Below are 137,930 nucleotides of genomic sequence, written 5' to 3' on the forward strand. Positions count from 1 at the left end.
ATCCTCGATGTTCATCAAGCAAGCTACAAGTGGTAAGTGCCGTAATTTAAATGTAGTTCAACGTAAACATATCTCAAAAATGAAATCATTTTATTCATAAAAAATTATTTTAAATGTTTTTATTAATATGTTAATTTTATTATTTCATAAAAGCAATGTTTAATTTATCCATTTTTTGTCTCTTAACTAACAATGAATAATACTAGTATGAAATATGAATCAGCATTATTTTTATATTGTTGTAAACTTAATGACGTCAAAACAATTTTTCAAAGAAATTAATCAAAATTGGTCATTCAATGATATGGAAGACATGATGAATCAAAATAAACCAGCATTAACGTTATAAATCTACAAAATTAAAAAAAAAACGGTAACGCGTCGTTTAATGTACCAGAATTTAGAGTGGACAAAAAATCCTCCTATATATATACCACACAAATATTTCAGAACAGTTAGAGAAAGGGAAACATATACAACCTCTTTTTTTTTAAATAATTACAACAGAAAAAAAGGAAATCCATTGATTGATTCATCATTTCCTTGACATAATACAATCAATGGCGGCGGCGGCTGCGTATCGCGTGGAGGAGGAGCAGGTCTGGAAATGCCCCAAGCACCCCACGAAGCGGCGGCGCCACGGCGTCTGCCCCACCTGCCTCCGCGACCGCCTCATCACCCTCTGCCCCAATTGCGGCAACGTCCGCCCCTGCCCCTGCTCCTCCGCCTCCTTCTCCTCCTCCTCCTCCGCCTCCTCATCCTCCTACGCCGCCGAGCCCTCCTTCACCCGCTCCCGCTCCCTCGCCATCCCCTTCTTCCTCCGCTCCAACCCCAGCCGCCTCCACTCCGCCTCCTTTCTCTCCGTTTTTAAGCGCAAGGGGAAGAAGGGCGCCGACGCCGACGGCAGCGGCGGCGGAGGAGGAGACGCCAATTCCGAGAGCCACGATAAAATTGAGGATTTCGCGAGGATGATAACGCGGTCGAGGTCGGTCGGGGTGGGGTCGTCGTCGGCGGCGAGCGGCGACGGCAGCCCTTCGTCGGGAAAGGGGAAATTCTGGAATATGAAGGCGTTTCGAAGCTCTTCGAAGAATCACAAGGCCGCTGATATTTCCGCCTTAAACAAAGGGTGATTATTATCTTTTTTATTTTTATTTTTTGCTAATTATTTTTAAAAAAAAAATTTGTGGCATACGAATTTACTATGCTTAATTTTTCGAAATTTTGGTTTGTTTTTGTTTTAATGTTATGTTTTATGTGAATGTAAGTAATTTTAATAAAGGCTGTGAATGGTCTTAAATGTAAATATGTTCGGAAATTAGAAATATTGTCCAATATAGTGTACTATGTTAATGAGTCGATGTTAATTTGTTTGCTGGCACTATTTAATTAATTGAGGCTATTAAAACTGATTTTTTTCATGTAACATTAGATTATGTCACCTGTAAATTAAAATGGACATATAATAAAATATACAGATAATGTATAATGAGGGAAGAGCGTAAGGCCATCCGCAACGCTGTCACTTATCCGTCCCTTAACTGTCCCTTAAATTACTATTCATGGGTCACACTATACTTTTTTACCCAATCTCTTAATTAAGGGACGGAACCTGCAACCCTCCGTCCTTTAAATTACTATTAATTCAATTTCATTTTTTATTTTTATTTCCAACCAAATTCAATTAAAAAAAACACACTTCATTAAAAATAAAATAAAATTACAACATAAAATAAAAATACAACTTAAAATTCAAAAAAATAAAAAAAACACATAATTAAAATCCTAAAAAAATAAAAATGACATAATTTAAAATACAATTTTATAGAAAATAAAAAAAAACTACTCCGCCGGCGAATCATCCCCCGAAGGCGGTGGAGGTGCACTGAAGCCGTGAGGAGGCGGAATGTCAAGTTGTGCTGCCATAAACGCAATTTCGTTAAGATAGGCTTGGTATTGGGGAGGCGTCATGCGGGAAGTGTCTGCCATTGTGGCGGTCATGTACATGGACATAAGGGAGTTCGAGGGTCCCCCCGAGCCCGAGCCCGCCTGGCTTGATTCGGCTCGGCCCCTCCTCCCTCTAGCCGCCTTCGCCGCATTTCTCCCTTGCGGCCGACGGCGCCCACTGGAGGACCCCCGGCATCGTCTGCGTGCCCTCAACCTCCTGCGAGGCAAACTCGCCTGCGGCACTGCCCGAACCACCCTCACTAGACGAGTATTGGCCACCCGCCGTGTGCTTCGTGCGCTTCGAGGTCGAGCCCGAGCTGGACCTCACACCGTCGGGCCACCTTTCCTCGTCTTTGACGACCTCCCAAACATCGACATATTTAAATTGTTTGCCGGTGTAGTCGAAGTAGACTCGCAAAGCCGACCTCAGAATATCGGCTCTCGTGGCTCCGCTTTGGTAATGAGCCGCTTCATTCTTGTAGATGGCGCAAAATTTTTTGACCTCTCTGTCGACTCGGTCAAAGTGAGCGCGGAGCATCTTATATGTGCGGCGGCGGGAGCCCTTCGGCTTAATCTCGTGGTAGGCCTCGGTGACCTTTTCCCAGAAGCATCTTATATGGGATTGTACGAGACGCTGATCCAGACGTTGTACACCGCAAGCGTTTCTTTGGGGCCGTACGGATGCCGGCCTAGATCCTCCTCCTCCTCCTCCTCCTCCTCCTCCTCCTCCTCCTCCTCCTCGTCCGCCTCCGCCTCCGCCCTGGAGCTTCCACCTCCTCGGCCTCCTCCCCCGCCTCGGCCTTCTTCCGGAGTGGGTTCAACGTAATAATCCTCCTGAATCTGGGATAATCCCTGCGAATACCTCGGGGCGGAGGGACAGGCGTATGCATCCACATCAAAATAGGGTGGTTGGTACCCCCGACGTCGACGAACCCTGGGTGCCCGGCGTCGACGAACCGGAACCACCACCGAGGACATTGTGCATGCCCCCCAGTCGCCGAACGCGTTTATGTCGAACCCGCCGGAGCCGCCACAGCCAGAGTTCTCGTCGCCGGATATTTTGTGATGAGAGGTTAGATGAAAATTGGAGAGGAAATGGAGATGATTTGGGAAGAATAGATGTGTAGTTGTGTGTGATATGATGATGAATTAGGAGTATTTATAGAGAAAAAAAAAGATAAAATGGTAATATAACAGTAATATTACCATTTTTCATTTTTACTTTTTTTTATTTAATTCGATTTTTTTTAACAAAATGATTTATTGCGTTAGCGTGACGATGCCCACTCGCGGGCCGGCGAGTGGGCGTCACACATGGCGCCGGAGCGCGCCACGTCTCCTCGGCGCGTGGCGAGACGTCTCGCCATTCGTCACGGCGGGACATAACGCGAAACGAGCTGGGGATGAGACGGGGCGCTGCAACGCGTCACGCCGCCGTCCCGTCCTTTAGTGACGGAATACGGGCCACCCACATGACACGTTGCGGGTGGCCTAATTTGTCTATTTAAGCATTTATAGCGAAGAATCGAGATATATAGTGTATGTACCACTAGAATTTGTGTTCTTGATTAGATTAGGTCACCTATAATGGACATCTAATAAAATATACAGATAATATATAATCGGAGGGGGACAAAGTAATTTGTCGACTATGATACGAGCATATTTCATACTAGTATTTTGTTTAGGTATGGTAGGGATTCGCGTATCTTTTCCATATCTCAGTTTTCTTGTGTTAATTATTAGCATTATAAATAGGAGTCATTGTAATCATTGAAGAAAATCAAGAATATCAATATTATTTTATCGTTCATTCTATTCTCCAAAGCACTCGCCCGTGACACACGTATTTCGATCGCCGATCCACGGACGCCGATCAGCCCGATAGAAGGTTTATCTTATCAGAGTACTACTGCTACTTATCACCAAGAATCAAGATATAGTCTATATACAATCAAAATTTAAAATCCCTCTAAATTTATTGTCTAGATTCTGTGCAATTGTTTAGTTTATTTTATGTATACAACAATGTCTTTTCGAAATTCAAAAAATATTATTTGATCATTCTCCTCTATATTTGCATCAGTGCCTATATAACTATGTATGCGGGCATGATTTGTGAATTTATGAAGCAATAATTTGATTGGGCCTATGTTACTATTTGTCGTGCATAATATTTGGACATCAAGATGGATCAAGTAAATCAAAATCAATTTTCTTTGAGCTACACCAAATATTACTGGGCTTTATAAATGAAATATATGGGAATGAATTAGGAAGGCCCAAGTATGATGATATGATCAACAACCTAATAAGTTAATGGTAGGCTTTATATTAACTACTTTTGCAACTGTGTTATGATACTGATAATAATTTGATTAAATAAATAATAATATGAAGATGTTCCTTTTTTTAAAGTTCAGCAACTTAAAATGATAGTTTGACAAAGTTCATGGACTATAAAAAATGTTCCCTCTTTTAATTATTAACTATCTAAGCAATGATAGTTTGACAAAGTTCATGGACTATAAAAAATGGTGCCTCTTTTAATTATTAACTATCTAAGCACTTTAAGTTCTACCATTTCCTTTTTTGATAAATACAATTCTAAAATATTACGGATCAAGTTTTGTATTTAGATATCTATTTATATTACCTCGCGATAAATATGTCTCTCAATTCATAATATATTCTTGAAATTAAATTTTCAAGTACTTCTATAATTCAACTATATATATTTTATTTAACATCATATTACGATGACAAAATCACTATCAATACATGGAAATTATGACATCACCGAAAATATTTAATGCATTGCACTCTTTAAAAGGAAGGAAATTTCCCTCTTAGTAATACATTGGCGGACCTGCGGCTGCGGGCGCGACTTGCGGTTTTCTTTGATTCAAGTTATATGGAAAAGATAACTGAACCGGAGGGATCAGTTAGCAAATGTCGTTGCCACTTGATCAAGTTGATCTCGCTCTCGCACGCCACCAATGTAAATTATAAACTCCCAATTTTACACTACTTTAACATTAAAGCGGCAAGTTCGGGGTCGATCCCACAGATAAACTAGTGCATCGAGTGTGTGCGTAGTGAATAGGGGTTTGACTGCTGCCACGCTTTAACTTTGAGAGTTTTTAACTACTGATTTTACTTTAGACAGAAAAGTAATTAACTACTTGTTCAAGGGAATTTTAACTACTGGGTCAAGTGAAATTCAAACTGGAATGAAAATTAACTACTTAGAACAGTAAACACGATGACGAAAACATAACTTTGATTTTATACTCAGAATCCAAACGAGTACAGTGGACATTCGAAGTACAGAAAGATCGAAATTTTAACTACAAAGCAACTTGAAATTAAACTAAGCTAACACTTCGGAAAATACGAAAGCAAGTAAACCGAGAAGATCCTCGGCAGGAAACTTGAGACAACGCTGACAGATATAGAGTATTTTGTAGCGCTCCCTTCGGTCGCCCTTTTCTCTAACTAAGCATTATTTTATCCAAACTATCTAGAGGACTGGACTAAACTAGAGAACTAACTAAACTAAAGATGGAAAGTAAAAGATCGGACTCTTCTCTTTTTTTTGTGTGGTGGCACATCCTCTATTTATAAGCTCGGCAACGACCTCCAGCTGGATAACGATCTTGGCAGGGAATATTCGCTCATGCTGAGAGTGAGCGACTCATCGATTGCTACGTGCTTTCCTTTTAGAATGACGACGCTTTTCAGTAACAGATTCATGACTCAGCTCCGTCCTTGCGTCTCATATCAGCACGTGTCCCCTTCTAGAACGTTGTCCTTGCTAACAGAATGATGCGCACCATCCAGCTCATTGCCTCACAGGTCCTTCTTCTGGAAGCCAGTGGTCCCCTCCTTGACTGCTTAATTACCCCCTTGATCAAATCCCCCGCTTTCTGGCCTTTTTCGCCTATTGTACTTGCTTGATCAGTTTGGCATTGTTGCCTTGGTCAAGCGGCATTTCTGCACATTTAACACTTGCTTTCGCGATAAAACCGATCAAGTAGCGTATATTTTACCACTAAATCGATGCATGAAATAGGTCTTATCATACATACAATTAAATATTATTGATTCAAAATAAAAATCAGATTGCCTTTTATGGCTTTTGACGTTCAACTGTTTCTTTTGAATATATGGAGTTTCATCCATTTTCATTTTATTTTTTAGAAAAAATATTTTCTCTAGACTTATACATAACATTTCAAATTAATTTTTCAATTATATTTTTGGAGTTCATCACTCAATATATATGTAAAGTCATCCACAACGTTGTCACTATACCGTCCCTTAAAACACTATTTGCGGGCCTCACTGTACTTTTTTACTCCATTCCTTAACTAAGGGACGGAACCTGTAACCCTCCGTCCCTTAAATTACTATTCATTGAATTTCATTTTTTTTCCACCAAATTCAATTAATAAAAAACACACTTCATTAAAAATAAAATAACATTACAATATAAAATAAAAATACAACTTAAAATTCAAAAAAATAAAAAAAGACATAACTAAAATCCTAAAAAAATAAAAATGACATAATTTAAAATACAATTTTATAGAAAATAAAAAAAAACTACTACGCCGGTGAATCATCCCCCGAAGGCGGTGGAGGTGCCCTGAGGCCACTTGGAGGCGGGATACCAAGTTGTGCCGCCATAAACAGGACTCCGTTAAGCCAGGCTTCGTATTGGCTGGGCGTAAATCGGGAAGTGTCCGCCATAGTGGCGGTCATGTACATGGACATAAGGGAGTTCGAGGGTCTCCCCGAGCCCAAGCCCGCCTGGTTTGATTCGGCTCGGCCCCTCCTCCCTCTAGCCGCCTTCGCCGCATTTCTCCCTTGCGGCCGACGGCCCCCACGGGAGGACCCCCGGCATTGTCTGTCGGGGTCTCCTCCTCCTGCGAGGCAAACTCTTGTGGCCCGATGCCCGAACCGCCCTCACCAGACGAGTATTAGCCACTCGCCGTGTGCTTCATGCGCTTCGAGGTCGAGCCCGAGCTGGACCGCACACCACCGACCCACCTTTCCTCGTCCCTGACGACCCTCCCAAACATCGGCATATTTGAATTGTTTGTCGGTGTCTTCGTAGTAGACCCGCAAAGCCGACCTCAGAATGTCGGCTCTCGTGGCTCCACTTTGGTACTGAGCCGCTTCATTCTTGTAGATGCCGCAGAATCGTTTGACCTCTCTGTCGACTCGGTCAAAGTGAGCACGGAGCATCTTATATGTGCGGCGGCGGGTCTTTTTCGGCTTAATCTCGTGGTAGGCCTCAGTGACCTTTTCCCATAAGCACTTCTGGGGTTGTTGATTCCCGACGATGGGATCGTACGAGACGCTGATCCAGGCGTTGTACACCGCCAGCGTTTCTTTGGGGCCGTACGGATGCCGGCCTAGATCCTCCTCCTCCGTCCTGGAGCTTCCCCCGCCTCGGCCTTCTTCCGGAGTGGGTTTAACCGGATAATCCTCCCGAATCTGGGATAATCCCTGCGAATACCGCGGGGCGGAGGGACGGGCGTATGCATCAACATCAAAATTGGGTGGTTGGTACCCCCCCGGCGTGCCCGAACCCTGGGTGCCCGGCGTCGAGCCCGGCGTCGACGAACCGGAACCACCCAATGTGTTGTACATGCTCCCCCAGTCGCCGAACGCGTAGAGATCCCATGCGCCGGAGCCGCCACAGTCGGAGTTTCCGTCGCCTGTGATTAGATGTTAGATGAAAATTGGAGAGGAAATTAAGATGAATTTGGAAGAATAGTTTTGTAGTTGTGTGTGAAATGAGGATTAATTAGGAGTATTTATAGAGTAAAAAAATAAAAAAAAATGAAAACGGCTCTTTTAATTGGTAACATTACCGTTTCACTTTTTTAATTTTTTTATTTAATTCAATTTTTTTTAAAAAATAATTATTGCGTCAACGTGACAACGCCCACTCGCGGGCCGGCGACTGGGCGCCACATCGCAGCGGCGCGGGGCGAGCTGTCCCGCGTTACGTCCCGGCGGAACGGGTTTCGTGACGAGATGGTGACGGGTTTGAGAAGAGACGGGGGCGTCGCAACGCGTCGCGCTGCCGTCTCGTCCTTGCGTGACGCGTTGCGGGTGGCCTAATACTCCCCGTCCCGTCCCTGCGTGACGCGTTACGGGTGGCCTAATACTCCATATGCCAGCGGAGCTAAATCATCTTCATTTTCCAATTATAAATTATGTCAGGACTCATGGTCAGACAAATAGCCCCGAATTAATTGACGAACTCAAATAAGTCATGAACCAAAGTGAACATGAATTTTTTATAAATGATTAATTTTTTTTATCATGTAATTTTAAAGTATTTAGTTGTTGAAGTGATTTACAATTAAATTGCCAATTCATCACACAATAATCTGCACCCCTTCCGATTTACTTATAAAGCATGTAATTTTTGAAATGGTTTAGTCATTTAGTTAACATGTTTGTAAAACTAATGTATCCATATAAATTATGTATGTGTGATTGTGTAGAATAGCTAGTAAAAATTGTAATTTAGAAGATGGAAGATTGCATCTCATAGTCAAAAGTCACTTTATAAGAACTCACAAGTTACAGATATTGTGATGAACATAAGTTAGTAGGGGAAAGATTGCACCTTTTTAATAGATCCGACGTCGTTTAATATGACAATTGTCAAAAGTAGTTCTCCAAATTTACCCATTATGTAACTTGTGTGGAACAACATAAATCTAAACAAAAAAATGCCATACTCCCTCCGTCCACGAAAAAAAGGACACTTTCATTTTCTGCACTCATTTTGAAAAAAAGATAATAAATAGTTAAAGTGGAAAGAAAGTAAAGTACGAGATAGAATAATGTAGAGAAGTCTTTTGTCTATATTATTCTCTGTATTTATTATCATTTTTTCAAAACGAGTGCAGAAAATGAAAGTGTCATATTTTTCTTGGATCGGAGGTTGTATTTCACAACATTTGTTTCTTATATGCATTTTTTTTGGTTTCAAAAAGAAGTAAATCCCTAAGAAATTCGATACAAATTCATCGACATTATTTGTAGATATCGGTTGACTTCAACCTTTTTTCCCTACCATAGTCTTCTTCCCCTATCTTCAGACACACTTTCCAGTTTCCACCATTGACCCAACACCCCAATACACACGGACTGACAATAAAATAATTTAAAAGATGAAAAGAATAAAAGAAAATTAAAGTACAATAAAATGGATGGACATTGTTCTTTGCTATAACTAAGAAACATAAAAAACTTAGGCACTACCAATAATGCATGGAATCGGAACAATGTACCAACTCAATTATCTTTTTCCTCAATTAACAAATTCCCATTTAAGTTAAGGAAATAAAATGAAATAAAATAAAACGTAACAAATTTCCTCATAGATCTTTTAAATTTTGCTACTACATTAGTAAAACGAAATTTAATTTTTTTTTTCACATATAAATTTCCTCATATGGCACAAAATCCCTCGGCCGCCGATGGCGAATCCCCATTAATTAATCATTGCCAAGTTCAAATTTATATCCAAATTCATCTACCCATAAAATAAAGACAAAACGAAAGATGCATTAGTTTGATTAAAAATAATAATTGTGCGATAAGACCGAAGCAAGAATGTGTAGCACATGATAATGAAAGGCAATAAAGAAAGTATTATTAGGAAAGTAATTATAATTAAGATGATAAAGAAAAATGAAAGAAGGAGGTCGGTTCCTTGCAGCCAACGTATCTCCAGGGTCAGCCTCGGAGCTAGGTTCGGACTTTGTTTATGTAAGAAGATAATCACGAGCCTCACCATTACAATTTACAAACGAGTGTCTCTCTCACCGCCTCCACTCGCATAAAGCTTTCTCTCACAGCCACCTTTCTTGTTTTCCCACACACACACATTCTCTCTGTCTGATTAATGGCGATCGATAATCAAGAAGCCGCTGCTCGTGAAATCAAGCCGAAGAAGATGGTACTAAAGCTGAATGTTTGTATCGACTTTTTGCCTTTCTATTGATTCCACATTTTGTTTGTGAAAAAGTGTGGCTTTTTAACGATTCTTTTTGTTTTTAGGGGCCAAATGAGGAGAAAAATGTGTGGCCGCCATGGCTGAAGTCGCTGCTGAAAGAGAATTTCTTCGTCCAATGCCAATTCCACGTGGATTCTCACAAGAGCGAATGCAATATGTATTGCTTGGATTGTATGAATGGCCCTCTCTGTTCCCTCTGTTTGCCTTCTCACAAGGATCATCGCGTTATTCAGGTTTCGCATCTCTCTGTTTCTTTTTGTTTCCTAATTGGTTTTTCATTTCAATGGCGGAATTGGATTTGCAGATTAGGAGATCATCGTATCATGATGTGATCAGAGTGTCGGAGATACAAATGTATTTGGACATCAGCTCGGTTCAGACATACGTGATCAACAGCGCCAAGGTTGTTTTCTTGAACGAGAGGCCACAGCCGCGGCCGGGGAAAGGCGTCACCAACACCTGCCACGTCTGCCACCGCAGCCTCCTCGACTCCTTCAAATTCTGCTCTCTTGGTTGCAAGGTATAGTACTACTACTTACTAAATTATTGAATTTGAATTGAATTGGGTTTAATTTGAATTTGATGTGTGATTACTGAATTTGGATTTTAAACTTTATGTAGATTGCTGGGACGTCGTTGAGGAAGAACAAGCAGTGGCCTGGGAAGAGGATTAGCGCCGCCGCGGTGTCGGAATCTGATGAGTCGAGCAGCAGCCACGGCCAGAGCTTTACGCCGTCAACGCCGCCGCCATCCGCCGCCAATTACCGGAATGCGAAGCGGAGGAAGGGAATTCCCCATAGAGCCCCTATGGGTGGACTCACTATAGAGATATAGTGGAATATAATAATGCTCTTTTACTATGTGAATGGTTAAAGTTAAAACCCTCAAAAAATAAATAAGGTACAAAAACAGAGGGGTTATGGTTATCTAATCAATCATGATCTAAATGCAATTACTCAAATAGTCTTTTGCCTGCATTGTAATTTGTTCATAGAAGCAGGTTGCATATAGGGGGAAATGGAAAATAATTAGAAGGGTAGAATTGGAAGAGATGCATATTTTGTAACACTAGTTTTGTTTTGGTTTGGTTTTATGATGTGGTTTTGAAGTTTCCTATGTTTTCTACTCCCCTCTTTGTGTTTCTTGGAAGTGATGTGCAAAATTGTACATATGCATATATTGAGTTAAACAAATGTAATTTTGGGTACTTATGTTACATTTTCCCTACTCTTTTTTAGTACTACTAATTCACATTCACACCATTTATTTGAAGTGGCAAAATGTGAAAGGGCATGCATTGTCATTCTCAATGTATAAGCAACTTCATAATTTCAAAGAGTCAAAGTCGCAATTGAAAACAAGAAAGTAACAATTCAAGAATGAATAAATTAAAAATATCAATTGAGCAACCACATTTGATCTTTGCAATGGTGGTTATCTAGGAATGAATGTTTTGACTAAAATTCAAAGGGTGTGGGGCTATGGCCGGCCGAGTTTGAACAGGTCAGCCAATGGAGTTTCCACGGTGGGTCTGGTCTGGTGTCGTTTTGGAATCAGTATCTTGGTGGGCTACTTGTGGGGCATTTCTGGGCCGTTTGATTGATTTCAACGGTGGAGATGGAATTCGTAGGTGGCTTCCTATCCTTCCCTACTTTTCTCTATGTTTCGTGTTTCTCTCTCTCATATTTAATTCATTGTCTAACACATTGACAATGCGTTAAACGAATTGTTTCAATTTCGTCTCGAATAAATTTTGGTTTGATCTTTTTCGAGAGCACCGTCACATTTTCCATTCAGCTTTTATTCTTTCATCGATGCATATTTGTATGTAGTTTTTATATTGTAATTTGCATATTTCAGATTCTTAGTATTTTACACTTTGTCATTTTAAAGTATTTTGACCTTTCCAGCACTATTTTTGGACAAAAATATAAGGGACAATTTTTGTATACATTTTCTTCTCCAATTACAGCCATTTTATGGATGATTTTGATTCTTTTTCTACCCTTTTGCGTTTGAAATTTTCTGGGATTTCAAATTTTATTATTTTGATTTAGCTTTTTTTATCCATTCAGAAAGAAGTAATTTCGGATAACTGTAATTTGGTAGTGCTCATCTACTCATTGATTCCCACTTTAAGAAGTTACCGGTATTGTTTCATATTATGTGAATAAAAATAAAATATATAACTCCAGTCTTTTTCTTTTTTTTTATGACGAAATAGATATGAAACACAATCTGCAGCACATGAATTTGATGATGAACTTTTTTCATTGAGCAATATAATGATCGGAGAAAAATAGGAAAAATAACCGAAAGATGAGGAGATATTTATAGATATGGGGTATTATAATTTTGGAGTATCAATGAAGAAACATTCCACTTAATTTTGGAGTATTAAATCCTTTGATTTGTGGCTCTATTTTTTACAAAAATGCACTAACTTCAAATTTTAAAAATTAATAACTAGTATATTGATATAAAAAAAAGCCTTACTGATAATAAAGAATATATGTACTCACAAAAATGTCAACTCTTAAAGGAAAAAAAATGTTTGTAAATAATTGATTTGGCGATAACATCATTTTAAATGTGGGAAATTAAATGTATGAAAAGGGAGGTTGTAATTGGAGAGGAAATGTGCAAAAATGTTCCATATAGATTTGGGGGCATTTTTATAAAAAAATAGTACTCCTTCTGTCCATCCCTACTTGAGTCGTATTCTTTTTTTTTGGGACATCCTAAGAAAGTTAAGTCATTTCCCTTTTTTGATAAAAAAACAAAACATCCAATTACTCTTACTTTATTTCATCATCTATTTTACTCTCTCTTCATCTCTCCTACTTTTTTCTCTTTCCTATTTTATTTTACTTTCATTTTATTTATTCAACACAATTTCTTAATATCTGTGCTCAAAAAATTTGTCCCAATTTAGTTGGGTCAGGGGGAATATTCAAAAAGTACAAAAAAGCCTTAAGCGAGCAAAAGTTTAAAATATAAAGACTGCAAATGTGAATCACTAAAAGTATATGGCCTTAAATGTACACTCTTATATTAAGGCTCAATTTGATACCACATTTAACATGAAAAAGGCTGCAATATTAAACTGAAGATAAGAAACATGGATCCAAAAAAGACAACGATTTTTAGTTCAAAGTGGATTAATTAAAGTTCCACATCCACCCCCATAATAATTACAACCTTTGTCCTGGTGGTTGAGGGGAAACTCGAACCTTCAACCTATTGGTTACAAAAGAAGCATCTTACTAACCGAGTTGCACTTCCGACCCAGTTACTTGATGCACTTCTTTTCAATATAAAGTTTAAGAAAATGCATAAAATAAAGTAGGAGAGAAAAGGTAGAATAAAGTAGAAAAAAAATAAAATAAGTGAGATTTGATATTTTATATTTTGCCATAAAGAAAAATGATTAAAATAACTTATAGTTGTCAAAAATAAAATGCGACTCAAATAACTTGGGACAAAGTGAGTACGATGTTTGAGTATATCAGAATAAGTTGATTATATTGCTTGAATTCAATTTGAATTTGTGCGTTTTTCCCTTATGAATTTTGAAACGTATTCTTTCTTAGTAGTACTACTTATGGCTTACTATAGTGAATAGTATCAGTATATCCCTACTAATTATGGCTTAATTTAGTGGTTGTGTTGTGGTACAATCGAGCATAAATCAAATTTGCACTTGTGCAAGAACAGTGGGAAATCGAGGGAGTGAGAAATTAAAATTGAGCCCGATAAAGGAAATCAGAATTAAAACCAGGACTCGTGCAATAACGAGAAACCAAAACTGAGCCCACAAAAATCAGTCAGTCAAAATTTGGTTCAGACGAAGAAACCCAAATCAAACAAAGAGAACGATTATCAAAATGGAACACAAATAATTATTCAAGGTTGTGAAACCCAAAATAATCAAGGGAAAAAAAATTAATTCGACCAAGTGCAGACAGCAGAAATAAAATTTCTAGCAAAGTGATACTCCTATTATTATACTAGTAGTACAATTTTTTTTATTGAATTTGGGTCAATTAAACAAGCATCATCAAACTAAACCGAAATTATGTTTTGATGTTATCGCAATGCATATTTCTATCCGACCAATTTGGTCACAAAAAAAATAAGGAATTATAGTGATTTAAATTACAAGAGCCAAATTCTAATTAGTGTAGTACTGTAGTAATTATACGAGACAATAATGTCATATCTTTCATATCTTTTCTCCTTCTTGTATATTCATTACCCATTTTTTCTTCATTGAGCTCGGGATAGCAACTTGTGGAGGCAGATTAGACACCGCAAATGGTGCTGTCACGGCCAGTGAGTGCAAGGGCAAAGGTCTCGGAGCAGCGCAAGGTAGCAGCTCCAAAGGCGGTGAAGGACTCGACCGCTGCGGCAGGCGATCTGATTGGGGCAGCGGCGGCGGGGTTGGTAATTTTGGTCGGGCTGCTTTGCGGCAATGGTTTCTGTTAGAGGTGATTCCAAACATGAAGGTTGGTGAGTTGTAGGTTGATCCGATTGCTGAAATACGAGCGGTCGTCGCTAGATCCATGGGTTTCCCTGCGGTGGTTGGAAATCCGGCCTAAGATTTGTAGACTCGGTGGTGCTGTGTCGCGGTGGAGCCAATGAGACATTGGGGTATAAACCCGACTACCCACGAGAAGCCATAGTATTTCTCGATGGAGGGTATTCTAGCGTCCGGCGCGACGAAGAAACATCTGGCTGATCGGGCTGCGATAATGATCGGAATTTGCTCACCCGGAGATCTGTGGCATCGACATGAGTCGCCTTCCTGTCCCATACCTCCAACAAGTGATATAACTCTGCATTAATCGGGTCCTCTGCTATGATTGCTGAACGAGGCCGCTGAGACGCGGGCCCTCTAACGGAATACCTTCTGGGAAAGGTGTGCAGTGGCGCCGCTGTGTCACGCGCCGTGTAAGGTTGATTCCGACGTGAGTTAGGGACAGGGGCCAACGGCTGATCATACACCGAGACCTCGTTGAAGGGGCGTTGCCTTGGTGTCTCTCGATAGACAGGTGGGTCCCAACAGGTAGGTCGGCGCTTGGGCGGTGATGGCGAGTACATATCTAGCTCGTAGGATGAAGAATGCTGATATGCAGTGGTCCGACGGGTCCATGGTGGGTCCCAGCAAGTGGGCTGTCGGGTGTGGCAGGGGTGAAACGACTGCACGGGTTGAGGGAAATTGTATTTACGATGGTGGTATCCGGCGTAGTCGTAGGACATGTTGGCGACAAAGGCGTGGTTGTGGTTCAAGGCTGCTACAAATTTGCTTGCAAGGGCACCGGCGAAAATTGTTGGTTATACTGAAATCAAGAGTCGATGACTTCTCACTTCGATAGAAAGCTATGTTCCGCAGGCAAGAGGGGTCAGATTCTTAAACGGAGCTGTGTGCGGAATGATTCCGGCAGGCAGCGGTGTGGCTAGTTGTTGTGCGCGGGTGGATTCCCGTCGGGCAACGACGTAGCTGTGGCTTGATCGATGTGGCTAGTTGCTGTGGGCGATGGATTCCCGTCGGGCAGTGACGTAGCTGTGGTTCGATCGATGTTGTGGAGGATGAGCTCACGATGAAAGCACCAGTTGTTAAGGATCTAATTCCTCAACGTCGAATTCCGGTTACAATCAAGAAACGAGTGCCGTAGGTATCGAACGCCCAACGCGTTGGGTCGGCGATTGCTCCGGCGGAGGGCGGTTGAGCGCGAGAACAGTCTCGTCGGCAGCCTTATGAGAGGTTTCTTAAAGCACAATTAATTGAGCCAACATCGATAATTTCATGTATTCATTGACTGAATAAAATGATAACAACCTATCCCTATTTATAATACTAGAATACTAGTTTAGAGAACAAGAAAACAATATATAAAAGATACTATTAATCAAAAGATAACTAAATAAAAGATATGGAAGATATGACATTATTGTCTCGTATCAAGTAACTAGTAAGACCATCCACAACGGGTCTCGTCGGCGTCTCGCGTCTCGTCCCGGCGAGACGAGACCCCGGCGAGACGCGTTGCAGCCTCCGTCTCGTCCCGCGTCTCGTCCCGCGTCTCGTCTCGGCGAGCCACGAGACGAGCTGTCTCGCCACGCGCCTAGGCGACGTGGCGCAGCCCGACGTCGTGCGTGACGCCCACTCGCCGGCCCGCGAGTGGGTGTCGTCACGTGCTGACGCAATAAATATATTTTTTTAAAAAAAAATCGAATTTAAATTAAAAAAAAAAATTGTAACGGTATTATTACCGTTTTTTTGTTTTTTTTTTATAATTTTTTTGTTTTTTATTAAATTTTTTACTCTATAAATACTCCTAAACTCATCCTCATTTACAGACAACTACACATCTATTCTTCCTATCATCTAAATTTTCTCTCAAATTTTCACTGAAATTTTCATAACCCAACTCAAGATGTTCGGCGACGGCGAGGGCAACTATGGCGGCTCCGGCTCCGGCGGGTGGGATCTCAACTCGTTCGGCGATTGGGAGAACATGATCAACACATTGGGCGGTGGAGGTTCGTCAACGCCGGGGACGCAGGGTTCGGCGACGCCGGGGGGTACCAACCACCCAATTTTGACCTTGATGCATATGTTCGTCCCAACGTCCCGCGGTTTTCACAGGGATTATCCCAGATCCGGGAGGATTTTCCAGTTGATCCCACGCCGGCGGTGTACAACGCCTGGATCACGGTCTCGTACGATCCCATCGTCGGGAATCAACAAACCCGGAAGTGTGTCTGGGAAAAGGTTGTCGAGGTCTACCACCAAATAAAGCCGAACCGCTCCCGCAAGCGCACACTTAAAATGATCCGCTGTCACTTTGACCGAGTCGACCGACAGGTCAAAAAATTCTGCGGCATCTACTCGACTGAAGAGGCGCGCTACCAAAGCGGCACCACGGCCACCGACATTTTGACGTCCGCTTTGCGCGCCTACTACCAGGACGAGGGACATCAATTCAGATTTGTTGATGTTTGGCAGGCCGTCAAGGACGAGGAACGATGGGCCGGCGGTTTCCGCTCCAGCTCGGGCTCAAACTCGAAGTGCACGAAGCATACGGCGAGTGGTCAATACTCGTCTAGTGCTGGTGCGTCTGGTGGTGACACTGCTGAAGGCATCAGCCAACATGATGCTGAATCCCAGGAGTTTGCGGGTACGGTCGGCGATGCAGGAGGATCCGCGAGTAGGCGCCGTCGGCCGCAAGGGACGAAGGCGGCGAAAACGGCTAGAGCAAGGAAGGGCCGAGGCGAATCAAGCCAGCCGGCCTCAGGATCGGGCTCGCGAGGAGGCTCGGACACACTTATGGTGGCGTACATGACCGCCACAATGGCGGACACTTCCCGCTTCTCGCACTCCCAATACGCGGCCTGGTGGAACGGAATTGTGCATATGGCAGCACAACTTGGCCTTCCGACTCCCCCTCAACCTCGACCGCCTCCGGAGGATGATTAGCCCTTCCGATTAGTTTTTTTTTTATTTTGTGTGTTTTTTTATTTTGTGTGTTTTTTTTGTGTGTTTTTTTATTTTGTGTGTTTTTTTATTTTGTTTTAATTTTAATAAAGTGTGTTTGTTTAAATTGAATTGGGTTTTAAAAAAATTTATAAATTAAATTGAATGAATAGTAATTAAGAGACGGTATAGAGACGGTTAAGAGACGGAGCGTTGCAGGTTCCGTCTCTTAGTTAAGAGATGGAGGCAAAAAGGACAGTGGGGCCCTCAAATAGTGCTCAAATAGTAGTTAAGAGACGGTATAGAGACAGCGTTGTGGATAGCCTAAGGTTCGAAATGAATATCAGAATATCAAATCACAAATTTTTAAAATTTTAGAATTATATCGTTCAGATACAAAAGGATTTCTTTTTTGGGCTAAAATGACCAATGTTTCTTTAGAATGACTTTTTTTTCATTCTTTTTTTTATTATTAAAATGAAGCAATGAATATTATCAAAAGCGATCAATTATATAAGGGGGTGTTATAATTGAAAAAAAAATTAAAACTTTCCGTATTTGTGTTAAAATTAAATTAAAATAATAGTAATGCACCAGAATTTGCAAAATTAGTAATTTAAATTAATATTATCCAAAATAGAAATAAACCCTTAAAATATGAGGATTGAATCCATCCGAGTAAGCTTCGAGTCCATGGCTCTGGGTGCAAAGGAGGCGGCAATGGCATCTTCCATCTTCTCATCTTTCCCTCCAACTTCACTCCATCTCCATTCATCCAACAAATCTTTATCTTCAATCAAATTTGCCGTCGCCAATTCTCCGCCCTCGCTCAAATTCAATTATCGCCACACATCGAAAAGGTCTTCCTTTCAGCTGCAATCAGCTCCAGAAAGCCTTACAACTGTAGCAGATGAAACAACTGTAGAAGAAGAAGGAGAAAAAATTGAAAATTCCGGAAATGCCAACATCAGAAGAAAGCTGTTTGTGCTGAACCTGCCGTGGTCCTTCTCCGTCGCTGATATAAAGACACTGTTTAGTGAATGTGGCGATGTTTCGGACGTTGAGGTTAGAACACCTTTTAAAAAAATTGGTTTAAGTGTGTGTGATGCTAATGTTTTTTTAATACTTTTATGGTTGTGGCTCTTACGGTGTGGTATAATTTTGAAGATTATAAAGCAGAAAGATGGGAAGAACAGAGGGTTTGCGTTTGTTACGATGGCTTCTGGCGACGGTGCTCAGGCTGCTATCGAAAAGTTTGACTCTTATGTAAGTTTGAGCTCTTCAAGCTAGTTTTTGAATTCTACAGTTGAGTATATTTGCTTTAGTTTCTTGTTTACGCTTGTGCATTTGATTTGTTCGACCTGATAGAATGCTATTGAGGCTTGAGCCAAGCTTGATGCTCTTTAATATTTGTTGCTTTGTTTGAATTGACTTGTAATTTGGTTTTGTGATCTAACAGGTCCATTAGTTCAATGTTGTGTTTCTAGTTAAGCAGGATGATTGATATTTTGTGAAGCGATGATGTAATTTCTTGTTGAAACAGAGTAAACTAAAACTGCTGCATTATGAAGATTCATGGAAAGTTGGACCTTAGAAGATGATAGTTTAACAAATCATGTTGCATAGGTAATTTGATTCAAGAAAGAGTGTTAAGAGTTTGGATCCATGTGATCAGGCACTAAGCTTTAGATCAAAGTGTTATGCATGGATACAGTTCGACACACTGCTTTAAGTTCTTGATTTCACGACCAGCATCAGTTATGTTAGATTGGTGGTACAAAGGTGTGGTGTCTTCACTGTCCTGCAACTTTGCAATAATGCTTAGAGGAACTTGTAGAGTTCATTTTAACTTGAAGTATCTTTTTAATACTCCTGAAAAGACTTAACTGTATGTATTTCTCGAAACTCTATCTTCCTACAGAATTATGGGGTGAAAGATACTGGTCACCTGTTCACTGTAGTCTGTAGTCATCTGAGTTTCAAGGGGTTTACAACTTCTCAGTCTAAAGAACAGAATTCTGGTTATGCTTTTTATTGTTGATCTCCATGATTATTATTTATGCAGGAAGTGGTTGGCCGAATTATCAGAGTACAATTTGCTAAGAGATTCAAGAAACCTGTTCGTCCTGCTCCTGTAATAGTCCCTCCGCCTGGAGAGACCCGCCACAGGCTTTATGTATCCAATCTTGCGTGGAAAGCGAGATCAAATAATCTCCGAGAGCTATTCTCATCCAACTTCAATCCTGTTTCAGCAAGGGTCATATTTGGTAATCCTTCAGGAAGATCAGCTGGATATGGATTTGTATCTTTTGCCACCAAAGAGGAAGCAGAATCTGCAATTAATGAATTAGATGGGAAGGTAATCAACCACTGTTATCTTAAAGCTCATTTGAATTTTACTTTTCTTAAATGCTTGTATTTAATTTCTCAGATAATATCAACGTATCAACTACTTTAATGGCTCTTAAAGATATCAAACTAGTTGTATCTACTTATGTCACAGAGTTAAATGAGGTTTTATAGAACTCAGTCATAGGATTTTGCTCTGAGACTGCTAGGAGGAAAATGTGCATGAATTTGTAATCTTTGCAATTCTTGTCCCTATTGTATCCAACAGTCAGCACATTGCTGTTTGCTCCTCCCACACAGTCAGCACACAGAAATAGTTTGATTCTTATTAAGGCCATCCACAATGCCATTCGTCTCTTAGCTGGGCCTCACACCACTTTTTATCCCATCCATTACTTAAGAAACACCCACAACCCACCATCCCTTTCCTTACACTATTCATACGTCCCACCCTTTAATTTTTATTTATGTCTTATTTCTTTTATTTATTATATATTATAGGTGTAACTAAATTAAATCCGCAATTTAATTAAAATATGAAATTTATTAAATTTTAAAATTATGTAATTGAAATCCTAAAAAAATGAAAATTACATAATTAAAAATCCAAATCTTTCTGCAATTGTTCTGAGCGCATAGTACCCATGTATGTGTACAAGACTTTCAGCAACACAGTATACAAGATTCCTTTATTTGCTTCTTGAATTTCCAAAAGATAGATGTTTTGGTGTCCCCCCCCCCAATGCGTCCTGTCTCCTTGGGGACGTGGGCCGTGATGGTGTGGGTGCTCTAATTGTTGTTTAGGAATGAAGTTCCATTTGGAGGACTTGATGAAATGCCATTTGAAAAATGCCACTGAAAAGATACATAAATGTGAACCTATACACAATAAGAAACATTAGTATGGTTAGGCTAAACTGACAAAACTGGTAAATTTCCATTTATCTCATGGTAGGCCAAACTGACAAAACTGGTAAATTTCCATTTATCTCATGGTAGGCCAAACTGACAAAACTGGTAAATTTCCATTATCTCATGGTTTATTGTTGTTATTGTATTATTTTCAGGAGTTTGAATTGCTATTTAGTAAAGTAGCTGAAATCTGTAGTGACCCTTTTTAGAAAGATTTGAATTATAATAAATTGAGAATATCTTTTTCTTTATCAATAGTAAACACATGCATTTATACAATATCCTAGTAGATAGATGTAACTTGCCTCTGGATGATATCTGTGTCCATCTTTATCATAATTATGGTAAGATTTAAAGCTGGCCAAAAGGTGGTGCAGTTCCTCTTGTTTATGCCTTTATGGTTATGCTGCTTTTATAGTCATACGAATGAAAATTGAAGAATTATCATTATTACTAATATTATTGCTTGAAGGAAGAAACCATACTTTCCAAATTTACCAAATTACTTGATATAGCATTGATTCCTTTCCTTTGATACTGTGATGACATAATGCTATGCATGCTCTTTGCATAGGAATTATTGGGGAGACCGATTCGTTTAAAATTTAGTGAAAGAGGCTCTACTGCTTCTGAAAGTAACGTAGAATCAAACTCCAATGCTGCTGAGAGTGAGGCGGAATCAAGCCCAGAACAGCCCGAAGAGTCTTGAGATAGGTTTAGCTCGTCCTGCTTCTTGAAACACTGCTCATTTTCAGCCCTGCACATGTACTCTTGATGATAATGAGTAATGTTGGAAATTTATTTATCTTACTCCATTTTTTGGTCATGAGTAGTTAATTGAGTAATATATTGATTGAATCCTCAGTGTTGCAGCTCAACAGGGATTGAGATAGAAGAGTCATCTGCAGAAAGAGCAAAGAGATGTGTTACAGATTCATTCTGATATTGCTGATTAATTAATTAACATGACATATCATCATAATTATATAATCGATTCTTATATAGTACTAGCATGTTTTAGAAGTTCACCACTTATATAGACTTCGACAATACAGTGTATTGGCCAAAGGCTCAAAGCTATAGGATTGGTATACATTTAGTTAAAGTTATAGGATTGGCTTGTTAATTATCTTATCCTGGTAGTATATTATTAATGCATTTGTTGAACAAAACTGAATAATTCTTTAACTGCCTTTACGGCGAATTAATGTTAGGGATGATTTATTATTTCTTAATTTTTGCTGATAGTAATATTTTGCGTCATATCATACACGTAATTATAAGTTTGTGATGATTTATTATTTCTTAATTTATATAATAATAAGTATATGCAAAATTAAGGTGGGGTGTGATCTGTTGCTAACTTTTCTTAAGTTGCTAAGTTGCTAAGTCATCAACGTAGTGTATTAAAAATGTCAACACGATGATAATGAAATGTCTAACATACTTAAGTTGCTATTTTAATATATTGTGTTGACATTAATTTTAATTATCAACACAATTTATTAAAATGTCAACACAAATATGTGTTGATATTTTAATGTGATCGTGTTGATATTTTGAATACATTACGTTGATCAGTTAGCAACTTAAGAAAAGTTAATGGATCACCCTCTCAATTAAAGTAATGTAGCCTGTTAGTCTCTTTTTTTTATAATTAATTTCTAAAAATTAGGGATTAGTTTATTTTAAGTAAAACTAACATTTTTTCAATAAATCTAATTATGTAAAAGATCGAATCCAATTTCAAAAAGAAAACACAATCTTTCCTTAATAATAGTAATAAATAATTCACTATTAGTTACTTATACGTAATCATAGTATTTTTTAAAAAAATTGATAAATGATATAGAAACAAACAAAAGAAAAATAACAAAGCATAAAATACAAAAAAAAAAATTCAAAATCAAAATTCCATACGTCCATAAAAAATAGACAAAGTTGTAAACGACACAAGTTTTAATGCGAAATTGGTAAAGCAAGAGAGAAGGGGGAAATGGTGGAAATAATGTTAATGGATTGTGGAGTCTACATTTAGAATAACGTATAGACCTATTTATCAATATTTAATAACACTATCCATTTGCCGACTGTAGTATTATTTTTAATGTTAATAAAACGTGCATGACTGATACACCAGTTTGACGTGACAAAAGTCTTTCTGCATGAATAATTGATATAACAAATTATACTGAGGCATCTCCAGGATTCAACAACGAATATAAGGACGAAGAAGTACGTATGTTGAAGAGAATTCACTACAAACTTAAACACTTCCCTAGAGTGTGGTTCGATAGGTTTTCAAACCCCGCCACCCGCTGGGAGACTTTCGATCTTAATCCGCAAACCCGAACGAACAGGATTAGTCGAATTCCGCCAAAGGCGAATTCGGTACACCTGTAATCAACCCCCCCCAAAAAAAGATAACAAGATTACATGTTTAATTGATGACGTGATTATTACAAATGACGGTGAAGAAGTAGTCAAACATATTCTGAAAATAGAGTGCAATATGACCGAACTAAATATTGAAGTCAACAAACATTTCATAAAGATAAAAATTGAGACAATAATTGTGATATATATTATGACCAAGATTGTAAACTCAAGAAAGATTATCAAAGTGCTATTAATTACATTAAGTATCAGAATTTTGGGACGTGATCCGTTGCTAATTTTTCTTAAGTTGCTAATTTGCTAACTCATAAACGTAGTGTATTAAAAATGTCAATACGATGATAATGAAATGTCTACATAAATTTAAGTTGATATTTTAATACATAATGTTGACATTAATATTTAAATGTCAACACATATTTGTGTTGACATTTTAATGTGATCGTATTGACATTTTTAATACACTACTTTGATGAGTTAGCAAGTTAGGAATTTAAGAAAAGTTAGCATTATAACGCACATCCAGATCGAGAACCCTGTTATTTAACTCTTGAGGGAAACGTTTAGAAAGTTTGACGAAAGTTAAATAGGAAGCAAAAATTAAGGAGTGAATCAAATTAATAAGAAATTTGCCAAAGTTAACTGATATTTTGTTGTTACTAAATTCGTTTTACGTTGTAAATTAGTGTGTTAAATAGGTATGTAAATTTTGCCAAATACAGTAAAATTTGGTTCAAATGTCACGTTTAATTTACTATTTCGAAGGCTGGACAATTTTGTAAACTCACACACTAAAGGATAGAGCCATGAATTATATTTAATTCATTACTTAATAATAGACTTTTACACATATATAGGTACTAAGTAATTCAATAAAAGCGTGCAATTATACATCAATTAATAGACACCACAGCGTTTCTAAATATGCTTAAATGCCAAATTTGAAAAGTAGCTGCCCCTTTTTAATGTTAGCAACATTACTTCAAATTTGAAGTACACATATTTTCTTGCATTTGTAAATATCATTGGACTCATTTAATAATTATTCTTTAGTTGGTTGTATGCAATGTTAAATCTGTGAAAGTCAAGACGACTTTTGACGATAATGGTTGGAGGAAGTAGTTGTATCATAAATTCTACAACTTCAACTTTTCTGCCCAAAGCAAAGCTGTTAAAATTAAGAGCACACACTAACACTATTGACATATCACATATGTGTGTGTTTCATAAATATCCTTAAATAGTCACCGCTAAATTACACCATTTCATATATCTAACTCCCACCCCATATGTTGGCATTTTTAGCGTTACACAACATCAGCCAAAGTTAGTTAAGTTGGTTGAAGTGAAGGTGCATGAAATTGCATATGGACGTGAGCACATAGGAATGCATCTATGTGAAGTTAGTTGCACTGGATTCTATAAAAGGGATCATGCACACTTCATGATAACAATCAATAAAGTGATTACACATTTTACAAAGAGGGAGATCGAGAAAAGCAGAGCATTCTGATATTCATTGCTCAAGAAAGAGGCAAGAAAGTGTCAACCGGGAAGTGTTGCAGCTGGAGTGTTCATTCTCAGATCTCAGCTTCGGTTAGTTCGATTGCTATTGAGTTTAGCGGATAGATCGATCATATGAAGTGTTGTATAGATTGTGTAGCTCTTGGTGATTGATTGTGTTGTATCCTCTCATAAACTTCATCAATAAGAATCTCTAGAATCCTCCCGTGGATGTAGATCTTTTATGGATCGAACCACGTAAACCGATTGTGTCGTTGCTTGTTTTCTTTTCTTGGCGTTTTTCTGTCGCGTGTGATTGAAGAACTTGGATACATTGTTACAAATTGGCGCCGTCTGTGGGAACTAGTGAACAGCAATGGCCGCTACACGATTTGATTTCGAGAAGTTTAATGGTAAAAATGACTTTGGGCTATGGAAAGTCAAGATGAAGGCCATGCTTATTCAGCAAGGCCTTTGGGAGGCGATGAAGTACCAGAAATCAGAGAAGGATACGGATACTGAAGACAAAGATGAAATCAAGAAACAAGATCTGATGGAGAGAGCTCATAGTGCGATCATGCTGAGCCTTGGAGATCGTGTGCTCAGAGAAGTGTGCAAGGAGAAAACCCCATCTGATGTATGGAGCAAGCTGGAGTCGATTTATATGACTAAATCCCTTGCAAACAGATTGTTCTTGAAACAAAGACTCTACTCTATCAAGTTTCTTGAAGGAAAAGGCATCATGGATCAGCTAGATGAATTTATGAAAGCTGTGGATGACCTCGAATCTGTGGATGGAGATTTGAAGGATGAGGATAAGGCCATCATGTTATTAAACGCTCTGCCTAAAAGTTTTGATCAACTTAAGGATGCAATATTATATGGAAGGGACTCTTCACTGACATATGAAGAGGTCCTTACTGCGTTGAAGGCAAAAGAATTCCAGAAAACTTCCAATCCTAGGCCAACAGATCAAGCAGGTGAAGCCATGATAGTCAAACCCTCTGATAAAAGGGCTGCCAAGAAGAAATGGAACAAGAAAGCAAACTTTGGGAAGAAAGAAGAGAAAGAGACTAGATCTTGTTTCTATTGTAAGAAGCCTGGACATCTGAAGATAAACTGCCATTCTTGGAAGAAGAAGAAAGCAGAAGAAATGGAAAGAGTCAACACGGCTGATGTTGCTCAGGAGATGGAGATGGCTCATGCTCTCAACATTGCAGATGAAGACATAAATGAGAAGTGGATTTTGGATAGTGCTTGCAGTTTTCATATGTGCCCGAAGTATGAATGGTTTCACAATTTAAAGAGATCTGATGGATCAGTGTTGCTTGGTAATAACCAAGTCTGCAAGGTGAGAGGAATGGGGGACATCAAGATCAGATTAGAGGATGGTTCTCTCAGAATTCTGACAGAGGTTAGGTTCATTCCTGATATTAAGAGAAATCTAATTTCGCTGGGAGCACTTGAAGCAAAAGGATGCTCCTTCTCTTCATCTGATGGAGAGCTGAAGGTGAAAAAGGGATCTCAAATAATGCTTCTTGCCAAGAGAGTGAACAGCCTATACTATTTGCAGGCAGAAGTGATAATCAATCAAGCTAATGCAGTTCAGATGCAAGATGCAAATATATGGCATCTCAGATTGGGGCATGTTTCAATTGATGGTGTAAATCAATTGATAAAGGATGGGGTGATAAAGGCAAACAGAAAACTCAACTCAAGGGAATGTGAGATATGTGTGCTAGCCAAAAGCAAGAAGTTAGCATACTCATCTGGTAAACACACTTCAAAGTCAGTGTTGGACTATGCACACTGTGATATATGGGGGCCTGCTCAGACTCCTTCAATAGGTGGAGGTAGATATTTCCTATCTATAGTGGATGACTACTCCAGAAAACTATGGCTATATATCATGAAAGAAAAATCAGAAGCATTCATCAGGTTTACAGAATGGTGCAGAGAGGTTGAGGTGGAAAAAGGTTCTACACTGAAATGTTTGAGAACGGATAACGGATTGGAGTTTCTTTCTCACCAATTTGAAGATTTTTGCAAGATGAAGGGAATTAAAAGGCATAGAACTGTTCCAAACAATCCTCAACAAAATGGTGTAGCTGAAAGAGTGAATAGAACCATCCTTGAGAGAGTGAGATGCATGCTAATATCATCGGGGTTGTCACATAGGTTCTGGGGTGAGGCTGCTTCAACTGCTGTCACACTAATAAACAAATGCCCCACATCAGCAATCAACCTTGAAACTCCAGACTACAGGTGGTATGGACATCATGGAGATTATAACATCTTGAAGCCTTTTGGATGCAGGGCCTACTCACATATAAGGCAAGGGAAGCTGCAACCAAGAGCAATAAAATGTGTGATGCTTGGCTACCAGAAAGGAGTGAAAGGATATAGATTGTGGTCTCAAGAGGATGGAAATCAGAAGATAGTTATTAGTAGAGATGTGATATTCAGAGAGTTAGAGATGCCTTACAAAGAACAAAAGGAATCTACAAGATCGATTGGCTCTGATGATCAAATTGAGGTGGAGTTTCTGAGCACAGATCAGAATCTTGTGCAAGGTGAGGAGTCAGAATCTCCTGATACAGAACAACACGATCAGGGCCCAGATGAAGATGAGGAACAGAACATGGATGAAGGTGGAGCATCTTCAGAAAATCTCCATGATTACATGCTTGCAAGGGATAGGCAGAGAAGATCAAATATCAGAAAACCAGCAAGGTACAGCAATGCTAGCCTTGTCTACTATGCATTTTGTGCAGCTGAAGATATTGAGTCCAGTGAACCAAGCACCTATAAAGAGGCTATCAAATCCAGAGAAAAAGACAAGTGGATCAAGGCAATGCAAGAGGAAATAGATTCACTACTTAAGAATAAGACATGGATACTAGTTACCAGAAAGAGATTGCAGAAACTTATTGGGTGTAAGTGGATCTTTAAGAAGAAGATAGAGGCTTCAGAGGGAGATAGAATAAGATATAAGGCTAGGCTAGTAGCTAAAGGTTATAATCAGAGAGAGGGCATCGATTATAATGAAATATTCTCTCCGGTGGTGAAGCATAGCTCAATAAGAATGCTTATGGCATTGGTTGCAAAGAATGACTGGGAGCTACATCAGTTGGATGTTAAAACAGCTTTCCTACATGGAGAGCTTGAGGAAAGTATATTCATGGAGCAGCCTGAGGGATTTGTGAAGGCTGGAGATGAAGATAAGGTATGCCTACTCAAAAGAAGTATCTATGGTCTCAAACAGTCCAGCCGGCAATGGAACTTGCAGTTTGACCAGCATATGAGGATGATTGGTTTTGAAAGCTCAAGTTATGATAGCTGTGTATACATTAAGAAGAAGGATGGCAGATTAGTAGCATTCTTGCTCTTATATGTCGATGATATGCTTGTCACAGGATCAGACATTAATGAGATTGAAAGAGTGAAACATGATCTGAAGTGCAGATTTGAAATGAAGGATTTGGGGGAGGCTAAAAGGATTCTAGGAATTGATATCATTAGAGATAGAAGAAGAAGGCTGCTGTGGTTGAGTCAGCAGAGCTATATTGATAAGCTGATTCAGAAATATCAGATGAATGAATCCAGGATTGTGTCAACTCCATTGGGACAACAATTTCAACTCAGTGCTGATCAGGGGCCCAAAACTGCTGAGGAGCTGAAAGAGATGAAAAGCATACCATACGCAAGCATAATTGGGAGTGTGATGTATGTGATGATCTGCACCAGACCAGATCTTGCTCATGCTGTGAGTGTCACAAGTAGATATATGAGTAACCCGGGAAAGATTCACTGGCAGGCACTGAAATGGTTGCTAAGATATCTGAGGGGGAGCTCTGGATATGGGATTTTGTACAGAGGTTTTGGAGATCAGACTAAGGAGGTTGTGGAGGGATTCTGTGATTCAGATTATGCTTCCAACAAAGACAATAGGAAGTCTCAAACCGGGTACATATTTACAATGTTTGGTTCTGCAATATCTTGGAAATCAAACTTGCAATCTGTGGTGGCATTATCCACCACCGAGGCTGAGTATATAGCACTCACAGATGCGGTGAAAGAAAGCTTTTGGATCAGAGGTATGATGGAGGATCTCGGTGAAAAGCAAACAAAGATGGCTGTGAATTGTGATAGCAGCAGCGCGATATGCTTGTCCAAGCATCAAACATTCCATGAACGAAGTAAGCACATTGACGTGCGTTTACATTTCATTAGAGATGAGATCAAGAAGGGAATGATTGAAGTAAGGAAGATAGCCACGGAACACAATCCAGCGGATGCCTTAACAAAGATAATACCAGCTTCCAAGTTCGCTTATTGTTTGGAGTTGGTGAATGTAATGAAGAGGTGAAGAAAGCGGGGTTTGGAGGATTATGACAGAGAGCATTGATGTTGGAAACGAGGTGGAGATTTGTTGGCATTTTTAGCGTTACACAACATCAGCCAAAGTTAGTTAAGTTGGTTGAAGTGAAGGTGCATGAAATTGCATATGGACGTGAGCACATAGGAATGCATCTATGTGAAGTTAGTTGCACTGGATTCTATAAAAGGGATCATGCACACTTCATGATAACAATCAATAAAGTGATTACACATTTTACAAAGAGGGAGATCGAGAAAAGCAGAGCATTCTGATATTCATTGCTCAAGAAAGAGGCAAGAAAGTGTCAACCGGGAAGTGTTGCAGCTGGAGTGTTCATTCTCAGATCTCAGCTTCGGTTAGTTCGATTGCTATTGAGTTTAGCGGATAGATCGATCATATGAAGTGTTGTATAGATTGTGTAGCTCTTGGTGATTGATTGTGTTGTATCCTCTCATAAACTTCATCAATAAGAATCTCTAGAATCCTCCCGTGGATGTAGATCTTTTATGGATCGAACCACGTAAACCGATTGTGTCGTTGCTTGTTTTCTTTTCTTGGCGTTTTTCTGTCGCGTGTGATTGAAGAACTTGGATACATTGTTACACCATACATATACTTAATACTACTACTACTATCTTCCTTTGTTCATAGAAATAACACTATATCTCAAATAAATCCTCTTGTTTAGTGAAGAAATGAGCCATCAGTCTGCCACAGGAGCGGCTTCTAATTTCTCGGTGGGTGGCGAGGATGAAGACGACGAGAAGAAGAAGAAGAAGAAGAAGAAGAAATCGGGGAGTAAGAAAACTGTTGGCATCGCGCAAATGTTTTCGTTTGCGGATAGCTATGATTATTTATTGATGTTCGTTGGATCGATCGGCGCGTGTGTGCATGGTGCTTCCGTCCCAGTTTTCTTCATTTACTTTGGGAAAATGATTAATATAATTGGCTTAGCATATTTTTTCCCTAAAGAAGCCTCTCACAAAGTTGCTATGGTACGTACTATCCTCTATTTCTCACACTAATTAGGGTTTTTGTTTTTGATATATTTTTTAATGTGTTGTGTTTTGCAGTATTCATTGGACTTTCTGTATCTCAGCATTGCCATTCTGTTTTCTTCATGGACAGGTAAAATTAATTACAGAGATACTAATAGGAATACTCCACTTGTTTGTTAGTGTGTGTGTGTGTGTGAGAGAGGTGAAATATAATTATATATGTGTGTGTGTGTGTGTGTGTGTGTGTGTGTGTATTAGAGGTGGCGTGTTGGATGCATTCTGGGGAGAGGCAAGCGGCGAAGATGAGAATGGCTTATCTCCGATCAATGCTAAATCAAGATATTAGCATTTTCGACACTGAAGCCTCCACCGGTGAAGTGATTTCTGCTATTACTTCCGATATTCTCCTGGTTCAGGATGCCATTTCCGAAAAGGTTCGTTTTCGAATAAAGATAAATTTACATAAATTGTATAGTTGAACCAAGTTAATGTTTTCTAAATTGATTTATTATTTATCATAGTAATATTTACCTACTACTAAATTGTCCCTACCCTATTAAAAAAATAATTCAGCAAGCATATATCAGTATGATAATAATTGAGTACTAATTATGTGAAGGGTAATTGTGTTAATCACTTAAATTTTGGGAGCTATAAAATTACCAAATTCCAATCATGTAATTTACTAAATTTATCGCTGCCCTTCATTTTTATTACTCTAACTAATTCATTCATTATTATTTGAGTCAATTAGTCACCTAATAATAATCCTCATAATTATTTTTGTGAGCTACATTAGGAATTACAGCTGTGTTTCCTAAACTACTCCAAAGTACCACCTAAATTTAATCACGAAAAATGCACATGTGACTTTGCTACATTTAATGTGTTTATAATAGGCATCTATTTCTAGTTTGAATTTGAACACCTCTACTGTAAAAAAAATTACTACCACTAATTTCTCATTAGGGATTTTCTTATTTATAATTCAATTGGGTGGGGAGGTACATGCAATATTGATGTTATGTTTCATTAATAGTACATGCTTCCAATTTCCATCAGGCCCACAAATTTTATTTGTAATTTAAATAATAGTACTATTTTCCAATAATACGGTATTTACCTATGAAAGGTAAAGCGCAAAATTTGATGAGTTGGTCGACCGTCAATGCGGTGTTCTCATTTATCTATTATTCATAGCTTATTTTATTTTTTAGAATATTAGTGTTTTTGCGTCTTTGACGAAGTACTAGTATTTTATTTTATTTTTTAAATAAACAAAAAAAAATCTTAGATATTTAGGTTTTATTGATAGTGAATAGACTGCCCTTCGTTCATTGGGGTGGCTTTAATTTCTCTGAAACTGACTTTTGTGGTGTATTTAATGCATATATGTTCATCTGCATTTATTTCATTTAGTTAGATGGTTGGGAGGGAAGGGTTTCAAATTCTAGTCTCCCTTATTTGAATAGATCAACACACCCATAAATATTTGGGGGTGCAGTTGGATAGTAGAGAAATAAACGTGACTATAATTTATTATTTCCATGTGGGTCGCCTTTCTTGATATACCTTAATACCTGTCAGATCGGATATTCAAATATACTTTTAATATTTTATTATTTTATTTTATCTTATAATTCTTGTTGTATTCAGAAGGCGGTATAGGAATAACATAAGTTTATTACAATTAATTGTAATGAAAATAAAATTCAATTCATGTTAGTAAGAAATAGTTTGGTAGGATAGATAATTCATTATACGACAAAAAATGACCTATACTTGGGAGGTAAGAAATAGTTTGGTAGGATAGATAATTCATTATACGACAAAAAATGACCTATACTTGGGAGGAGAATGATAGAGTTTAAACCCAATTCGATTGTAAATCCGTCGTGCTAAAACCCTATTTCGAGCTCGAATCGACTATATTATGCTCGATTCGAGCCCTAGCTAGGAACATGCACGGTCAAGGTCAGTTACATATAGTATAACACTAAATAAAAACAAAGTCCACAAATCCTTTATCTTTACATATAACTTTATGAGTTAATTAAAAAAGTGTAGTTTAATTTGTGTTCATGTACATATAATATATGCAGGTGGGGAAGTTTTTGCACTACGTGAGTCGTTTCATAGTAGGGTTCGCCGTTGGTTTCATGAGAGTTTGGCAGATCAGTTTGGTGACACTTTCCATAGTGCCATTAATCGCAATCGCCGGTGGGATTTACGCGTACGTGGCGACCGGCCTCATTGCCAGTGTTCGGAAATCTTACATCGAAGCTGGAGAAATCGCGGAAGAGGTGATAGGCAACGTGAGGACGGTGCAAGCATTTGTGGGAGAAGAGAAGGCAGTGAAGTCATACACGGAGTCCCTTTTGGGGACATACAAGTATGGGAGGAAAGCCGGGCTTGCCAAGGGCCTCGGCCTTGGGACGCTCCACTGCGTCCTCTTCCTCTCGTGGGCGTTGCTCGTCTGGTACACCAGCATCGTCGTTCATAAGAACATCGCCAACGGTGGAGAGTCCTTCACCACCATGCTCAATGTTGTCATCTCTGGCTTGTAAGTCCATACAAAAATTTATTTGTTGGCTCTTTTTCAATAAATCAAATTTAAATCCAGATATATTATTTTCTGATAATTGACCAACCCCTTTTTGAACTGACTCAATTTAAAATCTAAAAACTTGGATCAACTCTTTTGAATTAGTCCAAATTAAAGTCCATACTATTTTCTAATTGGTTTGGTCCCTCTTTCAAATTAGACCAGATTTAAATTCTAGACATATTGTTTTCTGATTGATTGGGACCAGTCCTATTTTGAATTAGGCAAATTTAAAGTCCAATTATTTTGATTGGTTTGGACTACCCTCCAATTAGATTAGATCAAATATAAAGCCTAGCTAGATATACTCCAATTTAATTGGTTTGGCCCTCTTTTAAATTAGACAATATTTAAAGTCTAGATACACTTATGAATTAAAGTTTTATACAAATTTATATAAGAGAATTAGACATAGAAATTTATATAGTGATTTTTGTTCTCTCTTTACACTAACCCGGAAATATTTGTTAGTATATTTATTTGTTTCATTAGCCAACACCCGAACTAATATGATCATGTGGTCATTGCAGGTCGCTCGGACAGGCAGCGCCGGACATCACGGCCTTCATACGGGCCAAGGCAGCCGCGTACCCCATCTTCGAGATGATCGAGCGGAACAAGACGAGCAAGAGCAACGCCACAAGACACGGGAAGAAACCAAACAAAGTGGAAGGCCACATTAAGTTCAAGAACGTGATGTTCAGCTACCCTTCCCGCCCCGACGTCGTCATCTTCAACAAGCTCTCCCTCGACATCCCTCCCGGGAAAATCGTGGCCCTCGTCGGCGGCAGCGGCTCCGGGAAGAGCACCGTCATATCCTTGATAGAGCGCTTCTACGACCCGTTGTCCGGACACGTCATGCTCGATGGGAACGATGTAAGAGAGCTTGACCTCAAATGGCTCAGACAGCAGATTGGTTTGGTGAACCAAGAGCCTGCCCTGTTTGCCACCACCATAAGAGACAACATTCTCTATGGGAAAAATGATGCAACCAATGAGGAGATCACACGTGCTGCGAAGCTCTCTGAGGCTATCAACTTCATAAGCAACCTTCCTGATAGATTTGAGACTCAGGTGGGGGAGAGAGGTGTGCAGCTGTCTGGTGGCCAGAAGCAGAGGATTGCCATATCTCGTGCGATTGTGAAGAACCCTTCGATCTTGCTGCTGGATGAGGCTACGAGCGCCCTGGATGCTGAGTCGGAGAAGAGTGTGCAGGAGGCTCTCGACCGTGTGATGGTCGGACGAACGACTGTGATCGTTGCGCATAGGCTTTCTACTATTAGGAACGCGGATGTGATTGCTGTTGTGCAGAATGGGGCCATTGTGGAGACTGGGAGCCATGAGGATCTTATGTCGAGGCCGAATAGCGCTTATGCTTCGCTTGTGCAGCTGCAGGAGGCCGCCTCGTCCACCTTGGCTCGCTTGCCCTCTCACAGCAGCCGCCCTCTCAGGTAATGAAGACCGAATCATCTTTATTTGACTGTAAAAAGAATAGGTTCAAAAGCCCCTACTAACATATTTTTTCTGTGTCCGTCACTGCTTGCAGCATTAGGTATTCGCGGGAAGGGAGCATAAGGTTTTCGAGGGAGCTATCGCGTACAACAAGAAGCCTGGGAGCAAGTTTTCGATCTGAGAAGTCTCTAAGCAGATTTGGCGGTGATGGAGGTGACAATGTTGTGAAGCTGGCCAAGGTGTCTTCGAAGAGGCTGTACGCCATGGTGCGGCCAGACTGGTTTTATGGCATTTCCGGCACCATCTGCGCATTCATTGCTGGGGCGCAGTTTCCTCTTTTCGCGCTTGGTGTCACTCAAGCTCTTGTGTCTTACTACACGGATTGGGACACGACGCGTCGGGAGGTCAAGAAGATCGCCTTCCTCTTTACTGGAGGTGCTGTCGTGACTGTGATCGTCCACGCCATCACGCATCTCAGCTTCGGGATCATGGGAGAACGCCTCACACTTCGTGTTCGAGAGAAGATGTTCACTGGTAGTACATTGCCACAATCTTGCTGTTTGTCATGAAAAAAATGGTTTCCTTACACTTTTTTTTGTCAATTGCAGCTATGTTGAGGAACGAGATCGGATGGTTTGATGATGTGAACAACACGAGCGCCATGCTAGCATCGAGGCTGGAGAGTGAAGCGACGCTGTTGAAGACAGTGGTCGTTGATCACTCGACTATTCTGTTGCAGAATGTAGGCCTTGTTGTGACTTCATTTGTCATCTCCTTCATGTTGAACTGGAGGCTTACTCTTATTGTCATTGCAACATATCCTTTGATAATCAGTGGCCATATTAGTGAGGTGCCTCTCAAACTCAATCAATGCCGCCTACTTAATGTATGTGTATATGTGTACTGATTGCTGTTTTCAACTTCAGAAACTGTTCATGAAAGGCTATGGTGTGGACTTGAACAAAGCGTATCTCAAAGCGAACATGCTTGCTGGAGAGGCTGTGAGCAACATCCGTACAGTCGCAGCATTCTGCTCGGAGGAGAAAGTTGTTAGTCTCTATGCACGCGAGCTAGTTGAGCCATCAAGGAGCTCATTCAGGCGTGGCCAAGCTGCCGGGATCTTCTATGGAGTCTCACAGTTTTTCATCTTCTCATCCTACGGTCTTGCTTTATGGTAAGTAGTATGTGTGTTTTGTACATAACATATGTTGCTAGGAAGAATGAAAACTAACTTGTTGGAATTAGGTATGGTTCTACTCTCATGGAGAAGGGGCTTTCCGGGTTTAAGTCAGTGATGAAGACATTCATGGTGCTGATTGTGACGGCCTTAGCTATGGGAGAGACGCTAGCCATGGCACCGGACCTTCTCAAGGGAAACAGAATGGTGGCGTCCGTGTTTGAAGTGCTGGACCGGAGGACTGAGATTGTGAACGACGTTGGAGAAGAGGTTGCGCGGGTAGAAGGCTCAATAGAGCTCAAGGACGTCGAGTTTAGCTACCCATCAAGGCCAAACGTGATGATTTTCAAGGACTTCAGCTTGAGAGTTCACTCTGGAAGAAGTATGGCACTAGTTGGCCAGAGTGGATCAGGCAAAAGCTCTGTAATTGCACTAATCCTCAGATTCTATGATCCCACTTCTGGGAAAGTGTTGGTGGATGGTATGTTCCTTCTTATTTCAAGATTTGATATGATTTTCCCAGTCAAAATATGTATGATACTATTCATATACAGGTAAGGACATAAAGAGGCTTAAGCTCAAGTCACTAAGGAAACACATAGGGTTGGTGCAGCAAGAACCAGCTCTGTTTGCCACATCCATCTATGAGAACATCCTATATGGCAAAGAGGGAGCCACAGAGGGTGAAATAATGGAAGCCGCGAAGCTTGCAAACGCACATAGCTTCATCAGCGGGCTCCCAGAAGGGTACTCAACCCGGGTGGGGGAACGAGGAGTTCAGCTCTCCGGAGGGCAGAAGCAAAGAGTGGCAATAGCGAGGGCAATTCTAAAGAACCCTTCGATCCTGCTCTTGGATGAAGCGACTAGCGCTTTGGATGTGGAGTCAGAGCGCATTGTGCAGCAAGCACTCGACAGGCTTATGAAGAACCGGACAACAGTGGTGGTGGCGCACAGGCTGTCGACCATCAAGAATGCAGATCAAATATCAGTGTTGCAAGATGGCAAGATTATAGAGCAAGGGACTCATTCAGGTCTCGTAGAGAACAAAGATGGTGCCTATTACAAGTTGATAAACCTACAGAGGCAACAGCAACACTAAATGCTTAAGCTATACACAATTTTTTTCAACAAATGTAAGTGCTTGTTTTTGTTGGAAAGTGTTCGACGTGGTGTTTATTATAATTAATGACATGTTTGCTATATGTTGAAATGGGAAAATCAATAAAAATCTTTCCATACGTGTTTTATACACATCCATTTTCTTTTAAAGAAGGCTTTTACTTCATCATCTAAGCAATAAATCCCCAGAGAGCTATCATCTCCTAATCATCATCTGCATTACTTTCTTCAACCTCTGGCTTTACAAAGAACTCAATATAGGCAATGCGGCTGGGCTGCTGATAGCCAGCCGAGTCAATGTGGGGATGGGGAACGGAGGGCTTCGCCACTGAAACAAGGTGCTGAATTTTGAGCATGCCACCTCTGCCAATTGTGGCCTTGCTCCCTCGATTGTCTTTCAGGACACTAGCCGGTATGTTTGAAGTTGTTGCTCGCAGGAACTTGTATTTGTACCTGACCAAGCCACGACGAAGCACTTCAGTAAGAGTCATGAAGCTGCACATTATAGGCTAACAGGAAAGAAACCTGTGTGAAACTTGTCGATCACAGCTGAATGCAATCAGAAGGTCTGTATTGACATAGTAATTGAAATCTATCTGCAAGCAAACAGATTATGGTAATCCTTGGACAAAGAATGGGCTCTTTGAACTAATTTTGGAAAAATTATTTAAGGTGTACCTGCAAGTCCCCATGGCCTTCACCCCTGAAGATGACAGATGGGGGTGATGGCTGTAACGATATCTGAATGCTAGAGCCAGGCCATTCAAGATCATCAATAGCTTCCTTTAGAGCTGCAGACTAATAGATTGAGAATCACTTTGCTGATAGAATAACAGTTCAACTTTTTCTTAATTAACAAATAAAAGCCAAGTGTATCAACTAAAGATCATAAGCATGAAACATCACTATGTGGATAGTAAATAGTAGAAAACCAGTTTGGTCGGTACGAGTCTTATGACTATTTATCTCCATGATATAAGAAAATTAAAAGAAAAAAAAACTAATGTGGATATATGTTAGCATTTTCGAGTAGACATCTGAGCAGTAACTAATAATCAGTATATTTCTCCCGACTTATCCAGTATTATGAGACTGTTCAACGGCTTCATGATAAGTCCTGGAAAAGGCAGGGATGCGGGATGCCTAATACTTGCCAGGTTGCAGAGCATGGTTGAAGATAAAGATGATTTGTCTGTTCATCTCCGAGATTATCATGTGTTTTTATAATTTACGCCTTGGGTTTACGTCTAACACTGCCTTGAGGCTTATGGCTCACGGCTTAGAGCGCATTTTTAAACCTAGGGACTACTACTGAAATATGATTCTGTGATGCAAAATACACAAGGTTCTCAACCTTGGTATACCTAAACAAGACCCTACAGCTTTTAAGGGAGCTTGCATCCTATAGGACTCGAACCTGCAGGACCCAACAGCTTTTGTAAAATTTTCAAGGACCATTCTGGGTATATCACTATATCTATTCTTCAAGTCACATGAAACTCTTTAGAGATAAGGGAGGTAGCAAGAGTACAAGGGAAGTGGTATCTTTGGGGAACATTGGAGGCTGCAGAGTCCTTGGAGATATAATATTGCAAAAAGGTCACTCAATTGCAATTGTGCCATGTTATTGGTGCATAAGTTACTGCTATGGGTTCTTTATAGAATGTGAAATATTCTATTATGCATTTCACATGTACTTCTGAAAACAAGGTTATTGGTTGAGTGCCTAATGTGTCCTTTGATTCCATATATGTGTAACTCATTCTTCCAAGAATTTAAACCAAAAAATCCAAAAAAGATGCTTGACATATCAAACTTTCATACAAGTGTCAATAATAGGTTATATGAATGTCTCTTTTGATCATTGGTTGTATACATAGTCATCGTAGCTATGGCAAGTGAAGTTATATGTTGAATTGAACTCAACTTTATGTGCAAGTAGATACAAGTTCTGATAAAAGATCTTGGTGACAATGACATTACTTTTTGCACAAGTGCTGAAGTAATTTACAGCATATTAGGCTGGAGACTGGGCTCAGTGAATATAGGGCCACATACAAGATTTAGCACATGGACATTGTTGGTAGATTGTGATGGCTCAAGCACCAAGTTCGGCAAGCTCGCCAAGCTCGGCAAGTTCGGCAAGCTCGCCAAGCTCGGCAAGTTCGGCAAGCTCGCCAAGCTCGGCAAGTTCGGCAAGCTCGTCAAGCTCGGCAAGTTCGGCAAGCTCGTCAAGATCGGCAAGCTCGTCAAGCTCGTCAAGCTCGGCAGCTCGGCAGCTCGGCTGTTATGACAACTCGTTTCCGGCAGCCGTTAGATCTGTTTGTTAGTCAAGTTTTAATCCTAGCCGTAGGATTGAAACTAGCCGTTAGTTTTAGTTTCTGTTAAATAGCTTTTTTCAGTAGTTAGTTTTACATACTGTAGCTCATTCTCTCGCTTTCGTTTTTCTCATTCCAGTGAATAAAATTTCCTTTACAATTTCATTCCAATCTTCAACCGATTGTTCTTGCTACTCAAATCGTTCCTCAATTGTTTACAAATTGGCGCCGTCTGTGGGAATCGGGAGGCGCGATTGATTTCTGATTTGTTCTTTCGGTGGTGAGATTGGAGGGTGTTATGGCTTCTAGGTTTGAGGCCGAGAAATTCACGGGTAGGAATGATTTCGGCTTATGGCGGATGAAAATGCGGGCTATGCTGATTCATCAAGGCCTTGCTTCGGCGTTGGAGGCGGGCGGAAAGGAGGACAAGTCGGAGAAAGGGGAGAAGATGGATCTTGACGAAAAGGAGATCCTTAAACGAGCTGAGATCGAGGCGAAAGCTCATAGTGCAATTGTGCTATGCCTCGGGGATAAAGTTCTTCGAGAGGTTGCAAAAGAAAAGACTGCAGCCGGAATAATCGCGAAGCTCGAAGACTTGTACATGGCTAAGTCCTTGGCCAATAGGCTGCTCATGAAGCAGCGGTTATACTCCTATCGATTCTTGGATGATAAAGGGATATTGGAGCAACTTGAAGACTTCAATAAGGCGGTCGATGATCTTGAAAATATCGACACCTCGATAGGGGATGAAGATAAGGCAATATTACTTTTGAATGCTCTGCCGAAGTCATTTGATCAGCTACGAGATGCCATATTGTATGGCCGAGAGGGTACTATCACCCTTGTTGAAGTTCAGTCGGCCATAAGAGCAAAAGAAATTCAGAAGTCAGGCTCTAAGAATCCAGAGGCTATGGCTGAGAGCCTAAATGTCAAGAAGTTCAAGGGAGTCAAGAGGTTTCAGAAGCCGAGCCAAGAAAATCAGAAAACTCCATCAAATAATCAAAAGGAAACCCGCTCATGTCATTGGTGCAAGAAGCCGGGTCACCTCAAAAAGGATTGCTTCGCATGGAAAAGAAGGCAAGCAAATGGTGGTGGAAACCGTGTTCCATCCACTGACTGTGTTGAGGAAACTAATGTGCCAGAAATTCTGAATGTGATGGAGGGTGGTCTGGGAGGATCTTGGATCATGGACTCGGGGTGTAGTCTGCATATGAGTCCGAATCTTGGCTGGTTTGAGGAGATCCAAGAGATGACTGGATCGGTTATATTGGGCAACAACCAGGTTTGTACCATCCAAGGTATAGGCAAGATCAGGCTGAGAATGCAAGATGGATCTGTGAAGATTATAAGTGAAGTGAGATATATACCTGATATCAAGAGGAATCTCATTTCACTTGGGCTTCTTGAACGCAAGGGATATACATTCTGCTCTACTGGGGGAAAAATGACAGTTTCCAAGGATCAAAGAGTGGTGATGGAAGCTGAAAGGAGGGGAAGCTTGTACTATCTACTGGCTAGTGTTGAGATCCCTACTGCACAGGCAAATATTGTGAAGGCTGATGACTTCAAAATCTGGCATATGCGGCTTGCTCATGCAGCTGAGGGAAGCATTAAGGAGCTGGCCAAGAAGGGGATTATACAAAGTTCTGGGCAGATGGACACTACTCCATGTGAGGAATGCATTTTGGGTAAGTCCAAGAAACAGCCCTATCCCAAAGGCAAGCACACTTCCACATCCACTCTTGATTATGCCCATAGTGACTTGTGGGGTCCTGCATCTGTGGTGTCAGTAGGTGGAGGGAAGTATTATATGAGTATCATAGATGACTACTCTAGAAAAATGTGGATATACATTTTGAGAGAGAAATCAGAGGCTTTTAGTAAGTTCAAGCAATGGTGCCTGGAAGTGGAGAAGGAGAAGTCAGTGGTTCTTAAATGTTTGAGGACTGATAACGGCTTGGAGTATCTCTCCAAAGAGTTTGATAACTTTTGTAAGGAGAGGGGAATTAAAAGGCACCGGACTGTACCTCTGAATCCTCAGCAGAATGGCATAGCAGAAAGGGCAAATAGAACCATATTAGAGAGGGTGAGGTGTATGCTCCTCTCATCTGGACTTGAGAAGAAGTTTTGGGCTGAGGCTGCATCCACGGCTGTGAAACTTATCAACAAATGTCCCTCATCAAGTATAGAGGGAGACACACCTGATTTTAGATGGTATGGCAGCCATGGAGATTACACCACATTGAGAGTGTTTGGCTGCAAGGCATATGCTCATCTCAAACAAGGGAAGTTGGATGCTCGGGCTATTAGGTGTGTGATGTTGGGATATCAACCTGGGGTGAAGGGATATCGTTTGTGGTGTGTAGAGCCAGGGAATCACAAGATTGTGATTAGTAGAGATGTTGTATTCTCTGAAACTGAAATGCCTTTTCTGGATAAGAACAAAGTGATAGTTGAGAAGCCTGATTCTGTGACTGATTCTGTTGATAAAGCTGACTTTGAGGTGGAGCATGGGAGGCATGAGAAACATGGGGAGAGTGAAGAAGTCACTGAGCCTCAGAGTGCTCAGAATGAGACACAAACACAGCCTCAAGATAATCTGGAAAACTACCAGCTGGCTAGGGATCGAGTCAGAAGAAAGATCAAGCTGCCATCAAGATTTGATGATTCTGAGATGCTATTTTATGCACTATGTGTGGCTGAAGATGTTGAGTATATAGAGCCATCCTCATATAAGGAAGCAATGGAGAGCAAAGAATGGGAAAAGTGGATGAAAGCAATGGTGGATGAAATTGATTCTCTACTGAAAAATGGCACTTGGATATTGGTTGAGAAACCTGATGGAAGGAAGGTTATCAGCTGTAAATGGATATTCAAAAAGAAGCTGGAAGGTGCTGAGGGTGATCAGATCAGATTTAAAGCCCGGTTAGTGGCTAGAGGATTCACTCAAGAGCATGGAGTTGATTTCAATGAGGTCTTCTCACCGGTTGTAAAGCATTCTTCCATTCGAATGTTGCTGGCTTTGGTTGCTAAGTTGGATCTGGAATTGGAGCAGCTTGATGTGAAAACGGCCTTCTTACATGGAGGACTAGAGGAAACAATCTACATGGCCCAGCCTGAGGGCTTCATCAAACCAGGGAATGAAAATAAAGTATGCTTGCTGAAAAGAAGTATATATGGTTTGAAGCAGGCTAGTAGACAGTGGAATAAGACTTTTGATGATTATATGATCAAGATTGGTTTTCAGAGATCAAGTTATGACTCCTGTGTATATGTCAGAAAAAGGGGCATACATCCTACATATCTTCTACTTTATGTAGATGACATGCTTGTTGCTGGAGCTAGCAGGAAGGCAGTGCAAGAAGTGAAGGATGAACTCAATGCTGCGTTTGAAATGAAAGACCTCGGGCCAGCAAGGAGAATCTTAGGCATGAACATTATCAGAGATAGAGCTAAAAGGCAATTATGGCTCACACAATCTGATTATATATCAAAGTTGCTGAGAAGGTTCAAGGTGGAGAATATGAAGGCAGTGGCTACTCCACTAGCAATGCACTTCAAGCTCAAGGCTGATCAGAGGCCCAACAGTGAGGCTGAGTCCAGAGAAATGATGAAGATACCCTATGCTAATATAGTAGGGAGCATTATGTATGCTATGATCAGCACCAGAGCAGATATAGCACAAGCCACAAGTGTTGTCAGCCGGTTTATGGCAAATCATGGAAGAGAACATTGGATTGCTCTCAAATGGTTGATGAGGTATCTAAGGGGTGCTGGGGATGTAGGCATTCTATATGGAGTGAATGATGGAGGTGGAGCTGATGCTATTGTGGGATATTGTGACTCGGACTTTGCTGGTAACTTAGACAACAGAAAGTCTCAGTCGGCATACATATTCACAATGTTTGGGTCTGCTATTAGCTGGAAATCAAGTCTCCAAAGTGTGGTGGCACTTTCCACAACGGAAGCAGAATTTATCTCACTTGCTGCTGCAATCAAAGAGAGTTTCTGGTTGAAAGGAATGTTGTCTGATCTTGGGATTGAGCAAGGGGCGATAGCAGTTGGCTGTGACAATAATAGTGCCCTATTTCTGGCCAAGCATCAAGCTTATCACGAGAGATCAAAGCACATTGACGTGCGGTATCACTTCATCAGGGAGGAGATTGAAAGAGGCAATGTGAAAGTCTTCAAAGTTCATACTTCAGAGAACCCGGCAGACATGTTAACTAAACCATTGCCTAAAGAAAAGTTTCTGCTATGTTTGAAACTAGTGGGACTGGAAAGGAATAGTTTGGTTGGTGATTGAGCAATCAAGGTGGAGTTTGTTGGTAGATTGTGATGGCTCAAGCACCAAGTTCGGCAAGCTCGCCAAGCTCGGCAAGTTCGGCAAGCTCGCCAAGCTCGGCAAGTTCGGCAAGCTCGTCAAGCTCGGCAAGTTCGGCAAGCTCGTCAAGATCGGCAAGCTCGTCAAGCTCGTCAAGCTCGGCAGCTCGGCTGTTATGACAACTCGTTTCCGGCAGCCGTTAGATCTGTTTGTTAGTCAAGTTTTAATCCTAGCCGTAGGATTGAAACTAGCCGTTAGTTTTAGTTTCTGTTAAATAGCTTTTTTCAGTAGTTAGTTTTACATACTGTAGCTCATTCTCTCGCTTTCGTTTTTCTCATTCCAGTGAATAAAATTTCCTTTACAATTTCATTCCAATCTTCAACCGATTGTTCTTGCTACTCAAATCGTTCCTCAATTGTTTACAGACATCACAAGAGTACTTATCTTCCAGAGGAGAACCTAATTTTACATTTCTTATTCCTTATGTTCAATATGTTGTAAGTATATGTTAGGACATATCAGATCTGCTTACGTACAATTAACTTATTTTGATCATTATGCTAAAAGAAATTGAAAATATTGGATAGGGAACGAGAAATACTTTAACCGTGAAACTAAGAGGAGTGCTTCCTGCAGGTTCAAAGTTGTAGTCCCATGAGATTGTCTCTGGAATAATTGTCCTTATCTCTGCATAAATGCAGGCATCTGGAGAATCAACAGATCTGTAACAGCCAAAATAAGTAAGCGGATCAGATTATAATTAAAATAAATGTTTTAATAAACAAAAGACCTCAGAACAACAAAAGTATTATGTTGAGCAGACTTTTTGCATATATATGTAGTTTCCCCTCATATATAATCACTGCCACATATTGAACTTTTGACATCTTCCAGATGCCTTCAACAATCAACACTGAATACAGTAGATTGCATATAGTTAAAAGACCTTATAACATCAAAGGTTGCTGTCATCTCACTCACATATTTTACTTTAAAATCACTTCACCTTATAACAGTCCATTGTAGGTTAGGTCCTCGTTTTCCTATTGTCTTAAGTCTTGAATGTTACAAATTAGTAATATAAAACATTCCTTTGCCTAGGAGTTTTACATTTGCAAAACAAAAAAATGACAGGATTAAGTCCATTAAAACTCAACCATATAAAATTCAAAATCAGGGAGTTTAATAACATCAAAGATGTTATCAATTTCTCCCTCCATCTTCCACTTATCTGCAAACTCGCCCCCAATCAGCATTTTAGCAATAGCAACATTTCAAATTATTCAAAAACTAATCTACACAACAAAATCCTCTCCTTAGAGTAAGGACAGAAACCAAATCCTTGATGACAAATGCACAATAAGAAAACAAGTTCATTAGTTCCTAGCAATTACAGCATAAGGAAGACAAACAACATGAATGCATTTAGCTTCACAGTCAAAGTTGGAAAATTCCAAAATCAAACACAACAGAGTGGACGACGATATACAACACAAAAACAAAGCATTGGAGATGTTATAATCCAAACCGGAGCATGAGTTGCATATCGGGGCCTGGATAGCGTAGCTCGAGAACGTTGGACCGGCCCAGGACTGAAAATGTATTGAGGCAGTCAATAAAGAGCCCCAAGCTCACTCCAAATCGTGGCCGGCCGGTCGCCGCATAATCATATTTGATAAATAACTACCAAATGAAGAAACAAAGCCTAAGATTGTATGAAACATATGTACAGAAGAATAAATAAGAGCTACAAAAAAAAAAGAATGGACAATACCTCGCGTTGTAAGTAAACCTTGGCTTGAAGACAACCGGTTTCCTCGACGATTATCACTATACCGTGTTGGGATAATTCTAGGAGAGCATCCTGATTGATTGTAGGGCGATTAAGATGAGGTATTGTTAGAAATGAGAGAAAGAGAGAGAAGCGGAATAGAAACCTGAAAGCGCTTCCACCGAACGGAGCAGAGGGCATCTACAATGCCTCGTACACTGTCCAGTTCGCAGACCAAGTCAGCCTCAGTATCTACCGCCGCCGCTGAGCTCATTTTGTAGCCGACGACGACGACCGCCTCCTTTTTCCCGCCAAAAATGAGGGAGGAGATTGCCTATTTGGGGATTTTCGAAGTACGGCTTCTCCCCATTACACCTTTTTTGGTCAGTGTATTAAAAATGATACTCGCCTCGCATTGTATGATGCAGGTTACAAAATCTAACTTAACATTTCGATAGATTATAAAATGTGTTTTAGAAATCAAAACATCTCCTATTATTAATTTGTTCGTTTTAGACTTTTAGTGTAGTTATTCATTTCTATTAAAATCACCATTATTATGTCGAATATATTATTAAATACTACAAAGTGAAATGTAATATTTACGAAATAGCAAAATGTAATTTTTTTTTATTGCAGGAGAGTTACAAAAATAGATGATAGTTTCATCAAAGACCAATTTATCAGATTCCAAATAATAGAATTGGAGATTTTTCTGAGCTAGTACTCCTACAATTTACTACTCTGACTATACATGTCAGCCCCTCAGGCATTATTTCACTTCCATTTATTATTTATATTTATATTTATATTTATATTTATATTTATATTTAGAGCATCAGCAGTGGCGGACGTCACTGCGAAATTCCCACCGGCGTACGGGAATTCCGTGGCGGACGTCCGCCATTGTGCGTATCATGCACGGATACGGAATTCCCGCGAGGAATTCGTAGTTCTGCGGCTTTCCGCGGAATTCCGCGAGGAATTCCGTGCGGACGTCCGCCATTGCGTTGACTCCCACGGACGTCCGCGCGGAATTCCCGTTTATTGCATTAAATGTTTTTTTTTCGGTTCCTATAAATACATCCCGTTGAACTTCACTTCATTCGCACCACTTGTATTAACAAGTTTTTCTCTCTCTAAATTTCTTTTATATATACGTATTGGTCGGTAGTGGTAGTGGTGGTGATGGGCATTATGAACACATGATGTGGCTGATTCACGCACGTGTGCGGGATGCCGCAGAGAGGGAGGAACAAGCGGCCTCGGCGCCGGCGGTGCCTTGACCCATCTACCGTCGCACTATAGTACCCCAAGACCACCTCGCTGCCTACAGTAGGTTGTACGTGGATTACTTTGCGCCGGAGCCACGGTTTGGGGAGAACCTATTCCGACGACGATTTAGGATGCATCGTCTGCTCTTTCTGCGTATCGTGGGCGCTTTGGAGCGTCGATACGGGTATTTCAGGGTGCGGGAGGATGCGGCGGGTAAACCCGGCCACACGCCGATTCAGAAGTGCACTGGCGCAATCAGACAGCTGGCATACGGAGGCGCGACCGACATGTTCGACGAGTACCTCCACATCGGCGAGACGACTGCCCGAGAGTGCCTGAAGTATTTTTGTCAGGGCGTTAGGGAGATATTCGGGGATAGGTATCTTCGAAAGCCTACCCCCGAAGATTGTCAGGCTCTGTTGGATATGCACGGGAATCAGCACGGGTTCCAGGGGATGTTAGGCAGCATAGATTGTATGCATTGGGAGTGGAAGAACTGCCCCGCTGCCTGGAAAGGGATGTACACTACTGGTTTCAAGGCCAAGAATCTCACAATGATCCTTGAGGCGGTAGTTGACTACCGTTTGTGGATTTGGCATGCCTATTTTGGAATAGTCGGGTCGAACAACGACATCAACGTCATCCAGTCGTCGTCCCTTTTCAACGACCAGTGCATGGGCGTTGGTTCGGCCGTCAACTTCGTCGCCAACGGCAACATGAGCTATTATTTGGCGGATGAGATATACCCGATGTGGCCCGTCTTTGTGAAGACGATTAGGTGCCCAGCAGATGAACAGAAGATATACTTTGCGCAATGTCAGGAGGCAGCGCGCAAGAATGTGGAGCGGGCATTTGGTGTGCTCCAGACTTGATGGGCGGCAGTGAAGGGTACAACACGGGTGTGGTACGTTGACAGCATCGCCGACATCATGTACGCATGTATTATCATGCACAACGTGATTATCGAAGATGAAGGTCCAGCACTGTCTGATTGGGCCAATGATGATGCTGATGCTGCGGGTCCAAGCCACGACGTGGGCACCAGCAATGTAAGCATGGGGATACCCCATGACGAAGTCGATCGAGTCTGTGCATTTGCCGACATGTGCCAAAAACAAGCTCATGTTCGACTCCAGAACGATATTATTGAAGAAGTATGGCAGCGGAGGGGTCGTCGTTGAAATATATATTTTTTTATTTGGTGAAATGCACTTTTCTTTTTTTAATGGAATTTTTTCCCTATTTGTGTCGAAATTTTATTTTCGGAAATTGTTTAATTTGTGAATTTGTGAATTTTTTTAATGTGAGAATTCCGCAGGGGAATTCCGCTACTGTGCAGTGGGAAGTCCGTATGACGTGGTAGTGCAATGAGAAGTCCGTATGACTCGGCAGAAGGTATTTTTGAGAATTTTGCAGGGAATTCCGCGCTACTGCTGATGCTCTTATATTTATATTTTGTTGAAAATGTAGTGGTGTCTCCTTGACTCCCAATCCAAACTCTTGAGAGATCAGAAATCAACAACAACAATGTCTGTCCACCTAGCCCTCCACCCTCCTTCCTCTCTCCTCAATCCATCTCACAAATACCGCTGCCTCTCTCCAAAATCCCTCTCACTCTCCTTCTCTTCAAGCCCCAGGCGCCCTGCCTTCTCCATTCGCTCCTCCACCGACCCGCCTCCAAAGCCCGACGCCTCATCCGATAATCCCGCCTACGTGGACGAATGGGGAGACAAATCGGACCCCGAGCCCGAACCCGTCTCCAGATTCTCGGCCTCCGACCCGCCCAAGGACGATGACGAGTGGGGAGGAGCTGAATTGGGGAACGGAACCCCCGTTGCTGCCGACGGTGACGGCAAGCTCTCGGAGCTTAAACGGGCTCTGGTGGATACTGTTTACGGCTCGGATTCTGGCTTCCGGGCTGAGGCGGAAGTTCGGGCCGAGGCGCTTGAGCTTGTTACTCAGTTAGAGGCTGCTAATCCCACTCCCGCCCCTACTGAAACCCCTGATTTGCTCGATGGGGATTGGATATTAGTGTGAGTTCGTCGTTTTATTCTTACTTTTGCTACTATGTACATTTTCTGTGGTTAATTGATTTCATTTTCGAATTGAAAAAGTTGTTAGAGAAGAAGGGCGTTTATGTTTCATGAGAATCGAGTCATATTAGGTAGAAATCACTCTTGGATTTAATGTACTATACTTTTATTTCATATATTTAGGCTAATCGTAAAGAGTAAATGATCACCGAATGAATTTGTACTTGTATAGCTTTGTGCCAATTTGAACATGTGGTGTGGGGGTCCAACAATCAATAAGACTACTTGCTTTTTACTGAAAATTTTGGAATTGGTGATTCCCTAAAGAGTTAAGCTTCCTTTTTCTCCCACAACTAATTATGTTGGTGCTTATCACAAATTATCTAATTGTTTCTCCTTGAAACTGATCTTATTTGTAAAAGTGAGTTTTCATCTTGGAATGCATCTTAGATAACTTTATTATGCTAAAAAAGCGTTTACTTTTGAGGATAAGCATAGATACATAAAATGTGGAGTAGTGTATTAATGCCTTCATTAGTTAGATGAATTGAAACTTGGGGGTATGTTGAGATCCTTGATTACTCTTACCATTTGAGCTAATTTTGTTTGATTCATATCTCATTGAAAGGGTGAGATTGGAAAAATCTTGGTAATGCGGATAAAATACTCAACAAATTACTGAAGCCTGCCTTTAGGTCGTCGTGCCTGGCTGAGGCTCAGGTCAAGGCTCACTCTTTTTAGACTTTTGGCTGTTTAAATGATGAGAGTTGATCTGTCATACTAGCATAGTTTATGGGGCTCATAAAACCATAAAGAAAACTTTTAAATCAGTGCAAATGGTATTTGCAATAACTGGGGCTAGCAAGATTGTTGGTAGGATCTTATTTGCCAGATTTTTCCGGTATTTGGTGATGATGTGATGTTGAAAATATGCTGGTAGAAGGCGACAAACTTTTATCGCTGACTGAAAATATTGTTAAAATAAGTCTGAAAACATGTAAAACGAGTGGAGTATGTAAATTTTGAATACCTCCATATACTAGTCTGAGATTATCGAAGACAGAAATTAAATATACCATTAGAAAGTATGGTCTGAAATTATGAGAAATGGATGGATTTGGCTCTTTTTTCTGGGATCATTATAGCCAGAAATTAAATAGGTGAGATATGAAGCTCTGTATATATGCTGCAATTCCTCAGATTTTCATTTATCATGCCTCAGGTACACAGCCTATTCTGAATTATTGCCTCTGCTGGCAGCAGGCAGTATTCCACTTTTGAAAGTTGAAGAGATTAGCCAATCTATTGACTCGAGCAGCCTTACCATTGAAAATTCAACCACATTATCGAGTCCTGTTTCCACCATATCTTTTAGTGCTATAGCATCCTTTGAAGTTCGGAGCCAATCAAGAATACAAGTAATTTTCTTACACCACCCGTATATAGATGAAGTGAGCTCCATGGTTGGAGATACGTGTCATCTAACTACTCATCGTTGACAACTTATGCAGGTTGAATTTAAAGAAGGGAAATTCAAGCCTCCAGAGATCAAGTCAAGTATAGATCTTCCCGAAAGTGTCAATATTTTTGGGCAGAACATAAATTTATCGCCAGTACAGCAGTCTCTGAACCCACTTCAAAATGCCATCGAGGGAATTGCACGCTCCATCTCTGGCCAGCCTCCCCTTAACATACGCATTCCCGGTGAACGGACAAAATCATGGCTTATGATTACATACCTTGACAAAGATTTCCGTATATCAAGAGGAGATGGCGGCCTTTTTGTGCTTGTGAAGAAAGGAAGCTCACTCTTGGATTAGCACCTAGCGTATGGGAGGCAGATTTGTTGTGTGTAGATATCTTTATACATAAATCAACATTTCCGTTGCTAATGATGATGTGATTTTTTGCAAATACACATTGCATTACGATCTTTGCAGCTACCTTTAGACTTGAGGCATATTTAGATTCAACTAAAAAATTGTCTGCTGCCCGAAACTGGGCACATTGAAAACCTAGTACCATTATTATCATACTTATGTCTATTCTGTGTTTTTGTAGTTAAATATTTATTCCTGTTCGTTTCTGTTTTGCTTACCTCAATCCATAAGAGTCAAAGTCCGCGCAAATAAGAAGTGTTTGACAAGAACCATAAAGACAGTAAAGGAGTGGCAATGCAATATAAATGGCACATCAAAAGAGGTTAATTTTTATTCATGTGGTTGTCTTAAGATGGCCAGTGTACAAAAAAAGAATGGGGCGACAGTGAATTCAGTGATCAACCCTTTCCATCAACGAGAAGAAGCAGACTTAGATTAGGCATTAGTGAGTCCATTGGCAGGAACTTTACCCGTTGCAACGTCCTCACAAAAATCAATCAACTGTTAAATGCCAATTACAAGGGATCTAATCTAATATCTACTCACCGTGTGTGCTATTCTCCAGCCAAAGACTGGAAAAAACACTCCGGCTTGAGAACCCCCCATGAATTGTTTACACTGCAAATCACCCCAATTTGAGGCCTGCACAAAAAATTTGATGATGCATTTACTCTAAACTTGGTTAAGTTTGGTCGCTGCTCCCCAACATGGAAACTTGTAAATGCTACCAATCGAGGCAAATGTCGTTAGCAAAGTCAGCTTGGTGAAGATGATCAGAGTGGCAGATCAGAAGCACTCTAATAAATAATTTAGTCCAGCCGCTCCTTGTGCCCTAACACTGATGGTCCTCTGATTTTAAGGCGCTTGGGCCCTATCTCAGTTTGCCGAGGTTCCCTCATGGTTTTCCCTAGTTCATTCACATGTATTCGATCTCTGTCAATTTCTCCATGGTTACTCACAACTATGCTTTCTTTTCTCTTAAACTTGATTGAGATTGGAATTCTTCTTGCTGTCGGTGGTTTGTCACCACCAACCGAGGCTTCTTTTGAATCTACTGAATTAGAATTGCCATGACGGATTGGATCATGGTCAGCAGTAGGACACCACTCATATGATGTTAATTGCTTGCAATGTACTTCGGGTTGGAGCTTCTTGAGACGCTTGAATCCCTGAATAGAGAAGTCGTTACATTACCAAATCAAATACAATAAGACATGCAACGGGGATGCTCCCACTAAATCGCAACCGTTATAGTTAGTGTGAGGTGGAGCATGGTTTGCATTTAAGCACATTTTCTGGACAAAATTTGATCAGTTAGGACAACAGGTTGACTACCATTCTAGTTTCGTGATGTCACTACATTTTACTAATTACTATGAAACAACACCATTTTTATTTTGCAGACAGTTTTACACCAAAACAGTAACATTCTCAAGGAGCAACAGATACATAATAATCAGCAACAATTTAAATCAAGAAAAACAGAGCCATTAGTAAATATTTTTATATAAATTGTTGCAGCTGAAAGCCGGATTGCACTTCTTTAGTTCTTTTTATTTCTCTTTTTTTAGCTGATCGTTTCTCCAAATTTCATTCATGCCGTCCCTTTGCTTTCATAAACTTACAAGCAAATTTAGAGATATTATAACAAACAAGAAATTTATTTTTATTTCCGGATTCAAGTCACAGTGCAGGATTGTAAATGCTCCAAAATAACAAAAACGACTGAATTCTCTACCTGTTGTTCAGTATTAGCAGACTGAGAGCCACATTCAATCTTCAGGTCCACTTTAGAAGACCTCCGTTTGACACGGAAAATTTCAGAATCGGAATCATCACTTTCTTCAATGACGGTATCTCTGGTAGCCAGATAGTGACCAATTTTGCTTTGGGAACTAACATATTCGCTGCATGAGGATTGTGAGACTTCAGAGCTATTTCCAACAATATGTCTGGACAACAGCTGAGACATTTGATTCTTCAAGTTGGGGACCGCGTGTTCCTATTGTGGCAACAAAAATTCACAGCCATGTAAGTTTGACTACTTCAAGACAGTTATCAAAGTCTATATTTGGATGTATGTGTGTGTGGGAATAAACAACTCAAACGAGAATGAATCTTACATTAGTGTTATAGTGAGGATTTTCAGTTGACATTAGTGAAGATGAACCAAAACCAGAATCGTGGTAACAATACGAAGTTTGAGTCCCAGCAGATCCATTGCCATCATAAAAGGGATGATTTGGAACATGGGAAGTTTCACGAGAAATTTCACAGTAAGGAACATAACTATCACTTTCAACTCCCGAGTATATGCTAGATAGCAAAAGAAAGTCCTCACTTGTTCTACAACATTTTTCAACCTTTTGTGACATACTCTCCTCCTGTTCAAACTGCCTTGCTGCAGCTTCCATTTCCAAGATATCTTCCCTTACAGACACTGCAAGAATGCCTCCACAATCCAAATGAAGTGATTTTATATCTGATTTAAACCAAAGAACTATCATCATTAAAATTTATTGCATAACAATCTTGATGATGAAAGTTGACATTAATATGAAATTTGTTATACCATGGCGAAGGCATAGAGGATGCGAGTAGCACCGGCAATTGAGATATGCTACATAACAATCACGTTTGCATAGACTGCAAAGAATTGTTCCATGGGAAAAAGAAGAAATAGCGATCCACTCCTTCAACTGCATCACACACCAGCGAGCACGATGCTGAAATCGGATCAAATTCACAAAAGAAACCTTAATGCTTTCATGACATATCAAGTCTTGATATGAATAGTCTCGGTCTTCAAGTTCTGCACTAGCATAAAGCAGCATTGCTTCTTTGCATAGGAGCTCCTCTTGAGGAAGAAGAGGTGTCCTGTTAAGTAAAGCATAGCGGCGGCTAGCTATTGACCCCAAAGGAAACCAATCACCAACAGCAAAGTTGACAGCTTCACCACAATTGAAACCTGAAAGTCCCAAGATCAAACGTATTTTACTGATTAGACAGATCAGGAGACATCATTATTAAAGGTGTACCAAGTTCCAGAGAAAAAGTGCAAACCAGATATCTTAGAAGAAACAAAACATACCATGGCTGAATCCAGCATGATAGGCCCTGGGAAAAGTTATTACATATTCACCAGGCTTCTGCACAGCTTTATAAACAGGAATATCATGTTCCAGCAAAACTTTGGGTGGAAACAACGTCGTCTTGCCTAAAAGGACATCAAAAGCTCCATCCTCACCCTCAGCTGACAAAATTTCTTGAGTATAAACATGCTCCCTGACAACCTTTTCAAAATCATGAGCTGCGGGACCAGGAATGCCATACCAAGTTTTTGCTGCCCCACAATGATGATAATTGATGCTGCATATGCAAAAAATCTATCAGCTTAGAACTAAAAGAACCAAAATGGTAGAATTTCAAGTAGGAGAGCGCCTACCTGTACAAATAATGATCTTCCACATGCCATGCAAACATGCTAAAAAGCATTCCAATGTAAAGCATTGGTTCAGTGACTCCCTGGAATAGACCAAATATATTAAGTTAGAACATTCTTAAACTCAGACTGCATAAAGTTCTCACAAAAGGATTCCATTTACCGGAATTGATGTTTCTAGAAGACGCAGTATGGATTTTGGCAGCCGTGAGAGTTTCTGAAATCAAATTATACAAGAATTACTTAAATATCCGTATAAATGTCCCGAAGAAACTTCAGAAAAGCAAACTATAATAGGAGGAAGTGGTTAGTAGAGTAAAGTTATGAAGTTGAGAAGTTCTGTAAGCAAATGAAGAATGGTAATTGATGGAGAAATTTGTCGAAACTAGAAAGAGCTTTGAAGGGAATGATTGTGGAAGGCACTCAAGCTCTCTAATATTATGATCTATACAAGGGTAACTAGTAGTAAAAAAAGTAGGCATACAACTGTCTTAAATATGAAGAGCTTTCAATAAGGAAAAGAGGCAAGGTATTAGAACAAATTCATAAAGTTTGTAAATATGGGTTTCATAGAATACAAATTTATGCGACCCACGATATGTAACCTCGGAAGTACTTATATCTTGTCCTATTTTCTTAGTAGAACTGGGATTTCAAGATCAAGGGTAATAAGAGTATGACATGATAAATAAATAAGTGAATTTTTTTGGTAAAGTCAAGACCTTCAAGTTCCATCTGCTTTTTCCAAGCGGGTCACTGGGAGAAGATGAAAATGCACTACCATCAACATCACATGCATATTCAACACTTTCGGTCTTTCCACAGGCTATTTCATGCCAAAATTCTTTTTCCATGAATGAGGGAGGAAGGCATCCAGCACTATAATATCTACGAGTGAAAATCTTGTTCGCCATTTTCTCGAAATCACGAAATGTATAGTTTCTGAAAAAGCACACTCGTGTTGAAAGCCTTAAAATAACTAAATAAGATTATCATATTTTAAAAAAAACAAGTATTCACCTTCCACTCATGAAAAAGGTGACCTTGTCAACACTGTCCCATTCAGCCAAACGAAGAGGCTGCACACTAGTTGTAAATTTGAAACCAGCTTTCTCTTTCATAAGAACTACACCAGCAGGCACAGAAGCACTCACAGGAGATACAATCTTGCAGATACCTGAAGATGAAGCAAAGTTTCAGCAGTAGGTTTTCGATCCAAGGGCCTATAACACCAAATTATCAAATTATGATGAAGTACAATGTGAATGAAGGAAGAACTGGACCGCTGAAACACTAGAGCAGGACAAAACATATTAAGTATCATTTAACAGGCCAAACAATATAAACCTCCACTCGGTTATGTAATAAAAAACCTAGGAAACTTGAGTGGAACTTGAGCAGTGTGAAAAGATATATAGATTTTTTACTTATCAAAGAGAATAGGTATAGTAATTGAAAGAGAAAACATTTGCATGAACCAAGAACCTAAAATTAGCCCTACCATATTTTGAGGCTTCTGGAGCTATCTTTTGCAAATAAACTAAAGGATCCTGGAATTCCTCCATACTTGGAGCGTACAACGGACATTCCGGAATTTTCTCAGTCCAATCAAAGTCAGGTGTATCAAACTTTTCAACTTTGCGCTTAGATATTTCAGCTCTTTCATTTAAATTGCTGCCAATATTTGAGGACATAAAGGAGTTTCTGTGCATTCTCACACCACATGATGCAGGTCTTAAAGCTTCCCCACCACTCCTATGCATTATGTTAGTCAAACAGGGGGAATCATCTTCCCTTTCTATTTTCATCTGATCAAGCCTTTTATGCTTCAAAAATTCCAGTTTAGATTCTCTTGGCATACATGCCCTTCCTTCCACCTGCCAAGTAAAGCAATAAAAATAAGATATATGCATGTGTATACCTTAGAGTAGATTGAGACAAAACCATCTTTTCAAGTAGTACAATGTAACAGGCAGAAACAATATCGAAAAACCCATTTCCATGAATTTGGTAAGCAAAGCCATGAGAGGATAACCTATTTTCATCATTCACTTTCTTTTTTTTCCTTGGTTGGCAAAACTCAAATACAATTTTCGGCCATCATATCACGGGTCTATCCTTCTAACAATCAGCATAACTCAAGTAGTATATGAGTGTGTTAATCGTTTAGTAGAATTCACTGAAAAACAGCAAGTCTTCTCAAGCTATCTCATCAAGCGAAGCTATATAGTACTTCGCTACCTTATGAAACACATTATTAGCAGAGAGAGATATGATAAAACAACTTCAAAAAAAAAACACAAACTATGAAATCGGTCAAACAATGATCACAAAACTTGAGCGATACAGTCTCACCTAATTTTTTAGAAAAAACACATGCATGAACACATCCCTAAAGATCTGTTCATCAACAAAAACTAAATTTGCAAGATCTGAAGTTTCATGGAAAAAGCAAGATACGTTACAAAGTGTGGCACTTTGCCGCTCAATATACGTAGAAAAAAGAATTTGGATGGAGTATGACTACCAATTTAGTTATCCAGTTATCAATCAGGGGACGAAGTTAACACTTGAACAAAAAAATCATAACAAAAATTTTTTTTAAATGAAGCAGAATAATCATTGAAAGCCAAAATATAAAAAATCACAAAGTTTTAGTACTAATTGAAAACAGAATGCAAAAACACTACATTGTATACACACATATAAATAGAGAGAGGGAGAGGGAGAGGGAGAGGGAGAGGAAGAGAGAGAGCTGCGCGAAGAGAACAACAAATATTACTAAAAAACTTATTAAATAGAAAAACTGGATGACAGTTGTGAATATAATAGGAATGCTTAAGATCCAAACGATCAAAAAGTCAGCCATATGAGCTACCAGAACCTACATTGAGCACAGAAACTGAAAATGAAAAACAAGAGAAAATATAACAGAAGAGGCACGATTACTACACATACTAACAAACTATTACTCACACTTACCATCTCATTCCGGAAAACTTCACTATCAAACTCCGTCTTGTCCAACTTTTCGCCGGAAGCAGAAGAGACACTTGAAAAGCCGACTAAAACCGCCCTATACGACAATCCAGGGCAAACCGAACCATGAAAAATCGATTACGCATCCCACATTCTCCCTCAACCTCCCTGCACCGAGTCAAACTCAGATCCGAACGATTCCACCCACCTGGTCACCTAGCCAGCGAAACAGACGTCGGCGTCTTACGAAACGGAGTCCGAGTCAAATCATTCGGCGGCACTGTTTCGCCGGCGAAAGAGTAATTTTCCGGCGGGTGTAGAGACAACACAGAAGCGCGTTTTGTAAGTATAGAGAGAGAAAGAGAGAGGAACAGTAGATGGAATCTTTCCAAAAAGTGGGGTTTGGAAACCGTAAAAGAGAACTGGAAATGATAATTTTATTATTTTCAATATATAATTTCTGTAATTAGTCTTAAATTAATCACAGCGGATAACATTAATTAGATAATTAATTCTGTAAACAAAAGAGCTATATAAATTAGTGGTGGTTGTTAAGTTGGTTCAACCAAATGCCTGCAGATCGAAACGACGACGTGGGCTTCATATTCTGCATCACGATTTTGCCCCTCAAGGGGATCAATATTTACGGGGAGTGACGGAGGTGGTTTGGGGAAAGTAGAGCTTTCTCTCAGGGGCTGAAATGGAATGACGGCATTACCGAAGAGTTGGTCAGAAGGTAGTAGTCACGTGAGGTGAGGAGCAGGTAATGAGTATAGGGATGCGGTTTTGTTAGCCGTTGGATGTCAATCTGTTATTCCGTATTAACGGCGCAGAAACGGAAATGTGAACAAAAGTTTACGCATTTGCCACGTATAGCTTCTTTTTCGACATGACTTTACGTTGGTTTCAGCATCCACTAATTACGTTTTAAAAGCTGTTGATAATAAATTAACAATAATGTTACAATGGTAGAGCTCTATCCTCCTTTTCTATGGGACCCAATATTTAAATAACTATAACATGTAGTAAAATTAATTGCTAAAATATGTAATAGTAAAATTTAAACTACGAAGAGCATCTCCAAAGTTTAATTTATTTTTAGATTCATACAAATCTTTAGTTTTGAAAGTAATGGCATGGCATGCATGCTCCTCATTTACCGTTTAAACTCCAAAATAGTTTTTTGTAAAAGCTTTCTTATTTTGGTTCAATTTTAAGCATGGAATTTCTAATTTGCTGTATTTTTGCTCGTCCAAGTGTTGAGATAATTTAATACTATTCCATTATACCTTGTAGTGATTTTTTTTTTTTTTTACAACGTTCCAAGATAAGTGGATTGTTTTTTCAAAAATTGATACTACTATTTTTCATTTTTTTAATTTTATTCACTACAATTTTATACTACCATTTTCGATTTAATTCTTTCTTTTACTTTATAATTAATGAGTATTTTTTTCCTCTCTAATATATAGAAATAAAACATAGTAGTACTACGTTTATGAGAGTATCTTACTGTAATATGATTATCACGCTTTGCTTATTCATAGTACAAATAATAAACATTAAATATCATGCTAAATTTGAATATTTTCGTTATTATAGTTGAATACTCCACATTTGAATAAACCAAATCAAGATCACTCCTGAAATTTATAAAATCAATAATTAGTCAGCTTAAGCTATATTATCAGGATTGAATTTCCGGTGAAACATTACAATAAAAACTAATCTATAGATATTAAAGAATACTATAATTACTAAAAAGTGTACTACAAAATAAAACATGTAGAAACTTATGAAAATAATAATAACAGAAATATTATTATTGTCGTAGTTGTTATTAGTGTTCATTGTATTTGCTGAAATGTAAGTACAGTAAGAAGCTTTATAAGATGAATAATACAGAGAATCTCATGACAGTGAAGCACACCATAAAACCATCAAAATCAGAAGATGGAAGCTAGTAATTAAATGTGAAGCTCACATCCTTCCTCACTTTATGTTGAAAACGGAGTAATTTTTATTGCAAGAAGCAATTTAACAAACTTTCAAAGCTGTAATTTATGTGAATTGAATTGAAATGACAATTAAATGAAAATAATACTTCTATATTCTCGTACCATGCTTTCTGGTCTTTCAGCTTCTGATCAGACAGCAAGTACTATAATTACTATGAGAAGCACGATTCCGAAAATCACGAGCAACAAGCAAGTCTGCAGAGGAAAAAGGAAATATGAGAAACAACTATAGTCTGCATTGCTATCTAGTGGAGGTGAATTGATGTCAATAACTCACCAGTGATGAATTCGATCGCTGGGTCTTAGCTGCTTTGATAAGCTGTGATTTTGCTTGAGCAGTTGCAGCATGTGAACCCTCAATGTTGGAGCCAATATCATCTGGGGAGGGGAAAAAACTATATCAGGCTCCTTGATGCATTAACATCAAATGCAATGCAAAATCATTTACCAATCATTGTCCCTTGCTCGTGAACAAGTACAGCAAGGTCCTTGAAAATCTCATTTACTTCACCAATTTGATTCTGTATTTCTTGTATACCCTGATCTCGCTCCTCTATAATGGCCTCATTAAAAGCAATCTCATTATCCAATAGCACAACCTCCTGCCTGCAACATGAGCACATAAAAAAATAAGGATAACACACTTCCAACAGATGGCAGAAGTTCTTGTTAAATGTTGATGGGTGGTCATGATATGGTGGAGCAGGAGTGCATATAATCTGTGATAAGAACACCACACAAATTTCACGACGCACTTCTTCAAATTCTCAGCTGATGACACCGTGGCATGCATATGTATATTCTTTTAGCTACACAAGAAACTATACCAAATGATCACAGGAATTTCCCTCAACTGCTTTTCTTTGCTACTTCCTGAATACTACTTATTTTATTCCATCTCAAGGAAGTTACAACAATTCATGGAAATACAGACATTGCATTCTTTTCTGATGCTCATCGGCAGAAGGTAACATTCATGAAATGCCAGAATGAACAGCAATCTTAGCGTACGCAATATACGAAAGAATTAAGGCCATCTACCTATCGATCAAGCAAGTATGCTGCTTCATAGTTATCTAAAGAACATGCTAAATTAAGTTCATATTCTGTGATGTACGAACTCAGAAGGTGAGAAAGTTGAAGATTACAGGAGCAACAAGACAAAGTCGTAAACTGTACATGACTATGTGAGGATGTCATTAAGTACATATTATAGGAAAGAATGAGAAAGAGTAGGCAGGTTATATTACATTACCAAATACTATAATGCAAATGCTCATTGAGATCGCGGTCTTCCCATTACTATAAATGGTAAAAACGACCAAAGGAATAACCAACAAATAAAGGAATTATTTGGAGATCCATTGGAAACAACATTTGCTATTTACAGTGATCATAAATGTTAGAAATGCCAGTTCATCTATACCTTCTAGATTCCACAAGAAAAGCTCGTTGTTCTGGGGTCTTGTCTGCACTTCCATCTATCTCGCTTGCGGTATAGCTGCAACAACATTAATGTAAGAAGGTAAAATGCTTCCTTATACAAGAGGTATTTGTTATCCTTTTTAAAAGAAAAATGGGAAAAAAACTTGATGCTGAAAAGGTGTCAATTTGACGAAGTGGTAGAAAAAAAGAAAAAGTTAATTTGTCTTAACTAGTAAAAGGAAACTTTCCAACACAGAATATGACAAAGATGATGTGTTGGAGAAAAGCTCAATACTGAAGCTAACTTTAATTTTGTATAATGCGAAGCTAGTCATCCATTTTATGGAATCAGTATAGAAAATTCCAAGACAACCCTAACATCAACTGCAGCATCACAACATTTGCTCTAAGGATTACCTAGAAGGAAGCACTGCTTGGGAAACAAAAGGAGTGTATGATGTCTCCCTCTCAGCTGAAAGCCGCTGAGCCTTCTGAAACTCCTTTAGAACGGCTTGAAAATCTTTCGCAAGTTTAGCATCTGTGATTTTCTTACTTTGCTGCAGTTAACAAAATAGATTGATAATGTTATGACAGAATAGAGTAATTGTGTAATCGACAAACGAAAGAACGTAAAGAGACACAGAATTTACGTGGTTCACCAACGTTGTGTTGGCTACGTCCACGGGCAAGAACGGAGAACAAATTGTATTATGACTGTAGTTACAGATTTCAGATCGGATCTAAGATCACAGAATTATGTGCTCTACTCCCATGTAAATAGGCACACATGAGATCCTATCCTAATTCGGTAACATAATCCTATCCCAATTAGGAAACATGATCTGAACATATTCAAGGCATACTAACAGATAATCACCTAAAACTGGTTTAGGGATGGTGACATGAAGACTTTAAAAGTAAATTGTTTCATGCATTAGCAACCAACTATGACCACATTCATTGTTTAATTTTCAAGAGGAAAAAAGATATTCTCAAAATCGAAAACATGCATTCCATGCAATCTTAATAGATGAATAAATGAATAAGAAAATTCCAAAATTAGCAGTAATGTTTTTTAGACAAGGAAGCAAACTTACACTGACATCAGCACGATGATCTGTTTCACTAGCTTGCTTAAGTTTAGCTGAAGTATCTTTTACCAGCTGTCCAATGTGCATCCGAGTTTTATGCCTCCAATGGATAAAAGACAACAAAAGAATCTCAAACATTTATTGCTTTTATATAACTAGCTATTGCATGCAAAAAATGACATCACTTCTTGAAGATCATGCATCATAAATTAGCTTCTGAAAACTGAAAGAGTCTATCCTCCTGACTAACAACTAAACAAACTGAGTAGGTTGTTTTCTTTAAAGTTTAAACCACTGACTGGAATCAAGATGTTCAAGTGCCTGCAACAGCTTTGATTGCCAACAGTATAGCCCCTTCAATCATATTGTAGCATACACTATTACTAGATTTTCTGAAAATTAGCCCAGATTAATCATTTTCCATTGGTCTAAGGCTCCAAGCTAAATGAAGAAAGGAATAGATTATTCAAATTCCAAGTGGTACTGCTTAAAGTGAACAAGTTGTATTTTATTTTCCATCACAACCCTTTCTTTTCTCAATAAACTTAAAAATCAGTTTACAATGCTGCATAGTAGTATTGACAATGTGGTGAAAGATCATGTCTCTAATGTTGTTAATGTTAATGCAGCTTAACGTCAATATATTTTATATGATCATTTACTGGATATTGATAAGAATTCATGCTTCTTAATTATGTGTAGTGAATCATCACTCTCTAGTAGTGTTCATGCCAATTTGCCGTTAAATCTTCCCACTTAATTATGCTCCTTAATTATGATGAAAAACGACCTAATATCACAAATCATAATATGAAGCATCTACCAATTCAGCTCTGAATTGATGCCAAATTAAAACGACCAACGATCCAAGAGTCCAACCAATGCCTCTGATAAATGACATGTAAAAAAATCGGGAAAAACGACGAATCGAAAAGAAAACTTACAGTTTTTCACGGAGCTCCGGCGTGTCCTTGGGGGTGCCGATGGCGTTAACGAGGCGCTGGAAGGTGGACACCGCCGTGTTGATCTGAAAAATCCCGGACGCCACCGCCTGCGTGGAATCCTGCCGCCCAAGCCCCCTCCGAGGCCCGGCAGCTGCCTTACCCGCTTCGACATCCTGAAAACTCATCTGTGATCGACAGATGTGAAATATCGTCCTCAAAACCTAGATCAAAGGCCTCGAAACCGCAAAATTGAACCAATTCAATCAGCGATCACGCACGAAAGAGAGGGGAAGTGAGACCCCAGGTCCAAGAGGTGAAATGAATATCGAGGTTGAGGAGTGGAATTATAGCGAGATTAGTAGTAGTATAATTTAAAATGAGGAAAAATTGGATTATTGGCCGCGGGTTTCCTTTTTCATGAGATTATAATTGCATCAATGCTGTCGGATGGTGATTGCTCATGCTCTCCCTCTCCTTGTCTATTTACTCTTTAATTTAGGTCACAACTAAACTTTATGTCTAAAAAGTCACATTTTTAAGTTTAATCATTAGAAGCCTCCACATTCTCACATGGAGCTACGTTTTAGTAGGGCTGACAAATCGTGCGGATTAGGTTGTTATCGGGTCAACCTGATAATGACCCAACCCAATAAGGTCTAACCTGAACCCGACCTATTAAGGAAACTGTAAATCCGAACACGAACCCGACCTGCTACCTTCAAATCCGAACACGACCCGCACCCGACACGAACCCGTTATTGACACGATATAATATGGGTTGACACGACACGATAACAACCCGAACCTGATATTACACGATTAAAACCTAATATTACACGATTAAACCTTAATTTTTAACCTAATTTACACAATTAAAATTCATTTTATACTATTTAAACCTAATTTATAAGAAATTAAAAAATTAAAGTAATATATATTTTTTAAAATAATAATAAAAATAATAATATTAGTTCTCAATGGGTTACCCGTATCCGACCCGCATCCGACCCGAACCTAACCCGAAATTATCGGGTTCTTAATGGGTCAACCCGATAAGGACACGGATCCAATAAGACTTGACCCCAACCCAATAATTTCATGCGGATTCGTGTCGGATTATCGTGTCGTGTCGAAAATTGACAGCCCTCAAAATAGACGAAGGAAAAAGTGTCAAAGCGGCGCCGTTTTATGAGCAGCAGCAGGCATTCTGAATCCCTGGTATTGACTTTCATTCAACTCCAATCGTCCAACTCCCGACGCTCCTTCCTCCCCCCCTCCTCACCGAAGGTATACATCTTCTTCTTCTCTCTCCCTCTTCTGTTTTATTTGTCTTGATTTCTGTTTTGACTTTCAGCCATTAAAGGCATGTTTCATGGGCAACTTTTGTAAGACATCTTTTTCCTTAAATATTACTTTAGTTCGTGATAAATTGGGTGTTTGAATGACGGAGAAGCGTTTTCTTCATGTGTTGAGGGCGCCGTGGTCGATCTAGTGGCGGTATGGTGGTTTTATTTTGTAAATTTAGCTGTAGCTGCGAGCTTGATTTAGGGTTTGATTTAGTATTATTTCAGGTTAAACGTTTGTTACGTTGAGGAATTCTTAAATTATAACTGTATAATCTAAAGATTTGGTAGATATATTAAGATATAAGGGATGTTTTGTTATTTTGTTTTTTTGAAGGTAGAATCTAGATCTTAAGAATGGTGCTTAAATAAAGGAAAAATACAGATAAGCTTGTACTTAGTAAATTCAGGCTTCATATAGGGAAGATCTTTAAATTGTGAGTGGATTTAATTTAAATGTAACGAGAGATTAAATTTACAAGAAAACTATTGTTTCTTATTTTGACAGCAACAGTTTTCCAACTTGTTGCTCATTTTTACATGTTTTAGTTTCACATTTGGAATATGGCACCAGCTGAAAGCTGAACTTGATGGGATTTGAATAACACAGATAGTAACATTTTTTTGTACATAAGTCTAAAATGCCAAACAGAGGTTACATTTTTTGCTGTTCAAGTATTTAATTTTCTGCTGATGCAACTGTTATTTGCACCGTCTTCTTTATCAGGCAGCTGGTGGTGGAAATCACGTGTTTTTGGTGAATAAATTAGTTTGACTGTTGCAATTGGTTCGTGCCAACTTTATATTGCTTCATTTGTTTGGACATCGTCTGAGCAGTGATTCTGATAGTCATGCTTTCTCCATATGCTCTGATGGCTTTGTTTCTCTGAATCAAAACCCAAGACCAAGTTCAAGGCATTTGCAACTCTTTTCATTGTACTTTGGCTGTGAATTTGTTGCTAAGCATTGATCAAGTTGGGAAAAATGAACACAAAGTTCGAAAAGGTATTGGATAGTGGCAGAAGTGTTGTTGTTGATCTGAAGAGAAAGAGGTCAGAACAATGCACCATCCCTTCAAAGGGAGCTACTCATGTGCCGTTCACTCTGCAATACCCACCACCTATATCATCAATCAAGAAGATCAACAAGCGGAGGAAACTAAATGGATCCATAAACAAGTATAGCAGTTTCAACTTTCCATCTGGGAAGCGTCTGCTTAAATATTATTCCAACTTTAAGAAGAGTGGGAGTTTGCAACGCTTGATGTATCATGACAACGATGAGTGGAATGATTTTTCCATGGACATCATTGCACATGTCAACAAGGATCTTCTTGCTGACAAGCCTGCAATTGAAGTGGAGTTTAATGGAACCAAGATTCTGCTAGATTTCTTGCATATGATGCAGTTGGACCTGAATACTGGCATGCAACAGCCTATTGCTTGGATTGATGTCTCTGGGAACTGTTTTTTCCCTGAAATATTTAGTGGTTATGAGGAAACAAATGGTTATGACAATGAATTTGCTGAGGGTGAAGGAGATAAAGATATGGGAAATGAGCCTTTTGGTTCCACTGATATAAACTTGCATTTGGAGATTGCTATACATGAATTAAATAATGAGTCCAGTGGTGAATCCAATGTGATTGTCGAGCAGGTATATGCTCATGAGAGTGCTGCTCCTAGAATTTGTGATGATGAAAGTAATGATAATTGCTCCAAGGCATCATATGGGGATGTCGATGTGAAATGTGAGGATAGTCAGCAAATTGATGGAAACATGATTCAAGTGGTTGGCCCTGTACCTGGGTCCTTGGGAAGCGACACTGTCAAGGAGCTGTTTGTAAAAAGTATTAGCTTGGCTGCTGCAGAGGTTGTTGAGATACACCATTGTACGAGCATTTTGATGAAAAGTCGGTTGGAACTATTTGAGAAACAGGTGGAAATAACAAAAAAGTACCGCGGAGATGCAAATGTCCTGTATGCATGGCTTCCTTGTTCGAAAGAATCTGTTACAACCATACTAAAGTATGGGATAGGGCATTACACGCCCTTGGAATTGAAGCCCCTCAATAGTACGGGGATACATCTGATCCCTGCAAATGGTACTCAAATCAGGTTGGTTTAACTACTATCGTATCTGCCTATAATAAAGAATTATGTGCGTGATATAAATATATCAAGAAATAATGAAGTTCTGTTCTGTTTTGTTTTGTCTTAAGTATTTGTGGCCTTATATTTCAGTCGTTTCATTTTATTTTGTTTTGTTCTTCAATGAAACCTATGCTCTGGGAAGTTTTGTTTATGCTGATGTCAAGGTTGTCAAAAGAGCATGCCTGGGGCATGCGGCACATGGGGCTATGCTGGAATAGCCCCAAGGCTGCTGGGGCAGTTGGGGCCTTTCAATCCCTAGACCCTTAAACCCTTCCAATCTCACCAAATCTTTTTTCCCTAAAATAAGTCAAATACAATGAACGTTCAAATCTGATAACCTCTTCTCCCTTCAAATCTTATCAGAATCCATTCAAATTGCCAAAATAATGAAACGAACGTTCTCCTCCTCCTAATAAATTATTCCTTCTACTTCAACTCAAATTTTTCCTGAATATCTTAGGAAAAGAAGAACCCACATCCGGATGTGCTGTTTTTGAGCCCTAATTCGTGGGGTGTGCCCCCTTAGGGTCTACTCTTCCCAATTAATTAACTCCTTATTCTTCAACTCAAATTCTTCCTAAATATCTCAGGAAAAGAAGCACCCACATCTGGATGTGCTGTTTTTGTGTCTGATTCGTGGGGTGCACCCCCCACCCCCCGTCTCCCCGCGCCCCTGACAGTACTAGTCGTTGTTCTAGATTATGTTGTGTGTTCTGGTCTGGTTCACATTTCTTATGTCTTATAGCACAGATTCTGACTGCAGAAGTTTCTGTTGAATTACATTCTTTTACTATGCTTTGGTCTGGACTACTTTTTCGTATGGTTCTATATCCTTTGTTCTTTTCAGTATCGATTGTTTAGATGTTGACGAAAATGATGTACGGCATATGGTATTCTGCCGTGTTATAATGGGGAATATGGAGCTTGTTAGCTGTGGATCAAGTCAGTTCCATCCCAGTAGTGAGGAATTTGATAGCGGTGTTGACACACTTCCCAATCCAAGTCGTTATGTTGTATGGGACATGAATATGACTTCTCACATCTACCCAGAATGTGCAATTAGTTTCAAGATGACTTCTGATGTTGAAGGTAATGGTTTAGCCTTCCATTTTTTTTTCATTTGGCTGTATCTTCAAACATATTCATATGAAGTTAGTTATAGTGTTTCATATCTTAGCATCTTAAACGCGGCTCTGTTATTTTCATGCTGTCATGTTCTTTCTGAATCCGGTCAGGTGGTTCTTCACAATGATATATTTTAAGTTGGCTGTTTTTAACAATAGATATAATCAGTATTTTCTTGAGCAAGGTTTTGGATATACTCACTGAAAGCAATATATCAGTTACGCTCTACGTAGCATGAACCCTTCAAACTCTTGAACATTCAGGATTCAGAATGTTAGGGGCTTGTGTATAATAATAAGCCTTTTATAACCAGATTTTTCTCATGTCTAGACTTACTATTCTGTTTAAAGGAGGAAATTGTGCCAGTTCTTTAATTAGCTGTTAAGATTTTCATTTTGCACTAAACTTTTCAGTGCTTGAGTGCATTTGTTCTATTATTATACAGGACCTATTTTTGGGAAAGAGAGCATGGTTGATCATCCTGTCCTCAATACTTGTTATGAAGGACCTCATGACCAGGTATGCTTTGCCAGTTTATTCCTGGATACGTGTGCTCAAGATCATCCTTGGTTTTCTGTGTCTCTCTCTGTTTCTCCCTTTTATTTCTTTGTGCTGTATATTTTAGATTGCCTTTTTCCTTTTTTTTTTCTTACACCTTTACTCAGGCTCTCTTTTCTACTTGTGACTGAAACTGAAGGTACTAATGAGATTCATGTAAGAAGTAGTAAAACTACTCCCTCCGCCCCCCATTAACTGGCACCAATTTCCTTTTTCGTCTGTCCCCAATTAATTGGCACCCTTACTTTTTACTACATTTGATAATAGACCCTATATTCCACTAACTCATTTCACTCACATTTTATTATAAAATTGATACGTAAAAGTGGGATCCACATTCCATTAAATTTTTTCATCCACTTTTCACTACATTTCTTAAAACCCGTGTCAAGTCAACCGACGCCAATTAATGGGGGACGGAGGGAGTATTATATTTCCTGCTAGTATGACCCCGTAACTGCTATTCTGATTCTTCCAAATGCATTGAGGATACGTATTTTAGTCACGACAATGAATATAATAATTCCATGTGTTGTTTCTAATCTTGTGGTTATTATCATCATCATTATTGTCTCGCGTGTTATGGTGTAACTGTTTATATTTCCTGCTAGTATGACCATTGATCCCATAACTGCTATTCTATTTTTTCCGAATACATTGATGATAGGTATTATAAATACGACAACAATGAATTTAATAATTCCATGTGTTGTTTCTAATTATGTGGTTACAATCGTCATCATTAATTGTCTCACGTGTTAGTCCTTACGGAATTTTGTTGTTGCACATTCTGCGGCCTTGGTGGAAGTATTCATAGGCAAAATGATTTATTTTGATTATAAGCAGATTCCAGTTATTTATCATTCAAGTGCTATGGGAACCTTTGGGCTAAGAAAGTAAGAAGATAGAGTAAGATATGATTCTAATATTGTTCTTCTAGTATAAATTCTTTACCTATTAAATGAGATTTTGGTGCGCCTGTCTGATGAGATCCTCGTATCGACCCCAAAACGAGGTTCAAAAAGGGGCCAAATGGAGTACCGAAATATTGAGTTGGCTAAAACCAGAGGAATAACGTTTTATTCAATGGCTGGGCCAATAATTGAACCCGAAGAAGAGAACATCATTGGGACCTAGGGTTAATTGGGCAAGGAGGAAACTGATGTGAGAAGTAGATTTTTACATGAAGCACAAAAGTTAGAGTTTTCTCATATTTTTGGAGGCACAAAAGTTAGATTTCATACAGCTATCTCCTTAAAAGATTGAGCATAGGTATATTGTTATTGTTATTAGATTTCAAATTTTCAAATATGCTTGGAACTTAGGTTTTGTTTTTGGTTTGAGTTTATCTAGAGTCCAAATTTAGGCCTATAATTTGTCCATCATGTAATTCAAAAAGCAGCTACTGATCATGCCGTCGTCCATCACATCCATCCAACGACCTTGAATGTTCATCCGAATCAAAACTAAGGGATTCAGGCTGTCTACAATCCGGACACCAGCAGGCTTAACTCTTGATAGTTCGTTTGGTTTTGTGGAAATCCAGAGATTTTGTTCGACCCTTCCTTCCGGTCCACATGTACTGTTAAGTTGACTTTCCCATCAAATTCTGCATGTCCATCCACCACCGTGCGAATTTGTTGCTGTGAGGAGTGAAACGGCCGAGACACCAAGACCAAACAGAGTTCGACCAAGTGCTGCACTCCAACTGTTTGTTGATTTTCCGGGTAACACTTGGTTTTATTTTTCTGAATTTTTAGACTCATCGACACGTATCTTGGGCTGTGAACTTCGTACCTTACCGAGGCTCACATCACTTTCTTAATCACATTATTTTTTTATAAAGTACAGCCCAATCAAACTGCAAGTTGTAGAATAGAAGAGAAAACCCAGAAAAAAGGGTTTATATGTCAAATGAAATTGGAAAACAGAATTGGGAAGAACTCTCGTCAGGAAGACAGGAACCTTGCTCCAGTCCTGCAAATTTGTCGAAACAACAATTTAATGGGATCCCGTCCCTAATTCTTACTTTAGCCTTATTTTGTTGCACTAAAGGATTTACTAGTTGTTAAAACTAGCTTGAAAGTATAATAGATGACAGCATCACATGATCGTAAACAGAAATAAAATAAACCAATCCAACTGTAGCCTAATCAACTGAAAACTACAAGCCATCTGAGCAGGTTCAGAATTAAGGTATCAAGAATACTGCCCTAAATGTAACATCACGAGTCAGCATTAGGCAAAAGATATCAAATATTGATTCTTGACTTGTTCGGAGGTCAGTCCTATCCAATTGGACACCATAAGTTTGTTTCTTGTAGCTTTAGTCCACCTCCTTTTGCAACTTAACTTTGTCCCGGGATTGCTACAAATGGTCTTTTCATGGGTTCGAGTAGACAAGAGGTCCAATTGTGTGATTGTTGTGAAAACTCTTGTGAAGTACTATTGGAATTAGCAGAAGGGTCAGAACATTTGATAGAGTTGAAGGCACTTAACACGTCTCGATTTGTGGTAGAGATAAAAAAACAGGAAAATGGTGGGAATAATATTTCCATTTGTGAAATTGGAAAACAATACCAGGATTAGTTACAGTCACGATCAAAGCTACAAAGCTACTATGCTGAAACAACTATTGAAAGTGACGGCATCCTAACTCCTAACTTCAGCCTCACTTGTGTTATACAATTAGAACTGACATCAGACTAAGAGACAAAAATGAACAAAAATATTCCTCCTAAATCCACATCAATTGATAGACACAAATTCTATCAATTTTGGTGACTCCATGAACATAATCCCTCGTCACCTTTCAGTTCTTTATAATGAATATTACCTAGAATCTCTGCTATTTTTTTTATAATCATAGCATAATTCTGATTGACTCTGGAAGAATCTTGTTAGATAATTTCCTGGCTTAGATAATATGTTGGACTATGGCTTTATTACTGACACCCTCTCTTTGTCTTGGTGAGGTTGTTTGGTTATACATTATGCCAGGAGGTGCATAAAATGTTAGTGAATTCTTGAATGTACTATGATAGGTAGACTTAAGCGCCCAACCTGCAAATCACAGCATTTAGAAAGAAATGAGATGGTCTTGTTACACTATAAACCTTTTTTTTGTTTATCTTGGAGAGATCAATAGGATGCGTATCCTCTATTTTCTTATGAAAGTATGCCATTTCTTGTTTTGACTTTGTTTATAGCGCCTTAGTTAAGCATTCCACATTTCTACTATTTATTGGGTTCTTTTCAGTCTCATGCACTTCCATTCAGTGATATGCTCTTGCAACTTATTTTGGTCTGAGGAACTGTTTGGCAAGCTATAATTTAACATGGAATGATTTTGGGTAATGAGTGATACAATGTTCAGTTTCAATAACCATAAAAGGGTATATTGCTACTACCAGATTGCAGGAAAACCATTTCAAGCTAGGACCCCTAAGAGCCCTTGGATGCCATTTCCCATGCTGCTTGCTGCCATTTCAAGCAAAGTCCCTTCTCAGCACATGGACCTTGTGAAGAACAACTATGCGCTGTTCAGAGTATGCAACTTGACACATCAAAGCATTATATTAACTGAAATAGTTTTCTGCTATAATAATAGTATTTTTGTGTTCGACAGCATAAAAAGATAAACCGGGATACATTTGTGAAGAAATTGAGGACCATTGTTGGTGATGATTTACTGAAGTCGGCAATAACAAGTCTTCGGTGCAAGGTATGGTGTCTGTAATTCTTGGTGTGTGATGTCATGTTCAATCGGCATGCCTGCATACCATGTATGCTTTACCCTTAAAAAAGTTAAAGGTGGATGGTTAATGAGATGTAATTGTGTGTCTAAGACTAAACATTTCTTGTTAATGAGATGTACTTTTGGCTTTCTACAGGTGTCAGACAAACCCCAAGGTTGAAACGGTGTGCAGCTAAGCGTGAGTGACCCGGAAGTCGAATTATCGTATAAATGTGCATGTAATGTCAATAAGTCAATTTGCTTCACGACATTTGGTGTAGTTTGAAAGCTCTAGAAGTGTTGTTTTCATGTATGGACTTGTTTTTAAACTAGATGCAAAATAACTCGGATTGGTTTGTTTTGATGAAGATAAATGATCTTTACCTTATATTTTTCATAAATTGTAGACATGCTATAATATTGAACATTGGAATTCGTCAACATTTATGAAGCTGAATGAATAACACAAGAAGCTGAATGAATAACTCAAGAAGCAGTTGCCGGATCCCAAGCAGGAGGTTTAATATCCGGCCAATCACCTCGGCATCCAAGTCGGACATACAGACTTTTTTTACCTGGAAGATCAAAAACAGATGATGAGAAATGGACTCTACAAATGACTATAGGTACGTTCTCTTTGATGAGATGCACTCTGGAGGGGACAGAGGTCAAAAGAAAACAGGTACCTGTAATGTTTTTATCGGACAAAACCAATCGTTTAAGAGCACTGAGTGATGCCTGAGCCGCGGATTTGGTGTAAGTGGCATCCCAACCTTGGAGCTTCACTACTACTTCAGCATTAGTGTAGCCTCGGAGACCATATTCAATATCCCTCCTGGCCTCTTCTTTTGCTGACTCTTCATCTGGTAGTATTAGATAGCAGGATATCATATTATGTTTGCTATTTTCGAAGAAAATATTGCAGGGTTGCACATCCGCACAAAAAAGATACGAGCAAATGAACTGACTAAAAAGACCTAAAAACACCCAGTTTTGAAATGATGTCTCCGAGTGAAGGCACAAAGAAACTGGTGGTGAATCAGCAAATGCCATTCATATTTTAGATATATTTAGAGATCTATGAAAGAGCTTCCATTATACTTTTCAGACATTCCAACTCTAGTAAGAAAGCATGCCCTTTATAAGATAATATTACAAAAAGAGTGGGAATGATTAATCACCTGTTGCTTCAGACTGCGACAGCCAAATTGTAAATCCTGCAAAGAGATGCCGCCATTTTCCAGGTCTCCTGGCAGCGCCATGCTTCCCTCCTAATGTTGCGACAACTACTCTTGCTTGACTGGACTTACGATACAGTTAGGCTTTGCAATGTCTAAACATCCAATAAGTTATTGTAGAAGACGGCATTGCTCAACCAATAACTCTAAATATGAATGCGTGTAAGAATCTTACCTACTAAGACTATCTAATATTGCAGCTTCCCCTTCTGCGACAGAATCAGATCCTTCCTCGTCCTTCCCTGGAATAACTCGACCAAATTATAGGAGAATAAATGCTATTGCACAAGATTCTCACAATAGATGAAACAACGCATCCTAGAATTATTAAGCACCACAGTTCAATATCAAGACAATCATTTACAAGATGTGAAGCAGCTAGGAAATTTTGAAGTTTGAGAATAAGCAAGGAATTAAGAACCTGGGAAAAGAACATTAGAATGAAATACAAGGGTAGACAAGGAAAGTAAATATTTTATGTGATAAAATGATAAATCCAGTGCTAGATTAAGATTCCAAAAGGGGATGGATATACGGCAGGGAAATGACACTTCCATTTAGCTCGTTGCAAGTCTTCCTTTACAGAGGGCACATGACAAATAAATGACATGCAAACATGATCATATATTACCCCAAAAACAAGTGTTTGTATATCTAAAGCAAAAGTCACGCAGATAAAGAGATCATCCAAATATTTCACTGATTGCTAAAGCCTGATGGCGTTATTCTGAAGTCTTGTAGATGATTAATACATATCCGGATCAGAATAGCATTTCCCATTAATTATATAGAGACTGTGGTTTTAAAAGAAAAAGAAACCCACACAAACAGATCATAAGCAGTATCAATGCAGTATTATTTGGAAGACTTGTTTACAGTTATTAGTGGAATATTTTCAACAGTTTATGGTGTCAAGAAGGACTTGAACTAGTGAAGGCACTTTGACATGTTTTCTTTGCATAGTTCAACTAATCCACATTTAGTCCATACTCAGGAAACAATTACGAATTTCCAATCATTTCATTAAATATTCCATCTTCTACTCACATTGCATGAGCTTTTGATTAGTCACTTCAGATATCCAAGGTGAATTGACTTTATTATATAGTATTACAAACAATCAAACATTCTGTTTCCCATATGTGTGAGCGCACGCCACACAGACACAAAAAAAACACACACACACACAGAGGGAGGATCTTCACATACATGTATCAATAGTTTGATTGGAATACGCTTCAAGAAGCTCCTTTGTGCAAAGTGGAGAGTATCTGTCACAAAGAAACATGAAACTCTCTGTAAAGATAAAGAGAGCAGGCCAAGCCACCAGCTAGCGCCTAGCAATAATAGTTTTAAACATGCTAAACACTAGAAGACGAGATGCAATGAAGCAAGGAGAAAGATTAAGGTTGACTGTTCACATTAAAGCCAGCCATTCTATTAACATCTGCAGTAATATTTTCTAGTTAAAACAAAAGGGGCACATACCCAAGGCCGACTGCTAATTCTCGAGCAACACTGTTGTTGATTTCTGTTGATTCTCCAACTAAAAAGATTGATGTTCCTTTCAGCAGTTGGGCGACTCCAGTAGTTAATGACTCCCAAGATTCCACGATGTCATGCCATTTTAGTTCTGGATCTTGCTTTTTCAAGTTAACTACAAGCTGGGTGTCATCTATGTACCTGTTGAAGAAGATAATATGATATAGTTGTAGGCATTGGGGGGAGGGTTGAGTTAGCAATAGCAAATGCCAAATACTACCATATCATCTCAGAAGGCTTTATCATTCCATATAGATTATGAGTATCCAAGAGAGTTTTTGTGTATCCAGAAGACTGCACTCTTATTACCAAAGATTTCTCAGTTGCATCCACATAAACTTCCCCTGGACTTATGTTTTCTTCCCCGAGTTCCAGTCTCAACTCTACCTCAGACGAATCATCACTAAACTGCATTCAAGCATCACCCATATATTCATACAGTATCAATCATATACTAGTACTCATTTAGAATTGGACTTGCCACTTTAATATTGGGGAAATTTATAATACATCAATTGGTATAAGATACTACAATATTGTTCCTTCTAATTGGTGTGACTGTAAAGAATATAAATTGCAGAAACTTACAATTGCCCAACTTCCCCAACAGATGGAAATATAAATTGGTGCAACTGTAAAGAATGAATATTGATGAATTACCTCGTATTGAGTTGCATTTGTGGAGAAAGTGGGGTTGATGCTGCAGGGGACTATGCGGCCATGATTTTGACAAGCAGCGGGTGAGATTGAGGGGAATGAAACACATGAAAAGGAGAAACATTGTGTTCGAAATGACAAGAGGTTTTGTGTAGAGCGACGAGAGAGAATGGGAGAGATGAAGCTCAGTGTTGTGGCCATTTTCAAGATAATATGGAAATTGAAATGCATTCTTCCATCTTACTAGTAATATACTATAAGCTTATCTCATTTCATTTCAACAAAAAAAAGCGACAACTAAATTCTACTACTAATTTGCAGATAGGGGTGAGCAAAAAAAACCGGAAACCGAATATCCAAACCGAACCAAACCGAAATTTTGAAATTCGGTTCGGTTTTTTCGGTTTTTCGGTTCGGTTCGGTTTTAAAAATAAAAAAATTTCAGTTTTTCGGTTCGGTTCGGTTCGGGCGAAGAAAAAAACCGAAAAACCAAAAAACCGAATTATATATATTCTATTAATTTAATATATTATATTATATATAATATATATATTCTTTTAATATATTCTACTATATAATATATATTATATATATTATTAATTTTATATTATATATAAATATTCTATTAGTATATATAAAATAAAATAAAATACACATATATAAATATATATTTATATTATATTTATTTTTTTCAGGTTTTTTGGTTTTTTTTTTCGGGTTTTTCGGTTTTGTTCGGGTTTTTTCGGTTTTTTAAGTCCGGTTTTCGGTTTTTTCGGGTTCGGTTCGGTTTGGATTTTGAACTAAATTCGGTTTTTCGGTTTTGGTTCGGTTTTAGCAAAAAACCGAACCGAAACCCGAATGCATACCCCTATTTGCAGATGATCACTAAATTATCTCTTTAACTATATTGATTTTCTAATCATTAATTCGTCAAAATTTGATTAAAAACCGATAATTTATACTACTCCATAGTAGTATAAATTGACTAGCTCAATTGAAAAAAAAATAGTACCACTACTCTTACTTATTTTTAAGCTTCAGCCTTCAGTTATTGTTAAATAACAAAAAATTATTGAAAAACTCATAAATTTTGATAAAATAGATATATGTAATTGTAGAACAGTAAAATATAAAGACATAGTGAAGAAAGTAGTAGTATATATTAGTATTATTTAACATATGCACATATATAGTACAAGGGACTAAGCTAGGCTATGTCACATCACCGATGTGAGACATAATACAAATAATATATTAACACTCCCCCTCAAACTGGATCATATATATTGATCATGTCCATCTTGGTACAGAGTTTTGAGAAACGCTTCATAGACAACGGTTTTGTAAATGTATCAACAATCTGGTTAGATGATGAAGTGAAAGGAATAGTAATTGTCTGATTCGAACACACTCTCTAATGAAATGACAATCAACTTCAATATGTTTAGTCCTCTCATGAAAAATCGGATTATTCGCAATATAGACTGCAGCTTGGTTATCACAATGCATCGGTAAAGGTTCATTGAAAGTGAATCTCAATTCTCCAAGTAGATTCTTGACTTCAATCATCTCAGTAGCAGTATGAGCCATAACTCTATACTCGGCCTCGGCAGACGATCTCGCAACAATATGTTGTTTCTTACTTCGCCAAGTTACCAGGTTTCCTCCCAAGTAGGTGCAATATACATAAGTAGACTTTCTATCAGACTTAGAACCAGCATTATCAGCATCTGAATATCCTTCAATTTTTAGATGCCCATTCTTTTTAAATAACAATCTTTTGCCGGGAGATTTCTTGATATATTGAAGAATTCGAATAACAGCATCCCAGTGAACTTGCTTAGGCTTATCCAGAAAATGACTGACTAAACCAACATCAAAGGAAATATCAAGCCTTGTTACTGTCAAATAGATAAGTTTTCCAACTAGACGTCTATACTTAGCTTTATCCTCCAAAAATTCTCCACTATCATCCCAAACACTTGGATCAACCTCCATAGGAGTATCAACAGGTTTTGTTCCTAGTATCCAATTTCTTTCAATAAATATGTAGCATACTTTTACTGAGATAGAGACACTCCAGAATTTCCGTGTGCAATTTCACTTCCCAAAAAATACTTAGGACGCCCCAGATCCTTGATGACAAAATGTTGATGCAAATATTTCTTAGTTTCCTCAATTTCACGAACATCACTTCTAGATATGAGTATATCATCAACATACACAATGAGAATGACAATACCCGATGTTTGATGTCACACAAAGACAGAATGATCAGACTTGCATTTCTTAAAACCAATAGTTCCAAGAACACTACTAAGCTTATCAAACCAAGCCTTGGGACTTTGTTTAAGGCCATAAATTGCCTTTTTGAGACAACAAACCTTAGTAGCATCTAGGCATGCACAAACCGAACCGGACCGCCGGTTAACCGGCGGTTCGGAATCGCCGGTTCATGAACTGGAATCGGCCAGCGGCGGCGGTTCGAACCGGCCGGCGGTTCAGGTTCGGAAAAATCACGAACCATAACCGACGGTTCACTGATTCGAACCGTCGGCTCAATAAATTTTTTTAAAAAAATTTATTAATTATACAATCCATTTTTATATATAAAAATCAATTTTCACAAATAAATAAATACAATAATTTCATAATAGCCCATATTTATTTGTTGGGCCTATGATTCTAAGAAACCATTCTTGGTTGTTTCTCTTTTATAGAGACATCCTTGAATATTTTGTGTTTCACTTTCGATATGAGACAAAATATGTTGAATTATTTTCTCTTATAAGTACATGTTTAGATCATTCATTCATCTTTTTCTAATGTGAGATACAAAACTTTCATTTGTTTTGTACTTTTCTTTATTTTTTACTACATTTTATTATTCACTAACCTTATCTTTATTTTTGTTATGATTCATTTTCTAAGACAAATTTATAGATAATAATAGAATCAAATAGAATAGTTCAATTAAATTTGAATGTTGCATGTTGCTCATAATTTCTATATTTATAGAATGTGGATGTGTTCAAATAATAATAATAATTGGATTTAAATGTGCTCACTTTTAAGAATTCTAAGAAACCATTCTTGGTTGTTTCTCTTTTATAGAGACATCCTTGAATATTTTTTATTTCACTTTCAATGTGAGACAAAATATGTTGAAGTATTTTCTTTTATAACTACATGTTTAGATCATTCATTCATCTTTTTCCAATGCGGGATACAAAACTTTTATTGTTTCCACTTTTCTTTATTTTTTACTACATTTTATTATTCACTAACTTTATCTTTATTTTTGTTATGATTCTTTTTCTAAGACAAATTTATACATAATAATAGCATCAACTAGAATAGTTTAATTAAATTTGAATGTTGCATGTTGCTAATAATTTGTATATTTATAGAATGTGGACGTGTTCAAATAATTGGATTTAAATGTAAGTATGTTGTTAATTTTTCTCAATATATTGATTAAATGTGAAAAAAATAACAATTAATATAAATGGTATAATAATGATAAAAATAGATAACTAAAGAATGAATGTTTAGTGGTATAATATAGTTTATATATTAGTAGTAGACTAATAGTATGATTTTGTATAATAGTTGTTATTCTAATATATGTAGTATAATTTATATAAATAAAATTATTATTTGTGAATATATTCTTGATAGATAAGAATAAACAATTATTGAGTAATATGATTTGTATATAGATAAATAATTATTCATATTATAGTTATCACTAGATTAATACAATTTTTATAATAATTATTCTCTTAATGTGTATAAATTATAATGGTATTTATTAGTTAATATACACATAAACTTATACACAAACAAATCGATAATGATAAAGAATTAAAGAATAATACTTTATGTAATTATATTTATTGTTAAGTTATAATAATAGAAGATAGTTAAGATATAAACTAATATAAATAAAGATGATGGAGATGTATCATGTAGTTATAAATAAGAAGTTTTATCTCACATTGAAAGAAAGAGCAACAGATCCAAGAACATGTAGCTATAAAAGAGAATCATCCAATACGCTCTCTTTCAACCCAAAAGCTCAAGTCCAACATTAAGTGTAAATTGTAACTTATAAGTTGTGACTTGTGACTTGTAGTCTCGTTGAAATAAACACTAAAACGAGAAGAAATGCAAAAAAATAATAATTTATGAACCGCCGAACCGGCCCGGAAACGGCGGTTCAGGCAAAAAACCGGTGATTTTGAACCGCCTCGTGAACCGGTAGTTTTTTGAACCGGAATCGCCGGGACCCTTGGCGGGCCGGTTCCGGTTCATGATGAACCGTGAACCGCCGGTTTCGACCTGTGTGCATGCCTAGTAGCATTCCCTCCTGAGCAACATACCCTGGAGGTTGCTCCATAAAGACCGTCAGAGTCAAATCACCATACAAGCAATAGGCGAGAACGTCTCAAAGTAGTCAATACCATAAGTTTGTGTGCACCCTTTGGTCACAAGCCGAGCTTTGTATCGATCAATACTACCATCAGCAAGAAATTTTATGGTAAACACCCAACGACAAGATACAATATCTACCGAATTAGGGGCATGTACCAATATCCAAGTACCACGAATCAAGAGAGCTCGCATCTCCTTATCCATAACGGCTCGCCATAAAGGGTGTTTAAGTGCCTCTTGGTAAGAAGTTGGAATAACTGTAGATAAAAGACAAAGAGCAAAGGCACGAAAAGGAGCACTCAATCGAGTAAAGGAAACATGATTAGACACGGGGTGATTGGTGGTACAAGTACGTTTACCTTTGCGAATGGCTATGGGTAACTCATCAGGAAGAGCTGGATCTTCATAAGCTGGAGGCGAAGATGATTATGGCAGTGGACATGAGCATGTAGGTACTGTTTCAGGGGCTTCGGGGCTGTTTCAGGTCGATGGCGTCGTGTATAGACCTGTAAAGGATGAGCAGAAGGCAGAGGAGATACAAAAGTTTGGGCAGGCAAAGAAGTAGGATTTAACTGACTGGTTGGTTTAGTTTGAGAATGAGTAAAATAAGGCTGAAACTCAAAGAGGGTGACGTCTGCAGAGATATAATGACGTTGGGTAAGAGGGTCAAAATATCGATATCACTTTTTGGTTATAGAATAACCAAGAAAAACACACTTAATAGAGCGAGGGGACAACTTATCCAACCCAGGAGTAAGATCATGAACAAAACAAGTACACCCAAAAATGCGAAGAGGAATATGATAAAGACGTTTATCAGGAAGAAGACACGAAAAAGGAATATCCCCATGCAACACACTAGATGACATCCTATTAATAAGAAAGCATGCAGTAATAACAACATCAGACCATAGATACTTAGGCACATGCATGTGAGACATAAGAGTACGCGCAACATCTAAAACATGACGTTACTTGCGCTCAGCTACCCCATTTTGTTGAGAAGTGTGAGAGCAAGAGGTTTGATGAATTATACTATGAGATTCACAAAAGATGAAAAGATGGAAGAGAGGAATGAGAAAAAGATGTGAAAAGGGATTTTGCACCAGTAATATGAGTAGATGCACCTGAATCGAACATCTAAGACTTACTAGGAGACACAACAAACGCAGCTACAGAGGTAGAGACATTAGTAGTAGATGAAGAACTTGGCGCCTTAATGGTGGTTTCGATATGCGGTCTAAAATCAGACAAGATAAAGAGAGATTGTAGCAGGAGTGGATAGGATAATAGCTGTAGTAGAAATGTAGCAGAAGCACAGCTATAGGAGGAGTAGAATAAAAGTAGTAGCAGTAGAACATAGCATCAGACAGATGCAACAGTAGAGTAGCAGGCAGATGAAGATAATAGCAGTAGTGCAGAGCAACAGGCAGAGCAGCAGACAGATAATTGCAGAGCACGGATAATTGCAAAGCAACAGAACATCAAAAAATAGTTGTAGGCAGCGGGGCAGGAGCAGAACAAAGCATCAACATCTGAGAAAGAAAAAACCCCCAAATTTTGAAACCCTAAATTTTTTTGGGAGACTAAACTAGTGACGGATTCGAATCCGCTCTAGTACCATGTAGAATAGTAAAATATAGAGACATAGTGGAGAAAATAGTAGTATATATTATTATTCAACATAGGCCACATGTCTATATGTCTATATATATCTATAAAAGGAGAGTTTTGGAGATATTTACAAAACTACCATTTTAATTTAAAATTTAAAATTTAATAAAAATTGATTTCGTTAAAGAACTTGTACAATTAAACTTCCGTTGCTTTAGCTACTAGCACACCTCAGTCACTTTTAATGTCATTATGAATAATGAAATCAAATAAAAATAGCTAGGTAATAAGTAATAACAAAAGAAATACCGTTTGGTCTTCATTCTAACGCTAATTCTATTAACACATTAATTTTTTCCTTACTTTACAATCAATATTCATTAACATTGAAATAAAAAGGATGAAAAGTCAGTTAAATCAAAAGGACTCTTGGTATGTACTCCACAAAGTAAAATATCTATAAATACTCTTCACAAAATAATTCTTTCAATCAAAATTCCTCTGACCAACACATGCGGTGGTGCCATTTAAATGGGAGGAAAAGTCGGGTACGCCTAAATTAGATGTGAATGCTGCCGGAGATGATGATCTCGATTTTTGGGAAACGCATCTCCCTCTACGGAGGAGCTCTTCAACGGCGGTGTGATCACTGCAGAACAAAGTGATTGACGAAATCAGGAGTTGGGAGAGAGATAAAATGAGGCGGAGTATTATGTAGGCAAATTGTTTTTAACCTAATGAATTTTAAACTCTTGGTGTACATTTTGTTGGTTTAATTAGTTTATTGAATAGTTTAGACTATTAAATGGCTCATTAATTTACCAATCCCATAAATTAAGAATGAATTGCCAATTTGATACCCATTAATCTCAGTAATTGTCAATCAATTAACAATTTAACCGTTAATTGGTCTCATTTTTCTAAATGACCATTAATCTCATCAATCTCATAAATAAAAAATGAATTTGGCAATTTGAGATTCATTGATCTCATTAATTGCCGATCAATCAATAATTCACTAATTAAAATCATGTTACATTTTTATTTTTATTTTTCATTCATCAATAATTTGTCATAAGTGATTTTTTATTCTTATTTGAATTCTTATTATTTTAAAGATTTCGTAATTGAGGAGTTTTGGAGTTATTTACAAAACTGCCATTTTAAATTTTAAATTATAATTTCATTAAACTTGACTTTTGTTAATGATATTGTAATTATATATCAGTCTTGTTTTTCATCTTTTTTATGAAGTGGCGTTTTATCGGTTAGACGGTTACTAATCTTTTTATGTAGTCAACCAATCCTATTTGAAAGGTCCAAATAATTATGATGCATTTAATTTATAATAGTGGATATTAGGATTTGGGACACTAAAAGTCATTTTGAGAATACCAAAAGCTACAAAATCATCTATAAATTTCAATCTGATTGTGACATTCATGACGCCAGCGGAATACGGGTGGAGAGGCTTCAGCACGCCGCCGCTGAATGGGAGAGAGAGGCGATGAGTCATCCTGCTCAGCGTCTAAATCGCATTCGTCGTCGTCATGGAGGAACTCAAAGAAGTGGAATATCCTCCAAAACTTATAAATTAATGTTTTGTAGTAATTTTCATACGGAATTTTATTTACGTTTTTTTCATTTTTTTGTTGATGGTGTATCACTTTTGAACTTGCATATGCTTAGTTATTCGTGTAATGTGATTACATATTTTGTATTGGATATCCAAAATATTTTAATCAATATTTATGTGTTAATTTTAATAAATAATTTTTTATTTTATGTTTTCTGCAGATAATAACTTGATATTATATACATAAATAGAATGAGAGTTTTGAGGGAAATTATCATAAATGTCATATAATTGCAATAAAATCACGTCATGAGTGAAGGGAAGTCAAAATGATTTTAAGTTTAGGGTTTAGTTTTGTGGGTATTTATATTTTAAATTAGATATTATTATTTACATAAAACTGTTTTTTTGTTGGCTAAATTGTCGTAAATAGTAATCAACTGTTTGTCTGGCCTCTGAATAGGTGGGATCTATGGACTCTTCCTATGCCGTTAACTGTCTTCCACTATATTTTTTCATATCGCATCTCACATTAAATTATTTTTTTCCGCCCAAAATAGAATAAGTGATCAACAAAGTAAAATCGAACTGGGACGGAGAGAGAATTTTATTGATGTTTGGCTCATTTATTGGTCATGATGAGTATATTTTAAAGTTCAAGGTTTATGATTTTTTTTAAAAGAAACTTCTATATTAAGAAGGAGGAAATTACAAATAAACTCCTATAGAAAGGAGGAAATTACAATTGATGTCAAGAGGGCTCGAACTCGACACCTCTTACAATAATGTCTAAACTCATTGCCGCTAGGACAAAGGCTCTGGACAAGTTAAATGTTTAGGATTAGGTTTCAAGGTTAGGGTTTTTAGTGTAGGGTCACTATATTGCAATGAAATGAAGCTCGACTAGGAAGTGTCTCAACAGTGCAATCTTAAATTAAAGCTTTTGATAAACAATATCTTAAATCTCATTAGGAGAAGTGGTAATTATACATTCTTTAGGTTTTTTGTTTTGTTTTGTGTGATGTAAATTTGCTTTATTTTTTAGTCTCACGGTCAGAGTCATTTTTCCATTTTACAAAAATAATGTACAGTATTATTTTCCATGTATTTATATTTTAGCTGAATCCTAACTTCCTTCATTTGTTTTTACTAAGCGGGTCATATTAAAACTTAAACTAAAAACAACCGTTTTTCTGAAAAAATGGAGTAAAAGGGGAGTTTTGGGGATATTTACAAGATTGTCATTGTAAAGTAAAAATGGTAATTTAATTTAAATTCTTTTTTTTATAAGAATCTGTATATCGCAACGGCAATTTCACAGCTCTCATTGAATGTAATAAATATTGCAAAATAAGAAGACTAGAAAGAAAGCTGGACAATCTAATTTTAATAAATTGAGTAAATGTATATATGTTACAATCGATATTTGATTTTATAAATTTGGAGAAGTGAAAAGTTTTATATGATTATTATCATTTAAGTGGGGAAGTGAAAAGGTTTTGAATAAATTCCTCTTATTTTTATGTACAAACAAAACACGTATTCTTTAAAATTTGGTCACAAACTATAATTGAATTGTATTTGTTAAAAAAAACGATTCTTAAAAAATGATCACAATTAAATTATAAAATAATATTCATGGATTAATAAATAATAATAGGGATAGATTATAGGGAAACAAAAAAGATTCTTTAAAAATGATCACAATTGAATTATAAAATCATATTCGTGGATTTATTTAAAGTTTGAAAATTGATTCTAGAATGTTTTATAGACGACATTGACACAATACTACATTATCTTAAAGGAGCCTTTCAAGTCACATTTTAGTACATACTACAAAATTAGATTTAAATAAAACAAGGAAGACAAAAACGTGAGGTTAGAGAACGTGGTTGGAATTTTATAATTTTAATTTTATTAATTTAGTAATTTGGGGTTAGTGATAAATGTACATAAATTTGTACATATAGCATCTATCTTTTTCGACATCTTAAATATGTGTATGCGATTGTCGAATTCTAAAGTTGCTTTATTTGTGTTTTTGGATTGTACATTTAAATTGTTTTACATATTTGTGATTTTTAATTCTTAAATAATGTAATTGTATATGATTTCAAGTAATTGATTCAAAATGTGAATTCATTGTGATGAAATTAAATCGAGTCGTGCATCGCACGGGTGTGGTACTAGTATATAGTACAAGAGACTAAGCTAGGCTATGTTACATCACCGATATGAGACAAAATACAAATAATATATTAATAGTAATTTTAATAATTAATTTATAAAAATTATGTAATTCAGATTTGCTTGTAACTATAGTACGACTTCAAATTATATTTGATACGATGGTAGGAAAATCGTAAGTGGATATCATCATTTGAATTAAATGACATTAGAATTAATAGACAATGTTATAGTTTTATTGAAAATATTAACAATATTACACGTAGGTTACTATATTTTTATGATAAAAATTATCCAAACTTTTAATAAATATTATGATCTTCTTAAATGACTTTTGATTTTAAGTGCAATTGTTTAGCAGTAGTATAATAAAATAGGAAAAATGTGACGGACAATAAAATGAATGAGAATTTAACTGAGATAAATTTTTAAAAATGAACATTGAATTTAAATAGGAGTGTGTAAGTTAGATAAAACGAGGAATCAGTGTCGCCTTGAGAGTGTCCACTATGGACACGCCGCGGCGGTCGCCGCGATTGGGGGCGGAGGGGGGAGAAAGGCGCGGCTATCATAGTGAGGGGGGTGTCCGCCTCGGAGGTGGACGCGGCGAGGGGGGAGGGAGGCGGCGGATGCGGGATAGCCGCGTGCGGGGCGAGGACGCGGCGTGCGTCCCTATAGCCGCGCCTATAGGCGCGCCTCCTATAGCGGAGGACAACCGCCGCGGCTGGCGATTTTCCGATTTTTTTTTTTTTTTTACACTTCAATTCACCTATAAATACACCCCACTCCATTCATTATTTTCACACCATTCCAATACAACATCTATACAAATTTCTCTCACTACAATTTTGGGTCGGAAATGAACAATATGTGGAGAGACAACTGGAATGCTATGCTTCAACAGATGCAACACCAGGCCGCCCAGCAGGTAGCAGCCGGTTTGGCAGAGGAGGCGGAGGCTGCGGAGGATCCGATCCCTCGCACCATTACTCATCGGCGGACAATCCCACGAGACCACGTCGTTGCTCACCAACGTCTAATGGATGATTACTTTGTGGATAACCCCCGTTATCCACCCGAGATATTCCGCCGGAGATTCAGGATGTCACAGCGGCTGTTCAACTATATAGCGACGAATTTGGCTGAGCATTACCGATGCTTCACTCTCCGGCGTGATGCGGCTGGCCGGATCGGGCTGTCCACACAACAGAAGTGCACCGCTGCAATCCGACAGCTTGCCTACGCCGGACCAGCGGACATGTTCGATGAATACCTACAGATGGGTGAGACGACTAGCCTCACAGTGCTTAGGCAGTTCTGTAAGGGGATCCGGGAAATTTTCGGTGGGGAGTTTCTACGGAAGCCCAAACCGGATGAGTGTCAGCACCTACTGGATATGCACGGGGCGGTGCACGGCTTCCCAGGAATGTTAGGAAGTATCGATTGCATGCATTGGGAGTGGAGGAACTGCCCCGTGGCATGGAAAGGCCAGTTCACTACTGGATTCAAAAGCAAACATCCAACGATGATACTGGAAGCCATTGCAGACTACCGTCTGAAGATCTGGCATGCGTATTTCGGCGTGGCGGGTTCGAACAACGACATCAATGTTCTTCAGTCGTCGCCGCTCTTCAACGAGGAGTGCCGGGGTGAGGGACCAGATATCAGCTTCGTAGCCAACGGTACGCAGTACAGTAGGGGCTACTATTTGGCAGATGGAATATATCCTCGGTGGCCCGTATTCGTGAAGACTGTCCGCCAGCCAGTAGGACTGAAGAAACAATATTTCGCGCGCAAACAAGAGAGTGCTAGGAAGGACGTTGAGCGGGCTTTTGGTGTCCTCCAATCGCGGTGGGCTATAATACGGTGTCCGGTACGAGTTTGGCACGAAGATGATGTCGCCAATATTATGTTAGCTTGTATCATATTGCATAATATGATAATAGAAGATGAAGGATTTGCGGCAGAGCGATGGGCGCCGGAAGAGGGCGCAAGTACAAGTCACGGTGTCGCCTCCGCGCCCATCGAGATGGGCGTACCACGGAGCAATGAATATTTGATCCAACGCTTCGCGGATATGCGCAGGACCACATCACATAACATACTGCAGGTGGATTTGATTGAAGAAGTGTGGGCACGTAGGGGAGGTGGTGGCGTTGCGTAAACTTGGTAGTGATTTGTACTAGATTCAATGTAGTGTTCACTTTTAATTTTAATTTTAAATTAGTGTGTTTAATTTTAATTTTTATTTTAATTTGTATTTTAATTTAAAGTTAAATTTTATTTTTATTCTTAATTCGTATAGTCGACTTCGTCTACGTACGTATATCCCGATAAATTTTTTCGTAATTACTTGAAACATTAATAGAATGAAAGTTGATTATAAAATTTGGGGGCTATTGGAGGTGTCCACTATAGGCCGGAAATAGAATTTTGGGGCTATGGACAAAAAATCCGGGGCTATGGACACAAAACTGGGGCGGGGTTATTGGGCGGGTCCACCTTATAGTGGACACCCTGACAGTTCATCCGCCGCCGCTCCTAGCTTTGCCGATTCTTCTCTCCGCTTCAAGTCCATCATTTTTTCCCATCACGATTGTGGAACAGAACACAAGTCATGGGGAAAGAGGGAGAGATTTGGGACGACTCTGCCCTAATTAAAGCCTTCGACCACGCCGTTACCAAATACAAGGCAAACCTCCATGCTTTATTCTAAGCACCGGCTGAAAATTTGTTTTGTATTAATGATTTTCGTTTTCCAATGCAGGCGATGAATGTAAACAGTGGAGAGAAGGCCATTATTAATGCCGAGGAAAATTTACCAGGCGCTGGAGCTGATAATGGAAGCATTGAGTGTGGCTCAAACTCGGAGTGAGTGTGCTTGCACTAATATTTACTTTGATGTGATTTATTTGTTGCAATTTTTATATGCCTATGATGATTATGATGATGTTAATGAAAGTAGGAAACAAAATATGCTAATTAAATCTTGTTTTTTAGTTTAGTGTAAAAACTAGGGCATCAATTTGATGTATGAGAAAAATAGGAACTGCGAGTTTTAGAAAAGATTAAGTTGTTTCCACCAGTTACCTGTCGTATCAGTTACGTAATGAGGAAATGAATATGGCAATTTAGCTCAACCTTTCTTATGTCTTATGCCTCCGTTGTTTATACTGCGCTCTCTGTAATTATGGCTAATCTTAGCATTATTAACTTTTTACTGCATGTTAGACAAGCTTTGCCCCCCTATAGACAAACTGTAGAACTTTTTGAACTATAGTAGGCCGTATCGCACGAAAATAGATTGTTATGGACTTGTTAAGAACCATATATACTTGTTCATGTAATCCTGAAGGCTTTCTCTTAGTTCGATTCGATTTGAGTTTAAAATCTGCCAACGAGATTTGTAAAAGATTCCTCAGGGATGTCATTGTTTTTTGGGAATGGGTTTCCGCTAATCAAGTGCAACACTCTATTAGAGTAGATGTTCTCGTAACAGAATTCTATAGCAGTGCTCTGAGTGCATCTTTGGAGGTGTATTCACGGCGCAATAAGATGTCAGGGAAGCCTGTTTAGGCTTGCTTTATTTACCTTTCAGTTATATTATTTCATTACATGCTATTTTGTTTATTAAGTAGTATTATGTTGAAAGGCTTTTGCTTGGGCCTGTTGATTCAGTTCAGTCCAGATATAAATAGTGGTTTTTGCAGTTATTGTTTTCATCATATGGATGATAAATTATTGAACATCTATAGCTGTGATGGAATTCTTGAGAACAACCTTAACTTTATCAAATTCTGGTGATGTTGTTTAAATTTTGAACTTCAAACTTACATGTATATGCCCAATAGTTTCTCTTTCAGATGCGTAAGCTGGAAAGTTCTCTTCTTTAGTATGAGCATAGTGCTTTTATAACTTCAATTGCAAAGCATCTGAGACTGAGAGCTATATTCATCTATAACATATTTGATGCTAAACTTTCTTGTTATGTGATGAAGATTTGTCCAGAATGATGACAGCCTTTTAAATGGGCTGGAAACCAAAACACAGGTCGTGGAGCCTGCAGAGACGTTAGTAAGCACGGAAGATTCTCCTTTGGAGTTAGGTTCTTCTGCAAAATGTGTTGGCTTTTTCAATATTCACGAGTACCCTGTTCCACCCACCAATGACATTTCTGCTACTACATCAGTTTCCCAATGCCAAAATACGGCCTCAACGGATATAAAACATCAAAATGAGGCATCATGCTATTCGGATGGTTCAGAAGAGTATACCAAGTTGATGAACAAATATTATGAGATTGAGAATCAGAGGCAGCATATTTTCCAGCAACTTAACCAATACAGTAATTGGAATAATCAATATCCCTTTTCCAGTACATCCATGACTGAAGAGTATCAAGCATCTGTTCCTCAACCCTATGAAACTGTAGCTTGTAGCTGCCCATATGGCTGTCAAAATTGGGTTGTTCCACGTAATTCATCACCTGCTGCTTGTTCTGACGGTAACTATATTCATACAACTTGTCTTGCAAAATGTTCTCCGAATGCCAATTCTGAGCCTAAAAAGGATCCTGATTTTGTTAATATGGCGATGGCCGCTGCTGAAAAAGCACTTGCATTAACAAAGGAAGCAAATGGAGGTGAGATGTTTTCAATTGTTTTAATCCGTACATGTTTCGTGCATTATTTATATGCTTTGGATGATTAATTAAAATTTTGTTTATGGAAATATTCCTCCTGAAACTTACTTTTCCATACTTCCAAGAAGTGACCCAACAAAAAAAATTAGAAAACACGGAACAGTATTTTTGTATCATCAATTTAAGAATTTGATGAATTCTGCAATTTAAATTGATTAGCCTTATTGAGTTTTTTTTTAGTTCACAATCTCATAACCAATGTTGTATTGTTGCCTTCCTAAGCAATGTACTCTGTTCCTTATGGTGAATTTTAGGGACATATAAAGAGCTGGGTGTCGAAACTGGGCAATCTCCCGAAAGCAAGTCTACAACAGATCTTGATGTGGTTCTGAGGGCTTGGTACACTGCAGGACTTTATACTGGAAAGTAAGGATATAAGTTGTTTCAGTGCTTATCATCTGGGTTTTGAGATTTCAGTTGATCTGTCTTCATTTGATATTGTCTTCTGTGTGATCTAGGTATCTTTCTGAGCAGTCTTCGGAGGGAAGTAAACAAGGTCGAGGCATTTGAGGTTTGAGTCTATGATGTAATGCAAGCAAGAGAATCATGTCATTTTGAAGCCTACATATTGATACTACTGTTGCAACTGTTTTATTCTATACTAGTTGGGAGGACCTCAATCTATCACTATGTCCACAAAAATAGTCTTCATAGTGGAAGACACATTTTTATACTGTAAAATTGGTAACATAAACTCGGTAATATACAAAAATTATTCTTTGAATAATTCTTCTTAAGAATTTAATTCTTGGAAAATTTGATTCATGCATTTGAAAACATATTAGGATTTTGAAACTATAAAATTCATTTAGTTAAAATAATGTAATAAATTAAAAAAAAATAATATATAATATACAAAATGTAAAACATTAAGGAAGAAGACAACAAAATATAATTTGAATAATCGAAACTTGAATAAAAAAATTGCATTAGTTAATTATAAGTGCTGTGTGAATCTTAAGCATTGATTATTGTAGAGATAACCCATGCTTTGCAAAGATGCGCCATAAAAGTATTTGTTAATTACAAATGATCTACAATAATCCATGCTTTTCAAAGATGCGCCATAAAAGTATTTGTTAGTTACAAATGATCCAATAAAAGTAAGCCGTCCATGTCCGAAAATTGAAAATTGGGTAATTTTTTAAAAAAATGGAAAACTGTGGGATTCATCTTTTTCAAAGCAAACCAACAAACAAGCTGGACCATCTAATGGTAATTCTTGACGATTGCCATTTCTTCTTTTAGTTCACGTTTACTAATGTTTTACAAGATTGTTTGAACTTCTCATCTAGTGAAATTAGTAAATAGGAACCAAAAAAAATCAAATGACACCCATATCAACCTTGCCATAGTCACGGTTACTTTTGCCTATGGATCCACATTCAATGTTTCGTCCAAACCCTGCATAACAAGATCACTTTCATCTTGGTCTGTCATAAACCAAAATCGTTCTTCCCTTCAAACTTCTCGGCCTACATTCCAGTGGTTGTCGTCGCTTCGTTTGATCGTTTCCCATAGCATAGACATTGCCAATTTAAACTTTTTAGTGAGCGAGATGTCACACAGTTCGACCCAAAAGGACTTTTGATCTTTTATAGTGCATTTATATTTTCTTATAATTAAACAAAATATAAAAACTAATGGAGTATTCAAAAACAAGATTATTTTCATATTTCTTCCAAATTCATATAATTTAATACTACCTCCATCCCCCAAAATTTGTACCAGTTTGACCGGGCACGGGTTTTAAGAAGTGGTTTGACTTTGTATTAAATGAAGGAGTGTAGTGGAGTTTGGGTCCCACATGGATGCTATTTTTTATTCTTGTTTAAATGAGGTGTAAAGGGTGTAATTAAAGTTTTTTCAACTATTTTTTTTGTGATTAACATGTATACTTAACAAATTGTCTGTAATTAAAAATGTTATGTGAAAATGACTGCAAAATTGATTAACTACAGTGGTTGAAAAGTCTGCAAAAAAAATTTAATGTATGAGCACACAAAATAAAAACTGCCTCTACATTTCCAAATTTAGGGGCTATCACCCTAATCCATACATTTTGAGAGGGAATTCCCCAACTACCCACAACACTTAGGAGGGAATTCAATTCAAACTAATGGAGGGAACCCCATTTCATACACACAACAATGGAGGGAAATTCAAGCTAGACCTATCTATAAAAGGACTAGCTCTAACTACAACATGAGATTTTTAAAACTAGTGCCCTCAGAAAATTTTCATTACTGGGCTATAGAGGAGGAGCCTGCTGGAAGAGACTCACGCATAATACCAAGCACCACAAAAAATCTGCTAGCTCAAAGTCTGCTGCAATCGAGCCAGGCAGGAGAAGTACCATATGGAGCTATTCAAAAGGCAGCAACAGAGTTTGGAGTATGCAGGAAGACAGCCAGAGAATATGGGCAGAAGCAAAACTCCAAATTCAGAGTGGAGTACCTGTCAACATAAGAGACAGAGTTAAGGGCTACGAGCACAAAAACAAATTCCAGCTTGATGCTGGCAAGGTAAGAGATCTGTCTGTTCTGGAGAGATCTAACATCCGTAAGCTTGCTTCTAAACTTGATGTAAGCAAGAGCACAGTTGGTAGGTTTGTGAAAGAACATCAACTCAGGCCACACACTAATGCCATAAAGCCTCTACTTACTGCCTCAAACAAAGTTGCCAGAATGAGATGGGGTCTAAGCCATATTCAACCACTCATAGACAATGGTATGCTAAAATATCACACAATGCACAATGTAGTGCACATATACGAAAAATGGTTTTATATGACTAAGACTTCAGATAGATACTACCTGCTGCCAGATGAGATTAAGCCATATAGATCATGTAAGTCAAAGCGGTTCATCATAAAGGTGATGTTTATGTGTGTTGTGTGTCGACCACATTTTGCAGAAAATGGAGAAGTGATTTTTGATGAAAAAATATTTTTATTATTCTCATTTATGATATATCTCTCTGATAATTTTTCTTTTATGTATTAATGTACGTATCACCCTCCTATTCAACAATATGTGACTATCTATCCCACACGATATTGAAATTAAATTAAAGCCAATCCAAAAGTCTGTATGTAATTCTTAAAATTCAATATTCATACATATATGGAATCAAAGTTGGACTAAAAATTGATTGATAAATTCAAGCTGCGAGTGTTCCTAGGGCCGGCTTTGTAATTTGCTGTCTGCAATTTATTCCCTCATCGAATCCATATTCTCGTCTCATACATAAAATACATACAGATAGATACACATTCTCGTCTCAAATAAACACACACAAAAACAAACATGCCTTTCCCATGGGTTACAAACGCAAATCATCGAGCCCGATCATCTTCATCTTCATCTTCATCTTCATCTTCATCTTCATCTTCATCCTCTCAATCATGACCATCACCGTTACATCCGATGCATGCGGCCCGAAACACCCGGGCCCGATCGTCCCCACAACTCCGCTCGTTAAATTTCTAGTAACCCTCCAAGAAACCGCATTTCGGGCTTTCGGGCCGAAGGACTTCGACCCGAAGCTCTACGTAGACCTCTCGCTCAAGCGAAACCTCTCGGCCACGGTCGACGCCTTCGAAAAGCTACCGAGAAATGAATCCGGTTCAGTTCTGGTTAAGGAATTGAACCGGTTCATAGAGGAGTATCTGGCTGAGGCCAAGGAGGATTTGGTGGTTGTCAGCCCGGTTGACTACGTGGCGGAGCCTGAAGGCTTCTTGCCGAAGGTGGAGAGCCCAGAGGTGAGGGCTTGGGCCTTGGAAGTGCATAGTCTTTGGAAGAATTTGTGTAGGAAGGTTTCGGGCCGGGTTCTTGAGAAGCCCGAGTTTCACACTTTGTTGCCGTTGGAGAACCCGGTTATCATACCCGGTTCCCGGTTCAGGGAGGTTTATTATTGGGATTCTTATTGGATCATAAGGTTAGTTTTTCTTTTTGTCTTTTTTGGTTATTGTTTTTTATTAGTGGTTGATTATAGATATTGAGATAGACAAATATAATGACATTTAACTGTATATATTTTTCTTGTAATATCTATCTAACTAGAGACGTGTAGTACTATTAAAAAAGGTTCACGAGATGTAAATATGTAAAATTAGATAAGAACAACAAAGATAGAAACAACTTTTTATGCTTTATGATTATGACTTTGACTTGGCTTCACATCCGGAATTTGAAATCTGGTGATGATTTTTTTGGATGTATTGGTTAAGTTTCTACGAAAAATTTGCATATCATAATTATAAAAATTAAATGCTACTATAAAATTTGAATTTATTTAGAATTGTTCGTCCATCCATGTGTAATCCATTATTAATGATGATTTTAAATGTATAAAATATTATTGATGTTTTGTTCTATATAAATGAACCACATTGTTTCATGGACGTTAAATAATCTAAAATTTTATCATATCAGATAATTTTCACTAAATTTTTTGGTCATGGGATGGTTGCAAAATAATCTAAAATCATGAATTTTTAATCAACCGTGATTTGACTGAAATTCATGTATTTGTTGACAAATTATGCTAAATATGCTATCTTGGTCTTATTATAAAAGGCAAATATCAGTATAAAGGTTTGTTCGAAAAATTACTAAAAATCCAATGGATGGATCCTAGTACTAATTTGCACATGGAACAAACTGAAATGAAGAGACAATTTTGAATGGAAATGGAAGGGATGAAGTATAACAATCAACATTGTTACATTAGTAAGTACCATAACCTATGATTTGAGAAGAATGTGTTGTGATGCAGGGGGTTGTTAGCTAGTAAAATGCATGAGACGGCTAAAGGGATGGTCTATAATCTCATCTCACTCGTGAATGAATTCGGTTATCCTCTCAACGGTGCACGTGCCTATTACACGAACCGGAGGTAAAAAAATGATACGAGATAGTCTCACACACGACTCCATTTACTGTTTCAATGAATGTGTTTGGTTATTGTGCAGCCAACCTCCTCTTCTGTAGAAATTTACAATAGAACAAAAGATGAGACTATTGTTTCAAAATCTCTTCCTGCATTGCTCAAGGAGCCCCACTTTTGGAACTCGGGTAACTTCCGATTTCTTGGATTTCGTTATGAAATTATCAGATTTTTTTATGTAGCACAAAACGGTCAAACGATTTTTTAATATTATGTATCTAACTTTATAATAAAATTATTTTATAGTACTAAAACAAACAAGAAATTTGTGTTTGCAGGACACAGAAACAGCTTCTAAACTGCCAAGCAAATGTGCTAAAGAAAAGCTATACAGGGAAATGGCTTCTGCTGCAGAATCTGGAATGGATTTCAGCACTAGGTGGATGAGGTACAGTAATTCTCCTTCACACAAATACAATACTCGTTCCGTCCACTACTAATAGTCTCGATAGAAAAAGAGAAAAAAACATTAAGTCATATTATTAAAAATCGAAAGAGACTAATTTTTGTGGACGAATCTGACCTATTTTCCAATTTTTATGCTTCATGTGTAACAAACACCGTTGACCAAATAACTTTATCGTATGTGATTGAAGATTGTAAGTTGGTGGATGAAGTAGTCTCAAGTCTTGAAAAGAGTGGTCTGATTTGTGCTGCTGGAGTTGCAACATCTCTGATAGAATCAGGGCAACAATGGTGAGTAGATTTAAATTTTGTCCTACAAAATGAAGATTTTTGGTTTAGTATGGTTAGTTTAATTACATGACTTCACATATATAGGGATTTCCCAAATGGTTGGGCACCTACTCAACACATGATTGCTGAAGGACTTGTGAATTCTGGAACTGAAAGGGCTACACAGGTTGCTCGAGACATCGCTATCAAGTGGACCAAGACCAACTATGTCGCTTTTAAGGAGACGAGAGCAATGCACGAAAAATACGACGTACGAAAATGTGGAGCCACCGGAGGCGGCGGTGAATATAAACCTCAAGTAAGTTATTTCATTTTCCTCAATATTTGTTATTTGAAAGATGAAATCCGGAGTACTACTTATTGTTTATTAGAAAAAAAAAATTCTTTTATAAGGAAACGAATTCAATCAAATTTGTAAACTTGTACATTATATGCACATGACTTTGTCACACAACCTGCACTTTTTTTTATTGTGAAATTAAGAGCATGATTTAGTCATTCTTATTTCTGAGCTTAATATATTAATGTGGTGTTGATTGTTGAGCAGACAGGATTTGGCTGGTCGAACGGTGTCGTATTGGCGTTCTTGGAGACATTTGGATGGCCACAGACCTAAAACTTGACTGCACTTGAACAGAGAGAGCATTGACATTTCTATTTGACTATGTAGAGACTTTCTGTATTAAAATAATGATATTTCATGATAAACGTGGATTATGGAAATATAAATTGTCTAATTCAGTTTATTAATCTTATACTAGAAAATAGGAGAAGTGCCATATAAAATATAATTATTCTAATTACTAATTTCTCATATTTCATGAATTTGATTGACACAAATCAAAATTTTGATTATTATTAAATCATAGCCTGAACTTTGCTGAGCATAAACACATCATACGACGTGGACTTTTTAATGTTGTTTTATTTTATTAAGTTTTAATCAATGGAAAATTCATCGATAAGAACTTTTGGGTCAATTATGATCTAATGCAACTTATAGTAATAAAATTGCCTAGGTGACTAGGGCACAACTGGATACTCTTGAAAGTCTATGCCTCAATATTTGTTTTTTGTTTATTCCATCATTAATCATGTGTTCCTATTTGAGGTGACAAAGAAATTGTCAAATCACTAATGTCAAAAGGAAAGAGCTTTCATCATTGAACAATATAAATGGTTTGCACATTAATAGTCCTATTTTTTTCATTCTCTATTATATCACTGCTTACTCATAGCCAAAAACGTAAAATTAGATTGCAAAAGGCAAAAACAGTGAAATATATAATCATCTCAAAAGATAAACTAAATGGTGTGCCAACTCGAAAGAGTGACCATAAAACATGATGCCAATCTTAGGATACTCTTAGTTTAATCATATTCTTCTATTTCATGCCTTTTGGTAAACCCCCTTTAATTCCTTTTCTTTACCTTTTGCCAACCGTTCATTTTTCATTTGCTCTCAAAATAAAATGATCATTAATTAAGGGTAAAACTATCATGAAGTACTGGATAATTCTTTAGAGGAAGCACAAACAAATTCTAACTACGCTCACACAACAAACAATACAATCTCCTCAATTTGTGATGTGATGACCACAAGTAGAAGAAAAAAATCTAACGAAGGCAAAACTAAGCCTAAATTTGTGTGTGGCGTACACAAACATTGTAACACATACCATAGGAATATCGACGAAGGTAAACCATAACCATAAACTGCAATAATAATTGGAATTTTTCAGATTTTTTTGGATTATTTTGTTGTCGTTTCCCACTTGCCTCTCTTGGTTTGTTTTGTTGTCGTTTCTTGGATTACAATTGGTTTTTAGTGTTGTCTACTCCTATATATTGCTTTATTATTGGTAAAAGTAGAAAAGTGTCTCACTCCATGCTTAACACGAATAAATTGATTAGAACTTTAAAACAATTATAATAAAATTACTTAAATCTAAAACAAATCCTTATTCAAAAGGATTCGAAATGTAGGCACCAAAATAACTCATCTCCGTATTGTTCTAGAAAATTGATAGCTTTAAAATTCTGGAAACTAAATACTACCTCCGTTCACGTTAGGAGTCACATTTAGTGTGCGCACAAGTTTTAAGAAATGTAAAAAATAAGTTAGTAGACTATGAGTCCCACTTTTATATATATATATATATATATATATATATATATATATATATATAGGGTTTTGATCCATGCAAAACCATTCTTAATACAAAAATGCAGAACCAAGCATACAAAAGTCATTTTTAGGTCATTGTAAGCTTATTTTTACGTCATTATAGTAAGGATGACATGAAATGATCTTAACATGACCTCAAACCCAAAGTTTATAATATGACCTAAAATTGCTTTACAATGACCCTCCGTGTTTTTGTTTAATTATTGACCATTGGATTGTCAAATCTCATGGTCAGGATTTGGTCTGGATTTTGTATTGAGATCAAGTTTTGTATTGATCATTTTCCTATATATATATATATATATATATATATATATATATATATATATATATATATATATAGAACCTACTTCTATAGGGTCATGATCTATGGCAAACACCTCTTAACCATATAACTAGAGAACAAATAATAGCCACAAGATCAAAAAAATCAAGGGCTAGTATTAATTTTTGAATTTAAGGAGAAATTAGTTCCCTCAATCACAAATTTACTCTATAATAACAAGGCAGGGGTATAATGGTCATTGCATATCCAAAAATAGGATACGTCGGCAAATTAGAATTCATCTCCTCTTCTTCTCTTCTCCATCCTCATCACCGCCTTGTACCTGCCGTTGTCGCAGCGGCGGCAGGAGATTCAACCTCATTGTGCGATTCAACCTTTTCTTATCTCTTCTGCAAAATTCGCGCGATTCAACCTTCTCGTCAATGTTGGTGTCGTCGTCGTCACGTTCTGCAGGAATCGGACGCTGAATTGGAGGAAAAATGCGTCGCTGATGGTGGAATTGGATGCTAGAGATGAGCGAATCCAGGTTTTGGAAAGGATTGTGGAGAAGTAGAATCGGAAGATTTGGCGGAGTAGGAAATGCAGATGTGCTTTGATGAGAAGGAGATGGTGATTAGGGAGATCGGCGGTGGAAGGAGGTGGATGATCACAACCATTGCCACTGCTGCTGCTGTCATATTCTACTTCCATGCTCACATAAATCATTGATTTTTGTTGATTAGAGTTTCAGTTTTGGATAATTGTTGCTAAATAATGCACTTAATTTGCTTCAATTTTGTGTTTGCTGCACTGGCATATATTTTTTATCACTACTATTATGAGAATTTGATTTCTTGAATCTTGATGGTGCTTGAGTTTGGAATTAGATCACTTCATATTTATGTGTTGTTCTTTGTGTTTTGTAAACAAGAGTGAAGTAAAATAAGAATAAGAGTGATGTAATTTGTAAACAAGAGTGAAGTAAAATCAGAATAATAGTGATGTGTTTTGTAAACAAGAGTGAAGTAAAATCAGAATAAGAGTGATGTGTTTTGTAAACAAGAGTGAAGTAAAATCACAATAAGAGTGACGTGTTTTGTAAACAAGAGTGAAGTAACTTAACAATAAGAGTGTTGTGTTTTGTAAACAAGAGTGAAGTAAAAGAGTGATTTGTTTTGTAAACAAGAGTGAAGTAAAATCGGAACAAGAGTGATGTGTTTTGTAAACAAGAGTGAAGTAAAATCAGAATAAGAGTGATGTGTTTTGTAAACAAGATTGAAGTGTTTTCTGAACAAGAGTGAAGTGTTTTGTGAACAAGAGTGAAGTAAAATCAGAATAAGAGTGATGTGTTTTGTGAACAAGAGTGAAGTAAAATCAGAATAAGAGTGATGTGTTTTGTAAACAAGAGTGGAGTAAAATCAGAATAAGAGTGATGTGTTTTGTGAACAAGAGTGAAGTGTTTTCTGAACAAGAGTGAAGTGTTTTGTGAACAAGAGTGAAGTAAAATCAGAATAAGAGTGATGTGTTTTGTGAACAAGAGTGAAGTAAAATCAGAATAAGAGTGATGTGTTTTGTGAACAAGAGTGAAGTGTTTTCTGAACAAGAGTGAAGTGTTTTGTGAACAAGAGTGAAGTGTTTTGTGAACAAGAGTGAAGTAAAATCAGAATAAGAGTGATGTGTTTTGTGAACAAGAGTGAAGTAAAATCAGAATAAGAGTGATGTGTTTTGTGAACAAGAGTGAAGTGTTTTCTGAACAAGAGTGAAGTGTTTTGTGAACAAGAGTGAAGTAAAATCAGAATAAGAGTGATGTGTTTTGTGAACAAGAGTGAAGTGTTTTCTGAACAAGAGTGAAGTAAAATCATAATAAGAGTGATGTGTTTTGTAAACAAGAGTGAAGTAAAATCAGAATAAGAGTGATGTGTTTTGTAAACAAGAGTGAAGTAAAATCTTATTATAAGAGTGATGTGTTTTGTAAACAAGAGTGAAGTAAAATCATAGCTACCAATCAGGGGAAAGTGGTGGTGAACAATGCCCTTTCAGGAACTTTCAGCCCTACCATTCAAGCCTTATGTATATTAGAATAATATGTATAAACTAATAAATTTTGGGTCGATTTCCTAAACAGATATTCAGGCTATGTAGTAAGAGCTTTCCTTCAACTTTACTGATACAACATAGTAAGGCATGTATCCACTTCATCCTGAAGCCGAAAGACTAACAATCAAATGCATAATACGAAAATAAGAAATTTCATTCTGCTATTTGCTGAAGAAGTTTCAACTCTCAACCTCTAACCATGGCTTCAGAAAACATGTCACACATAACAATAGCAATGAGTAAACTGAAATGGAATCGCCGCCATGACGGCGTCGGCGCATTCGACATTTCCAGATCCGTAGTCGCCGATCACGCGGGAGAAATTTCCGGACGGATCTTCGGAGCAGTGCGTGCACCACCAAAATCGGAGACTACGGTGGCGGAGGTGGCGGTGGCGCAGATAGAGGAGGAAGAAGATCCGGTGAAATTGGATGAATTTCTCAATTCCAGCTTATGAATTTCATAAAGTAATTTCCGAAAATGCCCTTGGTCTATTTTGTATTATTAAAATAAATAATATTTGTTCCATTTATTTGTGTGGCTGAGATTTGTTCTCTAGTTATACACTTAAGATTAGTTATATCTTGATCACTACCCTACTTCTATATATATATATATATATATATATATATATACTAATAGTTTTATAATAAAATGTGAGTGACATAAGTTGGTGGAATGTGAGGCCTGCCTACCATTTATGATAAAAAGTGAAATGTAACTCTTATTGTGGGACGAACCAAAATAGCAAAATTTGACTTTTATTGTGGAATAGGCCAAAATAATAAAATGTGACTGTTATTGTGGATGGATGATAGTATACCACTTCATACATCACCTAACACAATACTAAAAAGAACAAAAATCATAAATTAATTTTTGGACGAAAGGTATTCAATGATGGAGTACTACATTAGATAAAGCTAAGAGGAGATTGCTTTGTTTTTGTCCCTACCCTATCTCAGAATCTATTTGCTGAGCGTTTCATCATATTTTCCATGCAATGATGCATTGTTCTTGCACTACCCCACGTGCTACTATATTATACTACTACTACTAGTATAGATTAATTATTTTTAATATACATAAATCTTGTAATTTTTGAATTAATAGTAATTAGCTGCTGCGGCTAATAAATCCAAAGTTGGTGTATGGAGTAATTTTTTTGGTGACAGTGTTACTTAGAATGCATTAGTTAAATCATACTAGTATGTGTTATGTGTTGGAGCACAAAATGTCAATTGGTAGAGTATTAAACTATGAAACTCAATCTTGAGCTAAAAATATCTAAATTAAATGAAAATGACCAGCTAAAGAAAATGAGATATACAAAAGCAAACACATTTATTTAATTTTTGTTTTGGTTTACACTAATTATTATTAAATTAAAAATTCAAGTGAAGTCCCACGAGAAAATTCCTTCATGCAATAATTCACTACCGGCCGCCTCCACCCACGGCGCCGCCACAGCCACAGCCGAGTAGAGCCACCGATCACGATGATGGTGACCGTCGACGCCCATAAAAAGATCCGGCAAACCATTAAACGCATCATCCTCATCTAAAGAAGAAGAGGGAGAAGAAGAAGAAGACATGGGCGAGGGTTGATCCGTAGCGCCGCCGTCCTCAGCCGCCATCTCCGCCGCTTTGGCGGCTGCAGCCTGGACGTCTTTCGGGGACTTGGAGGCGGCGCGGGGCAGCTTCTCCGCCTGCTCTGGGAAGTTGAGGACGGCGGAGCGGCCTTTGATGGCAAGGGCGGCCGCGTCGTGGGCCCGCGCCGCCATTTCGGCGGTGGCGAAGGTCCCGAGCCATATTCTTGATTTCTTTCTTGGCTCTCGGATTTCCGACACCCATTTTCCCCAGCTCCGGCGCCGGACTCCGCGGTATGTCTTGCTTGAGCTGTGGATTGGTGTTGAACTGTGATTGGATGAATTTGTGGAGGGAGTGGCGGCGGTGGGGGTGGATTCATGCATAATATATTGGAAGATGATGACTTGTTGATCCATTCTTGATGGAGTGTTTGGGTTTGTGGTTTTATATATAGTGCTTGCTTGCACTAATTTGACTCATGCCCTAGTGTTTATTCATTTAGCATTATCTATTCTTTCTCTATTTGTATCAAGTTATCTATTTTATATAGATAAAGTTCGTGACATGTCGTACGATTCAAGATTCTCAAATATTACCATACTTATTTTACATATATAAATTATAAATCATCTATACGTATGATAAAAATGTAACTAAAAGGCAATCAAATGTGAAATACTATAAGATATTTTATCACAATTAAAAAAATACTATAAAAAACGTTGGAGGACACAAGTTTTAATAGACTATTGGGAGATGTACATATAATAGATGTAGTATATCATGTACTATTATTGCCTTAAATTAGTTTATAAATCAAATTGATAAGTTTATATGTGTATAGCATAACGAATAAAGGGATCGTGTCATGTGAGATATGAAGGAAATGATTTTTTAATAGTTCTTTACATCTCTAACTATTCTTTTTATTAAATAATTCCCATCTAAAGGGAAAACGTTGATGCGTGGAGTGGAAGTCATTGTGAAAATTACAAGAATGAAATTCAACATTAAAACGATGACGTGCAACATACAAATGCAGTTAGCAGAAACTAAACTAAAAAACCAGAGAGTGATCAATTCTTGAGAGAAAAAAGATATGAGGAATTGCCGGATAATGCCACTTTAATTTGACTAATTAAAATACAAAACCGAAAAAAGAAAAAGAAAAAGAGAAAGAGATACAAAAAAGGGTCAAAGAACCAACATATTTTTTTCTTTTATTTCTTCTTTAATTAAAGAATCAACCTATACGTATCATGGAAGGAATTGACGACAGTTTTCTAAAAGCCAGATATTCTAAATGCCATTTTTTTTGCAGCTTATCACATTCCACTCTTCGTTTTAATCAAAACAATTATCTCCTACATCGAAAAACACAAACTTATTCTCCCTTCATTACAATTACATAGACTTGTTTTTATTTGGATATTCCAAATATTCAGTTCTCCGACAAATTACTCACTTTTCCCATAAAATTATGAAGAAGTATTCGTACAATCATCTAGTGAATTGAGGGAGAATCTTGTTTCAGTGTTATTTATATTACTAACTCCGCAAAAATATGTTTTTATCATTTTGGGACATTCATCAATAAAAGATATACTTTACTTTTATCCATTTCTAATAAAGAGAGTTTATATTCCACTAACTCATTACACTGTCAATATTCTAATACTATTAACTTTTATCCATATTGAGGAAGTATTAGTGACGGGTTATTGTTGTGGAAAGTGATTGTAAATGAATTGTGATAATGTTAAAAAAAATGTCCATGTTTATACGAAAGTGACAAAAAAAAAGAGAAATTGCGTGTTTTCCCAAGATTGGAAGAGTAAAGTACTTTTTTTTTATTGAGTCATTTACCAACAAACTCCTATTTATTTCTTTACTCTTTAATACTAGTAATTAATTATCAAAATGGATATTAGCATAGCAATCTATTGTATAATCTCAGTTAGCCTATATATTTATCAACATAACTCATCACCTAAAATAAGAGGCCAAATTCCAAAAGGTTAAACTTTAACAATTAAGCCAAACGCTGATACACTTCACCAAGAAAGTATTTCTGCTCAGTTGCACAATAACTAGAGAAGATTCTCCCATACACATTCAAGTTAACAATAATACATATGCGAATTCATAGACTAATAAAACACAGTTAAATTATTGGTGGCCGTTGTTCAACGCTCTTATTCCAAATGTATCCACCATAGATTTTCTACAGCTTAGCGCTATGGAGTTGTTGCTTGAGCAATGGCTTCAAGTACTCATGGTAGCCATCAGGTACAACCGTATCATTCAAAGGATCCTTCTTTGCAGCTTCGTACAGTTTAGGATAAACATTTCCATCGTAGCAGCCCAGAATAGAACCTAGGAAGTGGTCTGTGTAATTGAATGAATCAACCAGAGCAATGGCATTTGGACGAACCTACACAAATTCAGGAAGTCGAACAGATTTGAGATGAATCAGTTTTCTGGTGCAAGATTTGTAAGAAAAAGGGTGAGTGTAGATCACGAACCTTGGAATACAATGCCCTGAGCTGATCGCTAGCAAGTGCCGCCTGCTTAGGGGTGATATAGCTGGTGGCGAGGAATTCGCCTTGGTGCTTGTGGAGTAGGGAGAGGTAGTATATGCCGCATACTGCTTGTAATAGCTGCTTCACCCCTTTACCAGGGATATCTTGTTGCAGTTTGTCAAGAAACCTACAAGAAAGGGGATAAGTTTTCCCATGAAGTTACTAAAAGAAGCCACTGAAGCTGCTGAGACACTAGAACATGCACAACATTTCAACTAACCGAGATCCCAATCATAGAAAAGAGAGAGCTAAAATGAGCATGGATTTAAGAGTCCGTGCAAACACCAATAAATTAGGGTGGAAATGAAATCTACTGGAAATTATCATTAAAAAGACACCATCAACTGAAGGGCTACAACAGAACATTTCAGATGTAAGCATGTGTGTGTCCTATGCAGGGTGCTGCAGAGCATAAGGTGTGTGAGTGCTAATAATAAGGCCATGGCATGAAATGGGACAAAGAAGAGGGGTATGCAGGAATTGTTATAACTGGAAGGTGTCTTTTTGCGCTGGTAAGAAGAGACTTTGTTTCCTGTAAAAACTAGAATAATTGGTTGAAGGTCGAAAACATTATTGAAAGAATCTACCACTTATTACTCAGACATCTGAGAACTTTAGTTGCTAGAGAGACAAAACTGAAATAGACACAGTAGTTAGCCAGTGCCCAAAACAATCCTGTCTTCAGAAATCCAACTGTGACTAGATGACTACTAGAAGAAAAATTAAGCAAACTCCAAGAATTTATCAAACTCGAGCACTGGGCTTCATCAGCAACAAATCTAGTAAAGTATAAATAACAAAAGAAAAGGCTTACTTGGAGACAACAATTAATTGGCAGTGAGCCACTGCTGCCTCAACTAAATCAGCTGATAGCTCAGCAAACCCTAAAATCAAAAGAAAAAGTAACTTGTCAAACCCATCTTACACTAATAGCTTTAAGGAGAGTTTACACATGAAGAAAAAAGAGATATTATATTCAACTGTAGACTAATTAGGAGGTAAAATAAGACCAGTTGAGCCATGTGCCTAACCTACTAACGATTACTAGGGCTCAGGACATCAAGTAACGGATTACTAATTTACTAATGCTGGAATCATTATTATGTCAACCTAATATCATTCTGTTCAAGTCCACATCAACCTGCTACGGTAAATGGTTAAACAGACCTTAACTTGTTAAGTAGTACCACAACATGAGTACGGACAAAAATCTGAAAATGACACATTAACTGCCCAATCACACCCAAGAATTGTACAGCCATTACAGTCAATCATAATATCTTCCTAATGTTACACACATTTCTGGATGCAGTCAATTGAGGAAGACGGAAATAGGTTGGAAAACTCGCGCACAAATGTAAAGTGGGAAACTTCTCCACACAATTTCAAGCCGCCTCCAACAAGAATATCAAGAAATATGGGAACGCTGTGGTTTCTTATTATGTCAATCATGTTGTACCATGTAAACAAGAAAAAAAATCCAGGATTAATATTAGTGCAAAGCCTTATAGTACTGCAATATGTGGATTCTTTTTAGCAATAGCTTACTAGTCTAGTTGCATCTAACTGCATCTGATTATTCACATTTACATTACTATAGTAGAATTTCAATATGGCACTGATACCGTTCATCATTTAGATGTGGTTATCTTTTACTTCTTTAAATTATGTATTTATGTTAGGGATGGATGGAATAGTAATGGGTTAGGCTTTTCTGTGGGCTTCAAGCTATTTCTTGGGCCTCGGGTTTATGTAGCTCTTTAAATAGTTATTACTATTAGTGAGTTAGGCTCAGATTATCGTTGTAGTATTGTTCTGGAGTCTGGACGGCTTCTGATGTAGGCCGCGGAAGAGGAGGGTTACTCTCTGTTTTTTCCTTGTTCGGTACTTATTTCAATTTATTTGATTCAGCTCTCGTGCACATTGTTTATCTCAATCCCTTCACTCTATCAGGCACTATTCACAGTTTACCCTACTGACCAAGAATACATTAAATGACTCAAGTTAAAATTAAAATTCAGTACCTTCTTCAGGATTGGAAAACTTGCTTAGATTTTGAGCGCAGGAGACAGACATTCTAGCAGCTCTTGCCTCAAAAGCTTCCAACACTTGACTAGGATTTAACCAATCCTCAGCTGCACAGCAGACATGGAAGACCAAATCAATAAACTGAATCTTCCCAGGCGACAAAGATCATACTGGTCATAGTGACAAGTTTGAGCCATAAGTAACTTCCAATAACAAAGTTGAGGAATGACAAACATTCATTTTAGAAATAATACACACTTCGATGAAATCTTGTTGAACTAGATCGAAGTTTAACCTGATGGACGTTAGTGATATTCCATAATTCATTGTACAAATCTTTTCACCAGGAAAGAAAACGGAAAAAGAAATAAAGAAAGAGGGTGGAGGAAGTAAACCAGATACCTCTTTGGACACTGCAGCGGGATTTTAATAGATGTTCAACCCTTCCCATATAAGCAATAGTACCAACTGGCTGTTTGCCACTTCCAATTTGGGATACAGTCTTCATGAGAAACCTAGCAACCTGCAGCAGATATACAGATTACAGTCTAATAAGTTGAAACTTATCATATAGGTAAACTATATACTCAACAGAGTACCTAATATTAAATGTGTGACTTTGGAATTCAAACTTAGTACACGTAAATGTTGTATCATTAAACAGCTTGACAAGTCTAGCATACAAATCGGGGACTACCTGTAGAAGTAAAACAATATTGTCTCCTTCATATGTACAAGCTGGAACATAAACTGCAAATAACTCAGGAAGCCCACTGGTACAGAGGTAACCATGGCCTCCACATAATTTCCGACATTCCTCAATTCCATCCTGAGAGAGATTAGAAGAATCTTTAAAGAGGACTAACAAAGGAAAGGAAAATGTTATTAAATCAGCTGCAACTAGGTCATTGTTTTTATTACTGAAACATTTATAGACCATGTCATACAATTACGTACAAGCCTAAATCCATAATGGAAGACTTAGCATGATGGAAACCATATCTTAATTAATACTTACAGCAGTGGCAGTAGTAGTCAAGGACTTCAATCCTGCAGTGCATGCATGAGCCTCAGGCAATGTTGAGAAATCATTGACTGCAAGTCTTTGAGTGACATCCGTGTACAGCCATTTGAGCCATTCACCAACAAATCTAAAGGCATAAGCAGAAGCCAGTAGAGGAAATAGTCTGTTTTGCTGAGTTTTGTAGTCAATCACCTGTATCAAGCCGGTGTAAGACTTCCTATAATGTGCACTCTAAGCATAAGGATAAGATTATATGTGCCTAAAAAAAGTTACAACAATTCATCAAGATCTGATAAAGGACCAGCCAATTACGTCTTTTGTGGATAACCTAATCAGCAAAAAGAATTCAGCAACAAGCATACAGCTACCTCGTAGGAATCAGCATGTAAACACAGCTGACTGCTGATTGGGTGAGTCATTTTAATACTTAGGGTGCTATTCAACTTTAACCAAGTTGCCTCTTTTATATATTTGAGGGTGAGCTAGTCATGTGGAGTATTATTCAAATATCATGAAAGTTATTAGATGGGCTAAAAAGTGGAAAAATGCTGGTCAGGAATTTCTATAACTTTCTCACTCTCTTTTGGTTTAAAATGTCAGTTAATTATTTTCTGATGTTAATTTCTCGCTTCTTAAATCTTAATAGGATGAAAGATTGATTTCTAGACAAACTATAACAAGGAGTAAATTATTATCGGAAGGTAACAACCAACAAGCTTATTAAATTGGACATGTATTGGGATATATGACTAATAAACAGGCCAAAGGGTTTGAGAATCAATAGACCAATTCTATTGAATTATTCAAATAATAATACTCCCCCCGTCCCCAAAGAGTATGAACTTTGGGTTCGGCACGGGTTTTAATGCAGTATTGGTAAAGTAAGAGAGAGATAGATAGAGAAATATTTTTAAGTATTGTTAGTGGAGAATAGGTCCCACCTCATTAGAGAGAAGAGAGTTTCCATAATTGAAAGTTCATACTCTTTGGGGACGGATGAAAAAGGAAATAGTACATACTCTTCACGAACGGAGGGAGTAGAGGTTTAAGACAAAAATGGAGACCAACAAGGGCAGCAGTTAAAAAATGATAGTTCTATAATTTTGAGGAAGGAAAGAAGTTAACTTTCCACATCACCCTCCCCCCGGTTTGCTTCATTCTTAGACACAACAATCAAAATGATAGTTCTATAATTCTATTTTAGATCAGAAGAAATTGTATGGCATCCAAAATTGAACTAGACAATGCTGAGGAAAACAACTATAGTTTACCTGAGTCTCGGGACCACCATTCTGTGATCCAAACTGTCTACGGACCGCACTATACCTAGTAGCAATACAAACAGCTTTTGATAAAGCACAAGAAGCATCTGCCACAATCTTCTGGCGAACATATACCATAGTTCCATAAACTAACTGCCGTGGTACATCGGATTGCTTATATTTTCCTTCTCTAGTCACCTGTGATACCCTGAGATCCAAAGGAACTTCTAATGACATTGCCAAAAATCATACTTCTTGATTTTGTGACTGACATCTTAAAAATTAACAAAATAATGTACAGTTATTTTACAATGCAAAAAAAGGAAGGTAACTGGAAAACATGCCCTTGTACTTTGTGTTGTAGCTATTTTCAGTTCATCACAAAAGCATGTTAATAAATGCACCCCAAATTATGGTTATATGTCCTCAGATTTTCTTGTCTTTATTGATCACTAAGTACAAAAGTTAAGGGTATTTTGGTAGTTTCAACTTTCTCAAGTCACAAAATTACTCTTCATGTGTCCCAAATGAAAATTTCATTTAATAAAATAGGTTTTTTTCCGGAAATAAAAAAAGTTAGCATAATTTGGAGCTACTTCAACAACTAACTCTAAGATCCATAAAGTGCATATTTTAACTCCCTTACGAATCTTCGAGCCAAATTGCTAACTGAAACAAATGAGAGCATCATGTCTTGATTTAATGTAAACTGCTAAAATATACAATGTTCAAACTTTATCTTCTAGTATTTTGTTACATGAGAACACCAGGGGTATGCTACAATCTTGCGATAGAAAAAACTTTCTAAAATGAGGAGAAAAAAGGAGATATTTTTTTCAGTGTAGATAAGAAACGGAGGATAATAGGAAATAAAATAGAGGAAGAAAAGAAGGAACAAGGTAAAGGAAGAGAAAGGAAAAAGGTAAATATTGACAAGGCAATTCAACCTATCCATGTGACTTGGTTCTCAAGTAGAATAAAATGCATGATCTTCGGCAGTCTTATCTTTTTCTTTTCTTTTTTTATCTTTTCTTGTTTTACTTACTCTCATCCTGCTAAATTGTTACTACTCCTCGACTACTACAAAGTGGAGTTGCTCCACCCTCAAGCTAATTTTTACCAATTTAATTGTCCATGCAAAGAACTGTAACTGTAAAGACAGTTAGGACTCCCGGAGTTTGCTTGGATAATCTTAAATTGCTTACTTTCATTAAATAGGGATGGATTCTTTAATCCCATAGATAAAACAAAATGGCCTTTGTAGATTGCATGATTAGCACCACTAACTAGAAGGTCCGCAACTGAATGTGAGTTTGAGTTAATTTTAATACTTATGCACTGGATAGTCAATGAGAAACGGCAAAGTAAGATTGGATCACATCATACCTCATCATCATCTGATCTCTTGGAATACGAACATGATCTAATGTCAGCACACCATTGTCCATGGTATTGTAAGCTCCATTTCCAAATTTCATTCCAATATCACCAACGGTGATTCCTGGAAGTGGTTTATGGTCCTCCATGCTCCGTAGTTGGACAATAAAACCTAAATGTACATCATGCTGTCATTGGTGATACTTTTACATCAATACGAACCAACACAAGGGATAACTTGTACATACCGTGGACACCGTGATCTTTACCATCTGTAATGAGACGAGCATATACTACAGCATGTGTAGATACTTTACCCAGCCCTCCAGGCCACCACTGTTTATGAAACAATCAGACATTAGGATCTAGATTGGAGGTCTGTTTCAAATTAAGGACATTATAGAAGAGATCAACAAAGAAACTGAGAGTGACTGTGCATAGAACTTCCACTGTGTGATAACACTGCAAGTTCACAGAAACAAAACAACATATCTCTTTATTCAGTAAAAAGATACACAGATCCCTTTCATGTAACTCACTTTACTTGAAGTCAATGTAGGACTATGGATCACAAATTCATCAGTTTGAGGATCAAATGTAGCAGTAGTTTCAAGGCCTTGCACATTGGAGCCATGACCAAGTTCAGTTTGGGCATAGCAGCCAATTATTTGCATCTTATACGCCAATGGCAGCCACTTGCTCTGCTGTTCATCAGTGCATTGCCCTTTTAAAGCTGGTACAAACATTCCCTGGAGATAATAACAGAGCAAATTACAATAACTGATTATTTTGCATGTATAGGTGTTGCTTGATTTTTATCAAAAGCTTATAAAAAAAGTAAAATATCAAAAGATAACAATATCCAACAGAAATGAAAATAAGAAGTAGGAAGCTACCCAATGAAGATCAGTATAAGCTGGTTCATCCACGAAAAACCTTAGCTTAGATGCCTCTTCTTCTGCAACAACAAACACCAGAATGACATGATTATTTATCTACTCCTAATGGGTAACAAAAATCAGTTAAAACAACTTTGGTAAGAGAAAAAAGCAACCTGATAGGCGAAGTTCAGTAATAAGCTTCCATGCATAAGCTGCCTTCCTAAGTGTATTTTTAAACAATTCCTTTCTTGGCAGCATAGGCCTGTCGTCCTTTCGAAATGCCTAAAACCAACCACGATATAACTTGATTAACTTTCATCCAGTCAAAGAAGCACGACAAAAATTGTCAATGCGTAAGAATGGCCTTTAATCCATTCTCATTATAAAAAAAAGTTCCATCCACCACATCAAATAATTTTCAAATTAAATCGTCCACTTTCCGGAACAGGCATATACATGAAATGTTTTTTAAGTTTCTTTGTGGAGGAATCATGGAAATCATAATTAACCATAGAATTAGCTTGTCACTTGGTATTTTTCCCTCTCATATATTTACAGTTAAGCACAAATTCCCCTCCAAAGTTAATTTATCTTTATTTCTGTGAATATCTTTCCATGGAAAGGCACTTCTATTTGCAGTGATTGAAAAGCTCATACATAAGATTAATAATATGTTATCCCGCTCCGAATAATAATATTCAGTTCAACTTTCTCTTTTCCCCAAACTAAAAAGGCAACTGCAAAATAAAGTTTGGAACAGCAAGCTTTCACTCATCAATTTCCGTACAGCAAATTAGGATCACATCAACAATCACCGTCTAAACTCCATCAAGTTCTTCTCACAACCCCAAATTCAACTACCGACCAAATCAGCTATAGAGAGAGAGAGAGAGAGAGAGAGAGAGAGAGAGTATACCGGATCATTCGCCACAAGCTTGGAAATTCGATCGGCAACTTCGAAAGTGTGACGAGAACCAGCCCACACAATTTTCATGGAGTCCACATCGAACTCCGCCTTGTTCCTCTCATCAGCTAGATAGTCCACTCCCGCCATTTGCGTTCAGATCAGCAGCGAAATTAGTGATATTGCTATAAAATTAACAAACAAATTAGATCAAATCTTCTGAGAAATCGGTGTTTATATCAATATTTTGGGGATAAGAAGAGAGGTGAGGATTTGGCAGTCGTATCTACCAATGTCGGCATTTATAGGAGTGGTATATTCTGATAAATGGAAAAAACATTTAACACCCAACACCGGCCTCGAAGATTTGTTAGTATTTTCAACACATTTTTTTATTTTTCATAACAACCGTCTCGATATGTACTTCTACCAAATTATAATAGTTGGAAAATTAAAGTAAAATGCTACGACTACTTTTTTTATTTAACATTCATTTTAAATAATTTATTTAACATTCCGATAACTACAGTTGCATCTGAATCTGTGTTTAGTGTTGGTGGAAGAGTTCTTGATCAATACCGTAGTTCACTCAAGTCGGACACAGTACAGGCGATTATATGCACCCGAGATTGATTGTTTGGAAAAAAAGGTATTGGTTATTTGTTTAGTTCATTCTAAACTTATTATTAAAATCAGTTCATTAATTCTATTTTTTTTTTCTTTCGAAGTCATCAACAATGAAATACCAACAAATGACTTAGCCGAAGACTTTTTAAATGTCGATGACGAAGCTCAAACTGGAAGTTCAACAGCCTCCACATCCACCACTTTTGCTACTTCTTCAAAGCTTCATTGGTTAGACTTCATACTTGCTTAATTGCTTAATTTGTACAATATACAATACATCAATTTAATTGTTCCTTCCTTAAATTATGTTTTTGCAGATAGGAAGATCCTGATGGAGTTTGTTGCTTGCTGCATTGACCATGAATTTGGAAGAAAGAATGAAGTATTTTTTGTTGAATTTTGTGGGATTTTTGTTGGATTTTGTTACTAAGAAATTATTGATGTTTTTATGTTTGGATTAGTTTTTATAATCAGCAGTTGGATGTTTTTGGATGTTTTTAAGGTCGTGTTGTTATCGTGTCGTTATCGTGTCATCTCATGTACGTGTTGTTATCGTGTCGTGTTGACCCGAAATGATTCGTGTCGTTAATGGGTTCGTGTCGTGTTCGTGTCGTGTTCGTGTCTGAGGGTTTCGTGTCGTGTTCGTGTTCGTGTTTGAGGTTTTCTTAACGGGTCGTGTTCGTGTTTGTTGTTATCGTGTTCGTGTCGTTATCGTGTCGACACGATAACGACCCGACACGCACGATTTGCCACCCCTGGGTTTGGTTACTCTAAAATTAGGGGTTGTCTTTAAATTTAATTTTATACTAATAAATACTGATTGGAGTTATTGTATAACAGTAAGAAGTCGAGCATTTAGTTATAAAATTAACAAAATATACGTCAGTAGTGGAGAAAATATTGCATTGCACAATCATATAAAAATTTGGGGTTGTTTAGCTAAGCTTATTTAAAAGAATTTATAAATAAGCTTCTAAGATGTTTCAATGGCTTTTATGTAATGTACTACTGAGACCTTATTAAATTGTGAAATTGTTAATAAGAATGAATTATAAATCAAAGAAAAAACCATACTATGTGTGTGTGAGAGAGAAAGAGAGATGTATATGTTGAAAATAATACTTTAAGAAAGTTATTTTGTAGTACTCCACTAGTATAAAATTGTGTTTATATGGTTATATAAAAATAAATAGGGATTTAAAAGTAGTTCAATAGATGTACCAGTACTACCATATTATATTGGTATGATTGAGACGTAGTCAGGGGCGGACACACACCCTTACCCAAAATGAGTTTTCTTATCTTTTTTATTTTTATTTTTTTTGAAATTTTTTAAAAAGTGTCTTAAGCCCTTATTATATAAACGTTATTGAAGACAAAATTATTGAAAATTGAATGATTAAAGGGCTGAACTTAATCTGAAAAAAAAAATTGCCGAGCAAAATTAACAACAATGGAAGTTGTCGTGTCCGGAAGAAGAAGAGTACCTAACAAAATATGATTAATATAATATTATTATATTGTGAAAATCCTTCGGAGATAGCGCCGCATTATTTTGCTTCAAATAAAGCTGCTACTATTACTTGTTGTAAATAGTGCTTAGCAGTAGTATAATTTTTCAAAAGTATAACTTCTTTGTATAAATTATAAGTGTAATTAAAAAATCCATATAAATTATGTAAGTAAAATTTATAATTCATCACTTAATTTTTAATATAATATAATATAATATATTGTATTTGTTCCAACTAAAATGATATAGTATTATTTTTATTTGACTAATATCATACTTTTTTATTGTACTTTATTTTTCAACCTATTTTTTTCTTACTCCTATTTTATTTTTTCTCTTTATTTAACAACTAAACAATAGTACTTCCTGAAATGTCGTGTCTAAAAGGGGCGGACGGAGTTCAAGTAAAGAAAGCCCTTACTGGAAAAAAATTCTGCGTCCACCCATGAATGCAGTTGTTGCCGTGTGAACTGTGAACCAATTATATAAGGATAAAGATTTAGGATATCGATGTGGGTAGGGGCTGGACCAATCAATATTTAGGATTGTAATACACATATTTTTCCTAGTAGCTAAAATATTTTATTCAATAGCCCAAATTCTTTTTACGTTTGAAAGATTCAATTACGTGATCATTATGAAAGATGCAAATGGAACCAACACTGAATGTTATTTATCTTAGGCCAACGTGAATAGTAACAGCCCAAAACCTTTTCTCCTTTTTATTATCAAAAGCCCAAACATTAAATTAGTTGGCTCAATAGTGCCGTGAAAAGAATCAATCTAAGGATGAAAATACAAGGAAAATATCAGAATTTCCTAATTAAGATCACTTAGTATGCGTGCATTGTTTTAAATTAATTTATTTTTCTTAAAGTCTAATTTAGCGTTATGTTCTTTTAAAAAGATATTGATTTTTGCACACTATTTGAGAACGAAACGGAAAGACAAGTTGAGAATTTAAGCGAACGGGATTGGCTTTCTTTTTAAATACAAAAACTATGTCCTAAGTATGTTTTGATGTGAAATATGAACGTGGAGTATGTTTGTCATGACATGTTTTTGTTTGATGGAACTTATTTGAAGTGGCTTTGTCATGTATATTTAATCGGATTCGGGTTTCAGTAGGACTGCAAACCCTACTTGGACTAGGGTCATTGATCAAATTAAAATTCATCGCTACCTTTTATGTATTTAACTTTCACTTTAATAATAAGTTATCACTTATCAGGGTTTTCTCTTTATATTTAATTTTATAATAAATACTGATTGGAGTTATTGTATAACACTAAGAAGTTGAGCACTTCGTTATAAATTTCACAAAATACACGACAGTAGTAGGCACTGCACCATCATATATTAATTTTGGGGTTGTTTAGCTAAGCTTGTTTGAAAGCATTTATAAATAAGCTTTTAAGATGTTTCAGTGGCTTGTAAATGTTGTTTCAATGGCTTATAAATGTAATGTACCAAAAGCTAATTATTAAATTATGAAAGTGTTTATATAGTCCTGCTTTTAAGCTAGAGGATGAATTGTAATACTATAAAATCATTGTTTACATGGTAAGGTTTATAAAAAAAAGGGATTTGAAATTTGTTCAAAAGTTGTACTACCATATCAATTAATTATTACTCTCGTCTCAATTCAAATGATTGATGTATCTCCCTTACTTTACTTTAACTATTTATTACTATTATTTTTCTCAGACATATGATAATAAACAGTCAATCACTTAAAATGGAACAAGGAACAAAGGGAATAAAGTTTGTATATTGGTATAAGCTAGTAAAGATGGATCCATATTTATTGCGTGGACCATCAGTTTAATGAAATTAATTGATTGCTTGAATTTTATTAGACCGAATAAAGGTTGTACACAATTCAACCACATCTATGACTACTTACGTAGAAAATTGGACGGAATCATACTCTTATATCAACCACATCTTATGTAGAAAATTGGTCGGAATCACACTTTTATATTTCTTGCCTTTGATTTTTTTGTACTAATTTATTACTCCCACTCCCACAATAAGCGACATTTTTTTTCATACGTGTTTTTTAAAATGTTAATAAATAATTAAAGTGAAGAGTATGCAAAATAAGAAAGGGAATAACGTAAAAGACGAAAAAGAAATGTATGTCACTTGCGCAAGGACGAAAGAAGTAGTACTAATTATCATTACAAGAATCGATGGATAAGGTTATAATTAATGCGTGTTTCTCTTTTATTTATCGATTTTGTTTGGATATAATACTTAATTCATTATTGTTTTACGTTTTACATTTTTTTTAATTTCTAACTGAGGTTTTTTTTGCTTGAACATTTCATTTTACATTAGAAAACTGACTTTTTTTTGCTTGAACACACCGAATTTGTATTTGGTGGAATCCGATTAATCCTGTTCGATCGGATTTGTGGGTTAAGATCAAAAGTCTCCCAGCGAATGGTGGAGTCTGAATCCATAACCTTAAGATCACCACAACTCTGAAAAATAGTCTATAACATTTTTTTGTTATTGTGTGGTCCATACACTTCTAAATTTCATATCAGATGTATTTATGAAAGGATTCATCTAAACTATCTTCGTTGATAAGTATTAACCATCATCTAAACTTTTAACAATAACGTTTTCATTATAAAGTACGGAGTAATACATACAAGGGTGAAGAGACCATTGCTAACACTTCCTCTAGTCTGAAATTACGATATCATCTATCCTCTTCCTCTATGTAGGGTATTAAAGTATTAATAGCAAGTTAGTATAAGAAATTGGAAGTTTACTTCACATAAAGTATATAGGCACTTCGTTGCCCATATTTAAAAATTGATCACATTTTCAGTTGTTATCAACTCTGTCTTGCCCATTTGATCCATAAACCCTTGAAGATATAATTGGTATAAATTTATTAATATTTTCAAAATTACAAATTTAAGATTTAAAGTTCATATGTACTACTTTTTACTTTTAATTTTATACAAAATTAATATTTATATGTAGATAATAATAATTAAAAAAAATACACCATGCATCTTTAAAACAATTATTACTACATATATCTATATATTTTTATTTAGTTATGTTTAAATCTGACTTCGTGATTTGTTATGCAATATTGACTCTGATGAATTTTGGGAGGGTGAATGACTCCTGTTGCAATATTGAATTGCTCCATTTGGTTTGATGCCAAAAGAAAAAACTACTGTATATTTTATTCATTTCAGAACAAGGTATATTTAGATATGAAGGATAATATTTAAAAAAAAAAATAATCTCTCATGGCATGGCAGCACATGTAGTAGTACAAAACATGTGACAAGGAAACGAGGTTTTTTTCCTTACTAAACAAAACAACAATCTAAATTACTAACAGACCTATTCCAAAATACTAATCCATATCGAAATTCATTTCATCTTAATCCTTTTTTCACACTATAAAACATATCAATATATCATTATGAAAATAATACCACACTTTAAATCACCGAATGAAAAAGAAAAAATGCAGGTAATATCCTATTAAATATGGTACTAGTACTATTATTATAAAAATAGGATCATGCTGCAATAATATAAAATTGAATGAGCACATTCAATTAATTAGGATAATCGAGAAGGATTTGGTGGTTCGATTTTATCCACTTGGTCTATACATTCGAGTGAGGTACAGAACATATATACATTTACATCTATACAAACAAATCTTACCCATAAAATTATTACACGCAAACTCACCCACAGACAACTTCTCTCTCCTTTTCACTCCCGAGTCAGAGTCTCCTTCTTTGGATCAGACCTTCTCTCTCTCTATATCTATATCTATATCTGTATCCACACACACCATAGTTCGGTGTAGGCACATACCCAACAAATCCCATTTTCTATCGGATCTTAGAAAAAAAAAATAATTTAAATCAACGATCCGCTTTGTACCAAATCGAGCTCCTCCCGTTTCCATCGCTGCTTCGGCAATGACGAGGAGGTGCTCGCATTGCAGCCACAACGGGCACAATTCCCGCACGTGCCCGAATCGAGGGGTGAAGCTGTTTGGAGTCCGATTGATTGATGGCTCGATTCGGAAGAGCGCGAGTATGGGCAACTTGACCCATTACATGGGCGGGGGCGGCGGCGGAAGTGGAAGTGGAAGCGGAAGCGCCACGCCGCTAAGCGGCGCTGCTCTTGACTCTCCGGCGGACACCCCCGACCACCCCTCTGCTGGCTCCGCCCCCGCCGAGGGCTACGCGTCTGAAGACTTTGTTGCTGGGTCTTCCTCCAGCCGGGAGAGGAAGAAAGGTTTCACTTTTATTTTTTTTAATGTTTATTTTAGTTATTGAAGTTTGATTCTATTCGGTTTGGGGATTTTTGCTGTTATAATTTGTGTGTGGATCTGACTGATTTGGGGATTTAATATTGATTTTGGATAAAATTAAATCGAGGTTAGTGCCAGAAATGGATGATGTGTTGTTGTAAACGATTGTTTTGAATGTTTTTGTAAGCGTATGGTTATAGTGTAGGCTGTTGGAGAGTTTGGATAAGGATTGGTTGGTGTAAGATTGAATTTCCTTTTTGTTGGTATATTTGAGGAAAACAGAAAAGGATGCTTGGTGGTACCTAATTTGCATCTATCCATGTTAATTTGATGTTTTCTGTATACAATTTAGGGTGTTTCAGTTGCATGTGCTTTCGTATAACATGTCTCTTAATCAATCTGGTTGTGTGCATCTGCTGTGCTATTTTTAGGCTATTTAGGTTTCTGAATTCAACTGTTTGGTTGCGCCCCGGGAAGAGTTTGGGAATATGAACTAAAGTGGCTGTTTTTGTCTTCCATCTAATGTTATTTTTTGCTTCCGTTTTGGAACTAATTGCGCTCTCGTGTATACGTATTGTATCTATGTGGGTTTGGATTACGTGGAAACTTGCGAAGTGCTTGAAAAAGACTGAAATAGGCGCTGAATGAAGGCAGAGGATATATAATAACGACTAGTTTTTTCATGTTCTTTTTCTTACATTTCTATAGAGAATTGAATGAGATGATGAGTTGTAAGATTGTCAGTGGTATGTATATATGGCATTGTTAGGCTTGGTAAGTGACTAAGTGTGATTATTGGTGGGGAAAACAGTCTGGTTAAATCTGGTAAGCGAGGTACGACATATTCGTTATTCGTTAAATTTCACTGTCTTAACCGTCCCTACAAATCCGTGTCTATTTTGAGTGTCCATGATGGCTGCTTCAAATAAGGAAAAAACATAGATGCTGAAAATGATTATATGTAGAACTAAGGTTGTCAAAATCTCTGTAAAAACAATGGTCGAGTCACATGATTAAAAGTTGCACGTTTTGATGCTTATACTCTCAAAAGAGATGGCAACTGGGCAATGCAGGTGAGGTTTTTAGGGTTGGGATTTCAAAGAGATGCTGAATTTGGGCTATGTCATATTGTACTCCTATAGGTGCCTTGTATCTTTTGTCCATGATCAAATTTCAGTTTAGAAGTGTTTAACACTGTTATTGCCATTCAAGAAGTTTGTTCCATTTAAAAATTCCACCATTATGCTTTACTCGCTGCTGTTGTAAATGGTCCTTTCCTTTTCCTTTGCCTTTCGCATTTCAGTTGACATTTATTGCGTGTGAATTTACTTCAAATTAATTGTATTTTTATTTTCCAGGAGTGCCTTGGACAGAAGACGAACATAAGTTATTTCTGCTTGGCTTGCAAAAGCTTGGCAAAGGTGATTGGCGTGGCATTGCAAGGAACTATGTGATGTCTAGAACTCCTACTCAGGTTGCTAGCCATGCCCAAAAGTACTTCATCAGACAAAGTAATATGTCTAGGAGGAAAAGACGCTCAAGCCTATTCGATATTGTTGTCGATGAAGTAAGCCTCCTTCTTTCTTAGATCTATGTGTATATTCACAAATTTAGTAAGTCCTCATTGACATCTAGCTATATGCAAAACAAGATGTATACCTATGGAACAGATGACTCCATCCATCCACTTTATATGGAAAAAATATCTATCTGATTAGATAGACCATTTCAAGCTCTGCAAAAAGCCATCAATAATTGTGGACAAGTGTTTCTCATTGAAATGTGTTTCGACAAATACACACGTAGTAGGGGCTAGTTTTGTGGTTGAATTATGCTGTTAAGGTATATAATGTTTTGGGCAACTTATAAACTTTTTGCATCATATCTTTCAATTAGGAAGCAGCCGATAATACTGTGATGTCAAGAGAGTTTCTCCCTGTGAACCCTTCTCAAGCCGAGACACAAAGCAGCACTCCAGCCGCAGTACCTACTGCTATGGATGAAGAATGTGAGTCCCTGGAATCTGCAAACTCCAACGATGGGGACACTGCTCTGACTAACTTAGAGGGCTCCCAATATCCTTACCCGGTCATGTATCCTGCTTATGTCGCTCCACTCTTCCCGGCGCCCATCCAGTTTTGGCCAGGATACACTACCGAGCCTGTCAAAGCCGAAACCCATGAAGTGGTGAAGCCGACTGCTGTCCATTCGAAGAGCCCCATCAACGTCGACGAGCTTGTCGGCATGTCCAGTCTGAGCCTAGGAGAATCCATCGGCGACGGTGGGCCATCAGCCCTCTCGCTTAAACTCGTTGAAGGCTCAACGAGGCCGTCTGCATTTCAGGCAAATCCAGCTTCTGGGAGTTCAAGCATGAACTCTAATAGTCACAATCCAATCCATGCCCTCTAGAATGGTGAAAAAAGAACATGTTGATTGTGATGTGGGATCACTTTGAAGGTCTCTTTGTTAATAGAAGAAGATGATAGTGTTTAGAGTGGTTTGGTTGAGTTATAATTTTATTTGTTAGGTTGTCATAATAAGTGTGTTTTAGGAAGGATTAACTCAGCCTCAACTTTGTAGACACCAGAAGACTTGTTTTTCAAATTATTAAATCTTTCACAGCTTCTGATTGTCTTATGAGCTTGGAACATAAATGTGCATAATTGTATTTTGTGTTAAATGTATTTGATATGTAAAGATTAGAGTTTATCTACAAATAAAAGACAAAAATGTTGCTTTGTGCAGAAAGAGAATAGTCAAAAAATGCTTTGGAAAGACATGTTTCAATATGAACAATACGTATGGTGTGGGTTTGATTATAATAGTTGACTAATTCATTGCGTTTGGACGAGGTCAAATTTAATTTGAGGTAATCCAAATCCCACCTATTTGTAGTTTCATTAACTTATTTTGGGTCCATGAAAATCCAAATCGCACCAAAGTTTGAGCTACTTAAAATTTGACTTTCATATTGTGTAGTCGTGGTCATATAATCTGATAGATAGAGTAATAGAGTAAATATGATTGATGATGAATCGAGCAAAAGAACATAGAAGAAACAAGCACTACTCCAAATAGATTATGATATGTTTGCTTAAATCCACACTATGAAATAAAACAATAGGCGCTTTAATAAGGATTTAATATACAAGCTATTTTGAATACATGTCTCATTTTAGAATTTTGAATCTTCTTTTATTACTTTATCATTTCACTTTTACTATAGTACTATAAGAGCATGCACAAAATTTGCCCAAATTATACTGTCACGTGCTTAGTTGCTAGGTATAGCGCATCAACGGGCAACCCATGTGCCAGCTCCGCGATGATCAGTGACGGACACAAAAAAAAAATTCGGTAGGGGCTTCATTGTATATGTGTGTGTGAAAGAATAACTACCATTTAGTACATGAAAAATAGTTTTAGTAATGATAATAGTTTTACTACAAATCGAAAAGTAAGAGAGTGATTATTAAAAAGTGGTTGAAATATTGCCGTTAAATAGCTTTGATGGACACAACAAAATAGAAAAATATTTCCCCCATCCGCGAATAGGAGTCACGATTCACTTTTACCATAAATGGTAATAGGGTCCCACATTCCTCTAACTCATTCCGCTCACATTTTATTTAAATCTGGAGTAATATTTACAAGTGAGACCATATTCCATTCACTCTTTTCCACCTATTTTTCTTAACATTTCTTAAAGTCCGTGTTGCCAAAGAATGTGACTCCTAATGGCGGACGGAGGGAGTATAATTATTTTTCATGGCTAGAAAAATAATTATATAAGTGAAACTCATTCCACTCACATTTCATTTAAAACTAATATATACAAGTGAAACTCTTATTTAACTAACTTTTTTCTATCCACTTTTCTTAACATTTCTTAAAACTCGTGCCTTCTATAAATAAGATTCTTAATGGCGAACGGAGGGAGTACAATCAATATTACAGCACATCTTCTAATTCTCTACATTAAGATAAATAAATTGCTCCATATAATAAAAATTTCTATCAGGAAGGGCTTAAGCCCCTCCCCTCTCTATATTGTGTCCGCCAATGATGATGATGCAAGAAGAGTGAGCCAATTGTGGATTGTCACGTGGCTCATCTGATTTTTTTTCGTATTTATTGATTAAAAATCCAAGTGGACAGACCCACAAAAGCTTAATAATGATCCACTCAATCTCCCCTAAACCCTAAACCGTTTACTCGGCCAAATAGCATTTCAGTAAAACATTGATTATAATCACATAAAATTGCATATCTTACACAAAAATATCATAAAAAACACATTTCTATTTGTTTTGTAAAAAGACTATGAAATTGTGGTCACTAGATCGATTCTTACCTTTGAGTATCAAACAACTTTAAATCATAGGATCAAATGTAGCATGATGCCTACAAATTAGCACAAGAATAGTCACTGTCTAGGCTTGCCGATGCTTGGTCTAATAACAAAAAAAAAAATTATAAAATTTGGTCAAATTATTATAAATTTTAAATATAACCAGTCGTATATCATAACTTTTCTATTTTTTAATTAATTTTTTTGATTTGAATTTTGGGAAAATTATGTGTATAATAGAAGAAAATTGGTATAAATTGAATAAAATACTAATTTGGTTAAGACTTAATACAAGTATGTAAACAAAAAAGAACAATTAAAAATATTAGCAAAAGGTTAGGGCGTAAAATTGAGCTCCTGACCTGACCCTGCCATTGGGTTCTCCTCTCCTCTCTCTCTTTCTCTATTGTTATTTCAGCCTCAGTTGCAGTAGACTGTGGGAGAATTCCTATTGCCTGTGCTAATTTATCATTTACCTCCTTCAATTTCTTGCTGCTTTCAAAGCCTGTCAACTAATGGTTGGTCGGAAGTTCGATGAACCCACCGCATCTCGCAGCCAGGTATCCGTATTTCCCGTATTCATTTCATTCTGCTCCTCAATTTGCTTGCGAATTATGTCGTTTTGTTTTTGTTATTTTACTCTTGTTTGAGGTTGCTTTGATACTAGAGCTATTTGCTTTGATTTTAGAAGGCGTTACTTCGTTTGGCGTCGATTGATCCAATCGAGTTGTGCAATGAAGCTAAAGTAGAGCGGTGTAGGGCAACTAGGGATTTGAGAAGCTGCGGCCTCAATGTACAAAGGGTTCTTATCCCCTGCGGCCATGCTGCTTTGTGCGACGAATGCAGTCAAAGATGTGAGGTTTGCCCCATTTGTCGAATGTCCCTGCCAAAGGGGGGAAATGAGCTCCCCCTTCGCCTTTATTACGAATGTATTGAGGCTGGTCTTATTTCTAAGAGGCATGATGATAGACTGAGAGATAAAGAGGATACTGCGAATCAACTTGTTGCTGATGTACAACGCTTGTATTCACTCTTCGATGTCACCTTGGAGAACAACCTAGTTTCCTTGATTTGCCATTGTATCCTTCAGTGTTATATATGTGTTCTATTTTGTGTATCCTCTTTTGTGCAAGGGCTTCATTTCTGCCTCCTCCCATGATCAATATCACTGAAACTAACATTTGCCCTAGATTTCCTTTAGGATGTGCTTTTACTCGCTTCTGTTCACGTTGTAGCATAATTTTTCTGGAAGTATTATCTTTAAGGTTTTCCATGTTCATTTTATCATGGATACAAACAATTTAGGATTTCTAAGTAGTTTAGTTGTTTTGAATTGTTATTTGTTACTCCCTGTCCCCATTCCCCAAAGCCATAGCACTATATCACATTGGATGGACACAAGGCTTAAGAAAAGTTGGTAGATGAAGTGAGATTTTTTTTGGTAAATACTATGTGTTTAGAAGGTTGAAATATATTGTAGAGTGTGGGGACACGTTCTGAAAAGGAAAATGATACTTTCGAGGGACACCAAATATATTAATTGTGCTATAGTTTTTGGGGATGAATGGAGTATTTGACAGTTGAAGAAATGTGGTTTGATGATTATCTATTATCTGTGGCTTAGTTAGTTTTTTTTCTTCCATGTTTCTCCTTAATAGAAGCATACAGATATTACAGATGTATGCATGGATGAAAGTGCTGTATCAAGTGATCCTGTCATTGCACTTTTGCTTGACGAGAAGGTTGTCAAAGACTGGTGCAGGCGGACTTTCCAAAGTATTTTGAAGGAACTCAATGCAATATGTATCCTAAAGTTTATCTATTTACAAATTATGACAGATGCTACAAGTTCTTGTGAACCTTGACATTCATAATAGATAGTCGAACAGCATCAGAGATGAAAAGTCATTTAAGTTCTCTCCTGAAAATATCTTCAAAGCTAGCAGGCATGTCCAATGTTCTTGAAGTGTTGGAGTCTTCATTCAGAGGCTCTATTTCAGTCATGCTTCAGGACCTTAATCATCTTCAAGAGAGTATATTGAAGACAAAACAGGTAAAAGTTCAAAGTATCCTGATTTGTCAGCTCCATATTTTGTAGTTATTGTTTTTGTATCCATAAGAATCTGTTTAGAAGATTTTATGTATATTAGTGTCAAAGCAGTATAGAATGTCACGGGCATAGATATTTCTGTTGCATCTTGTCTGGTTTCTTGGCCATTTTGTTCATTGTATACCTACATTTTCAAAATGGTTTGTGATACCAAGGCTGTTTATGTTTTCTTTAATACTTGCGCTACATAGCTAAATTTCTTTAACAAATTATTTTCCGAATAAACCTAACCAGATGCATGATTCTGTGTAATTTTGATTGCTGGTCTTGCTGAATCATGTCTTGCAGTCTTCCTAACTTAGATTTTAACAATAATTGCCTGTATCAATTTACAGCATTTGGAGATCATGGCTTGGTGCATTAGACATCAATTTTTGGAAAATGTGAGATGTAGATTTTCTGATTTTGCATCATGGAGTTCATCTGTTCGTGAAAGGAAATCTGCAGCAATTTACCGAGCATGGCCTGATTCAGTTGCTGGTATCTTGGGGTCTGGTGAACAAAGTACATCTAGCCTCTTTATTGAAGATGCACTTTCAAACCTTGAAAATGATGAAGGATATGGTCACCAAGATGAAGGGGAATTAGCAATTTCATCATTGCTGGCTAGTGTGGGAAATTCAGTTTTTCTATCCAAGTTACAGGGATTGGCAGGATGCTACCCTTTCGAAAGTCTCCGAGTTGCTGTCGACTTACTCTTTCTACAAGGAAATTCTACTTTGGTGGTTGCCAAGCAAGCTATTGTATCCTATTAAATTCAATCCAGCTTGTTTAAATCATTCCTCAGTTATAAATTATTTTTAGCACGAAGTGAAAAAGTGAAGATAACTTCATTAAATTTCTCTTTATTGCACATAAGTACACTTGTGGTATTCCTTAACCTGTTTTGCAGTTTTTATATTTTCTCTTTGATCGGCACTGGACAATCCCTGAAGATAAGTGGAGGGACATTGTTGATGATTTTGCTGTCACATTTTGTATAACCAGGCACTCTTTGCTGGAATCTTTTGTCTTCTATCTTTTGGATGACCACACTGATGAAGCTTTAGAGGTAGACAGTTATCTTAAAAGTCTCTTTAGGTTTTATTATTTTCTCTAGCCAGCTACTGAAGTGGAGTATGTAGGAAGACTTGATGATATTTCACCATCAGAACAGTTGAGGCAATATTGTGGATGCATGTGCTATTTTTTGTGGTTTGTGCTGAATATGTTTGAATGTATGCCTGCTATTTTTACTATCTTCTTTTCTGGTTCTCTCATTCGTTGTTTTTGACTATATGCTTGTTTTCCTTCAAGCAATTATCTGCTAATTGTTTGAATATTTGCTTTGGTTTTCATGTTTAGAATGACCATTGTATAACAGTGACCCTTTGGCTTTTGCTTACCTGATTATCACCTTTTTAGCATGTAAGCTCATCAGAGATATAATTTGTTTTTATATGTGCCTTCTTTGAAAAGAAAGAACAGTGAAGAAAAGATATAAATATGATAGACCTTTGATGTCAATCATTATAGCTAGAAAGCATGTTATTTGTGAAATACAAGAAGCATTGGCTAGTATTATCATTAAAACATTGTTCTTTTGCCCCTCAAAAATCGAAATAATTAAAAGCATTTCCTAGGCCAAACATTTAGTTACATAAAAATTTGCAAGCAAAACAATTTTTTAGTTCAAGAGCTTTATCAATTGAAGGTCCAAAAGTAGCTAACCTAAATGATAAAAAGTACTCCCTCCGTCCCATAGTAGATGCCACACTTTCCTTTTTAGTTTGTCCCACAAAAGATGTCACATTTCCTATTTTGGAAAAAGTTCCTTCTTCACATCAATTAAAAAATTATATTTTCTCTCACCACTTAACACACAAAATAACATCTCCTAAAATCCCGTGCCATCTCCCAAGTGAGACATCTACTATGGGACGGATGGAGTAATAAATTTAGAAACTGAACGTTCAAACCCTTCAATTACAGACTCAAAAGACCATATATTCTATATTAATTTGCAATGGGACTGCTTAATTATTTATCTATTTAATTTATTAAAGAACACATTATCATAGTGTTTTTTTCAAAAGTACATGATAGTCTTAGACTACAGTTTCAACAGCTGGGGGCTTAAATTCGTAGTTTTTATCTTTCAAGTTCTAGATTAATTACTAACCTATCTTTTAGATCCGAAATGATGAAATGCCTAGTTGTAGTAGATTTTTGTGGCTAATATTTTCACAATCACTGTGCTTCATGTTTGTATCTTTTGCTACTTTGATATATACACGTTGTACTGATTATTTTCACAACTTGTATCCTAGGAAGCATGCCGGCTCCTTCCTGAAATTGCAGGCCCAAATATCCATCCTAAGGTTGCACAGGCATTGTTAGAGAGACAGAATCCTGATGCAGCTCTAATGGTACTGAGGTGGTCAGGGCGAGATGGGGGAGCAACATTAGTTTCAGTTGGCGAAGCTGTCACTGCTGTTCGGGTTCGGGTAGAGTGTGGACTTCTGACTGAGGCATTCATGTACCAGAGGATGATTTGTACGAAAGTCAAGGATAAGAAACTGAAAGATGCTTATGATGAAGCAAATGAACAGCTTAACAATTGGCTAACCTGGTTGGAGATTTTGGTCTCTGAGATTTGCTGTCTTTGCATTAAAAGGAACTTAGTGGATCGAATGATTGAGTTTCCTTGGAATGCCGATGAGGAGAAATATCTTCATAAATGCATGTTTGATGTAGCACAAAATGACCCTGCATCAACCATGGGAAGCCTTCTTGTGGTTTTCCATCTCCAGGTACTTGTGCTTGTTTATTGTTGACTTTGTAGTTGCAGTTTCTATTAGTCTCTGTTAGCTTATCTTGGTAATTATTTCTGCAGCAGTCACCATAAGAAGACAACAGAGTGGTTTCTACAGAATCAAAACTTCCATCGTTTTGACCTTTGCATTCTACCGTTCATTAATCCTATCCTTACTTATGATTGATAATACCAGTAGTTCTTACTGAATATCCATAAAACCTATCCTCAACTCATTATATAAGGAGTCCTCGGTTTCGGAACTTGAAAAATTTATTCTGAAAAGCCTATGTTTACTAAGTCTGTATTTTAATTTCTTGTACATGAGGCATGGGCTATCAATCAATTAGTTATTTCTTTGTTTGACACGTTCCACATAGAAAAGTTTTGATATGAGAGTTTAAAGCAGTTAAGTCATCAGGTACTTGGCATGGTTTCTCCTGTCTCAGACCTGTGCACATCTTTGTCTGCCAGGAAGGGCAGCTAGGCCCCACACCCCCCTAGCCTGCATTTAGAAACATTGATGGCATGGTTTATTTTCCTAAGAATTATGTTCATTGGTTTGTGTTAATTAGTTTATTCAGTCATTAGATCTTGAGTGTCGAAAACTCAATATTGGGTCTATTTCCGATCTTTTCCTGCCATTATGAAGTCTTCGTGAAGTAATTAACAATCACTCATGAGTTTCATTATTACATATTGCAGAGATATCGATATGTTGAAGCATACCAAGTGCACTCTAAACTTCAGACTTTGGAGGAAGATTTCATCTCAAAGCATCAGAATGAAGAAATGGCTTACAAAGTAAAATTATTAAATCATTGGAGGAAGACATTGGTTGTAAGTTCTCTTTATTATATAACTCCTTAATAGTATAAAATGATATCTGTTGTAGCAGAAAAAACTGCAATTGGTTTGCTTGAACAGAAATGCTCCATTGCTGACATGGAATTTATTTGGAAACAAATATTCAGCTAGGACTGTTATTTGATTGGCAACTGAAGGTTTCTAGAACTTTTTGTTACCTGTCTTTTGGTTATGATATGCCAAATAGTCAATTTTCTACTACTTCTGATTGATGTAGAGGTTAATAATCACCAAGAACCTTTCACAATTATTTATAAATATTAAATTACTAGATATTATAAAAGGTGGTACTGGTAGGTACTATGTAGGTAGCAAGGTAGACTTAGTGCCTGATAGGGGCCTAGTCAGGGTTTGATGCGGCATAAACATTGTTAAGCACGGCCTTGCCTTCTCAGGAAACACAGGGGGCATTCTATGGCATTGTTTTTACTTTTATGGATCTATCTCAAACTTTAACATAGTCTGGTTAATAGCAGATTTATAACAATAGAAGAAAAGATTCCTATAATTGGTTTGCATAATCCGTCGATTTCTCGATGTGGTTTGACTATATCTGCTTGTATTGACCTGGATTATCACCTACTTAAACCTATGCTTCTGCTGGACAAAATGATGAAAAGAGTCGCATTACCAAATATTAGCACTGCTTTAGGTTAAAATGTTTACACGAAAATTAAAAAAATGTGATATCTAAAACAGTTACTAGTGAACCATTTCCGAGAATTCATGATCTATATATACTTACCGAGATTCAGCAAACTTTGTGATGTCCATCCAACTCATATTTGGATCTCAGAACATATCTTAGTTAGGCTAACAATATTTGCTAGGTAGGATAGGTGGATTCATCTCATTTTATTATTTTTATTAATTCTCACAATTGCTATTGTCTATTCCAATGGAGTAGCATTTTGTTCCTGTTTCATACTCATTCACCTCTTATCATATGCTTCGCTCCTTTGGTCTTGCGCGTGTCCAATAGCTTACACAGGTGGAACTGGAAAGTTGTCCCCTTGGACTCGGTGTTTGTATTATTGTTTTCCCATTTTCAATGTAACCATTTTTTTCTTTCCCTTTGCAGGACCAAAGTGTTGATTTGTTGCCGGATGTCCTCCAACAGCAACTAAAAGATGGAAAGTTGCCTGAAGCTGGGGCGTGTAACGGCGACCAGAATATTCCACCAAAACCGAAACCTCCAACAGTGCAGGAACCAATCTTAGGCAATTTGTTGTTTAAACTTCCCCAGCAATGGGAGACCAATGGCTTTGTACATCATCAGCCTTAATCAGAATTGAAAACTTTGTCTAATATCGTTATGCAAATTCCTCTTGTATTCTTTGCTTTTGTTACCGAGTCGCGAAGAAACCATGTCGACACTCCGCTGCAGTTTTGTACGAGATTTAACATTTTGTAAGACACCATGTCGACACTCGGATAATATTTTGTAAGACAGTCGAGATTTGAAGATGTTATTTATGTCTGCAACTCTTAACATCTCTGATGTTATATTTTCTCTCTTTTTTTATGTGTGTGTGCAACTCTCAATACACTACCTTATAGACATTGGGTTAAGTGGCCCAAATATTGTAAGATCCAAAAATCGAATTTCAAGAGTTAATAATAATGGTATTTGGCCCGTTACTTTGATAGTGACCACAAAGTAAAATAAGTAAATAATAATAATGAAATCGAGCACGTCACTTTAACCCTGTGCAATTTAATATCCGAGTTTGTAAATAAATTCACATAGGTACATGATTCCATCATACACAATGGGTGTTCAGTTGGCAAAATTAAATCTCATGATTAAATATATATATATCATATTTGGTTCATAAGATTGAACAATACAACTTAACCCAGATGGATAATTTCATGATAATTAGTATAACTTTCATTAAGCTATATAACGAATTAAATTATAAAAATTATAAATGGTATGGTAGGGCTATTTATAAAAATTAAATTAAATTTTTATAGTTAATATGTTTAAGAATTTCATACTATTTTTTGTTTTAATTTTTTACTTTCTAAAAGTGTTTGAAAAAGTGAAGTGAATAATATCATTTTAGGTACTCAAACTATAAGAAAATATCATATTCAGTACTAGAAAAAGAGATAATCATATTCAGTACTAGAAAAAGAGATAAAGAAAATATCAAATCTATTACCTAGACATGAAAGTCCAAAAATGTCTTTCATGCCTTGGGGGCATTTTGGGCGTAAAATTATGATGAATAGTAAAAAAGTACCATAAATGTGGTTACACCTTAGTTCAAGGACTACCCATGATATTTTTAAAGTTTAGGTATCATTTACGTGCAAAACACATAGTTCATGGACCATTTGCGTAGTTCACTCAAATAATAAATCATTTCAAGATAGGCTATAGATTCTCTACAATTTTAAATAATAAAATCAGTAACTTCCATGAAACTATATAATTATTTCAGGAAAGGAAAATAACAGCACAAAATTCATTCTAAATCATCATAAAAAATTAGAATGAATCAAGAAAAGTACAGAAAAATATTAAAGGTGGATAGCCTCTCATCATTTGGACAAGGAAATCATTAGGTAGTTCGAAGCAATCATAATATTCTCATAAAAACGATAATGACCCACTAATTAAATTAATATACTCCTATATACTCATGTTAATCATTCCCACAATCATACACTATAATATAATAGTACTACTTTAAATTGCATATATAACATTACACATATTTTCATGGATCTGAAAGCAGAATCAGAATATTTTAAGTCAAGTATAATAATAATAATATAGACAAATAATACTAGTTGGATTATATAAGGGCAAAATAGTCCAGGAAAAGAGTTGGGAACATTGCGCGTGGTAAGCAACCTAAAGTTGTGAAGAAATGATTAATGAAGTAATTAAAGGTGGGATTTGAAGTAAAGATTGTGTAGTTAGGTTGTCAATAATAAAATCACATGGGCCAGCTATGCACTGCACATGGCCCAAATATCTGTAGGCCCGGCCCGAATTACACACGAATGTGGAACAAAAGCTGGCCCACTCAAAATCCTAATCCTTCTTTCCTGGTGATACCCTCCACATGCTACACCCACGTGTGCCTCGTTGACTGGTCGCATTTTCTTTTAAATAATTAGACTAATCATATGTATATATCTTTGATGGAAAATGGTGAAAATATAATTATTTTTAATATCTTGTTTTGAAAAATAGATAGTTTGAGTTGGTGCGATATCAGCATTATGAGACGTTTTGGTGTGAGAAAGTTTATTTTATGTCCTAAAAATATGATATTAAAGGATATTCATGTAATGTTTTAACGCTGCCATTTAATTATACTACCACAGGGTAGTGATCTATGGCAAACACCTCTTAACCAAATAACTAGAGAACAAATCATAGCCACAAGATCAAAAAAATCAATGGCTAGTATTAATTTTCGAATTTAATGAGATCTTAGCTCCCTCAATCACAAATTTACTCAATAATAACAATGCAGGGGTATTATGGTCTTTGCACATACAAAATTAAGTTACGTCATTGGCAAATTCAATTCATTTGAAAAAGAAACATTGTTCTCCTTCGTCTACGCCGCTGTTGTCGGTTTTCCTCCAGGATTCCGCCTCCTCCTTCGTCTACGCCGCTTTCGGATTGCTCTCAGCCGCTGAATTCATGCTTTGGATTCGCCGGAGACTCATCGAGGAGGATGCTGCCGCTGAGCGTTAGATTCGGAGATGGCGGATACTCCGTTTCTTCAACACTGTCTATAAAGATTTGGGGGGCAAAGGATTTTGCCGAGATTGCCAGTTTGAACGTGTATGGCAGTAGAAACAGATTTTGTTGTTTTTTTAGTATAGTTTATAACTCTTACGTTCTGATTAAATAAATATTCCACTGAATTTTATTTTATTTTCTTGTAAGTCTTACTACTATAGTTAATGATGTGTTGTGTACTCCATTTTATCTTGTAAATCATGCTAAGAGTGATGTGTTTTGTAAACAAGAGTGAAGTAAAATCAGAATAAGAGTGATTGTTTTGTGAACAACAGTGAAGTAAAATCAAAGTAAGAGTGATGTGTTCTGTGAATAAGAGTGAAGTAAAATAAGGAGAAGAGTGATGTGTTCTGTGAACAAGAGTGAAGTAAAATCACAGTAAGAGTGATGTGTTTTGTGAATAAGAGTGAAGTAAAATCAGAATAAGAAGAGTGATGTGTTTTGTGAACAAGAGTGAAGTAAAATCAGAATAAGAGTGATGAGTTTTGTAAACGAGAGTGAAGTAAAATAATGCTTTTGTGGGGCAGAAAAATGAATTAAAAAAATGAAAAATGAGTAAACGACAACAGCTTTTCATCAAAACGGCATCTTCGCCAATTCCTCCACATCATTTCCGAGTACACTTCACTCTTGTTCAGAAAACACTTCACTCTTGTTCACAAAACACATCACTCTTATTCTGATTTTACTTCACTCTTGTTCACAAAACACATCACTCTTATTCTAATTTTACTTCACTCTTGTTCACAAAACACATCACTCTTATTCTGATTTTACTTCACTCTTGTTCACAAAACACATCACTCTTATTTTGATTTTACTTTACTCTTGTTCACAAAACACTTCACTCTTGTTCAGAAAACACTTCACTCTTGTTCACAAAACACATCACTCTTATTCTGATTTTACTTCACTCTTGTTCACAAAACACATCACTCTTATTCTGATTTTACTTCACTCTTGTTCAGAAAACACTTCACTCTTGTTCACAAAACACATCACTCTTATTCTGATTTTACTTCACTCTTGTTCACAAAACACATCACTCTTATTCTGATTTTACTTCACTCTTGTTCACAAAACACTTAACTCTTGTTCAGAAAACACTTCACTCTTGTTCACAAAGCACATCACTCTTATTCTGATTTTACTTCACTCTTGTTCACAAAACACTTCACTCTTGTTCAGAAAACACTTCACTCTTGTTCACAAAACACATCACTCTTATTCTGATTTTACTTCACTCTTGTTCACAAAACACATCACTCTTATTCTGATTTTACTTCACTCTTGTTCAGAAAACGCTTCACTCTTGTTCACAAAACACATCACTCTTATTCTGATTTTACTTCACTCTTGTTCACAAAACACATCACTCTTATTCTGATTTTACTTCACTCTTGTTCACAAAACACTTCACTCTTGTTCAGAAAACACTTCACTCTTGTTCACAAAACACATCACTCTTATTCTGATTTTACTTCACTCTTGTTCACAAAACACATCACTCTTATTCTGATTTTACTTCACTCTTGTTCAGAAAACGCTTCACCCTTGTTCACAAAACACATCACTCTTATTCTGTTTTTACTTCACTCTTGTTCACAAAACACATCACTCTTATTCTGATTTTACTTCACTCTTGTTCACAAAACGCTTCACTCTTATTCACAAAACACACCACTCTTATTTTTTGAAAATCTCTTCAAACTAAACAATTTACATTTCATAAAATGAATAATTGATCAAGCTTGGGACCAAGGGCCACCTACCAATATACATACATGATACATCCCCTTTCATCACCACATTCTGATACCACAAACCTTACTTCCAACAATGCCATCCAAAAAACACAAGCCCAAGAAATCATCCATCACTAACACACCGCAGCCGCTGCCGTATCGCTCTCAACAACAGTGTCCTTGGACGGAGTTTCTCTCAACTAACATCACCGCCGCACACAATCCGTGGCGCACCAACGCAGCTCCGCTCCCGCTGTCACCAAATCACGGCTACCACCACCAACATCAACACGATGCGACGCCCATCACAACCAACCGCCCCAACTCTGCCACGTCGCCAGTGCCTGCATCAGCGCCGCCCCAAATCGAAGGAGATTTGCAGATTTGGAAGGAGAAAGAAAGGAAATCACGTAAATTTGAATTTGATAATGTAATTTCCAAAAATACCCTTGGCCTATTTTATATTATTAAAATAAATAATATTTGTTCCATTAAGATGTGTGGCTGAGATTTGTTCTCTAGTTATACACTTAAGATTAGTTATATCTTGATCACTCCCCATACTACCACATCCACATCGATTATTTGTTTTGTTAATTAAGTACCAACTAGTTATATGATAATATGATTTACTTTTGTATGGCTTTGTCGAACTACTACGAAGTTATTTGTCCATAAGATTTCTAACTTACAAAATGACTTGAGTAATTATATATAGTTTCTACAATTGTAAGGCTAATTGGCAGTTAACTCATATACTTAGAATTAAATCTTGATTTTTCCATAAACTATAATACTGATGACAAAATATAGGAACTTTGATCATATTTTGATATTCCACCCATTCCATAAAAATATGGGCATATAATATAACATGGGAATTATGACAAAATTGATAAAGTAAGAGAAAAGAGAAAAATAATACTCCTAAAAGTAGTGTTAGTGAATAGTAAGACCTACATTATTTTCAGGGCTTCTTGGTATGATGGAATGGAATGAGGAGGGAATGGAATGAAGATGGGAATGGAATGAGGATGAGAATGGAATGAGGATTCCATTCCATTCTTGTGCTTGGTGAATGTAAGGTTTATAAATGGAATGGAATTATTATTCCTTGATTGATTTCATTCATGTACTTGGGATAACTACAAATAATATAGGAATATAATGTAATTGAATGAAATATGAATAATTAATATGTTGATTCTATAAAAAAAATATTTATTCAAAAATATTTTTGTCAAATATTTTGGATCATATTAATTTGTACTATGTAAATGAGTGTGTGCATATGTGGTGTATGTATTGTTGAGTGTGTGTATATATGTGCTGGTGTGTGTGTGTTACTGTGTGTGTATGTGTATGTTTCTGTGTGTGCGCGTATGTTTGTGTGTTGCTATGTGTGTGTGTGTGTTTCTATGTGTTTGTGTGTTGCAGTGTGTGTGTGTTTCTGTGTGTGTGTTTGTGTGTTGCATGTGTGTTGCTGTGTGCGTGTGCGTGTTGCTGTTGCTATGTGTGTGTTGCTGTGGGTGTGGGGTGGGAGGGGGGATGGGGGGTTGTGTGTGTGAAATGGAATGAAATGGAATGACCATTCCTTAGCTAAATGGAAGGAATGACTATTCCAATGTACAATGGAACGGTGATTCCAAAGGGAATGATGATTCCTAAAGAATAAAAATACCAAGCAAAGAAATGGAATGGAGGTAGGAATCCATTCCGTTCCCCCATTTCATTCCACCACGCCAAGTAGCCCTTCAATGTTTTGATAGTGGTATAAGTTGTAGTTAACATGATGTATATGGGTAATAAATTAGGATAACTTTCCACAAGTGGAAATATCCATATTTTTATGGGATAGATAAAAATGAAAGTGCACATATTTTTATGAGATGAAGGGAACATATTCCTTGAATTTAACCCACCATGTCAAAATTGATTTGATACGAACCTTTAATTCCACGTACAACTAAATTTAAATATACGATTGCTTAAGTCGTAAAAAATGCTCCATATAATCAAACGAAGGCAATAAGTTAGGTATATAATGCTCAAAAGTTAAAACGTAGATCTGCATCATACTTTTGAGCATCATTGTAGTCTTTGACTATATATTTTCAACAAATTATCGTTGATATTTTTTATTTTATTCATTTATTAAATTAATTAGTAGTTTTCATTGTCACTTCACTTCTGTTTTCATATGCAAGCATCTTGGAATCATTGAAACCCATTGAAACCCAAGAACAATTTATTCTAATAATAACATCTCGTGCAATTATATGAGGCAGCTGATCATATTGTAATTTAGATCACCATCTTAGACTGAATTATAATTACGTACGTTATCCTTTTTAAAAGTTGCAAATTTATACCCAACGTAGTTGCATTTAATTAGGACCACGTCCAACATTTCCGATTACAGAGAATCGTAAATAATTCAACAAAAATTAAAGTCTATTCAAATTCTTTTCATCCCAACTCTATTGAGTCGTGAACATTATTTAGATTCAATGTGATTTTATTTTAAGAATTAAGGCCATCCACTAGACATGCACAAACCGAACCGGCCCGGCGGTTAACCGCCGGTTTGGGCCCGCCGGTTCATGAACCGGAACCGGAACCGGAAGCGGCGGTTTGAACCGTCCGGAGGGTTGCCGGTTAACACGGGCCGGTTCAGGGTCGGCGAATTGTGAACCGTGAACCGGCGGTTCGGCGGTTTGAACCGCCGGTTCAACCGAAGTTTTAAAAAAATTATTTATAAAAATTGATTTTTATATTTAAAATCAATTTTTACAAACAAATGAATACAAGAAATTCGTAATAGCCCATATATATTTGATGGGCTTGCGAATTTATGAAACCATTCTTGGTTGTTTCTCTTTTATAGAAACATCCTTGAATGTTTTATGTTCCACTTTCGATGTGGGACAAACTCATTCTTGGTTGAATCTCTTTTATAGAGACACCTTGAATGTTTTATGTTCCACTTTCGATGTGGGACAAACTCATTCTTGGTTGTTTCTATTTTATAGAGACATCCTTGAATGTTTTATGTTCCACTTAAGATGTGGGACAAACTCATTCTTGGTTGTTTCTATTTTATAGAGACATCCTTGAATGTTTTATGTTCCACTTCCGATGTGGGACAAAATATGTTGAAGTACTTTCTTTTATAACTACATGTTTAGAGCATTCATTCATTTTTTTCCAATGTGGGATACAAAACTTTCTTTTGTCTTCTACTTTTCTTCATGTTTTGTATGATATATATAAGCAAAATTATTATTCAAATATATTCTTGATTGATAAAAATAAAGAATTATTGAGAAATATGATTTGTATATAGAAAATATTTATTTGTATAATAATTATTGTTAGGTTTATACAATTTGTATAAGAATTATTCTTTCAATGTGTATAATATTATTTATTAGTTAACATATACATAAATTTATAAACATAAGCAAATCATTAATGATAAATAACTAATGAATAATAATTTATGTAATAATATTTGTTATTATTACATAAACTATTATGTCCTATTAAGTATTGATATTTTTTTAAGTATTGATAATAATATTGGACATAATAGTTTATGTCCAATGTTATTTATGTATTTATAAACTATTATGTCCAATATTATTCTATAATAAATTTATGTATTTATGATCAATGCAAATTATTCTATTTCATTAGTTATTTATGTATATATTTATAAAATATCAATACTTAATATTGGACATAATAGTTTATGTAATAATAACAAATATTATTATATAAACTATTATTCATTAGTTATTTATCATTAATGATTTGCTTATGTTTATAAATTTATGTATATGTTAACTAATAAATAATATTATACACATTAAAAAAATAATTTTTATACAAATTGTATAAACCTAACCATAATTATTATACAAATAAACATTTTCTATATACAAATCATATTTCTCAATAATTCATTATTTTTATCAATCAAGAATATATTTGAATAATAATTTTGTTTATATATATCATACAAAACATGAAGAAAAATAAAAGACAAAAGAAAGTTTTGTATCCCACATACCACATTGGAAAAAGATGAATGAATGCTCTAAACATGTAGTTATAAAAGAAAATACTTCAACATATTTTGTCTTACATCAAAAGAGAAACATAAAACATTCAAGGAAGTCTCTATAAAAGAGAAACATCCAAGAATGATTTTGTCCCACATCAAAATTGGAACATAAAACATTCAAGGATGTCTTTATAAAAAAGAAACAACCAAGAATGATTTTGTCACATATTGATAGTGAAACATAAAACATTTAAGGATGTTTCTATAAAAGAGAAACAACCAAGAATGATTTTGTCCCACATCGAAAGTGGAACATAAAACATTCAAGGATGTCTCTATAAAAGAGAAACAACCAAGAATGATTTTGTCCCACATCGAAAGTGGAACATAAAACATTCAAGGAGGTCTCTATAAAAGAGAAACAACCAAGAATGAGTTTGTCCCACATCGAAAGTGGAACATAAAACATTCAAGGATGTCTCTATAAAAGAGAAACAACCAAGAATGAGTTTGTCCCACATCAAAAGTGGAACATAAAACATTCAAGGATGTCTCTATAAAAGTGAAACAACCAAGAATGAGTTTGTCCCACATCGAAAGTGGAATATAAAGCATTCAAGGATGTCTCTATAAAAGAGAAACAACCAAGAATGAGTTTGTCCCACATCGAAAGTGGAACATAAAACATTCAAGGATGTCTCTATAAAAGAGAAACAACCAATAATGAGATTGTCCCACATCGAAAGTGGAACATAAAACATTCAAGGATGTCTCTATAAAAGAGAAACAACCAAGAATGGTTTCTTAAATTCGCAAGCCCATCAAATATATATGGGCTATTAAGAATTTATTGTATTTATTTGTTTGTAAAATTGATTTTAAATATAAAAATCAATTTTTATAAATAAAAAATATTTTTTTTTAATTTCTGTTGAACCGCCGGTTCATGAACCGGAACCGGCGGTTCAGGCAAAAAACCGGCGGTTTTGAACCGCCTGGTGAACCGGCGGTTTTTTGAACCGGAACCGGAACCGCCGGGAACCGGAACCGGAACCGCCGGGAGGTAGGCGGGCCGGTTCAGGTTCAAGCATTTCCTGAACCGTGAACCGCCGGTTCATGAACCGGAACCGGCGGTTCGTGACCCTTGTGCATGCCTATCCACAACGTTGTTCCTATACCGTTCCTT

General features: G+C 37.1%; 16 protein-coding genes and 1 pseudogene across 27 annotated transcripts; 10 read left to right on the forward strand and 7 right to left on the reverse strand.

The window, feature by feature from the left end:
* The first annotated feature begins 560 nt into the window (after positions 1-560).
* On the forward strand, positions 561-1,130 carry LOC121801113. Its single transcript, XM_042200571.1, has one exon. The coding sequence runs from the start codon at positions 561-563 to the stop codon at positions 1,128-1,130; it is 570 nt and encodes a 189-aa protein (XP_042056505.1).
* Positions 1,131-9,776: 8,646 nt separating this feature from the next.
* LOC121801429 (protein RGF1 INDUCIBLE TRANSCRIPTION FACTOR 1-like) lies at positions 9,777-11,210 on the forward strand. 2 transcript variants are annotated; one of them, XM_042200912.1, is made up of 4 exons: positions 9,777-9,937; positions 10,039-10,227; positions 10,299-10,514; positions 10,616-11,210. In XM_042200912.1, exons 1-4 carry the CDS (start codon positions 9,884-9,886, stop codon positions 10,826-10,828), a joined length of 672 nt encoding a protein of 223 aa, XP_042056846.1. In that variant the 5' UTR covers positions 9,777-9,883; the 3' UTR covers positions 10,829-11,210. The 2 variants fall into 2 exon arrangements, with proteins under 2 accessions (XP_042056846.1, XP_042056845.1); XM_042200911.1 differs by having other exon boundaries at positions 9,779-9,952.
* Positions 11,211-18,148: 6,938 nt separating this feature from the next.
* LOC121800406 (29 kDa ribonucleoprotein A, chloroplastic-like) lies at positions 18,149-21,970 on the forward strand. 3 transcript variants are annotated; one of them, XR_006050494.1, is made up of 5 exons: positions 18,149-18,539; positions 18,642-18,740; positions 19,540-19,833; positions 21,310-21,519; positions 21,601-21,970. XR_006050494.1 is itself a non-coding variant. In XM_042199979.1 (4 exons), exons 1-4 carry the CDS (start codon positions 18,168-18,170, stop codon positions 21,442-21,444), a joined length of 900 nt encoding a protein of 299 aa, XP_042055913.1. In that variant the 5' UTR covers positions 18,149-18,167; the 3' UTR covers positions 21,445-21,545. The 3 variants fall into 3 exon arrangements, 1 of the variants encoding a protein (XP_042055913.1); XR_006050495.1 differs by having other exon boundaries at positions 21,609-21,970; XM_042199979.1 differs by lacking the exon at positions 21,601-21,970 and having other exon boundaries at positions 21,310-21,545.
* A 2,353-nt stretch (positions 21,971-24,323) lies between these two features.
* LOC121799880 (ABC transporter B family member 2-like) lies at positions 24,324-36,499 on the forward strand. 4 transcript variants are annotated; one of them, XM_042199393.1, is made up of 11 exons: positions 24,324-24,418; positions 29,622-30,011; positions 30,090-30,144; positions 30,273-30,448; positions 32,117-32,577; positions 33,150-34,070; positions 34,166-34,605; positions 34,680-34,921; positions 34,998-35,245; positions 35,317-35,729; positions 35,803-36,499. In XM_042199393.1, exons 2-11 carry the CDS (start codon positions 29,712-29,714, stop codon positions 36,345-36,347), a joined length of 3,801 nt encoding a protein of 1,266 aa, XP_042055327.1. In that variant the 5' UTR covers positions 24,324-24,418; positions 29,622-29,711; the 3' UTR covers positions 36,348-36,499. The 4 variants fall into 4 exon arrangements, with proteins under 4 accessions (XP_042055327.1, XP_042055328.1, XP_042055329.1 ...); XM_042199394.1 differs by lacking the exon at positions 24,324-24,418 and adding an exon at positions 29,230-29,371 and having other exon boundaries at positions 29,705-30,011; XM_042199395.1 differs by lacking the exon at positions 24,324-24,418 and adding an exon at positions 29,236-29,371 and having other exon boundaries at positions 29,710-30,011.
* LOC121799881 lies at positions 36,451-45,210 on the reverse strand. The gene is made up of 7 exons (XM_042199397.1): positions 44,947-45,210; positions 44,784-44,873; positions 44,538-44,692; positions 43,611-43,731; positions 37,046-37,165; positions 36,893-36,963; positions 36,451-36,820 (listed from the first exon to the last, which is right to left on the reverse strand). The coding sequence occupies exons 1-7, from the start codon at positions 45,052-45,054 to the stop codon at positions 36,571-36,573; spliced, it is 915 nt and encodes a 304-aa protein (XP_042055331.1). The 5' UTR covers positions 45,055-45,210; the 3' UTR covers positions 36,451-36,570.
* A 2,205-nt stretch (positions 45,211-47,415) lies between these two features.
* On the forward strand, positions 47,416-50,174 carry LOC121801298 (plastoglobulin-1, chloroplastic-like). The gene is made up of 4 exons (XM_042200764.1): positions 47,416-47,450; positions 47,526-48,088; positions 49,311-49,506; positions 49,600-50,174. The coding sequence occupies exons 1-4, from the start codon at positions 47,436-47,438 to the stop codon at positions 49,906-49,908; spliced, it is 1,083 nt and encodes a 360-aa protein (XP_042056698.1). The 5' UTR covers positions 47,416-47,435; the 3' UTR covers positions 49,909-50,174.
* A 96-nt stretch (positions 50,175-50,270) lies between these two features.
* LOC121799886 (lysine-specific demethylase JMJ706-like) lies at positions 50,271-56,812 on the reverse strand. The gene is made up of 11 exons (XM_042199400.1): positions 56,393-56,812; positions 54,912-55,287; positions 54,431-54,587; positions 54,133-54,352; positions 53,574-53,627; positions 53,414-53,493; positions 53,060-53,337; positions 52,541-52,936; positions 52,092-52,450; positions 51,707-51,970; positions 50,271-51,137 (listed from the first exon to the last, which is right to left on the reverse strand). Exons 1-11 carry the CDS (start codon positions 56,393-56,395, stop codon positions 50,778-50,780), a joined length of 2,547 nt encoding a protein of 848 aa, XP_042055334.1. The 5' UTR covers positions 56,396-56,812; the 3' UTR covers positions 50,271-50,777.
* A 1,538-nt stretch (positions 56,813-58,350) lies between these two features.
* LOC121799887 (syntaxin-22-like) lies at positions 58,351-62,336 on the reverse strand. The gene is made up of 7 exons (XM_042199401.1): positions 61,868-62,336; positions 60,930-61,023; positions 60,250-60,389; positions 59,834-59,908; positions 58,856-59,013; positions 58,685-58,785; positions 58,351-58,602 (listed from the first exon to the last, which is right to left on the reverse strand). The coding sequence occupies exons 1-7, from the start codon at positions 62,050-62,052 to the stop codon at positions 58,537-58,539; spliced, it is 819 nt and encodes a 272-aa protein (XP_042055335.1). The 5' UTR covers positions 62,053-62,336; the 3' UTR covers positions 58,351-58,536.
* Positions 62,337-63,063: 727 nt separating this feature from the next.
* On the forward strand, positions 63,064-71,170 carry LOC121799889 (inactive poly [ADP-ribose] polymerase RCD1-like). 2 transcript variants are annotated; one of them, XM_042199404.1, is made up of 7 exons: positions 63,064-63,154; positions 63,938-65,327; positions 66,211-66,452; positions 66,934-67,007; positions 70,460-70,594; positions 70,675-70,770; positions 70,940-71,170. In XM_042199404.1, the coding sequence occupies exons 2-7, from the start codon at positions 64,195-64,197 to the stop codon at positions 70,961-70,963; spliced, it is 1,704 nt and encodes a 567-aa protein (XP_042055338.1). In that variant the 5' UTR covers positions 63,064-63,154; positions 63,938-64,194; the 3' UTR covers positions 70,964-71,170. The 2 variants fall into 2 exon arrangements, with proteins under 2 accessions (XP_042055338.1, XP_042055337.1); XM_042199403.1 differs by lacking the exon at positions 63,064-63,154 and adding an exon at positions 63,280-63,364.
* A 2-nt stretch (positions 71,171-71,172) lies between these two features.
* LOC121799890 (probable inactive shikimate kinase like 2, chloroplastic) lies at positions 71,173-74,457 on the reverse strand. The gene is made up of 8 exons (XM_042199405.1): positions 74,223-74,457; positions 73,783-73,970; positions 73,509-73,703; positions 73,230-73,291; positions 72,196-72,262; positions 71,964-72,082; positions 71,469-71,645; positions 71,173-71,357 (listed from the first exon to the last, which is right to left on the reverse strand). The coding sequence occupies exons 1-8, from the start codon at positions 74,448-74,450 to the stop codon at positions 71,269-71,271; spliced, it is 1,125 nt and encodes a 374-aa protein (XP_042055339.1). The 5' UTR covers positions 74,451-74,457; the 3' UTR covers positions 71,173-71,268.
* A 1,029-nt stretch (positions 74,458-75,486) lies between these two features.
* Positions 75,487-76,217, reverse strand: LOC121801114 (secreted RxLR effector protein 161-like). The gene is made up of 2 exons (XM_042200573.1): positions 75,654-76,217; positions 75,487-75,579 (listed from the first exon to the last, which is right to left on the reverse strand). Exons 1-2 carry the CDS (start codon positions 76,215-76,217, stop codon positions 75,487-75,489), a joined length of 657 nt encoding a protein of 218 aa, XP_042056507.1.
* A 10,351-nt stretch (positions 76,218-86,568) lies between these two features.
* On the forward strand, positions 86,569-89,465 carry LOC121801559. 2 transcript variants are annotated; one of them, XM_042201073.1, is made up of 6 exons: positions 86,569-86,728; positions 86,804-86,907; positions 88,035-88,540; positions 88,649-88,678; positions 88,993-89,104; positions 89,197-89,465. In XM_042201073.1, the coding sequence occupies exons 1-6, from the start codon at positions 86,654-86,656 to the stop codon at positions 89,246-89,248; spliced, it is 879 nt and encodes a 292-aa protein (XP_042057007.1). In that variant the 5' UTR covers positions 86,569-86,653; the 3' UTR covers positions 89,249-89,465. The 2 variants fall into 2 exon arrangements, with proteins under 2 accessions (XP_042057007.1, XP_042057006.1); XM_042201072.1 differs by having other exon boundaries at positions 88,035-88,678.
* Positions 89,466-91,961: 2,496 nt separating this feature from the next.
* LOC121801115 lies at positions 91,962-95,017 on the forward strand (annotated as a pseudogene).
* A 5,258-nt stretch (positions 95,018-100,275) lies between these two features.
* LOC121800179 (ethylene-responsive transcription factor ERF039-like) lies at positions 100,276-101,020 on the reverse strand. Its single transcript, XM_042199767.1, has one exon. It carries the CDS (start codon positions 100,937-100,939, stop codon positions 100,328-100,330), a length of 612 nt encoding a protein of 203 aa, XP_042055701.1. The 5' UTR covers positions 100,940-101,020; the 3' UTR covers positions 100,276-100,327.
* Positions 101,021-102,531: 1,511 nt separating this feature from the next.
* On the reverse strand, positions 102,532-110,911 carry LOC121799893 (peroxisomal acyl-coenzyme A oxidase 1-like). Its single transcript, XM_042199407.1, has 14 exons — positions 110,594-110,911; positions 109,851-109,959; positions 109,693-109,754; positions 109,336-109,545; positions 109,045-109,132; positions 108,806-108,968; positions 107,429-107,627; positions 106,152-106,349; positions 105,831-105,962; positions 105,536-105,656; positions 105,130-105,240; positions 103,920-103,989; positions 103,049-103,232; positions 102,532-102,957 (listed from the first exon to the last, which is right to left on the reverse strand). Exons 1-14 carry the CDS (start codon positions 110,729-110,731, stop codon positions 102,748-102,750), a joined length of 1,995 nt encoding a protein of 664 aa, XP_042055341.1. The 5' UTR covers positions 110,732-110,911; the 3' UTR covers positions 102,532-102,747.
* Positions 110,912-116,432: 5,521 nt separating this feature from the next.
* Positions 116,433-119,654, forward strand: LOC121799894 (transcription factor KUA1-like). Its single transcript, XM_042199408.1, has 3 exons — positions 116,433-117,017; positions 118,392-118,600; positions 118,930-119,654. Exons 1-3 carry the CDS (start codon positions 116,696-116,698, stop codon positions 119,440-119,442), a joined length of 1,044 nt encoding a protein of 347 aa, XP_042055342.1. The 5' UTR covers positions 116,433-116,695; the 3' UTR covers positions 119,443-119,654.
* A 2,067-nt stretch (positions 119,655-121,721) lies between these two features.
* LOC121799895 (E3 ubiquitin-protein ligase HOS1-like) lies at positions 121,722-128,680 on the forward strand. 4 transcript variants are annotated; one of them, XM_042199409.1, is made up of 9 exons: positions 121,722-121,944; positions 122,073-122,463; positions 123,053-123,187; positions 123,262-123,437; positions 123,830-124,237; positions 124,387-124,545; positions 125,804-126,286; positions 126,994-127,128; positions 128,237-128,680. In XM_042199409.1, the coding sequence occupies exons 1-9, from the start codon at positions 121,900-121,902 to the stop codon at positions 128,438-128,440; spliced, it is 2,136 nt and encodes a 711-aa protein (XP_042055343.1). In that variant the 5' UTR covers positions 121,722-121,899; the 3' UTR covers positions 128,441-128,680. The 4 variants fall into 4 exon arrangements, with proteins under 4 accessions (XP_042055343.1, XP_042055344.1, XP_042055345.1 ...); XM_042199410.1 differs by having other exon boundaries at positions 122,076-122,463; XM_042199411.1 differs by lacking the exons at positions 126,994-127,128; positions 128,237-128,680 and adding an exon at positions 126,370-126,651.
* Positions 128,681-137,930: the final 9,250 nt, after the last annotated feature.

Source organism: Salvia splendens, chromosome 4, assembly GCF_004379255.2.
Source record: "Salvia splendens isolate huo1 chromosome 4, SspV2, whole genome shotgun sequence".
Classification (NCBI taxonomy): Eukaryota; Viridiplantae; Streptophyta; class Magnoliopsida; order Lamiales; family Lamiaceae; genus Salvia; species Salvia splendens.

What these genes read in the sequence shown, in the direction of transcription:
- LOC121801113 (XM_042200571.1), top strand. Translation starts at nt 561, where the DNA reads ATGGCGGCGGCGGCTGCGTATCGCGTGGAGGAGGAGCAGGTCTGGAAA.
- LOC121801429 (XM_042200911.1), top strand. Translation starts at nt 9,884, where the DNA reads ATGGCGATCGATAATCAAGAAGCCGCTGCTCGTGAAATCAAGCCGAAG. An exon ending in AGATGGTACTAAAGCTGAAT is followed by an intron (nt 9,953 to 10,038) that starts GTTTGTATCGAC and finishes TTTTGTTTTTAG; the next exon opens with GGGCCAAATGAGGAGAAAAA. An exon ending in AGGATCATCGCGTTATTCAG is followed by an intron (nt 10,228 to 10,298) that starts GTTTCGCATCTC and finishes TTGGATTTGCAG; the next exon opens with ATTAGGAGATCATCGTATCA.
- LOC121800406 (XM_042199979.1), top strand. Translation starts at nt 18,168, where the DNA reads ATGGCTCTGGGTGCAAAGGAGGCGGCAATGGCATCTTCCATCTTCTCA. An exon ending in GCGATGTTTCGGACGTTGAG is followed by an intron (nt 18,540 to 18,641) that starts GTTAGAACACCT and finishes ATAATTTTGAAG; the next exon opens with ATTATAAAGCAGAAAGATGG. An exon ending in TTAATGAATTAGATGGGAAG is followed by an intron (nt 19,834 to 21,309) that starts GTAATCAACCAC and finishes CTCTTTGCATAG; the next exon opens with GAATTATTGGGGAGACCGAT.
- LOC121799880 (XM_042199393.1), top strand. Translation starts at nt 29,712, where the DNA reads ATGAGCCATCAGTCTGCCACAGGAGCGGCTTCTAATTTCTCGGTGGGT. An exon ending in AGGATGCCATTTCCGAAAAG is followed by an intron (nt 30,449 to 32,116) that starts GTTCGTTTTCGA and finishes TAATATATGCAG; the next exon opens with GTGGGGAAGTTTTTGCACTA. An exon ending in TCGAGAGAAGATGTTCACTG is followed by an intron (nt 34,606 to 34,679) that starts GTAGTACATTGC and finishes TGTCAATTGCAG; the next exon opens with CTATGTTGAGGAACGAGATC.
- LOC121799881 (XM_042199397.1), bottom strand. Translation starts at nt 45,054, where the DNA reads ATGAGCTCAGCGGCGGCGGTAGATACTGAGGCTGACTTGGTCTGCGAA. An exon ending in CTCTTAGTTTCACGGTTAAA is followed by an intron (nt 37,166 to 43,610) that starts GTATTTCTCGTT and finishes TCAATCTATTAG; the next exon opens with TCTGCAGCTCTAAAGGAAGC. An exon ending in AAGGCCATGGGGACTTGCAG is followed by an intron (nt 36,964 to 37,045) that starts GTACACCTTAAA and finishes GTTTGCTTGCAG; the next exon opens with ATAGATTTCAATTACTATGT.
- LOC121801298 (XM_042200764.1), top strand. An exon ending in GATGGGGATTGGATATTAGT is followed by an intron (nt 48,089 to 49,310) that starts GTGAGTTCGTCG and finishes ATCATGCCTCAG; the next exon opens with GTACACAGCCTATTCTGAAT. An exon ending in GGAGCCAATCAAGAATACAA is followed by an intron (nt 49,507 to 49,599) that starts GTAATTTTCTTA and finishes CAACTTATGCAG; the next exon opens with GTTGAATTTAAAGAAGGGAA.
- LOC121799886 (XM_042199400.1), bottom strand. An exon ending in AAAGCAGATGGAACTTGAAG is followed by an intron (nt 53,628 to 54,132) that starts GTCTTGACTTTA and finishes ATTTGATTTCAG; the next exon opens with AAACTCTCACGGCTGCCAAA. An exon ending in TCATGCTGGATTCAGCCATG is followed by an intron (nt 52,937 to 53,059) that starts GTATGTTTTGTT and finishes TGGGACTTTCAG; the next exon opens with GTTTCAATTGTGGTGAAGCT.
- LOC121799887 (XM_042199401.1), bottom strand. Translation starts at nt 62,052, where the DNA reads ATGAGTTTTCAGGATGTCGAAGCGGGTAAGGCAGCTGCCGGGCCTCGG. An exon ending in ATCATCGTGCTGATGTCAGT is followed by an intron (nt 60,390 to 60,929) that starts GTAAGTTTGCTT and finishes TGTTAACTGCAG; the next exon opens with CAAAGTAAGAAAATCACAGA. An exon ending in CGAGCAAGGGACAATGATTG is followed by an intron (nt 58,786 to 58,855) that starts GTAAATGATTTT and finishes TCCCCTCCCCAG; the next exon opens with ATGATATTGGCTCCAACATT.
- LOC121799889 (XM_042199404.1), top strand. Translation starts at nt 64,195, where the DNA reads ATGAACACAAAGTTCGAAAAGGTATTGGATAGTGGCAGAAGTGTTGTT. An exon ending in ATGAAGGACCTCATGACCAG is followed by an intron (nt 67,008 to 70,459) that starts GTATGCTTTGCC and finishes TGCTACTACCAG; the next exon opens with ATTGCAGGAAAACCATTTCA. An exon ending in TAACAAGTCTTCGGTGCAAG is followed by an intron (nt 70,771 to 70,939) that starts GTATGGTGTCTG and finishes GGCTTTCTACAG; the next exon opens with GTGTCAGACAAACCCCAAGG.
- LOC121799890 (XM_042199405.1), bottom strand. Translation starts at nt 74,450, where the DNA reads ATGCATTTCAATTTCCATATTATCTTGAAAATGGCCACAACACTGAGC. An exon ending in CAATCAAACTATTGATACAT is followed by an intron (nt 72,263 to 73,229) that starts GTATGTGAAGAT and finishes GAGTTATTCCAG; the next exon opens with GGAAGGACGAGGAAGGATCT. An exon ending in ATATTAGATAGTCTTAGTAG is followed by an intron (nt 72,083 to 72,195) that starts GTAAGATTCTTA and finishes TCGTAAGTCCAG; the next exon opens with TCAAGCAAGAGTAGTTGTCG.
- LOC121801114 (XM_042200573.1), bottom strand. Translation starts at nt 76,217, where the DNA reads ATGGAGGTTGATCCAAGTGTTTGGGATGATAGTGGAGAATTTTTGGAG. An exon ending in AGAGGACTAAACATATTGAA is followed by an intron (nt 75,580 to 75,653) that starts GTTGATTGTCAT and finishes TCATCTAACCAG; the next exon opens with ATTGTTGATACATTTACAAA.
- LOC121801559 (XM_042201072.1), top strand. Translation starts at nt 86,654, where the DNA reads ATGGGGAAAGAGGGAGAGATTTGGGACGACTCTGCCCTAATTAAAGCC. An exon ending in ACGCCGTTACCAAATACAAG is followed by an intron (nt 86,729 to 86,803) that starts GCAAACCTCCAT and finishes TTTCCAATGCAG; the next exon opens with GCGATGAATGTAAACAGTGG. An exon ending in AACAAAGGAAGCAAATGGAG is followed by an intron (nt 88,679 to 88,992) that starts GTGAGATGTTTT and finishes GGTGAATTTTAG; the next exon opens with GGACATATAAAGAGCTGGGT.
- LOC121800179 (XM_042199767.1), bottom strand. Translation starts at nt 100,939, where the DNA reads ATGGATCAACAAGTCATCATCTTCCAATATATTATGCATGAATCCACC.
- LOC121799893 (XM_042199407.1), bottom strand. Translation starts at nt 110,731, where the DNA reads ATGGCGGGAGTGGACTATCTAGCTGATGAGAGGAACAAGGCGGAGTTC. An exon ending in TGACTACTACTGCCACTGCT is followed by an intron (nt 105,963 to 106,151) that starts GTAAGTATTAAT and finishes AATCTCTCTCAG; the next exon opens with GATGGAATTGAGGAATGTCG. An exon ending in CCGCTGCAGTGTCCAAAGAG is followed by an intron (nt 105,241 to 105,535) that starts GTATCTGGTTTA and finishes TCTGCTGTGCAG; the next exon opens with CTGAGGATTGGTTAAATCCT.
- LOC121799894 (XM_042199408.1), top strand. Translation starts at nt 116,696, where the DNA reads ATGACGAGGAGGTGCTCGCATTGCAGCCACAACGGGCACAATTCCCGC. An exon ending in CAGCCGGGAGAGGAAGAAAG is followed by an intron (nt 117,018 to 118,391) that starts GTTTCACTTTTA and finishes TTTATTTTCCAG; the next exon opens with GAGTGCCTTGGACAGAAGAC. An exon ending in TCGATATTGTTGTCGATGAA is followed by an intron (nt 118,601 to 118,929) that starts GTAAGCCTCCTT and finishes TCTTTCAATTAG; the next exon opens with GAAGCAGCCGATAATACTGT.
- LOC121799895 (XM_042199409.1), top strand. Translation starts at nt 121,900, where the DNA reads ATGGTTGGTCGGAAGTTCGATGAACCCACCGCATCTCGCAGCCAG. An exon ending in GAAGGAACTCAATGCAATAT is followed by an intron (nt 123,188 to 123,261) that starts GTATCCTAAAGT and finishes CATTCATAATAG; the next exon opens with ATAGTCGAACAGCATCAGAG. An exon ending in ATTGGAGGAAGACATTGGTT is followed by an intron (nt 127,129 to 128,236) that starts GTAAGTTCTCTT and finishes TTCCCTTTGCAG; the next exon opens with GACCAAAGTGTTGATTTGTT.